The following is a 102,204-nucleotide window of genomic DNA, read 5'->3' on the forward strand; positions in this document are numbered from 1 at the left end:
AACCTCCGGTTCTTTACCCGCTTCAGTCAGGCTGAGTGAGATCCCATCACCTGTAATGGAAGAGGACATGCCTGTTTTTGACCGATCTCCGAGAACGAGCACACAACAACCTTATCCATCATAACATTTCCGACTGCATCTCACTCACGGTTCAGCTGTTTGTCCGGTCCACCGTACTCTGCCCTCTCTCAGCACTGCAGCCAGCAAAAGATTGTTTCCTCCTACACATAACAAAACTAAGAGACTGAACTCCACCATCTCCAATCTGTTGGCCACGGAAATGGTGGTGTCAGGCCCTAATTTTTTGAAATGTGAACACTCCTGGTTGGGTCTTCATCTGCTGGATTTGCTGTAGTGGGTGTCGGTCCCCATTATACTAGTTCTATATCTAGTGAAAATAATTCTTTGGTACAGATATTGTCACAGGAGTACACATGATATAATCAAAATTGGTTTTCTTAGTACTGTGGTATATAAAGCAGGCTACATTTCATCTTTTAATTCTTTGGTGATGATATTGTTCTCCAGACAGGGGTACCCATTAGTGTTGAGCAAGCACTAAATGTGCTCAACTTAGTGATTCAGCAGTTTCTCAAAAATTACCCAGATCTGCCAGAGCTGCTCATGAAAATGCCGCGTGTGTGCTCATTTTAGAAAGTCAGCTACAGCTTTCACCACCCTGGCAGTGCTTCAGCAGCGTTTGCAGCTTCCAGCTCACCGACTGGTGTGCGATGTGACCATACGTTGGAAATCAACGTTGCAGATGTTGGGAAGGATTTGTGAGCAGCAGAGGGCAGTTGTTGAGTACCAGCTTCAACATGCTCGTTGGAATTCAGGTCAGCCTCCGCACATAACAGCTGATGATTGGGGATGGATGCTTGACATCTGTGTTGTCTCCAAAACTTTGAGGATTCCACCAAGATGGTGAGCGGCGATGATGCCATAATTAGCATCACCATCCCGCTTCTCTGTCTACTGAAATGCTTGCAGCTCACAAAGACAAGGCCATGCAAGCAGAGCAAGGAACTATACAGGGTGATGCTACACAGCCCAGCCTCATCTTATCTCAAGGCGGATTGGGTGATAATGAGGAGGAGGAGAACATGGACAGTCGTCCTCTTAGTGAGGACAGGGAAGTCTTGGCTTTCTTGGAAGTCTTAATACCCCTCTTTCATTCTGTGGGAAAGCTGTATGAGTTTCGCTTAATGATGACCTTCAGTGGCTTTGCTTCTGCATGTTATTTCTGAAAACACATTGTAGATCAGGCCATAGCCCAACTCTGTAGTCATGAAATTCAAGGCGCAAAGAAACATCTTTGTGTGTTGAAGCACCACCAAGAAGTGTGAGCTGATGTTGGACGGGCTGTCATTGCTTATGGAAGAAAGATTAAAGAGCTCCTCTTCTGGGAGGCCATAAAGGACTTTTAAAGATTGAAAATGTAAAAGGACATTTTTATTATGGCCTGTGAGAAAAGAGGAGCAATTTTTAATACATAACTTAAACCATTTCACAAAAGAAATTGTTGAGATAACCAAATTAAAAATGGATAATGGAATCTTATCAGGAGAATATGGGCATATTTTGTCTGATGTAAGCTTACAGAGTTTTCTCCACTGTAAAATTGTGGCTTTAAGAAGTGGATGCATTGGAAGAGGAAGGTCTGAAGTAAATAAATTAATTAAAATTAAAGATGAAAGAGGATAACCTCCATTAGATTCCTCTTCCAATGAGACCCAGTTACATGGATTATTTCTATGAAACCATTTTTTAATCTGTAAGATAATACTGGCTTCATAGTAAGCTTGTAGATTGGGAAGATCCATTCCTCCCTTATCCCTGCTTTTGAAAAGAAGATTTCTATTAATTCTTGGATGTTTCTTATTCCAGATATAATCTGAAATCTGTTTTTGGAATTTTTGAATCCATGTCGGTGTTATAGTAAGAGGAATAGTTCTAAAGATATATAAAAGTTTAGGGAGGATCATCATTTTATATATTATCTTACCCATCCAGGAGGTTTCAGTTTTTCCATAATTATCTAGGGATTTCTGAATTTCTTTAAAAATCTCCATAAGGTTTGTATCCATCATCCGCATGAAAGGATTCGTAACTTTAATATCCAAAAAATCTAGCTTGAACTCTTCACATGAAAAGGGAAATTCACTTTTAATAATATTTTGTAGTTTTAGGTCTAGATTAAAGCTAAGAAATTTTTACTTTTTTTGGTTTATTTTCTAATATGAAATGAGAGAGAAATTTTCAATTAATTTTAGTAATTCTCTAATGGAGTTTAGCGGATCTGTAATGGTTAGTAAAATGTCATCTGCATATAAGCTCAACTTATATTGCCTTATTTTCAAAGGGATGCCTTTAATATTATTATTTAGACGAATTAGTTTGGCGAATGGTTCTATAGATAAAATAAATAATAAAGGGGAGAGGGGGTATCCTTGACGTGTACCGTTCATAAGGGATACAATTTTAGAATTGTGATTATTAACAGAAGTTTTGACTGACGGAGAAAAATAAAGAGCTAAAATTGAATTTAATATTCTACCTTCAAAACCGAATTTCATAAGAGCTGCTGTCATATATTCCCAATTTAAACGATCAAATGCTTTTTCGGCGTCTATTGAAAGGAGAATTGAAGGAATTTTATTATTTTCAATTAAAGATATTAAATTAATAATTTTCCTAGTACAGACAAGAGCTTGTCTGTTTTTAACAAAACCGACCTGGTCGGAGTGTATGAAGTCTGGTATGATATTTTTTAATCTTTCAGCTATAATTTTTGCATATAATTTCACATCTACATTGAGGAGAGAAATGAGTCGATAATTCTGAATTACTTCCGGGTCACTATTAGGTTTGGGAATAACTAATATTTGCATGGAGAGATTCTTTTGGGAATGAGCCGTAGGCAGATGCAGATGAAAAAAGGATAGGAGGGGTTGACATAAATGATGTTGGAAGGTCTTATAATATTCGTTGGGGTATCCATCCGGGCCAGGGGCTTTGTTATCTTTTAAATTAGAAAAAGCTGCAATAATTTCTTCTTTAGTAAATAAATCATTTAGGAAATTGAGTTGATTTAAGTTTTATTTGGGAAGAGAGATTTTGGATAGAAATTTTTGAATATCTTCTAGATTGGGGTGTTGGTTAATGGGGTCATCTTTAAGGTTATATAAGTTGTAATAATATTTTTGAAATTGTTTCGCAATATTTTGTGGAGTATGAAAACAAGAGTCTCCAATCTTTATTGATTTTATTCTAGTTTTAAGACGCTGACTTTTTACTCTATTTGCAGTGAGTTTGGACATCTTGTTAAAAGATAAATAAAAATTTTGTCTAGAAAATTTAATTATTTTGTCACAATCTTTTAAAAGTAGAGCTTTAAATTCTGATCTAAGTTTTAGTAAGTTAGTGTGGGTTGTAATGGATGGGTTTTCCTGTTGGATTTTTTCTTCAATCATTATTTGCTTTGTAATTTCTTTAATTTGTTCTTTGTTTTTTTTTTGATGAGCCGCATTTAATTGCATAAGAATTCCACAGATAACAGCCTTATGGGCGTTCCAGAGATTGAATGGAGAAGTATCAGAAGAATTATTTTCTTTAAAATAAAGAGACAGTGCATTATCTATTATTTTCTTATACTTTGGATGTTTAAAGAAAAAGGAATTTCCCTTCCATTCCTTAGTTGGAAATTTGGGTGACGTCAATTTTAATTTAACTAATATAGGGGCGTGATCGGACCAAGTAATTTGTCCGATAGAGGCTTCTGTGAATTTCTGAATAGACGAGAGATTTGTAAGGATTAAATCAATCCTTGAGTATGATTTGTGGTGGTTTGAGTAAAAGGTATATTCCCTTGAGGAAGAGTTCAAGCTTCGAAACACATCATAGAGTTGTTCTTTTGCTAGCCAATTTTCTAATGAAGGCATTTTAATCCTATTTGTAGCTGTAGAGTCAAGATTTTTATTCGGAATGATGTTGAAATCGCCCAAAATTTATTTGGCTAATATTGGGAGTGTAGATATTAACTATTGTATGTAATACTGAGTCTAGTTCACATATTAATATGTGAAAACTGCCATTTAAATCTATTATTTCTTTTACAAAATGAAATGAAATAGTATCTCTTATAGCTGTGAGAACACCAGCTTTCTTTACTGGAGAAGAAGATCTGAAGGTAAACGAGAATTGTTTGTGGTTGAATTTATGTGGGTTTTTATTTTTAAATTTAGTTTCTTGAAAAGTAACTAGGTCTGCTCTTGACTGAACGGCTTTTCTCCAAGCAGAGTGTCTTTTAATGGGACTATTAAGTCCCTTTACATTTAAAGATAAAAATGTTAAAGCCATAGTACAAGAAATGAGATAATAGACTTACCACCATCAGAACCTTAATAAAATATATTATTACAAAAACATTAATGACAACTTTGTCAAATCTTAGCCTAAAATATAACCATGAGAGACAAAAAGTAACAACAAGAAAGATTAAAAAAAACAAATAGACATTTGATAAATTCTCAGAACTGACTGAGGGGTTAGAGCGGGATGAATAAGAAAACAAAATCCCAACTTCTAACCTCAACAAAAAAGGGGAAAGAAAAGTTCATCATTGCTCTGCGATGGAAACCTGGATTGTAGATATGAGCTTTCGGATAAAGCCTTGAGGAAAAATTATAATAGTCAAATTCGCATCCATAGTATACAACTAGTTAAAATATATGCGCTTTGTGTATGATGTATTAGATTCCTCCTTAAAAGAAAACAAGGGCCAAGTCAGAGATGTTGAAAAGTCAAGTTTGATCGTCACCTTCTCTCATGAGGTTTTTGTCTTTTATAAAAGACTGTCCTTCTTCAATGTTTGTGATGGTGTAAGTTTTCCGCTTAAAGAAAACCAGGAGTTTCATGGGGAAGCCCCATTTATAGGAAATGTCATTTTGTCTCAGGATTAGGGTTATGTCTCCTAGGGACTTTCTAAAACTTAAGGTTTCCCTAGAGAAATCAGGGAAAATCTTAATTTTTTCAAATGGGGAAGGGAGGGTCTTGTGGTCTCTCAAATATTTAAGAAGATTTTCTTTAGTCTCGTAAAAATGAAATCTAGTTATTGTGTCTCTTGGTAAATCTTGGGAATGGACTTTGGCTTTTGTACTCTATGTGCTCGGTCTAGAACAAGTTCAAGACTGGATATAGTTGGAAACATTTTTTGAATAATACCCTTAATGTATGGAGCGAGGTCAGATGGTGAAACCTGTTCTGGGATCCCCCTGAATTTCAAATTATTGCATCTATTTCTATCTTCTTGCTCGATTATTTTTGTCTGGAGAAATTTGATTTCAGATTTTAGGGCAGTATTAGATTCTTCTAGGTTGTCTTGTCTGGTTGAAATTGTATTCACTTTTTTTTCTGTTGCTTCAGCATTCATTTTAATTTCGTTATTGAGCTTTGGAGCAAGTCAAACCTCTTGTTGAGATTGTGAAAATAACTTTTAATCCAAAAGCAAATGAGGAGGTTTCGGTGCACCCAGCTCATGGTAATGCCCCCTCTATTTGTCTCTTAGAGACTGCCCTAGCTTGTGAAGGACAGCGATAATTGTGGGGGCATAACAGCGCACCCAGCTCATGGCCATGGGTGCACTGAAAACCCCTCATTTGCTTATGGATTAAAAGTCAATTTTCAAAAGCACTGTACCAGTAACAGGTAGAGATTTAGTATCATTTTTATAGGGGTCAAGTCCTCTATATTATTATATACACTGCTCAAAAAAATAAAAGGAACACTTAAGCAACAGAATATAACTCCAAGTAAATCAAACTTCTGTGAAATCAAACTGTCCACTTAGGAAGCAACACTGATTGACAATCAATTTCACATGCTGTTGTGCAAATGGAATAGACAATAGATGGAAATTATTGGCAATTATCAAGACACCCTCAATAAAGGAGTGGTTCTGCTGGTGGGGACCACAGACCACATCTCAGTACCAATGCTTTCTGGCTGATGTTTTGGTCACTTTTGAATGTTGGTTGTGCTTTCACACTCGTAATAGCATGAGATGGACTCTACAACCCACAGAAGTTGCTCAGGTAGTGCAGCTCATCCAGGATGGCACATCAATACGAGCTGTGGCAAGAAGGGTTGCTGTGTCTGCCAGCGTAGTGTCCCGAGGCTGGAGGCGCTACCAGGAGACAGGCCAGTACACCAGGAGATGTGGAGGGGGCCGTAGGACGGCAACAACCCAGCAGCAGGTCCGCTACCTCCGCCTTTGAAAAAGGAGGAGCAGGAGGAGCACTGCCAGAGCCCTGCAAAATGATCTCCAGCAGGCCACAAATGTGCATGTGTCTGCTCAAACGGTTAGAAACCAACTCCATGAGAGTGGTAAGAGGGCCCAACATCCACAGATGGGGGTTGTGCTCACAGCCCAACATCGTGAAAGACACTTGGCATTTGCCACAGAACACCAGGATTGGCAAAGTCGCCACTGGCGCCCTGTGCTCTTCACAGATGAAAGCAGGTTCACACTGAGCACATGTGACAGACGTGACAGAGTCTGGAGACGCCGTGGAGAGCGATCTGCTGCCTGCAACATCCTTCAGCATGACTGATTTGGCAGTAGGTCAGTAATGGTATGGGGTGGCATTTCTTTGGAGGGCCGCACAGCCCTCCATGTGCTCGCCAGAGGTAGCCTGACTGCCATTAGGTACCGAAATGAGATCCTCAGACCCCTTGAGATCATATGCTGGTGCACTGGGCCCTGGGTTCCTCCTAATGCAGGACAATGCCAGACCTCATGTGGCTGGAGTGTGTCAGCAGTTCCTGCAAGATGAAGGCATTGAAGCTATGGACTAGCCCACCCGTTCCCCAGACCTGAGTCCGATTAAGAACATCTGGGACATCATATCTCGCTCCATCCACCAACATCACGTTGCACCACAGACTGTCCAGGAGTTGGCGGATGCTTTAGTCCAGGTCTGGGAGGAGATCCCACAGGAGACCATCCGCAACCTCATCAGGAGCATGCCCAGGCATTGTAGGGAGGTCATACAGGCACGTGAAGGCCACACACAATACGGAGCCTCATTTTGACTTGCTTTAAGGACATTACATCAAAGTTGGATCAGCCTGTAGTGTGTTTTTCCACTTTAATTTTGGGGTTGACTCCAACTCCAGGCCTCCATTGGTTAATAAATTTGATTTCCATTGATGATTTTTGTGTGATTTTGTTGTCAGCACATTCAACTTTGTACAGAACAAAGTATTCAAAGAGAATATTTCATTAATTCAGATCTAGGATGTGTTATTTGAGTGTTCCCTTTATTTTTTTGAGCAGTGTATTTTAACCCAGCTAAAAAGTGAACTGGCCCCCTCCTGAGGGGCAACTTGAAAAATGTCTGTGAAGTCAGATCAAGTCCATTCTCTTCCTTCAGCTTGGCTCCGCTGGGCGCAGTTCTTCTTTAGCAAATGTTCATACAAAAGCCAAGATAGAATTTTCCTTCTAAGCAGATGCTCAATTTCTGATGTGCCAAGGTGATATAATTCAATTGTCTTCCCCCTAATTTTAATAATTTCTTCCACACACCTTATACAGATCTTATCTGTGTGCATTATTACTACTTATACACCGGCCATCCATGGTGAGGAGGTGGCGAGTGTCTATTCAGTATTTCACACCTGCGCTGCCTCCGCCTTTTACCATGGGGTGCTGCTGCTGCATCCTGCAATACATCCCCTTGAGGAAGGCAATAGCGCTGAAACGCGCGTCGGGGAACCACACAGCGTGTGGGCTTCACTCCACAAAGGTAATTATGAAGGACATTAGTGATTTTTGATGAACAGGGGTAGGGAGAGTTATATATATATATACATATATCCATAGTCTTTTAGACCGAATACTGTTTGTACATGGATTGGTTGTCCATACTACCCCTATCCATCAATTCAGTTTCTTCAGTGATGCAATAATTATGAATAATGATACCTGTGGGATGTGATACTTACACTCTTGTGACACCTGCTTGTTTTTAAGTATGTTTTAAACTCTGTATGTATTTTTTGACACATGCTGCGTCACTTTCAACTCTGTACAATAAGATTTTGTTAATAACATATTTTTTCTAATTCTCTATAAAATGGGCCATATGTTCGTTTTTTTCTGCTTCGGCACTCCCCAAAATATTGTAGTTCATACGAATGGCCGGATATATATATCCTAAAAGAGTAGGTTGCAATATGGATGATAGATGTGCATTATATTTGATCATATTAGGTAACTTAATACTCTGTTCTAATCTTTCCTTTTATATCCTGCAATACATTAGTATTAGGGATTGGTAAGCATGGCTTTTTGTAGTTAGTTTTTTTCCCTTCAGGCATTACATGGTAAAACATCAGCGACTGCTGCAGCTACAGGCAGAGGTCGGCTATGTAACACCACTTTGCATCTGCCTCCTACAAAGCTGGCTCAGCTCCTGAGCCAGCGTGATACTTACTTTAGTGAGCTATGATATAAATGTACGTATCAGGTCGTTAAGCAGTTAATGCCTACCGTCAGAAGTAGTAAGGGTGTACTTAATTTGTCAGAGTCTGTTGCATTTTGTCCTAGATTCTGTAAAATATGACAGTGTGACTTATGTTCATCTGAGGTTGTATTTACCTAATTAAGACTTTCGAAATGGACTGATATGTAGAATAATAGCATTCAAAGGGATGTACTTAAATTTTTTCATGACTGCATACAGAGATAGACTTTTATTTTCTATGAAAAAAATTTATATTAATACAACCCCTGGCAAAAATTATGGAATCACCGGGCTCGGAAGATGTTCATTCAGTTGTTTAATGTTGCTGAACAAAAGCAGATCACAGACATGGCACAAAACTAAAGTCATTTCAAATGACAACTTTAGGGCTTTAAGAAACACTAAAATAAATCAAGATTAAAAATGTGGTACTCAGTAAGGGTAATTTTTTTCAGACCAAGCAGATGGAAAAAATTATGGAATCATGAAAAACAAACACACAAAAGAACACTCCAATACATCACTAGTATTTTGTTGCACCACCTCTGGCTTTAATAACAGCTTACAGCATCTCAGGCATGGATTTAATGAGTGACAAACAGTACTCTTCATCAATCTGGCTCCAACTTTCTCTGATTGCTGCTGCCAGATCAGCTTTGCAGGTTGGAGCCTTGTTATGGACCATTTTCTTCAACTTCCACCAAAGATTTTCAATTGGATTGAGATCCAGACTATTTGCAGGCCATGACATTGACCTTATGTGTCTTCTTCCAAGGAATGTTTTCACAGTTTTTGCTCTATGGCAGGATGCATTATCATCTTGAAAAATGATGTCATCATCCCCAAACATCCTTTCAACTGATGGGATAAGAAAACTGTCCAAAATATCAATGTAAACTTGGGCATTTATTGAAGATGTAATGACAGCCATCTCCCCAGTGCCTTTACCTGACATGCAGCCCCATATCATCAATGACTGAGGAAATTTGCATGTTCTCTTCATGCAGTCATCTTTATAAATCTCATTGGAACGGCACCAAACAAAAGTTCCAGCATCATCACCTTGCGCAATGCAGATTCGCGATTCATCACTGAATATGACTTTCATCCAGTCATCCACAGTCCACGATTGCTTTTCCTTAGCCCATTGTAACCTTCTTTTTTTCGGTTTAGGTGTTAATGATGGCTTATGTTTAGCTTTTCTGTATGTAAATCCCATTTCCTTTAGGCGGTTTCTTACAGTTCGGTCACAGACATTGACTCCAGTTTCCTCCCATTCATTCATCATTTGTTTTTTTGTGCATTTCCTGTTTCGGAGACATATTGCTTTAAGTTTCCGGTCTTGAAGATTGATGTCTTCCTTGGTCTACCAGTATGTTTGCCTTTAACAACCTTCCCATGTTGTTTGTATTTGGTCCAGATTTTAGACACAGCTGACTGTGAACAACCAACAGCTTTTGCAACATTGCGTGATGATTTACCTTCTTTTAAGAGTTTGATAATCCTCTCCTTTGTTTCAATTGACATCCCTCGTGTTGGAGCCATGATTAATGTCAGTCCACTTGGTGCAACAGCTCTCCAAGGTGTGATCATTCCTTTTTAGATGCAGACTAACGAGCAGATCTAATTTGACGCAGGTGTTAATTTTGGAAATGAAAATTTACAGGGCGATTCCATAATTTTTTCCTCAGAATTGAGTGATTCCATAATTTTTTCCCTCTGCTTGATCTGAAAAAAATTACCCTTACTGAGTACCACATTTTTAATCTTGATTTCTTTCAGTGTTTCTTAAAGCCCTAAAGTTGCCATATGAAATGACTTTAGTTTTGTGCCATGTCTGTGATCTGCTTTTTTTCAACAACATTAAACAACTGAAAGAACATCCTCAGAGCCCGGTGATTCCATAATTTTTGCCAGGGGTTGTAGCTTTGTGCAATCCTTACCCAACCCCCACCCATTCCAAGAAAATGATAAACTTTTCAATAACCCATAAAAAATGCCAATATGATTATTCATATTGATGTGAGAACTGCGTTTGTTTATAAAAAAAAAACCATAAAACAGTATCATTACATAGATTTACACTACAAAAGACAAAAGTTACAAATCCTCCCCCCAGAATTGTTACATGTCCGCTTATCTTTTTTTTGTCTATACCATATAGAACAGACAAATGGAAGAGATTTATTATGCTTTGCGCATATAGAGCCATCATATTTTGCAGCGCTTTACAATCATCGCTGTCCCCACTGGGGCTCACAATCTAGATCCCCTGTCACTCTCTTTGGAGTGTGGGCGGAAACTCACAGGGAGAACACACAAACTTCTTGCAGATAAACTAAATTAACATCTTGTTTCAAACAGAAGTAGAGGGGCCCCATTGATTTATACGGGGGTCCGTGTACTGTATAATTTTTAGAACTGAGAAAAAAAATTAGCCCTGAATGCAGAACTCTACCATTCTAAAAATAAACTACAAGTAACCAGATGGCCTCCTTATAAATTAATGATCCCCCCACTTGCATTTGAACCAGGAATGCACAGGATGCTAATGCCATTTATCTGGGGTTTGTTGGTTCTAAAATGAAAAGATAAACGGACATGTGAACAGAGCCTTATTAATGTACTTGGCATTTATTATGCTCTGCAACATTAGCAAAAAACCCTTAAAGATCAGGTTTTATTAGGTTTCCTAATCTCAGGAATTGCAGCACGTTGGGAAATCTTTGTCCCAACCAGACTTGCATTTCTGCTTTTCTACATCCATAGTCTGCTGAGGAGGTAGTGTTAGTTCTACGGTGTCACTTGTCCAACCATCTCTTTAATACACTATTGAATGCATCTTTAGGCACATCGACACTGCCGATTTTCCTCATTTTTTTCTTGCCTTCAGCTTGTCTTTTCAGCAGCTTCATCTTCCTTGTGATATCGCCGCCATACTGCCAAAATACGAGTGATACAAGATATCAATATTCTATGAAAAGATTGGTGTATGAAGATTTTAAAATATTCTAAGGTTTAGTACTTCGGGGGCATCATTAATAAACCGGAGAGCTTCTGCATGGTTGGTGGAGTGCCTCTGCCGTAAGATGTAGTAACGGCAGAGTCAATAACAGTGGAAATAACAGACTAAGTACTGTTAAGCCTCATTCAGACGTCCATGTTACACGTACGTGTGTGTGTTTTTCATGGATAGGCTATATTGGGTACGTGTTCTATGATGCTTTTCACCTGTCCAAGTTTTTTATGGCAGCATGGATGAATATAAGTCTTTGGGTTCATGAAAAACACATACAGCACATGGATTGTGTCTGTGTACTATCCGTATATAAGACTGCATTGTATAGGAGGAACTTTGTCATTTATTTTCTTAATTCATCCGTGAAAATCCCCAATGGTAAAAACAGACACACTGAAGATACTGGTACCTTTTTTTCATATACGTGTTTAAACATGGACGGGTCAATGAGGCCTAAGGGGAATCGGGCAGCGAGTATCAGGCACTGACTGTATGACTCGGAAATGCTGTGACGTTTTGGAAAATAACAATTTAAAAGCTGCCGGTCAAAAAGTTGCATGTAAGACTAGTCGGACAGGAAGGTCCCGGCAGCTTCTCCCTGCACTCGCGTACACGGAGGGACCTGTGAGTCGCTGGTAGCGGGCGGGAGAATTTGCTGGGGACTGGTCTTTTTGACTAGTCTATAGCGCGTCTCGGTCCCCGGCGGCTTTTAGACTGTTTTTCTCTAAAACGCTGCGGTGTTTGAAAGTCAAACATACCTGGCTGAGAATATACAGCCAGTGCCTGATGCATGATGTCCATGTCTGCTGTCACGTTCCCTTTAAAGCAAAATGTATCACTTATAATATTTTAATAATTACAAAACAGATTTTTTACATGATTATGGAGGTAACCATCTTAACTGAACATTTGTTAGCTGCATTAAGGCTATGTGCCCATGATGCAGAAATGCAGCATATTTTTTACGCTTCTCCCTGGCGGGAAAAATGCATGCGGTTTTTACATCATTTTTCCCGGCAGGTAGAAGCGTTTGTCAAGCTTCTTTGCATGCATTTCTGCATGCGGGTTATCAAGCGCTTTTCCAAGCGATTTTAGCATCACTTGGAAAAGTGCTTGACAACTTGTTCACACTATATAAATCCATGCAACCGGCATGGATTTTATACAGTGTGACCAAGTTAGTTAAAAAAAAAAAAAAAAAAAGTTTATACTCACCTTCCGATGTCCTCCCAGTGTTTTCGCTGCTCCGTCCGGTCTCTTGCACTGCTCTCGGCGTTGTGAAGGACCTACCATGATGTCACTGAGTCATGGACATGCTTAATGGACATGCTGCGGATTTTTGAGCGCAGCACAAACGCTGTGGAAAAATCAGCAGCATGGGCATTGACATTGTGGCTTGTCATTGGGGACCATGGGGGACGGATTACCTAGCGTTTTTTAAGCGGTTTCGCTGCGGAAATTCCGCGGCAGAAACGCTTGAAAAACGCATAGTGGGCACGCAGCCTTAGAGGTATTCTTTACCGCATGATATGAAGGTAATCCAGCTCAACGAACTGTGAATGCTTTTATTCACACAAATTGCATAACAAAGGACAGGATCAGCAGTACAGCTAGGAGAAATGCGTCAACTGTTTTCGGGTGACAGCCCACCACCAGTCAATAAGGGTGGGCTGTCACCCGAAATGCGTTTGTCACATTTCTCCTAACTACTGCTGATCCTGCCTCTGTTATGCACTTTGTGAATAAAAGCCTATTCACGGTACGTTGATCTGAATTACCTTCATTTTATGACTGTGCTATGCCACAACGTGATGTTTCCGTGCTCTGAACACTTTCAAGATGTTCCCTACGGTGAGCTGGATCCAATATTGCTTCTATATGTTACCCCAGCCACATGAACTATTCCTAAAGCATTCACTAAAATCTTGTTATCTTGCAGGCCTCATGTGCTCATGTTCTGTTATGATCACAAATAATCCTAGAATTACTTACAACTAATATTACCATTGTGGGTCCCTTCTTGCAATTGCTTTTAAGCAAAAAGCTGAAAAGGAGGAGGGTTGTTCGGGACTAACATCTCTAACAGTGCGGTGGCTCACTGGGTAATAAAGGGGTTAGGGCCAGCTTGGTATTATCAGCTGGCCTAAGCCCAAAGTTCATGGGGTCACGCCAATATTAGACATGACCGCCATGAATTTCTAGTAAAGTAATTAAAAAAAACACAACACCCAGAATAAAGTCCTTTAATTGAAATAAACACACAATTTTTTAATGTTCTAAATTAAACCATACTTACCATCACGCCCATTCCAGCTGAAGCCAATGTCTTCTGCAATAAAAGTAAAATAATAAACCAACATCATCCTTACCTTTCCATGGTTCCCAGGATGGCTCCAGCTCTGCTACATTCACATGACAGGCTGGATCGCAGCCGAAAGTTGCCATCCAGCTTGCTATGCCGCAGACACTGAGAAGCGCAGGCATGCTTGCGCTCCTCAGTGTCTGCCTGTGACGGCATCCAGATGAGCCGAGGTCATGTCCAATGAACTCGGCTCACCTCATGCACGTCACTGACAGCGTGGGAAAATTCTCCTGTGCTTGCAGTGAGCATGAGAGAATGTAGCAGAGCTGGAGCCGTCCTGGGAATCATGGAAAGGTAAGGATGATGTTGGTTTATTATTTTACTTTTATTGCAGAAGACAATGGCTTCAGCTGGAATGGGCGTGATGGTAAGTATAGTTTAATTTAGAACAATAAAGAATTGTGTGTTTATTTCAATTAAAGGACTTTATTCTGGGTGTTTGTGTTTTTTTTTAACTTTAACTATGGGGTTAGTAATGGGGGGTGTCTTTTAGACGCCTCTCCATTACTAACCTGGGCTTGATGTCAGCTGGCATTATAAGCTGACATCAACCCCAGCCCTATTACCCCACTGCCATCGCTACAGGGAAGTGGGAAGAGCGAGGCTAAGTGCCAGAATTGGCGCATCCTATGGATGCACCATTTCTGGGGCGGCTGACGGCTGGTGTTTCTAGCCTGGGAGGGGGCCAATATTCATGGCACCCTTCCTGGGCTATTAATATCAGCCCCCAGCTGTCTGCCTAGCCTTTGCTAGCTATTAAAATAGGGGGGACCCCACATAATTTTTTGGGGGGTCCCCCATTTTAATAGCTAGTAAAGGCTAGGTATTCAGCTGGGGGCTGATATTAGTAGCCTGGGAAGCTCAGTGGGTATTACCCCCTTCCCAGGCTTCAAACATCTGCCCCAGCCATCTGCTTAACCTCCGCTAGAGACTAAAATTACGGGGAACCCCACACCAATTTTTTTTTTAAGAAATCCTTTATTTTAGCACTAAATGACAAGTACAGTAATCAACACTATCACTGTACTTCTTATATATGTGACTGACATGTTTCTATCTATCTAATCTATGTGTGATGCTTTATTCTTTCTGTTCTAAATTGTCGGGTACCGAAGCTGAATTGCCGGCCGGCTTTTTTAAAGAGACGGTGCATGAAAACACTATTATTTTTTTAAATAAATCCTTTAACACTAAATGACAAGTACAGTAATCAACACTATCACTGTACTTATTATATATGTGACTGACATGTTTCTATCTATCTAATCTATGTGTGATGCTCTATTCTTTTTTGTTCTAAATTGTCGGGTACCGGTGTATGCCGCTGCTGAATTGCTGGCTTTTCATGTAATACATTCTACATTATTCTTAGTTGTTTTCCTTCATGTAGAATTAACCTACAAGGAAAGAAAGGGTTTATTTTCATTCCGATATTTGTGTCACATTGACTTGCATTGGTTTCCGGTATCGGAATCGGCGATATCCGATATTTTTTGGATATTGGTCCGATCCAATCCGATCCGATATTTCCCGATATCGGAAGGTATCGCTCAACACTAGCCATCAATGAAGGTGCTAGGAAAGATGGCTGCCAGTCCTCGGCAGAGATGGACGGATGTGTGCATGATTCACGGAATGAAATGCAGATAGATGAACAGGAGGTCATATACAGATTATATTGGTCTGGCACCTTTCACTGACATAGGTGCTGTATCCGTTGTAAGGCAGCACTAGTCATCATAATGGGGAATACTCGCTTCGCTGCGACAATCAATGCACACGGGCAATGTCTTTCCATTTTTAAACAATGCTCAGCAGTTTATTACTTCTTAAACCACAGTTCACACAGTCCATCTTAGTCCGCCACCGGCATGTTTACACACTTAACATCCGGGAGTCTCTCAAGTAGCAGACAGGCCCAAGTGGCTCCAGTAACAGCCTTCAGCAAGGTAATAAAATAGCAATGTCCATATTAATGTCCATATAACACAGGGTATTACCTTTGCCGGGTTTAGCTGTCTCAGTCCATTACTCCGCCACCACTGTGGCTTTGCGGCTTCCCAGGTAGGGGTCTCCAGCCGTCGTTCCCTCAAAGGCCACTGACATCCACACAGGATCCAGGCTCTGCCTTTCAGGACTCTTACTCGAGCCTCTGCCTTCCAAGGCCACTAGCATCCACACAGGATCCAGGCTCTGCCTTTCAGGCACCAGGCTTCACTCGGCCTCACTAGGCCTCACACGGTCGGTGTCCCACACACACGGAAACAGGCCTTACGCCTCTCTCACAGAACACACCGAACACACCTGTCTCCCATCAAGCAGGGTTTATATATGCATCCCGTACACACACACACACACTGACAGGACCTTGCTGATGTCACAGTCATGTGATCAGACAGACATTCTGTGCGTGCAGGACCTGTGCTATGTCACAGTCATGTGACCAGTCACCTGAGGGGGAAGGTACATAGTCAGGTAAAACACATCCTGGACCATTACCGTAATGCCAGCAAGTCGCTGCATTACATACCCCCCCCCCTCTGTTCAAACTTGTGGGGTTGAACACATAATATACACAATCACTATAACCCCCAGCTCACATAGAGACCATGTACTTTACAATTGTGCTACTCAGCCCCTGGAACATTAGTCAATGACATTAGCCCATTCCTTAGGGACCTACCATTTGTCACTGTCACTGACTTCGTCAGGTCACCTTTCCGGGTTGTAACCTTGTCAGAGCTCCCCCGCTCCCAGCGGTCAGTTGTAACCTTGTCAGGTCTCCCCCGCTCCCAGCGGTCAGTCATAATCTTGTCAGACCTCCCCCGCTCCCAGCGGTCAGTCGTAACCTCGTCAGGTCTCCCCCGCTCCCAGCGGTCAGTCATACAGCGGTGTGACTCACATGCCCTGGTATCTAAGGTCTGGTTCGACTCCGTAATGTCCCGTCCTCTATTGGGTCGTTTGTATGGGCTGCTCAAACCTGAGTTACTGGAGGTCTCACTACCTCTAAACCCACGCCCACTACTCTCAAGACATCTTGAAAGGTCCCTAACTTCAGCTGTAGCTGTTCTGTTATTTAGGGGGCCCTTTCTCTGTCGGGTCTCACAATTTCTAGACGGCTGCCATCTTCTGCTGCTCAGATGATGCTGTCTATCCACTCGCAGTCTAGCGAGATTCAACTGTTCTACCTCTCGCAGGTAGGTCACTCGGTACTCCAACAGCATGCGCATATATCCCAGGCTTTCTTCTGTTCCTACAGCGGAGAATGATACCATGCCGTCTTCGTCGGGTATCCAGTCCTGACGATCATGTGGACTGCTTACTTTCACCACCCCAGACTTCTTGACCATCATCTGCATGGCTCGACCATTTCTCCCAACGAGCTTCCTCACCAGAACATGAGGCACCTGGATGACCTCTTCACGCATACTGTGAGCTTTCCTCATCAACTCCAGTTGTCTAACGGCTTGTTCCGTCTTCAACCGGAGAAACCGCTTTGTGCGAATACATCGCCAGTGCATGTCACTTAGGATAGCCACCCTCTTCACTGTGACTTCGGTCGTGGACAGGACCACCAGCTGTTTAGCTTCTGAGGTCAAGTACACCTTACAGGCTCCCACGGCCTTCTTAAACTCCTCATGCACGGACTCACTGGTGCATTCTTCCCTCAAATCCTCGGGTACATCTACAAGGCACTTGTACCGAGACGTTTCGGTCTCACCAGTGGTTTCCAGACGATCAACCAGCTCAGGTTTCAGGGGCAATTGACCTCAAGCTTCTTCACCCTGTATGCTTCCCCTGAGCTGACTCACAGCTACAAATTCACGAATTTTCGTCTTGACCACTTCCATCTCATATTTATGTGTGGTTAACACTCTCTTAGCTCTCCTCAGGTCCACCTTCTCATGGTATAAGGGAGTGAGTGCAACGTGTTCGCCCTTTTCCTTCTCCAAGAAGGCCTCGTTCACTGAGTGATACTTTGTCAGGCGACTTTTGAGCCCGGAAACTTCTTCCTCTAGCTCCGCCACTCGCCTCTCAGCGGCCCGTCTCTGAAGCTCTTCCTGCTTCAACAGCTCTTCCAGCAGCAGAGCTCTCTCAGACCTCTCCGTCTCCAATGTGCCCACTCGGCTCTCAATAGCCAGTCTCTCACGCCTCTCTTGCGTCCACTGGGTTTGTAGCAACTCCTTGAGCTGCTTGATCTCGGCTCCGACATCCACCGAACCCTCCGAGCCCACATCACTCGAGGAGGTATCTGCTTCATACCTCCCATGACCAGCGGTCAACTCCTGGCCCTGGTCTGTGGCTTTTCCGATGGACTCCTCCATCCTCTCTCGCTCAGCTTCCATCTTGCTGACTGTTTCCTTAAGGTACGTCTCCGCCTTCTGGAGAGTATCACAGGACATCTGTAGCTCCTTCACCTGAGCTTCCAGATCTAGGGTCTTTCCCCGAAGATCATCATTCTCCTCACGGGTGTCTTGCAGAGTGGTCTCAACCACTTGGCGCACTTGCCCTGCACCTGCCTTATCCTCCTCTAGTTTTTTCTTCACCTTGAGGAGATCCTCATAATCTCTCTTACTCTGTTGCAGTTCCCTACTGCGTTCACCACACTCCTTCTTGGAGTCACACAGCTCCTGGTTGAGCTGTTTGCGCAGTCATTCTAGGGTTTGTTCACGCCCAGCAACTTCATGCTGCAGCGCCTCTTTGAGGACAGACAGCTCTAACTGTACCAGGGAGAAGCGATCTTTCACCTCGCATAACTCATCTTCACACACCGCTCTGTCAATCTCTAATTGAAAAACCTCCTCCTTGATTTTGCGGCGGTCCTCCTTAATTCCATAGAACATTTCCTTCCAATGGTTAATTTCCGCGTTGCTTCCCTCCACATCTCGCTGCCAGTTCCTCATAACCTGGTATATTTTCTGCTGTTCAGATTCCAGGTTCAGCTGGTATGAGGACACGTTCCCCAGGTTTTCCCTTAGTTGCTGCACGTCACTCTGATACTGCTGCCTGATAGGCTCCAGCTCTTGGTCATGACTGGCCGCCTCCTCTTTCAGGGCTGTCAGATCCTTCTGACTCGGTACCGTACCGGAGGTTGCTACTGGCAACATCACCTCCTTTTCTATCTCTAATGGAGGATCCACACTTGAAGCAAAGGCACACAGTACTACATTCTCTTTATTTTCATTTTCAGCGAGGACTACCGGAGCAACCTTTTTGTGGCCCTTGCGCCGTCGACGACGAGAGGGGGACTCTCTCCCCTCGTCTAGCCCCTCCTGACTGAACTCACTTTTTACTTTCATAGTGTCACAGTCAGCTACGGGGTCTGTGTCACTCCCCATGGTGTTGTGGACTAACAGGTCACCTCCCACTTTGACGTCACCCCCTTCTACTGGAGTTCCCCCATTATCAACGGTCACATTGTCATTTTTAGGAGGTACCAACCCACAACCAGTAACAATTTCCAGTTTTCTGCACTCTACGCTGTTTTGAAAATCTGCCCCTTTTAGACTCCGCCCCCTTTTTAACAAACACACCTACAGGGTAATTTTTAGAAAAAAAATCAGCAATAGTCTTAGGACTTAGTTCACAACAGCTCTTACCACTTCCCCGGGCACTCTGGGACAACACTGGCGCCCCCGGAGAGTTCATAGAATGGTCCACTGCCGCCATTCCATATGGTGCCCACAGCTCCTGTGGTTGCTGCACCATGTCCAGTTTCATGTCCAGTAGACGTTTCTCATATATGCGGTCCGACTCATCAGACCCATTTGCTGCTCCGTTCACAGCCATCGCGGTGCACTGTTCACACCAGAACTTCACCGCTCTCCCCGGAAAATTTTCGTGGCCCCGCCGAACCACAGCAAAACCGGATTTGAGTGCGACGACAACCTTCGCAACCCCGCCGAGTTGCAGCCAGATGCTTTAAACTTCGTGAGCCCCGCCGAGCCACGGCAAACCAGGTTTGAGTGCGACGCCAATCTTCGCAACCCCGCCGAGTTGCAGCCAGATGCTTTAATCCACACTCGTCCTGTGCCGTTGCCCCTAGCAACCGGGCTGCAGCTGCCCGCACTCTCGAACCATATGTAAGGCAGCACTAGTCATCATAATGGGGAATACTCGTTTTGCTGCGACAATCAATGCACACGTGCGATGTCTTTCCGTTTTTAAACAATGCTCAGCAGTTTATTACTTCATAAACCACAGTTCACACAGTCCATCTTAGTCCGCCACCGGCATGTTTCCACACTTAACATCCGGGAGTCTCTCAAGTAGCAGACAGGCCCAAGTGGCCCAAGTAACAGCCTTCAGCAAGGTAATAAAATAGCAATGTCCATATTAATGTCCATATAACACAGGGTATTACCTTTGCCGGGTTTAGCTGTCTCAGTCCATTACTCCGCCACCACTGTGGCTTTGCGGCTTCCCAGGTAGGGGTCTCCAGCCGTCGTTCCCTCAAAGGCCACTGACATCCACACAGGATCCAGGCTCTGCCTTTCAGGACTCTTACTCAAGCCTCTGCCTTCCAAGGCCACTAGCATCCACACAGGATCCAGGCTCTGCCTTTCAGGCACCAGGCTTCACTCGGCCTCACTAGGCCTCACACGGTCGGTGTCCCACACACACGGGAACAGGCCTTACGCCTCTCTCACAGAACACACCGAACACACCTGTCTCCCATCAAGCAGAGTTTATATATGCATCCCGTGCACACACACACACACTGACAGGACCTTGCTGATGTCACAGTCATGTGATCAGACAGACATTCGGTGCGTGCAGGACCTGTGCTATGTCACAGTCATGTGACCAGTCACCTGAGGGGGAAGGTACATGGTCAGGTAAAACACATCCTGGACGATTACCGTAATGCCAGCAAGTCGCTGTATTACACCGTGTACTGCCTTTTCTACAATAGTCAATTAGCACATGGCAGAAAAAAATTAGCTATTTTCAGAGTTTTCCTTTACATCCATTGAAAACTAGAAAGATGGATTTATAAAAAATACACGTGCTTTACTTTTTTTTTAATACTGACTAGAATTTAACAAAAACACAAAAGGTGTTAAATCTAAAAGTTTGTTTAAATAGAGAAAGTGTTTGACAAGTTAATATATTCTTCAACCCTGCCACACAAGGCTTCAATACTTTATAACCTTAGAGACATTGCTTGATCTTCCGGCTGAGCTGTAAATTGAGAAAATCATAATCTTTGAATGGACGTTAATATATATATATATTTTTTTTAAATCAAAGCAGCAAAAGCACTATATATATAAGACATACAATACATACACATTTTGCCAAGACGTTCTTTCTGTAGGCTTTAATTCTGAAAAAGAAGAGGTATAATATAACAGGACACACAGAAATAAGCATGCTGTTAGGGTATGTGCACACGATGCAGAAATGCTCAGGATTTTTTCCTGAGCGTTTCTGCATCTCTCTGGCAGGAAAAAACGCATGCGGATTGTACATGTGGTTTCCTGCCAGGGGCATGCGGAAATGAAGCGGTCTTCACTTTCATTTCCGCATGCGGGTTGACAAGCGCTTCCCAAGCGATTTTAGCATCACTTGGAAAGTGCTTGTCAACTTCACACTACATAAATCCATGTGACGCGCCCCCTGGGCCTGTGTTGTGCAGGGAACCCGGAACCGGGCCTGTTGTAGAATGCTGGGGGTTGTAGTCTCCGTGTGGCGGTGACCTGGTCCGTGCCCAGGGTGGTCAAACCAGTGGCAGTCTTAATGTATAGCAAATGTCCGACTACGCCACCCGTGGATTGCGGTCAGTGGGGACCGCCGCTGCGCTGCCAACCGCTGAGGCTGATGTTGTTTGCGCAGCCGAGTATGGGATAACTCCCCACGGGAGAAGTATTGCCTCAGGGCAGCTAATGTGAGAGATGATGGGAGTGATGGTGTGAGGGTCCCAGTGCTAATGGTGCTGGTGCGGCAAGGAGACGTGAGGTGCAGTTCAGGGTCTTTACTGATGGTACAAGGCAGACCCTCCCGGGAGTACTGGCTAGTATAAGGGGCCTGGTCAGTCTGCGAGCAAGCAGGAGTTCCCCTGGCCAGGTGGAGTTGTAGGCCTCCCCGTTTATCTGCACTCTTCCTGGCTACCTTGCTGTCAGCGGTTACAAGTAGCCCACGTCCCTGAGCATACCGTGTGGTGCTCACCCGTATGGCTGGTGACTTGGGGCCTTCTGTTAGCCTCCGCTCCTGGATGGCGGCGCTGGTCCCTTCTTTGTGACTGAGCCTCCGGGCTTCTATGGCCAGAGGACCTGGAATCCCCTGCCGGTTGGTTTCTGCTGCTGGGTATATATCAGTCCCCACAGCCTCGGACTCCTGTGTCCGGTTTTAGTAACTTCAGCCAGGGCGAGCTATATCTCTGCTCACAGCCCCTGGCCTTCAGCTGCTGCTCCTACAGAGCTCCTGTTCTCACTTTCCCTCTCCAGACTCTGACTGCTCTGCTTGTTCTGCAGGCTCTGTCTCTGTCTAACCTAATCCCGCCCCAGACCCAGTTTATAAGGGCAGATTCCTCCCCTCCCAGGTCTGGGTGGGCAGTGTTGCATGCTTAGGGCTCCTGACCAGAGAAACCTCCCACTTGCTCTCAGACATAATATCTCTATTACTGTGGCAACCAGACCCCTGGGGTGTCACATTCCCCCCTAGTAAATTTTAGTACTCCGGGACTAAACACATTTTTAAAACATAATAACAGGGTATAACAATAATTCGATAACATATTTACAAGAAGCTGTAGTTCTTTAAAGGTCACGGGTGTCCATATCACCCAAGGTGAAGTTTTAAGGGAAGTAGGGGACTTGTCCAAAGCAAACCCCTTGCGTTGTCCTTGGGCGTGGCTGCAAGGCTGGAGCTAGCTACTTTGGGCCGCAAGTAGGCCACGCCAGACAGGTTTTCTCTTCCGCGGCCGTCTTCACAAGAGGCACCAAGGTGCAACTATCTACAAAACTGTTCCGGTTATCCAGCGTTCATAACCTGTTAGTCCATAAAAATCTGCAGGGTAACTGAGAAACATAATTAATAACAGGCAACAAACATAAACCATAAACAGTTAACAGATAAATTCACAGTGCATTAGTTTAGATTCTCCAGCGAGCGGGCATCTGACCTCTAGTGGACCTACGGAGCTCACTAACTGGTTCTGCACTACAGGGTGTAGGAGGTGTTATGGGTAAGCTGGGCAGCTGTCTGCGCACTCTTTGGCTCACTAGGGGCACGGCAGGCTTACTACTAGCAGAGGGTTGATCCTCCTGTACTGCTGGTGTGGACTCTTCTGCCTCTTGGGCCGGCTGCTCTTCCAGCTCTACCGGTTCCTCTGTAGGCACTTGCGGGGCTGGCTGGAGAAAGGTGAGGACGGGTACCACGACAGCGCCGTTTACTTGTGTCCAAGACCGGGGGAAGTCTCCGAGTACGGTACTGATCATTTCTTCCCTTTCCTCTGCGGGTTGAGGGTTTTCTTGATCTTCTTCAGGGCTTTGCAGCTGCTCGGGACACTTCTTCAGGTGGTCTCTGGAGACAATGGCTGTGGTTTCTCCTCCATCCTTACTGATTATGCAGATTTTTGGGTTCTCATGGCTTGATGGCAGTACGGTGTACGGGTCCTTCTCCCACTGGTCGTCCAACTTGTGGAGCCGCCTCTTCCTCTTCAAGACCTGCTCTCCAGGTACCAGGAGAACAGCGGGAGCATACTGGTTATAAGCCTTCTCTTGCCTTTCTCTAGCTTGAGACAGACTTCGCTCGACGCTCTCCTGTACTTTCCGATACTGCTGCTGCCGTTCTGTATCCCAGTCTGCCTCTGGCGAGGTGTCCTCAGGCGTCAGGACTCCCATATCCAGGTCAATAGGCAGCTTACCAGGTCTTGCTCTCATTAGGTAAGCCGGGGTACAGTTGGTTGAACCTACAGGGATGTGGTTATACAGGTCCACCAGATCGGGCAGTTTCTCAGGCCACAGATTGCATTCTTCCAGGGGCAATGTTTTTAGCAGATCTATCATCACCTGGTTCATCTTCTCGCAGAGTCCATTGGTTTGAGGGTGATAGGGCGTTGTTCTTATCTTCTTGCAGCCATAGAGGTTGCAGAACTCCTGGAAGACCTCGGCTTCGAAGGCTGGTCCTTGGTCTGTCAACACTTGGTCCGGGTACCCGTGTGGACGGCAGAAGTGCTGCTGGAAGGCTCTAGGTGCTGTTTGAGCCGTTAAGTCCTTGACCGGGACCACAACCAGGAACCGGGAGTAATGATCTACGATTGTGAGGGCGTAGACATACCCAGATCTGCTTGGAGCCAGTTTCACATGGTCCAGGGCTACCAGTTCCAGTGGCTGTCTGGTGATGATGGGCTGCAGGGGAGTCTTCTGGCTGGCTCGGTCTTTTCTTCTCAGGTGGCACGGGCCACAGTCTCTGCACCACCTCTCGATGACTCCTCTCATGCCTACCCAGTAGAACCGTTCACGCAACAAGAACTCCAGCTTCTTCCATCCGAAATGCCCTGCTCCGTTGTGGTATGCCTCCAGAACCATAGCCGCGTCTCGTCTTGGGACCACTACCTGCCAGGTCAACTCATGTGTTCGAGAGTTAACCATTCTCCGGCACAGCTTCTCCCTGTAGAGGAACAGCTTACTTTTCTCCTTCCACAGTTGCTTGGTCTCCTCCGGAGCATCTGGGTCAAGACGGGCATCGGCCTGGGTCAGCATTTCCTTCACCAAATGGACTGCGGGATCACTGTCTTGCGTCTCCGCCCAGTTGTAGTGGGGCAAGGGATTGAATGTCATGGAGCGCCTGTCCTTCACACGGTGGGAATACAGGGTAATCCCATGACGGTGGAACGCAGGGAGCTCAACTTCTTCCAGATCTTCTGGATCTTCCCCTACGTCCGGTAAGTTCGGCATTCTAGACAGGGCATCCGCGTTGGCATTTGAGCGTCCTGCCCGGTATCTGATGGTGAATTCAAAGTTGGACAGGCGGGCCATCCATCTCTGTTCCAGGGCACCGAGCCTTGCAGTGTCCAGGTGTGTCAACGGGTTGTTATCCGTGAACACGGTGAATTTGGAGGAGGCAAGGTAATGCTTGAAACGTTCGGTCACTGCCCACACTACTGCCAGGAACTCCAGCTTGAATGAGCTATAATTCTCAGGGTTCCTCTCCGTGGGCAGTAGCTTTCGGCTGGCGTAAGCGATTATCCGTTTTTTCCCTTGCTGGATCTGGGACAGTACGGCTCCTAGCCCGATGTTGCTTGCGTCCGTGTGGAGGATAAAGGGCTGGCTGTAGTCTGGATATGCCAGGATTTCATCCCCCGTGAGGGCCATCTTCAGCTGGCAGAAGGACTCCTCTTCCAGCTTTTCCCACCTAAAGGGCGGCTTCTGGTTTTTGGCTTTCCGAGATTGACCTATCAGGAGGTCCTGCATAGGGGCTGCCATTTTGGTGAAACCGGGAATGAATCTTCGGTAGTAGCCTACCAACCCGAGGAACTGCCGCACTTCCTTTATGCTGGAGGGTCTTGGCCAGTCCTTAATCACGGTGATCTTATCAGGGTCAGGAGCCACTCCGTCAGCACTCACCACGTGTCCCAGGTATTGCACCTTTGGTTTCAGGAGGTGACACTTGGAGGGTTTCACCTTTAGGCCGTAGTTTGCCAGAGCTTCGAACACTTCTGCCAGGTGTTTCAGGTGGTCCTCGTAGGTCTTGGAATAGACGATGACATCGTCCAGGTATAACAGGACCGTCTCGAAGTTCCGGTGTCCCAAACAGCATTCCATCAACCGTTGGAAGGTTCCTGGTGCGTTGCAGAGCCCGAACGGCATACAGTTAAATTCGCTGAGACCCATCGGGGTGGTGAATGCGGTCTTCTCCCGGTCCGCCTCTGCTACAGGAACCTGCCAGTACCCGCTAGTGAGATCCAAAGTAGAGAAGAAGTTAGCAGATTTTAATGCAGCTAAGGACTCTTCTATCCTTGGTAACGGGTACGCATCTTTGTGTGTGATACGGTTGACCTTCCTGTAGTCTACACACATTCTCATGGTGTTGTCTTTCTTTTTCACTAAGACTAGTGGAGCTGCCCAGGGGCTACAGCTGTCCCTGATTACCCCAGCCTCCTTCATGTCTCTAAGCATCCCCTTGGCGTGTTGGTAGTGTGCCGGGGGTACGGGTCGGTATCTCTCCTTTATGGGAGGATGGTCTCCCGTGGGGATGTGATGTTCTACCCCTTTACTAGCCTGAAGTCTAGCGGGTGTTTACTAAACACTCTCTCGTACTCTCGAACCACCCGATAGACTCCCTGTTTCTGGTGTGAGGGAGTGGAGTCAGTACCCAAATGCAGTTGCTGACACCAGTCCTCCATTGGTTTCTTAGAGCCGTTACCTTCCTCTGGTTGAGATGGAGGCAAGGGTTCCACGGCCTGTACAGAGTTCTGGTTGATGGTGAACAATTTGGCTAGCGTGGCATACCGGGGCAGGTGTACTTCTCTCTCCCCGATATTTATGATGCGAACGGGCACCCTCCCATGGCGTACATCGACCACCCCCCGTGCTGTCAAAATGGTGGGCCTACTGTCTGAGTAGACGGGTTCTACCATTGCTTGGTAGTCTCTACCTCTTAGACCAATAGCTGCCCGGCACCAAATCATCATCTCACTTTTTGGGGGCATGGCAATAGGGAACTGGTCACACATTCTCACGCTACCTATCTCGCCACCAGATAGTTCCACCTGTTGCCGTTTCATCAGTGCCCGGATCTCTTTTTGGAGCACACGCTGCTGGCTGGAACTGGCGTTCTTGGCAACCTGTTGCAAAATAAGAATCACCTCTGCAAGACAATTTTCAATCACATTAGTTCCCAAGGTTATTCTAGGGTGACTCTCATGACGGTCTATGTCCACTATAATCAGTCCTTGTGCCGCCAGTTCGACTTTACCGATCTTAATGGTCACCTCTTTGAATCCCACCTGCGGCACGGGCTGACCATTGCTGGCGATGATACTCAGGTCGTCATCTGGGTAGCGGGTTATGTCCGAGTCATTCCAGTACTGTTTAAAGAGCACGTACGGGATGGTGGTCACCTGTGACCCAGTGTCTAGTAGGGCACTCATAGGAATGCCATCCAGTACCACAGGCAAGATTGGACGTCCCCCTACTATTTATCACGCCAGTTTGATGGGCCTGATGGTCTTATGCCTGGGGGTTGGCCCTCTACCCCAGGTTGTGCCCGTTTAAATGACAGTACCTTGCCACATGTCCGGGTTGATTGCAGCGGCGGCAGATGGGTCGTCCGTCCTCGTTGTATCTGTCGCTGGGTCTTCCTCTGGCCGGTGGGGTCCTCCTCAGTCGGCGCCACGGGACGTCCTCCGGTCCGGATGCCAGCTGGATCTTTCCTGGAGAAGAGACCTGTAAAGACTGCACAGTTCTGGTTAGCGCGGCAACGCTCTTAGTCAGCTCTTGGACCTGATGGTGCAGGTCTGTAGCCGGGTCACTGTTTAAAGCCTGCGCATCAGCTCCCACAGGCCCTGCAGACAAGGGCGCCGTCTCCTGGTGGTAAGTGATAGCAGGGGGCCTGTGGGTCACAGCGCCACCTGGTGCCGGTTCTCGGAGCACCTGGATGGCTCTGTCCTTGAACTGTGCAAAGTCCAGGTCAGGGTCCTGTAAGGCCATTGCCCGCAACTGGGTTCGGTGGGCATTGCACAATAGACCCTCAATAAATTGTTCAGTCAACAGCTTATCTTCATTTCCCACGCTGTCAGGGTCTGCCTGCTTAATGGCTCTCAGGGCCTCTTGTAGGTTTAGAGCATAGTCTCTTATACTCTCATGTGCCCGCTGATTACACCGGTAAAATCTGAGCTTTATTTCGCCTGAGGTGCGGGTATCAAATGTGTCTTTCAGCGGGCTAGTATTTCTCTGACAGTCCTCTTCCTCCTAGGTGGCCAGGACTTTACCTCCCTTTGGGCTGCCCCGATTAATTGGGCCACCAGGATGCTCACTTTTTGCTCTTCTGTGAGGGGGTACACCTGGAAGAGGCTATCCAGTCTTTCTCTAAAGTCATTTAGAGTATGTGACTCCCCTGAGTACTGGGGTAGCCAGGTTGCCCCCGGGATATAGGGCATGGTGAATGGCATGACTGCTGCAGCGGTTGCGCTGGCGGTGGCTGTGGCAGTGGAGCTCCCCTCGGTATCCGGCATCCTCCTCCCCCCTAGTGGACCGTGGCCTACCTTGCGATGCTCTTCTTCCGTAGGCCGCGGCTCCGCAGTCGATCGTCGGGGTTGAGGACCTGGCGTCGCGCTCCGATGACGTCAGCGTTGCTCTTCCTCCCTTCCAGGACCTTGCGCAGCGTCAGAGCGTGGGGCGGAGCGTGGGGCGGAGCTTCGGATCTCGCGCGCTTTTGGCGTCCACGCCCCTCTTCTTCCCGTGCGGCGTCCCGAAGATGGCATCCGAAGGCGGGAAGCAGCTGCGGATGGCGGGAAGAAGGCAGAAGACGGCGGGAAACGGTCCAAGATGGCGTCTGATGGCGGGAATCGGCTCCGGATGGCGGGAAACGACTCCGGACGGCGGGAAACTTCACCACAGGTAAGTATAAAAGTCTCTTTTTCAGGCACGCAGTACCCGGTGGTTGCGGGCACGAAATCCTGCCGACTACGCCAAAGTTGACGCGCCCCCTGGGCCTGTGTTGTGCAGGGGAACCCGGAACCGGGCCTGTTGTAGAATGCTGGGGGTTGTAGTCTCCGTGTGGCGGTGACCCGGTCCGTGCCCAGGGTGGTCAAACCAGTGGCAGTCTTAAAGTATAGCAAATGTCCGACTACGCCACCCGTGGATTGCGGTCAGTGGGGACCGCCGCTGCGCTGCCGACCGCTGAGGCTGATGTTGATTGCGCAGCCGAGTATGGGATAACTCCCCACGGGAGAAGTAATGCCTCAGGGCAGCTAATGCGAGAGATGATGGGAGTGATGGTGTGAGGGTCCCAGTGCTAATGGTGCTGGTGCGGCAAGGAATCACAGAGACGTGAGGTGCAGTTCAGGGTCTTTACTGATGGTACAAGGCAGACCCTCCCGGGAGTACTGGCTAGTATAAGGGGCCTGGTCAGTCTGCAAGCAAGCAGGAGTTCCCCTGGCCAGGTGGAGTTGTAGGCCTCCCCGTTTATCTGCACTCTTCCTGGCTACCTTGCTGTCAGTGGTTACAAGTAACCCACATCCCTGAGTATACCGTGTGGTGCTCACCCATATGGCTGGTGACTTGGGGCCTTCTGTTAGCCTCCGCTCCTGGATGGCGGCGCTGGTCCCTTCTTTGTGACTGAGCCTCCGGGCTTCTATGGCCAGAGGACCTGGAATCCCCTGCCGGTTGGTTTCTGCTGCTGGGTATATATCAGTCCCACAGCCTCGGACTCCTGTGTCCGGTTTTAGTAACTTCAGCCAGGTCGAGCTATATCTCTGCTCACAGCCCCTGGCCTTCAGCTGCTGCTCCTACAGAGCTCCTGTTCTCACTTTCCCTCTCCAGGCTCTGACTGCTCTGCTTGTTCTGCAGGCTCTGTCTCTGTCTAACCTAATCCCGCCCCAGACCCAGCTTATAAGGGCAGATTCCTCCCCTCCCAGGTCTGGGTGGGCAGTGTTGCATGCTTAGGGCTCCTGACCAGAGAAACCTCCCACTTGCTCTCAGACATAATATCTCTATTACTGTGGCAACCAGACCCCTGGGGTGTCACACATGCAACCGGCATGGATTTATATAGTGTGTGAATGTCAAAAAATAAAAAATAAATATATACTTTACCCTCTGATGGCCCCCGGTGTCCTGCTTCGCTCGGTCCCGGCTGCCGGCAGTGAAGACTTTAGAACCTTCCGACGTCAGCGTCACGTGACCGGTCACATGACTCTGACGTCAGCGTCACGTGACCGGTCACATGACTCTGACGTCAGCGAAGGTCCTTCTTCATTCAACCGCGAAGTGCGGGGAATCAAGCAGGAGGGCTGCACGGGCCGTCAGGAGGTGAGAATATATATATTTTTTATTTTATTCTTTTTTTTTTAATGGTACCTGGGTCTGGATGAGAGTCCTCTCATCCACACCCGGGTACCATCCGCACATTAGACCGCATGAAAAGCACATCAACATATACAGTGATGCGGATTCCATGCGGTCTAATGCAAGTCAATGGCGGCAAAAGAGCAGCGTTTCCGCAAAATTAATTGACATGCATGCGGATTTCAATTGGGGAACATTGCTGCCCTTCTACCATGCGTTTTTCATGCGCTTCCGCAGCGTTTACGCAACTGCAAAAACGCCGCGGAAACGCATGAAAAACGCATCGTGTGAACTCAGCCTTACAGTGTAACCCAATGAATTAGGTTATGACCTGGAAATATGGGCCCCAAGTTGCCGTCTGCTGTAAAGACTTAATATTCTATTCTGTATTGAATGATCTTAAGGGTAATAAGCACAAGAAGAACAGTTACTTGCTCCAACACCTTTTAATGCTCTCACTATTGTAAGACTACAATATGTTTACATGTGGTGTAATTATTGAGGATTCACCATCAATATCTGCAATAAAGTTCAGTACAGAATTTGTGTTTATAAAGGAAAAATATCTGTGCAGATTTGAGAATTTCTTTTAAGACATGGATGCTCTTAAAAAATATATATTTAAAAAAATAAATCCAACGCAGTTCGCTCTGAGGTCTGTGCTGCCTGCTCCGTTTGGAGGACCCAACTGCTCAAGCCTGTGATTGGCAGCAGCGCTCAGGTGACTAGAATCGGATGTTTCCTTATTGTTCCCATCACAGCCTCGGTGCAGGAAATTTTGGGAAGTGAGTGACGTCCTACACTAAAACTATGACAGGGACATTGATCTCTTCTTCAGTCACAAAGAGGGGGCATGATTATAGCACATGAGGCCGGACTAGTCCTGGCCAATAGATAAAGCCGCCCCCCTCCGAACTAGTCCCGGACAATAGATGCCCACCCCCCTCTGGACTAGTATTGGCGGCCAATACATTGCGCACCCCCACTTCCCCCTCTGGACTAGTCCCAGACAATAGATGCCGCAGCTCCCCCCTCCAGACTAGTCCCAGCCAATAGATCCCCCCCCTCTGGACTAGTCCCAGCCAATAGATCCCCCCCTCTGAACTAGTCCCAGCCAATAGACCCCCCCCGGACTAGTCCCAGCCAATTTGCCTATTGCTAGCAGCGATGTAAGAAATGTTTTTACTGCACATAGCAATCAACTTTTGATTCCTGCATCATAATGAAGGATAATAGCAGTTTGGGAGACTTGGAGGACATGACAGGTTTCCTTTAATAGGAATATCCCATAAAGTGTCATACATGACAAATCTATAGACTGCGTCTCTTGTTGGGATACCCTTTTCACTTTCCAGTAGCATAGGATTTTATAGCATAAATATAAAAAAACACTGAAAATTATAGTGTGAAAAACCACATGAGGGTAGTTTAACACGGATCGTTTTTTTTTTAAAGAATGCCATGCTTTTCTACTTTATTTTAATGGAAGGAGACGAACATCCAGGTTTCCTGGCCTAGATCCTCCTTTATTCACTACATTGGACACACCAGACAAAGGTAGTAATTAATACTTACGTTTCTCGAGCAATTATCCTGCTACCGATGGAACTGCTATCTCAAACAGCTCTCTTGGTATGGAGTCACGTAACCGTTCACACATTGCTTTACCCACTTCATACGCCTTTTCCCTAAGTTAAAGCGTGAGCTCATTAAAAATCACATGTAACTCAATTTCTTGTTAATTGGGGTTTATTCACCTTTGTAAAGCCCATCTCTAACGAAGAACATATCCTCTACAATAACGAGTATAAAGAAGCCCTTTAACGAGTCCTCATCTACCAAGTACCAATAATTTCTATATAGTGGCTTCCAGTCTATATAGGCACCCATCAACCTGCCATAGATGTTATTACCCAGTTTCCCTCAAACATGGGGAAGAAGCACATAAATAGGCAGATTTAACATTCAGGACAGGAGAAAGTGGCATGTCACCCAATAATAGACCAGCCCTCCGAATCAAAGGAGAACCTTTCTAGGGACCCCAACCAGTCACCCCTCCCTTAAATTCCAGCTCTAGGGGCTACATACAATTTACTATTACATATGTAATCTTCCATTTTCCCCTTAAAATAATTCATTAGGTTTCATGGCCACAACACTTACTTATGTGCAATAGTCACTAGTTCTTCCACCGGCCAACCATTCAATAAAATATTCATTTTCACCAGATCAGCAGGTTAGTATCCCGCGTCTTCATAGTCAAAGCTATATATCATAATAACATATGTATTCGTCCATTAGAAATGTTCTTACACTAATCAAAAATTGCAGATGTTCTAATACATCAAGTCCATGGAAAGTAGGTAGACCCAAACAGATATATTAACATATAAATCGGATGGTTCTGCCATTACATCCATGGTGTAGATCATGAAAATTAAGCAATATTTGACATTTACGTGAAAAAAAAAAAAAACAATCCAGGAAGGAGTTCTGACATTTACATAATATGGCGCCACCTGTTGTTTAATTTGTACAGCAACGTCAGGTCCGTCTACTGAGCTAAGTGCTAGAGGACACACATGCTCAGTCTCCGCACAGCCAGATCTCTGTGTCTGTGCACAGAAAGCTATTCCCATTGGTCCTTCACAGTGAACAGAGGATAACTGTGCAGAGGACAGGATGGGGGGACATAGGTCCATTAGCATTCAGCTTATTAGATGGACATGCAAATTGAAACACACTTTGAACACCAGGTGGTGCAATACTTAACTTCAATTTTTTTTTTTTTTGTAGTTGTACTTTCAAGTAACGTTTCCGAATAACCAGTCTTGTGTTTGTGCGTAAGGTATAACACTTTCAGGCCATTATAGGACTTGTTTTTCTGGATAGTCACCAGTTTTCCCCTCTGCAGGCTTTATCTCTTAATTTTCAACAGATGCTGAGCTGGAGGGAGGAGACTCCTGGCAGCTACAGAGGGATTCTTGCTCTTTATTCCTTAGTTAGCACTAGAGATGAGCGGTGTTCGAATCGAACTGTTCGGCGAACACGAACGATTTGAAAAAAATTCGGCTGTTCGAGGCTATGTTCGATAACTGTTCGTGCACCAAAATCATAACTGGATTTTTTCTCAGTAATGCTGAAAATTAATGTTAATGCGCAGTTTGAGTGTACAGCGGGGCAGGGGATGGATCTCTGCAGAAATAATGAAGATCTCCATTTTTTTTCTCTTTCCCGCATTTACAGTGGGGAGGTGCAATCTGTCAGCCTATCAGCAGCGCACACACGGAGCGAAGTGCTTTTTTTCACACAAGCAATGGCATGTGCCATTGGCAGTGTATGTCACATGTCCAGCCATTTTCCCCGTCGCCACCATTTTCTCACTGCTGCAGCTGTGTGTTAGACGGCACCGCTGTTGCTGTGTGCGCTATACTTTGTTAATTTCAAGCCAATTTTCGCACAAATCTACAGATAGCTTGGGAGTAGGGAATAGTTGTGATTGCAGTCCTTTTAAGGACTAGGTTACATCATTTCCTATGACTTTTATCAGGCAGGTCTGTGCTCTTAAATAGATAGGTTGGGAGTAAAGACTAATTGTAATTGCAGTCCATTTCAGGTCTAAGTTACATCAGTTCCTATCAGTTTTTGCCAGGCAGGTCTGTGCCAGTGCTGTGCAAGCTTTTTTCACAGCATTTGGCTAAATCTACCAAAGCAAATCCTTTTTGGCCTCTTGCAGTGTGTGTTAGTCAGTGGAGTAGTCTATCTGTGTTGCAAGCTACACCACCTGTGTATAGAATACCAATTTTATTACTGCACCTAGTGAACTAAAACCTTTTGGGCATAGCATCATTCTATTAGTCCATCTATACTAACCTCCACCAGGTTGCAAATTCAATATAATTTTTATCTGCATCTAGCTCTGAAAAAATATTTCGGCTTGTAGCAGTGTGTGGGACTTGTTCTATTAGTCCATCTATACTATCCTCCATCAGGTTGCAAATTCAATATAATTTTTTTCTGCATCTAGCTCTGAAAAAATATTTCGGCTTGTAGCAGTGTGTGGGACTTGTTCTATTAGTCCATCTATACTAACCTCCACCAGGTTGCAAATTCAATATAATTTTTATCTGCATCTAGCTCTGAAAAAATATTTCGGCTTGTAGCAGTGTGTGGGACTTGTTCTATTAGTCCAGCTATACTGACCTCCACCAGGTTGCAAATTCAATATAATTTTTTTCTGCATCTAGCTCTGAAAAAATATTTCGGCTTGTAGCAGTGTGTGGGACTTGTTCTATTTGTCCATCTATACTAACTTCCACCAGGTTGCAAATTCAATATCATTTTTATCTGCATCTAGCTCTGAAAAAATATTTCGGCTTGTAGCAGTGTGTGGGACTTGTTCTATTAGTCCATCTATACTAACCTCCACCAGGTTGCAAATTCAATATAATTTTTTTCTGCATCTAGCTCTGAAAAAATATTTCGGCTTGTAGCAGTGTGTGGGACTTGTTCTATTAGTCCATCTATACTAACCTCCACCAGGTTGCAAATTCAATATAATTTTTGTCTGCATCTAGCTCTGAAAAAATATTTCGGCTTGTAGCAGTGTGTGGGACTTGTTCTATTAGTCCATCTATACTAACCTCCACCAGGTTGCAAATTCAATATAATTTTTTTCTGCATCTAGCTCTGAAAAAATAGTTCGACTTGTAGCAGTGTGTGGGACTTGTTCTATTAGTCCATCTATACTAACCGCCACCAGGTTGCAAATTCAATATAATTTTTATCTGCATCTAGCTCTGAAAAAATATTTCGGCTTGTAGCAGTGTGTGGGACTTGTTCTATTAGTCCATCTATACTAACCTCCACCAGGTTGCAAATTCAAAATAATTTTTATCTACATCTAACCCAGCCAATACTTTTGGGCTAATATCTCAGTTTGGCCACTCAGCTCTGCTCGGTTCCCATCCATTGTTTTTTGTGCTAACAACTCCAGAGTTGTGAATTAGTTAACCACCAAAATGAGTGGAAAAAGGCCTGCTGCTGGTGGAAAGGGGAATAGGCATGTTGGGAAGGGAAAAAAAGGTTGTGTCCGTGGGGTAGGTGTTAAAGCAACAGTAACATCTGCAGAAGAAAGACCATGTTCCAGCCAAACTAAGATGTCTACTTCTTTTAGCGGACAATGTGATAAGATCCCTTTCTTACGGCCACGCCAATCGCTACAAATTCCAGATGAGGCACAAAAACAGCAGGTGCTTCAACGGATATCAAGTGCTCCTTTAAGTGGGCTCTCCTCCACCTCAACTTCAACATCACAAATACTCCAGTCCTCAGAGGTGTCACCCCAATCGCACTTGCTTCCTCACAGCTCCCAAGTCTCCAGCTGCCCATCTGAGTATGGGGTAGAACAGATGGTTGAGTCTGCAGAGCTGTTTACTCATACTATAGCCTGGGAATCAGAGGTTGGCTCCAGAGCTTCTGTGAATCCAGACGAGGAAATGATCTGCACTGATGCCCAGAATCTTTATGAGTCGGATCCAGGACCAGATGCAGAAGGTTCTGACCATAATGTCGACCCAAGTTCCCAAACTGTAACTCCTGTTGGTGGAGACAATGAGGAAGACGATGATGAGACTCAAATACCTGATTGTAGCGACAACTTTAGTTTTTTGTCAGGGCAGGAAGAGGTTGGCTCTGAGGACGACGGGTGTGATAACACACAGGGTGATGATGACGAGGTTGGAGATCCCACTTACTGTCAACCCACAGTCAGCCAGTCGATGAGGTCAGCAGAGGAGGTGGAGGAGGATGCTAGTGACGACAAGGTCAGGTTGCGCCTTCCTGGACAGAGATGTAGTACTGGAAGCACGTCAACAACTGCATCCTCAAACAAAACTCTGCCTCTGACCACAAGTCGGGGTGGCTCTTCAGGTCGCATGGGTGCTAAGCCTTACATAGCCTGGGCATTTTTTCAGATCGATAAAGATGACCCAACTCGTGTTATCTGTAACATTTGTCAGCAAAAGCTAAGTAGAGGCCAAAAAATACATAGTTTGAGTACTTCATGCATGAAACGGCACATGGATATGAAGCATAAGTTGCAGTGGGAAGCTCACTGTGCTAAAATGCGGCCTAGCCGGCCGGGCCAACCACCGTCTGCCACATCTTGTGCATCCGCGGCCTCTTCATCCTCTGTGACTGGGGGGACAGCAGTCACACCTGTTTTGGGACGCAGACCTGCCAGACTTAATAGCTGTCTACAAATATGTCAAGGGCTGTCACATTGTAGAAGGATCATCTTTATTCTCATTTGCACAAGGAAAGACTAGAAGCAATGGGATGAAACTAAATGGGAGGAGACACAGATTAGATATTAGAAAAAACTTTTTGACAGTTAGGGTGATTAATGAGTGGAACAGGCTGCCACGAGAGGTGGTGAGTTCCCCTTCAATGGACGCCTTCAAACAGAGGCTGGACAGACATCTGTCTGAGATGATTTAGTGAATCCTGCTTTGAGCAGGGGGTTGGACCAGATGACCCAGCAGGTCCCTTCCAACTCTACCATTCTATGATTCTATGATTCTATGATTCTACCTCTTTACCCGCAACAGCCAGCGTGATTGGCAGGTCATCATTTTCTATGGAGGTGGAAACACCAGCTGGTGTTCAGCGCCGTCCGACATCGATAGCACCACCTTTGGATCAAGGCAACCTAATATGTCCGCCTGCATCTTCCTCACAGACCGGTAGTTTGCTGGGGACACCCTTTTCAACCCCGTCTAAGCACAACAGCCAGCCCTCGGTCCCTCAGATGTGGACAAGTAAAAGACCATTTCCTCCTAGCCATGAGAAAGCTAAGAGGTTGAATTTCACCATCTGCAAGCTCTTGGCTACAGAAATGCTGCCTTTCTGCCTTGTGGACACAGAGGATTTTCGAGACCTTATGTCCGTCGCAGTGCCCCAGTACCAGATGCCCAGTCGGCACTACTTCTCAAAGAAAGGTGTTCCTGAGCTCCACCAGCATGTCGCACACAACATCACCGCTTCTTTGAGAAACTCTGTGTGTGACAGGGTGCATTTCACCACAGACACTAGGACGAGTAGGCATGGACAGGGGCGTTACATGTTGCTGACTGGGCACTGGGTAACTATAGTGACAGCAGGACAAGGGGCTGCTGTCCAAGTCTTGCCGTCCCCACGAGTTGTGCGTCAATCCTCTTTATCTCAAAGTTCCTCCACTGCTTCTGCCTCCTCAACCTCCTCTCGGTCCTCCACCTGCAACCAAAGCCTGTCTGGTCATGTCACAAGCTTTCTAACTGCGCAGAAGTGATACTGCACACCTCCTTACTATGCTGGCAGCAGGGCTCAACGTCATCAGGTGGTTTTTACTTTGAAATGTCTGGGAAATGTGAGTCACACAGCTGAGGAGTTGTGGTCAGCTCTGGAGAACCAGTTTCATAAATGGTTGTCTCCACTGGACCTGAAACCAGGGAAGGCCGTGTGCGACAATGCTGCAACCTGGGTGCGGCCCTTCACCGGGGCAATGTCACACACGTGCCTTGTATGGCTCACGTGTTGAACCTGGTTGTCCAGCAATTTTTAGGCCACTATCCCGGACTAGATGGCCTTCTGCAGAGGGCACGGTCGCTGTGTGCTCACTTCCGCCGTTCGCATCCCGCAGCTCAGCGACTTACATCTCTACAGAAGTCGTTGGGCCTGCCACTTCAACGGCTAAAATGCGATGTGCCTACCTGGTGAAATTCAACTCTGCACATGTTGCAGCGACTGTGACAGCACCGACAAGCCCTGGTGCAATACGTTCTGACGTATAGCCTGGGACAACGAGATCCAGAAGTGGGGCAAATCACGCTGGAGGAGTGGTCTCAGATCAGGGACCTATGCACCCTTCTGCACAGTTTTGAAATGGCGACGAAGATGTTTAGTGCTGACGATGCCATTATCAGCATGACTATTCCGGTGATTTACATGCTGGAGCACATGTTAAACAGAATTCAGAGTCAGGTGGTGGCACAAGAAGAGGTGGAGGAAGTAGAGGAGGAGGAGTTGTATGTGGAAGGGCTAACATCTGCAAGGTCCAGACGATCGGCAGCACCAAGGCGGCAGGCATGTGAGGGTGGGGGAGAAGGTTTTACCAGGGCGCATGGTAGCAGCCAAACTAGTGAGGAAGGTGCAGGAGCCCAGGAAGAAGTGGAGGATGAACTGATGGAAGACTCATCAGATGAGGGAGACCTTGATCACATTTCTGTTGTGCGAGGTTGGGGGGAGAGGACAGAGGAAGGAAGCATGATTGTTACCTCGCCACCAACACAACAGGGACTTGGTGCTCCTGGATGCGCAAGACACATGAGTGCCTTCTTGCTGCACTACCTGCAACATGACCCTCGAATTGTGAGAATTAGAAATAATCCTGACTACTGGGTTGCCACACTGTTAGATCCCCGGTACAAAAGTAAATTTGCAGAAATTATTCCTGCCATAGAAAGGGATGCACGCATGCAGGAGTATCAGCAGAGACTGTTGCAGAATCTTACATGTGCTTTTCCACAAAACACCAGTGGTGCACATAGTGAATCTCACAGTTCCAACTTGCCAACCATGAGACCGTCGAGTGTTCAGCACTCAAACCATAACAGAAACACAGTATCTGCTGGTAACATCAATTTTGCGGAATCAATTCACCACTTTTTTAGCCCATCCTTTGCAAGGCCACAGGAGACAAGAAGTCTGACACATAGTCAACGCCTAGAGACGATGGTACAGGAGTATCTCCAAGTAAACATTGAAGCCATGACTGTGTCACTGGACCCTTGCTCTTTTTGGGCTTTCAATCTGGATAAATGGCCGGAGCTCGCCACTTACGCCTTGGAGATCTTGTCATGCCCCGCAGCCAGAGTTCTGTCTGAACGTATGTTCAGCGCTGCTGGTGGTGTGCTGACAGATAAGCGCACGCGGCTCTCCACTGATAATGTAGACAGACTCACGTTCATAAAGATGAACAAATCATGGATCCAAAACGACTTTTCTACCACTGTGTCATCCTGGGGAGAGTAAAAGCTTGATGATTTGTTAAAATCACCTCACCAACCGTTTTAAGCTTTCAAATTACTAATCATGTTTATCTGTATCTTGGCTGGAGTATAATTTGGGCCTTGTAGCAGTGTGCAGTACTGATTCTATTAGGCAATCTATACTAAACTCCACCAGATTTAAAATTACTAACCATGTTTATCTGTATCTTGGCTGGAAAATAATTTGGGCCTTGTAGCAGTTTGCAGTACTGATTCTATTAGGCCATCTATACTAAGCTCCACCAGCTTTCAAATTAATAATAATTTTTAGCTGCATCTAGCCTGGAAAATAATTTTGGGGCTCCTAGATGTGCAAGACACATGAGTGCCTTCTTGCTGCACTACCTGCAACATGACCCTCAGATTGTCAAAATTCGAAATAATCCTGACTACTGGGTTGCCACACTCTTAGATCCCCCACACTCTTCGATCAACCTTTTCATTTTAATAAAGAACAAAAAAATGGTCATTTTTGAAATTATAAGCATTAGCAGGTTATTAGAAACTGAAATCAAACAGTTTTCAACTCAAAACTTTATTCTAGGTGATGTTACATTTGCACATAGGACCCCTTGTTCGAAAGGAGCTTCTGAACTCTCTCTTCCATTGAATTTGTCAGGTTTTGGATGGTTTCGGCTTCAATTGTTTTGCATGAGGACAGAATACCCTCCCAGAGCTGTTGCTTAGATGTGAACTGCCTCCTGCCATCATAGACACTCCTTTTCACGATGCTCCAAAGGTTCTCAATGGGGTTGAGGTCAGGGGAGCATTGGGGTCACACCATAAGTTTGTCCCCTTTTATGCCCATATCAGTCAGAGATGCAGATGTGTTATGAGCAGCATGAGACGGTGCATTATCATGCATGAAAATGATCTTGCTGCGGAACACACGGTTCTTCTTCTTGAACCTTGGCAGGAAGTGCTGTTTGAGAAACTCCACATACATTATGGAGTTCATCTTTACCCCTTCAGGGATCCTTAAGGGGCCGACAATCTCTCTCCCCATGATTCCAGCCCAAAAGATTACTCCACCTCCTCCTTGTTGGCACCGTAGCCGTGTTTGCATGGGGTGTCCATCAATCAGCCATCCTCCACTCCATCCATCTGGACCATCGAGCGTTGCACGGCACTCATCGGTGAACAAAACAGTTTTGAAGTCAGTCTTCATGTATTGTTTGGCCCACTGGAGCCGTTTCTGCTTGTGTACAGTGGATAGAGGAGGTCGACAGGGTGGCTTACGCACAGCTGCAAACCTCTGAAGGACCCTGCATCTTGTTGTTCGGGGGACGTTGGAGGCACCAGCAGCTTCAAAAACTTGTCTGCTGCTATGACAAGGCTTTTTTGCCGCCGCTCTTTTAACCTGACGTAATTGCCTGTAGGAAAGAGTCCTCAATTTTCCCTTATCAGCACGCACACGTGTGTACTGTAAATCAGCTACATACTTCTTGATTGTGCGATGATCATGATGAAGTGTCTTGGCAATGTTGTTTGTACTTGACCTAAACACTCCACAATTTGTTGCTTCTCAGCAGCCGACACATCCTTTTTCTTTCCCATTTTGGCAGAAAATGTAGGCTGCTTAATAATGTGGGACAGCCTTCTTAAGTAGTCTTGCCTTTCATTGGACACACCTGCCAAACTAATTAGCACAGGTGTCTGCAATTGCTTACAGTGATATAAAGAGCCCTGACACACATCACCATCAATAAGTTTAACTGACAAACAAAAAAATTCTTCCCTTATCACTCCTAAACACTTTTTGCATAATAATTTGGAACACAGTGTTCATGTGCTTTTCCACAAAACACCAGTGGTTCATGTAGTGAATCTTACAGTTCTAACTTGCCAACCATGGTCTGTATGGAGTTGTTCAATAAAGGGCCCAAAATTAAGATAACATAGACGGTAGAGGTCTCTATGAATACGAATTCCTAAGTATTTGATACCCTGTGAGGGCCAGGCAAAGGGAAAGTTGGACTGGATGGAATCCTGTATGGATTTGGGGAGGGATCGAGGGCCTCAGACTTCGCTGCATTGATTTTAAAATTTGACCATGTAACAAAGTGATCTATTTCAGCCATAACAGCAGGGATGGATATATGTGATTGAGTGATATATACTAGAACATCATCAGCAAATGCAGAGCACTTGTACTCGGTGCCTCCCACCTCAATCCACCTAATATTGGGGTTATGGCGAATTGATGAGAGCAGGTGCTCCGTCACTAGGATGTATAAGAGAGGGGACAGAGGACATCCCTGCCTTGTCCCATTGGTGATTATGAAAGGTGATGAAAATGTTCTGACGCGCCCCCTGGGCCTTGGGACACCCGGAGCCGGACCCTTTTTGGTGGATGCTGGGGGTTGTAGTCTCCGTGGCTGCGACCCGGTTCCGTTGCTCAGGGCGGTCAAACCAGTGGCGGAACTATTTATGTGGTCTTGATGTTTAAATGTCCGACTACGCCACCCGTGGATTGCGGTCAGAGTGAATCGCCGCTGCAGGGCAGACCGCTGAGGCTGGTGTTGTGGGTGCAGCAGAGCATAGTATAACTCCCCACGGGAGGAGTATAGCCTCAGGGCAGTGTATGCGGAGGATGGGGGTGATGGTGCAGGGCAGCAGCAGTAACGACACAGAGTCAGTGATGCAGTCCAGGGCCTTTACTCACAGTTTTTATTATCCAGACCACATCTGCAGGTAACGGCTGCCCACGTCGTACTGTGCTCACCAAGTGAGGGGCTCGGCCAACTCCCAGATAACTTTGGAGCGCTTCACAGGACCCCCTTTGTGTGTGCTTTCTCTGGCCTTTCTTACCCCACCAGTGACCACGCTTCTGTCCGGCTGCCTTGGGCTTCCTCTTGGTAAAATTGGCGCCAGTTTCCCTGACCCTATGTGGTGCCTTCCTAGCGGGTGTAGCGAGGGGTTGCGCCACATAAAATGTCACAGCCTCCAGTTTCTAGCTGAGGGTCGTTTCCCGCCTCCACTACTTTCTGGGACCGGTCTCCCCCTTTGGCCTGACCCCTCCACGCAGGTGGATTCGGGCGTGCGGTGGCGACTCGCCAGTCCGCACCCCTGGGATCCCCTCGTTCCTCGTTCCTGGAGCTTTCTCCGCTCCTCTTCCTTCCTTCTCCCTCTTCCAGGCCTGGGCCTCTGTTACTAGGCCAGCCTCCGGAGCAGAGCTCATGCAGAGCCCCTGCTCCCTGTCACTTCTGCTCAGACTTCTCTGCACTGAACTAAGATGGTGCCCACCTTTTATACTCCCTTCTCAATGCACCCAGGAACTGCTTACTCCCTGCTCCTGCACTACAGGGTTCCCCTTCCTCGGTGTTCCCTCCCCCCACTCCAGCCAGGGACAGGGACTGTCGTGCCCATCTCAGGGGCATATTGGTCGCCCTGCCCCACGGCAATGTGGTGTAATGCATGCAGGTGTCGGGGTCCTGATCCACACTCCATCCTTACCTGAGAGTGAGATATCACACCTCTGGGTGAGGTGCAATACCTCTGTAGCAACCGAGCCCTCGGGGTGCTACAGTTCCATTTATCTTCAGCCTAGGTGATGTATTGCGATACAGGGCTGTGATTTTGGCTATAAAAAGGTCCCCTAGACCCCTACCCCAAGCTTTTTAAGAGAATAATATATGGCGTGCCAGAAGACTCTATGGAATGCTTTCTCAGCATCCAACGAGAGTATCTAATTACAAATTTTTAACTGCATCTAGCCCAGGAAATACTTTGTGCCTAGTAGCAGTGTCTGCTAGTCAGCGGATTATCCCAGCTGTTAAGCAAGCTACACTACCTGTAGTTTGGACACTTAATTTTTTCAAAGGAAATGCTTCGGGCCCCCAGGATACTCAGTGAAGAGCATCGGGAGGCACCCCAAGGCACAGGGGCTGGGACTGACGGTAGGATGCCTTGCGGTGGACCGCCAAGCTCGATCCTTATAAAAGCTTTTTAACTGCAGAAGCTTTAGTGGACGCTATTGGAGCTGGAATTCCAGCAGCTGCTGGCATCAGACTTGCCCTCCAATAGATCCTTGTAAAAGGATTTAAAGTGTACTCATTCAAATTAGAGAGACAATTTAAATGAAAAAGCTTAGACCTGCCTCCACCGCAGGGGGGCTCGCTCAACCCACCAGCGGACAGGCACCAGTATTGGGAGAGGGGGGCTGGCCGTCAGGGTCCAACGCAGCTCTGGCACAAACACGGCGACACGGAGGTCGCACAGGCAGGAACGGACTGGCCATGTCGGCTTCGCACTTTTTTGGTTTTAGAAGGGCATGACATGCCTATATCTGTGTCTCCCCTCCTTTTACTCCTCCACCTCTTTTCTTTTCGCATGACTATATGTACTTGTCACTTTTCCATGTGTTAGTTGTGTCTTCTGAACAGTTTGTCAGCTTTTGGACACCTTTGAAGTGTTTTCTATGTTTTTTCTATGTGTTGCTATGTGTTTTTGTTTGCCTGCCATTGGTTTTAACGGTGTTCGAAGGTGTTCGTCGAACAGTTCGATGAACAGTTCGTCGAACATACGGGTGTTCGACGACCCGAACCGAACTCGAACACTACGGGGGTGGCTCAACACTAGTTAGCACATAGATGACAAAGCAAAGGCATGGAGGACATTATTATTATTTCTTTTTAAAGCACCATTAATTTGTGGGTGCTGGACTTGTGAACAGGGTTATATACATATAACAAGTAGACTGGTACAGAGAAGAGGACCCCGCCCTCAAGGGCTTATAAAATACAGGGCAATGGGGAAGTTGACAGAAGAACATTATACAGCAGTACGGAGCTGTGTAGCTGTGCATCCAGCTCTTATGTAAGGTAAAACACTTAAGAGGAAGCTCAGTCCTCATTTTCCTCAGTCTGTGTCTCACTCCTCCTTCCACTCTCCATAGAGTATAACGGGCAGCGTCACGACACCACAGTGAGCCTGCTGTCCGTCTTCTCTCAGCAAGTTAGATTTGAGTTATTTTTTTTTTTTATGACAAGTTCAGGAGGTAGGGGGAGTGGATAAGTAAGCAGATTTCTCTGATCAGATATATTACAAGGTGTTTTGCTTTGTTTTTTAACAATCTCCTGTTCTATTGAGTTATGTAAAGCTGGTAGAAAATACAATTTCCTTTTATATCTTGTAAATTGTAAAGTTTAATATTTTATGATGAACACAGTGCATGTGATCTCCGTATCAACAAAAGCTTCCAGGCTCTCTGCAAAAACGTGAAGACCTATGGGCTTCTTGGCTCGATACTCCTGGCCTAGCACCACTGAGATTCACAAGGTTTAGGTTGCTAAACGCTGTCAAGATTGAGACCTTGGAACGGATTTGGTTTCTTGCTCTCCTTTCCCGATTATGTACACCCTGCTATGGTGTACGGTTTTATGTACTCTCATTTATTGCTGCTGGAGAAGGTAAACCTCATAAGCCCCTTATTCCTCGAAGAGTCCGAGACCACTAGAGGAGGCCCTAGGAGATTACCTTATGGGGCATTCTGATCTTTTTGTGATAATGTGCCTCAAACTTGACCAAATAGACTGTCAGTCTCTTGGAGTTGGAGTTGAGTAAGAAGAAAATGTAGAACAATCGTACCATCTTTCGACTATATAGATATATCTTGTTTTGGGAACAGCAAAGGCCGGGCGGAAGGGGTGAAGGCTTTGCATGGTTTTGTAGGTCTCGCCTTGCATATCCTGAAGATAAGGATTTTAAGTTGTCATAAAAATCAACCACAACTTCCTTCAATGGGAACAAATATTTCATCATGATCTGGTGTTCGTCTATGTAAAGAAAGCTCTTCTGCTCTGCTCACCGGGTCTGCGGAAACAAGCAATTGGCTTTATTGGAACGTAGTTCACATTGGCATCACGACTGCCATTCCTCATGGAGCCATAAACCAAGAGATCAGTCTTCTAAATGAAACAAAATGAATCCTTGTGGGTCCCAATGACTTATAATTGGTATATCCGGTCTTCGTTATTTCTACATACATTACCACTACCAAGGGGGTACATAGGAATCATGGGGCCCCATAGCAGAAGCTCTAATTGGGCCCCCCCCCCCAAAAAAAAAATTTAAATAATTGTCGGGGTCACCAAAGATCAGATCTCACAACTTTCCATCCTTTACATAGTGATTTTCCTCCAGCTGAAGTCCTAGATCTCTCTTTCATTGCCCCATAAAGTGTGGTGCCAATAAAAGGGCCCCCCAAACACAGTATGAAACCCCCATGGTGAATTCCTCCACATGCACAGTATAATGACCCTACTGTACCCCACCTCAACTCCCAGGGTAAATTATGCTGAACCCAACACAGTATTATCCCCCAACTGTAAGCCGCTAGAGAGGATGGTACATAATAAGGGAGGGTGTTATACATAATAAAAGAGGAAACTATATAACTAAGGATGGCGCTATACATAATAAGTGAATACACTATATACTAAGGGACTGTGCTATACATAATAAGACTACATTCCTGTATCAGTGTGCAGTGTCGGTGTGCTGCCCTGTTTTACCGACGCATTGAGCATGTCCTATTCTAATCCTCAAAATCGGATCAGAACAGGACATTCTCTGACCCTCACAGATCTCATTCTCAGATCCATGATTTTCATGGATGTGTGAATGGATCTATAAAACTGTACGAGTCCGTGGACCAGCCGATAAAAAATCTGGCAGCACACAGGCATTTCACACAAATGTGAGAATGCAGCCTAAGGGATTTTACAGAGAACATTATCACTCCAAGTCACACAGTGCAGATACAGAATAATATTTACATCCAGGCACTTACCGCTGACGTCTCATCTGATCAGAGTCGGTTTCTGCTGCTTCTTCTCCATCTGGTCAGACCTTCATGTCGACATCCCCCAGCCACGACTCATCTTGTCACGATGATCTCCAGCCTAGAAAATAACAAGGTCACATATTGTATGCATACATGTGTCTCCCCTGCTCTGCGCCCCTGAATACAGATATGTACCCCCCCCATTAATATACTATTAGCCACTTAGTAATCAAAATATTAAGTGATAAGCAGCACTGTGCCCCCCATTAACTATAATCTTCACCAGCCAATAATATAAATTTTTCAGTCTCTGTGACTCTCCCCAATTAACTGTAAGGCTATGTGCACACAGAAAACATACAAGGCTTCACAGTACAAGCAAAGTGAAACCCCCATAATTGCTCTCTCCCAGCACCCCCATCATTGCTCTCTCCCACCACCTCCATCATTGCTCTCTCGCAGCACCCCCATCATTACTCTCTCCCAGCACCCCTGTCATTGCTCTGTCCCAGCACCCGCGTCATTGCTCTGTCCCAGCACCCTCATCGTTGCTCTCTCCCAGCACCCCCATCATTGCTCTGTCCCAGAACCCCCATCATTGCTCTCTCCCAGCACCCCTGACATTGCTCTCTCCCAGCACCCCATCATTGCTCTGTCCCAGCACCCCCATCGTTGCTCTGTCCCAGCACCCTCATCGTTGCTCTCTCCCAGCACCCCCATCATTGCTCTCTCCCAGCACCCCCATCATTTCCTCTCAGCACCCCCATCATTACTCTGTCCCAGCACCCACATCATTGCTCTCTCCCAGCCCCCCATCATTGCTCTCTCCCAGGCCCCCATCATTGCTCTCTCCCCACCCCATCATTGCTCTCTCCCAGCACGCCCATCATTGCTTTCTCCCAGCACCCCCATCATTGCTCTCTCCCACCACCCCCATCATTGCTCTCTCCCAGCACCCCCATCATTGCTCTCTCCCACCACCCCATCATTGCTCTCTCCCAGCACCCCCGTCATTGCTCTCTCCCAGAACCCCCGTCATTGCTCTCCCCTTCCACACCATCCCCATCATTGCTCTCCCCAGCCCTATCAGCCCCATTATTGCTCTTCCCAGCCCCATCATTCCTCTCCCCAGCCCCATCATTCCTCTCCCCAGCCCCATCATTGCTCTCCCCAGCCCCATCAGCCTCATTATTGGTCTTCCCAGCCCCATCATTCCTCTTCCTAGCCCCATCAGCCCCATTATTGCTCTTCCCAGACCCATCAGCCCCATAATTCTTCTCCCCAGTCCCATCATTGCTCTCCCAAGCCCCATCAGCCCCATCATTGCTCTCCCCAGCCCCATCAGCCCCATTATTGCTCTTCCCAGCCCCATCAGCCCCATTATTGCTCTCCCCAGCCCCATCAGCCCCTTTATTGCTCTCCCCAACCCCATCCGCCCCATCATTCCTCTTCCCGGCCATATCAGCCCCATCATTCCTCTCCCCGGCCACATCAGCCCTATTATTGCTCTCCCCAGCCCCATTATTCCTCTCCCCAGCCCCATCAGCCCCATTATTGCTCTCCCCAGCTCCATCATCCCATCATTCCTCTCCCCAGCCCCATCAACGCCATTATTCCTCTCCCCAGCCCCATCAGCCCCATCATTGCTCTCCCCAGCCCTATCATTGCTCTCTCCAGCCCCATCAGCCCCAATATTGCTGTCCCCAGCCCCACCATCCCATTATTCCTCTTCCCAGCCCCATCAGCGCCATTATTGCTCTTCCCGGCCCCATCATTCCTCTTCTCAAACCTATCAGCCCCATCATTCCTCTCCCTGGCCCCATCAGCCCCCTTATTGCTCTCCCCAGCCCCATCATTCCTCTCCCCAGCCCCATCATTCCTCTCCCCAGCCCCATTATTGCTCTCCCCAGGCCCATTATTGCTCTCCCCAGCCCCATCATTGTTCTCCCCAGCCCCATCATTGCTCTCCCCAGCCCCATCATTGCTCTCCCCAGCCTCATCATCCCATCATTCCTCTCCCCAGCCCCAACAACTCCATTATTCCTCTCCCCAGCCCCATCAGCCCCATTATTGCTCACCCCAGCCCCACCATCCCATAATTGCTCTCCCCAGCCCTACCATCCCCATCATTGCTCTCCCCAACCCCATCATTCCTCTCCCCAGCCCCATCATTGCTCTCCCTAGCCCCACCATACCATTATTCCTCTCCCCAGCCCCATCAACCCCATTATTCCTCTCCCCAGTCCCATTATTGCTCTTCCCAGCCCCATCAGTCCCATTATTCCTCTCCCCAGCCCCATCATTCCTCTCCCCAGCCCCATCAGCCCCATTATTGCTCTCCCCAGCCCCATCAGCCCTCTCCCCAGCCCCAATATTTCTCTCCCCAGCCCCATCATTCCTCTCCCCAGTCCCATCAGCCCCATTATTGCTCTTCCCAGCCCCATCATTCCTCTCCCCAGCCCCATCAGCCCCATTATTGCTCTCCCCAGCCCCACCATCCCATCATTGCTCTCCCCCACCTCCCCTCCCCAGCATTTCAGTAAAAAAAAACGAAAAAAAAAACAACTTACTTCAGCTCGCTCCCCTCCAGCATCCTCCTGGTTGCCGGCAGCTTTCTTCCTGACCTAGGTGCGCTGCATGATGACGTCATCAAGCTGCATGCACCTGGGTCAGGGAGGAAGCAGAGGATGAACCCTCCAGCTCCGCTGCTATTCTCCTCCTGACAGCAGCGGAGCTGCAAGGATCGCTCACTGACTGCCACGTGCAGGGAGCAGCAGGACCTTGCGGGCCCCTTGGTGCAGCTGCATGGTGGGGACCCGGTGCAGCTGCACTGGCGGTGGTATGTCCACCCCTGGACTGCTATGGGGCCCCCCCGGCTCACGGGCCCCATAGCAGTCGCGTGGTCTGCCGCCATTGGCGGTACGCCACTGACCGCTACATTAAAAGGGAGTGGAAACCTGATATAATGGAGGGTGTCAGAAACCAAATTGCCTGCTACGTGTCTCTGCTCCACTTGGCTCCTACATTAGTTTTGCTACATCTACTCCAAAATAGGGTGACATTTCCTATAATCTGCCGTCCTTGTATAATACGGGGTTATCTAGGACTTTGATAGATCAGGGGGCTTCTTACACTCGGCACCCCACTGATCCATTGTTTGCAGCTCACATGGCACCCAAAAGTGAACAGTGTATGGAGTCAGGACACCACGTAGTGGACATTCTCAGGTACTACAGCTCAGCTCCCATTGAAGTAAATAAGAGCAGAGCTGCAGAACCTGATAACGGTCTCTACACAATGTACAGAGCTTAGGTGTTCCACCTCCGTATACTGTGCACACCCAGCTGCCGGGGGAGCTGCTGCGGACCTCCACCCATCCAAAGGTTAAGTCATCAATATCTAAGTCTTGGACAACCCCTTTAACATATGGAGAGTTTAAGATAACACATATAATGTGTTTGCAAAATTAATGTTTATGATATAATTTCCCAATAATATCACCTCAAATCTTTGTGATCCAATGGTCACTGACCTGACACAGTGACATGATCTTTCCAAGATAGTCATCTGGTGAAATAATTGTACCCAAAATCATAGCTTCAAGATATTCCTTTACTACAGATTTGTCAGGAAATTCAGATGGATTTACAATAGTAATCTCCGATTCTCCATATTCCTAAAGGAATAATGTGGAAAATTAGATGGGATCATACAATTGGAGCCGATCTGCAGAACCCGGCAGTGACTAGTGACCAGCGTGCTGGAGCGGTGTGGATCCATCTGGCCACCGCTGCACACAGCAGATTGTTGGTGATGCCAGTTGTTGGGACTTCCACCGATCTGACATTGATAACCAGTGCTGGGATTAGGTCATTAATGTTACAGTAGCAGAAAACCACTTTAACTGCAAATACTGAACAAAAAATGTCAACATCTCAACATCAAAGTCCAATTTTACTGATTTTGTTTCCCCCAGAAGTAATGAAACACCCTGATAGTTAGTTTTGGCGTATGGCACAACAAATCAGAGTGGCCCACAATACAGCGCAGAGTGGTTACGTTTTGCAGCCTATGATCCACCAGATCCATGTATAAGGCATTACTGCATCATGGAAGCCATAGACAGAAAGTACCTTAATCAGCTTTGGAGAGGACAGCACAGCCTTGTATGGGACTGTAGGGGACGTCATTATGACAGATGCATTGTATTCCTGTTCCAGTCTCTGGTTAAACACCTCCATGTGTAAAAGCCCCAGGAAGCCCAACCTGTGCAGGACATGAACGTTAGTTATAATTTATATAGAGAGGCAAATATACCAAAAGTGTTAATAAAATGGGAAACTACTTAGTGCTCGATAGGGATCCACCACTCTAATAGAAATTGGTCTGGAAAATACCAGTAACGCGGTGTCCATCATAACAGAGAAACACCAGGCTATTTGCACTGCCTACTATACACAAGGCAGGTCGTAGAATGGACTACAAACCAGTTCAAGACCAGATCATTTCTGATCATCACCAGGCATAATTTTTCTTTTTCGTACATGGGATTTTAAGATCTCTAAAAATGTCTCTGGTTCAGTCATCCAAATAACTTTTGTCTTCATTTTGTCATTACTGAATTCCCCTGTAACTGGGGCTTATATGCCAGGCCCAGTTACAGGGGAATTCAGTAATAAAACATGACAAAATTCAACTTCCTGCAAACTGCTGAGTCAATCTGGGGCTAACCAAGCAACGCATGCTGCCAGCAACCGGTACTCACATGATCACCGTCATAGCTTCCTAAACTATAGCACTTGTTTAGGAAACAATCAGGAAGGCAGAGGTGATAATAAACCATTTCTGACTTCTCTATGGGAAGTCCAGCAGGCTCATGTGTACATGTGCATGTGTATTGATGAGGATATGAGGATTCAGATCTACACAATACTGTACTGATGACAATCCTACCTATGGAATTGCAGGATAATATGTCACAAACATATCTGGATAAGCTGGAGGTTTGGGCCGAGAAGTGACAAATGTGATTTAACAATGAAAAATACATTTTCACTAGTCAGACTCCATATGGAACATGGTGCACAGATTTGGCCACCAGTGTGCAAGAAAGACAAAGCCGAAGTCTAGCAAGTACAAGGTGGGAAATTAAAGTAAAGATGGAATAGGTGGACTGCAATACAAGGAAAGAGTAATACAATTAATTATTAGTTAAAATTATTAATTATTATTAAATTATTAGTTAAAAAGAAATGCTAAGGAGTGACCTAGTGTAATATATTCAGTACCGTATCTATAACAAAAGGGCCAAGACCAGGATTCTTTACTGTAAGAGCGTGAGACTGTGCAACTCTCTGCGTGATACAATGCTGAATTCACTAGGGGACTAGATACCATTCGTGAGTATAATATACAAGTGGTTAACACATTACCAAGATGAATTGTTGAGCCAGTGGTTTGTTCTGCCAAAAATTGGCCTTTACCTTGTAACGTTTTTTTGCTTTCCTCCTGATCATTGTTACAGAAGAATTTTCTGAGCTGAAGATGGTTTTTTTCAGCCTTACACACTAAATCAATAATTACCTTTCACAAATGACCCCTTTTCAGAAATTAAAGTTATTGAAATGTCTATCTAATGCTCAATTAATCGGCCAGTAGGTGATAACTGTGCTCTTATGATCACTGTAGGACACATTAATGCCCGCATGGTATATTTTCATCATAAGTATAGGAAATGACTGAAATAAAATATATAGTGATATAAAATAAGTCAGATAATGGCAGTAGTAGACGCACCTCCAGCCAGCACCCAGAGCTGCACTGCTGTCCCAACTAACAGACCCACTTGAATCGTCCAAGGTCAGCTTTTCCAGCGCACTCTTCAAATTGCTGTATTCGGATTGGTCAACTGGAAACACTCCTGGAACAGAAAGCTAAAAGAAACCAGTAGGGTATGTTCCCACAATATTCTGAAGTGGATTCTGCTCCAAAAACCACATTTAGGGGATGTTCACACTGAGTTTTTTGACTGCTTCAGAAAAAGAAGGGGCCGATTCATCCAGCAGTTTACGTTTGTTTTCTAGTGTAAAATTGCTTAAAATTTTGTGTGTTTTTTCGCCCGTCTAGGACCACTTTGCCAAGTTTTTGAAAAGTGGTCAGAACTCAACTGGGAGTGGGTATGGCCACTCAATAAATGCACATAAAAAAATCCACATCAAAATACTGTGTGTGAACTTACCCCAAGGGTGTGTGCACATGGCGTCTTTTTCAGCCTAGAATCTGCCAGATAAAGCACCCCATAATATGAACATAATGCACAGCAATGTCAAAGCAACATTGCTGTGCACATCTTCTGTCTTATGTCTTTTAACCACTTTAGGATTCGGAAACTGAAGTGGTTAAAATAAGGAACAGGTTCATTCTTTGAGCGTCTTTCGCTAGGAAGCCGCCTGCTCTCTATAGTTACCAGTATAAAGTGAAAAAGCTGCAAAGCCGCTGGAAAAGACACCTCAGGAAAACGACCGTCGCGGTCTTCCTGAAGCGTTTTTGTCTGGGAAATCTATGTGGCGGTGCCGAAATCTAAGAGACGCCGTGTGCACATAGCTTAAAATGGTTTTCCAAAAAGTCAGGAAACAGCAGGAAAGGTGTTCAATTCAAAATCCCTATTCTCTCCTCTTTGTTCCCCCCATGGCTCCATCACTATTGCTCCGGTAGTCCGCACTGGTCTCCGCTTACTTCCTGCAGACTTTCCGTACATCATTCATGTGACTAAGGTACTGGCTTCAGCAGTGAAGCCGACATCTCCAGCACATGACCTTTAAGGCTCCCGATTATCTTAAAGAGTAACCCTCGTTTTAATTGTTATTTCATGAATCAATAGTACACATGAAATTAAACAACATTGTAATTTTCTTCATTCTCTGCCAAAATGTATCATTCATTATGAAACTCTGAGGTAAAATCTGTATTCAGTGAAGACACTTTCCCATTACTGAGATAGGAGATGGCAGCTGCTACTGATACAATTCTATGTGGGCAGGAAGAGGGAGGAGCTTGAGACAGCTTTTCCCCCTTATCAGAAGCAGCTGCCATCTCCTATCTCAGTAATGGGAAAGTCTGTCTTCACTGAATACAAATTTAAATCCTCAGAATTGAGACTTGATGATGACTGATCAATTTTAGCAAATATAGAAGCAAATTTCTTTGATAAGATATATTACAAAGTTTCTTATTTTCATGTAAACTATTGATTTATGAAATAAAAATTAAAACGATGGATACACTTTAACCACTTTACCCCCGAGGGTGGTTTGCACGTTAATGACCAGGCCAATTTTTACAATTCTGACCACTGTCACTTTATGAGGTAATTTCTCTGGAACGCTTCAACGGATCCTGCTGATTCTGAGATTGTTTTCTCGTGACATATTGTACTTCATGATAGTGGTAAAATTTCTTCGATATCACTTGCGTTTATTTGTGAAAAAATCGGAAATTTGGTGAAAATTTTGAAAATTTTGCAATTTTCCAAATTTTAATTTTTATGCACTTAAATCAGAGAGATATGTTACACAAAATAGTTAATAAATAACATTTCTCACATGTCTACTTTACATCAGCACAATTTTGAAACAAAATTTTTTTTTTAGTAGGGAGATATAAGGGTTAAAAGTTGACCAGTGATTTCTCATTTTAACAACAAAATTTACAAAACCATTTTTTTTAGAGACCACATCACATTTGACGTGACCTTGAGGGGCCTTTATGACAGAAAAGACCCAAAAGTGACACCATTTTAAAAACTGCACCCCTCAGGGTCATCAAAACCACATTCAAGAAGTTTATTAACCCTTCAGGTGCTTCACAGGAATTTTTGGAAATTGGAAGAAAAAAATCAATATTTAACTTTTTTTCACAAAAATGTTACTTTGGCTATGCGCCCACGATGCAGAAATGCTCAGGATTTTTCCTGAGCGTTTCTGCATCTCCCTGGCAGAAAAAAACGCATGCGGATTGCACTTGCGTTTTCCTGCCAGGGACATGCGGAAGTAAAGCGTTCTTCACTTGCATTTCCGTATGCGGGTTGACAAGCGCTTTCCAAGCGATTTTAGCATCACTTGGAAAGTGCTTGTCATCTTGGTCACAGTATATAAACCCACGCAAACGGCATGGATTTATATACTGTGACCGAAAGAATGGTAAAAAATAAAAAATAAATCTATACTTACCCTCTGATGGCCCCCGGTGTCTTGCTGCGCTCATCCTGGCTGCCGGCAGCGGTACACTGAAGGACCTGTCGACATCAGCGTCGCGTGACCCGTCACATGACTATGACGTCAGCGCAGGTCCTTCAGTGTACCGCGATCTGTCGGCATGAGAGGAGGAGTGCAGCTGGGGCCGTCAGAAAGTAAATATAATCTTTATTTTTTATTTTATTCTTTTTTTTACAGTTTCTATGATACCCGGGTCCGGAGGAGAGTCACCTCTCCTCTAGACCTGGGTACCATCCGCACATTAGAACGCATGCATTCCGCATGTCCTTATCTAGTGAAGCGGAATGCATGCGTTCTAATGCAAGTCAATGGCGGCGAAAACGCAGCACTTCCACAAAATAATTGGTAGTGCTGCGTTTTTTTCCGCAATGATAATCCGCAGCGGAAATGTCCGCAGCATGTGCACAGCACATGCGGATTATCATTGGGGAACATGGCAGGCCTTCTACCATGCGTTTTTTATGTGTTTCTGCAGCATTTTTGCCGCTGCGGAAACGCTTAAAAAACGCATTGTGGGCACACAGCCTTAGACCCAAATTTTTTTATTTTTGCAGGGGTAACAGGAAAAAATGGACCCCAAAATTTGTTGTGCAATTTCCCATGAGCACGCAGATACCCCATATCTGAGGAAAAAACACTGTTTGGGCGCACGGCAGGGTTCGGAAGGGAAGGAGCGCCATTTGACTTTTTGAATGTAAAATTTGCTTGAATAATTAGCGGACACCATGTTACGTTTGCAGAGCCCCTGATGTGCCTAAACAGTGGAAACCCCCCACAAGTGATCCCATTTTGGAAACTAGACCCCTTAGGGAACTTATCTAGATGTGTGATGAGCACCCTGAACCCTCAGGTGCTTTACAGAAGTTTATAACATTGAGCAGTAAAAATAAAATTTTCACATTTTTCCAACAAAAATGTTTTTCATCCCCCAATTTTGCATTTTCATAAGGGTAACAGGAGAAATTGCACCATGCAATTTGTTGTGCAATTTCTCCTGAGTAAGCTGATACCCAATATGTGGGGGAAAACCACTGTTTGGGTGCACGGCAGGGCTCAGAGGGGAAGGAGCGCCATTTGACTTTTTGATTTGTAAAATTTGCGTTTGTGGAGTCCCTGATGTGCCTAAATAGTGGAAACCACCCCCTCCCTTTCCCCAGTGACTCCCTTTTGGAAACTATACCCCTCCAGGATTTTATCAAGGGGTATAGTGAACATTTTGAACCCAGAAGTACGACACAGAATTTGATAACATTAGGTCATCATATTGAATAAGTTGTCATAAGTCTTGAGTGCAAGTGCTTGCTACTTGAGTTTTCATCAGGTACTCGGGTATGCACCAAGTATCGCGGGTGCTCAAGTGACATGCTCGAGTCCCTGCCCCGCATGTTTCACGGTTATTAGACACCCAAAAAAAAAACATGCGGGGATAGCTCGTGCATCATGCTCGGGCAATCCCCGCGAGGTTTTTTTAGCTGTATAACAGCTGCAAAACATTTGGGGCGGAGACTCAAGCATGACACTCGCGCACCCGCCATACTCGGTGCATAAGCAAGCACCCGATGCAAACTCAAGTAGCGAGCACTTGCACTCACTAGTCGCCATATCGTCATCATTTTTTTTTCTTTATTTCTGAAAAAATCCCAACCCCAACCCAAACCCTAGCACAACCCTAACCCTAGCACAACCCTAACCCTAGCACAACCCTAACCCTAAAGTTTATTTTTTACGCCGTTCCTCGTGCAGTATAAGTGATTAGACGTCTTTATTCTTTGGGTCGGTGCGATTACAGCGATGCAAGATTCATATCGGGTTCTTATGATTGACAGCTGTCACACAATAAAAGACGCATTTTTTTGCAAAGACTAGTTTTTGCATCGCCATATTTTGAGAGCTATAATTTTTCCATATTTCGGCTGACAGAGTCATGTGATGGCTTGTTTTTTGTGGGACAAGTTGACGTTTTTATTGGTACCATTTTCGGGCATGTGACATTTTTTGATCGCTTTCTATTCCGATTTTTAGAAGGCAGAATAAATAAAAACCAACAATTCAGGAATTATTTTTTGTTTTTTGTTTTTAATGTCGTTCTGCATCTGGTAAAATTGATAAGGCAGCTTTATTCTTCGGGTCAGTACATTTACAGCGGTACTGCATTTATATATTTTTTTTAGATTTTGGCGCTTTTACACAATAAAAGCTATTTTATAGAAAAAAATAATTGTTTTTGCATAGCTTTATTCTGAGAGCTATAACTTTTTTATTTTTCGGTTGTTGGAGCTGTATGGCAGCTTGTTTTTTGCGGGACAAGATGACGTTTTCAGTGGTACAATTTTTATTTACATTCGTCTTTTTGATTCCATTTTTTGTTTGGCGGTATGATGATAAAACATCGCTTTATGTTTCGTTTTTTTGGGTTTTTTTACCATGTTCACTAAAGGGGTTAACTAGCAGGACAGCTCAGGTCGTTCCGGACGCGGCAATACCAAATATGTGTACTTTTATTGGTTTATTTTTTTTTCCCATAAGATTATTTATTTATGGGTACAATATATTTTTATTTTTATTTTATTATTTTTTTCATTTTTTAAAAAAATATTTTTACAATTTTTTTTTTTTACTTTCTGACATTTTTATTGTTTCACATTGTCCCACTATGGGACTTTCACTTTTTGTAGCCTGATCGCCTGCATGGCATAGAGAGCAGCAGCTCCCTATACCATGCAGCCTGTCAGCGCTGCACAGGGAGAAGTTACTTTGGTCGTGCACTGCGCATGACCAAAGCAACTTCCTGCCTCCTGGTGACCCGGATGTTGTCATGATGACGTCGGGTCACCATGGCAACATCCGGCACTGGACTCAGACGCCCCTGGACGCCAGCAGAGAAGGCAAGTATAGCGCTTACCTCCTCTTGTCACCGGAATGCTTCGATCGATTTTGATCACAGCATTTCGGGGGTTAATGTGCCGGGAGCGGTGCGGGACTACTCCCTGCACATAGCACAGGGTGTCAGCTGAAGGCGAAAGGGCGTCGTCGGGGTTTACAACGGCATATCCCCCCAGGCTATTTCTTTCTTTTGCAAACATTATGTAAGTAACCCTTGGAAAAAAAAAAAAAAAGTCTCTACTCTAATGCATCCGCCTTACAGGTTTAACTTCACTACTTGAGTGAATAGGCTGCATAGAGTATATATATTATTGTATTTGTCTGCACTGCCTTGAATTCTACTTATATGTACACTTTTTTGCACTTTTTCTGCTTACTAAATGTGTATATGTGCACATTGGCACTTTAATTATTGAAGGCTTCCTTAAATGTGTATACACACTTTGTTCAGCAACTATAGCACTTTACTAAAAAGGCATGTGCAATATTAGTTACAGATGTAATATACTATTATTTTAAATAGGGTGTTGATTGAATTTTTTGTAATAGCCAAGAGGGATGTATGTTTGTTGTGGGCTGTTTTGAAGGTTCCTGTTTTTTAACTTCTACTAGTATTTTTAAAAAATATTGAAATAAATTATTTATTTTACGAGTCTTTTCTCTTTTTGCTTCCTTATAACCGTGGGTTTATAGCCTGAGGTTTTTGTGTTGATAAATTTTGATTGGAGGTAATAATCTTTTTGACCTTTTTGGGATAACATAGCACAGGGTGTCAGCTGTAACAATCAGCTGACCCCCGGCGGCAATCTCGCCCGCACCGCTTGTGTGCGGGCGAAATCGCCAGGGAGTATTAATACGTATCAGGCCCATAAGGCCCAGGGCACAGATACGTACTAATATGCCCTGGGTCAGAAAGGGGTTAAGTGTCCATATGAATGATATACTGGATGTGGTCACTGCAGGAAGTGAGCAGGGACCGTGAGAGCCGCAATTTTCAAAGGGCAGAGATTGAGAAGGTCTTTTATTTTTTTATTCCATATGTAATCATTCCTAGATTCCCATCTCTCTGCTATATTTATTACAAATCGCAGAAAACCCATTTGATGTTAATTGTTTGGGCTTTTTTCATGCGCCGAGCATCACTCACGAGGAAAACAAGCTTCAAAGAACAAATGAGAGGAGACAGTCCATGCATTATGTATCACGGTGGCGTGTCATTACCAACCCCCTTGCTGCAGCACTCCCTAAATTCCCGACAATGTAGCAAAAACCTTGCCCACACGTCACGGCTCTGAGCTGACTAGTCCTGGTGTATCGTGAGGTTCCTTCCTTACATCTCTCCTCAATTATCTCGGCTTCTGTAAAATAGGCTGAGTCTAATGGGATGAAAAATGCGGCTGCAGAATAAATGTTCTCTGGCATTTATCTACTCTGTGATCACCGTTCCTAATCCAATCGTGGAGGCGTTCCTGGCCGTTACAAGGAATTAGAAGCATTACTAAAGTGTGATAGGCGAGGGTACAGCGCCTGTGCCTGTCATGGATTCTCAATAGAGGTGGCTGGGAATGGTCGCTCTCCACTGAAATGATCGGGAGGTGCACATACTTCCCACGAGAAAGCACTTGAATTGTCAAGGTCAATCTATTCTATAGCTGTAACTTTAGCCTTAAAGGAATTGATACTGTGGGTTACATCTGGTGCCTGGGGGGCAGTGTTTGGTATACTCTGTGTCCCTCTGAAGAAGCTATAAAAGTGAAACGCGTGTTTAGGAGAGTGGCAGGCACATAATGGGTAAGGCTCTCCTCAATACTGGCACTCAGGCACAAAATATGTAGAATTCACACTACACTAGGGATGAGCAAACCCCGTGGATTTTCGTTTTCAACCAAACTTTAGTCCAAAGTTCGGTTCGGGTACCAGAACTTGAACCCGAACCCCATAGAAGTCAATGGAGACACAAACTTTGCTGCTGTAAAATGGTCGTAGTAAGAGCTAGGGGTCTCTCTTTCTTAAAATGAACTTGTGAGTGTTCGGAGTTCAGCATTGGACACTAGGTGTCCGGTATGAATCCCAAACTTTACAGTTCGGGTTCGCTCATCTCTACACAACACTCATTATACTGTTGTACTAATAGATTACACGTATAGTCCATGTGATTGACTATACATTCATTGTTGAGGACGCTCTTGCAGATGTGTCTAATCTCTGATGTCACTCCATCTGGAGGCTGAATCTTGAACTAAGTGCTCTTGTAATACAGGGTTTAATACTACGCTAATAAAATATATACTGTATACTGTACAATAGCTTTATGACCCCGTTACACAGTTTTTGAGCACTTGAGCTGAAGTTCTTCAAGCTCAATTGGTGTTTTGCATAGTCTGAGGGGGCTATAGGTGTAATTCTGCTTAGATTTTGACTTCGATGTGTGTTGCCGTTACATTGGCATAATACTTTGTTCCATGTACAATATTATGTAGAACAGAGTTTTGATTCTAAATGGACTGTAGATAAAACAGTAGGTCCTGGAACAGTACCAATACACATGCTCTGTAACTAGCCATCCACTCTTTTGGAGTGGACGATTCCTCATTATCAGCATTCTGTCAGCACTATAGGTCCTGGGACATCCTTTCTCTCATTACTCAGCATGCATTGCTTCTGCCATTGCTTAATGAGATGCCTACAATTAACTGAAAGGCTGCATCTCTGTTATGCCTGCATATACAGTTTGACAGGGAGGAGCAGAGAGACAAAGGCCAAGCCCCACTTCCGGTAATCCATATAGGGGGGTTTCTGCTGCTAGAGACAAATTACACTTGGACAGAAGGGAGACCCTAGCGGCCGACACTTATGTTATCTAACCCCTGAAAAGTAACTCCAACTTAATTGAACTTCATAAAGGGATTTTGCACATTATCTATCGAATAAGATCAAGTACAGCGACCATTTAATTTGTATTAGGGTTCAACTCACCTGCAAACACCATGGGTTTCGCAGGCTTAAAGCCAGGCAGAGGCTCCACTGGCTGCTTCAGTAAATGCACAGTGTCTCTTATTTGTGCTTCCTGTACGTCATTCATCCCAGCGATTAGATAACCTACTTGCTCAGCATATCTAGGAAACAATGAGAGTAATATAACATCACAATTAGTGCAGATTCAAATTCTACATTGAATATCAGGTACAAATCTACCATAAAAGAAGGTAGCAACGGCTCTGGGACCCAGCACTGCATGTGTTCACTACAGCTATATACAGCTGGCACTAGAGGGCGCTCACTGGAGACAGACTTCTACTGCTGCGGTTGGGTCCAATATTAGCTGTACATAATCACATGTCAACAGCTCCCCCTGGTGGTGGCTGCATGCAGCAAAATAGTATTTCATCAAGTTACATTCATTTAAGTCAGAAATGCTGTGAGATTAGTCAACACTGAATTTTGGATCTAAAACTAATTTGGATCCAGCAACATATTTGTTGATAACTTCCCAGAGCCTAAATACCACATCAGAGAGCTCTACTAATCGCACTGTAACAAGCTGAGAACCATCGTGCGGCCACAACAGATTTGTATTGAATGGCAATAAAAACACAAAATTGTATTTTAATTTTCAGAACTTTCCATAACACAATATTGACATTTTATTTGCTTTAATAACAGAATCCCCTTTTTGCTCTGCACTCTCCTGGGCACCAAACATACATGTATTTTCATAGAAAGCAGCACCAACAGGAGCGTCACTACTGGACGCAGGATTAGAGTGCCATCTAGTGGCACTAAAAGAATATTCCTAGTGTGCTAAAATGTCTATTATATCCTGCACAGGGTCATACACAATTTGAAATGCTTTGGAAAAAATTACTTTAAAAAAATGATGAAAAAACCCTTTTAAAAAGGCACAGAATGCCATAAGAAAAAAGAACAAAGAGAAGAAGTGGTGCTGAGATGGGCCGGCTGCAGTTTATGCAGATCCTTGGGTGACAAAGTGCATGTGGGATAATCGTCACTTTTACAATTTTTTTAATCTCTTTTTTTTCCAGTAGATTTGCTGTATCTGGGCTTTTTTTTGCAGTTAGAGCTGTAGTTTTTATAAGTATTTTCTGATCTCTTTTTATTACTTTTCTTGGTGAGGCAAAGTGAACAAAAAAAAATCCAGAGATTCTGCCGTTTCATCTTTTTCATTCCATCACCCACACGATTGGATTTATACAAGATATTTTTTTTACTTTTAACACAAACAGATGTGGAGAAGCCAAAAATGATGTAACGGGAGAATTTAACTTTGCAGGCTCAGGTCGCCGAAAACATACAATCGCTTTACCGCTACAGTGTAGAGTAAAATTACCAATCTGATATTAAATCCGGATATGGAATGGGCTTCATAATTGTACAATCATGGAAGACATGGAGGCCTTCAGTAGGATCCTTGGCTGTCAAGACAATGCCATTGCCACATAACACTCATATGATTGATGATATGACATGGCTTTATAACTGATGGGGAGCCGTACCCCACTTATTCTCAGAAAGAGGGGGATGCTTTCTTTGCCTGCACAGCGGCACTCTAAGGCTATGTGCCCACGATGCAGAAATGCTCCGGATTTTTCCTGAGCGTTTCTGCATCTCCCTGGCAGAAAAAACACACGCGGATTTTACATACGTTTTTTTCGGCCAGGGACAAGAGTTTTTCACGCGTTTTGCACATGTGATTTCGCATGCGGGTTATCAAGCGCTTTCCAAGCGATTTTAACATCACTTGGAAAAGTGCTTGACAACTTGGTCACACTATATAAATCCATGCAACCGGCTTTTATTATAGTGTGACCAAGTTAGTTTAAAAAAAAAGAATAAAAATGGTAAAAAATAAAAAAACACATTATACTTACCTTCCGATGGCCCCCGGTCTCCTTATCCGATGTGACCCGTTACATCACTAAATGACGTCATGGAAGGTCCTTTTAGACCATCGCGAGCCGCTGGGGAGCCAAGACGCATCAATAAGGAGACCGGGGGCCATCAGAAGGTGAGTATAAGGTTTATTTTTTATTTTAAATTCTTTTTTCTTTTTTTACAGGTACTAATGGTACCCGGGTCTGGAGGAGAGTCTCCTCTTCACCAGACCCGGGTACCATCCACACATTGAATCGCTTAATATCCGCATGTGCACATGTAGTCATGCGGATATTAAGCGATTCAATGCACGTCAATGGCGGCAAAAACGCCGCGCTTACGCAAAATAATTGGTAGTGCTGCGGATTTTTCCGAAATGATAATCCGCAGCAGAAATTTCCGCAGCATGTGCACAGCACATGCGGATCATCATTGGGGAACATTGCAGACCTTCTACCAAGCGTTTTTTAAGCGTTTCTGCGGCGGAATTGCGGCTGCGGAAAAGCTTAAAAACGCACAGTGGGCACACAGCCTTACGCGGTGAAATGAGCTGCATCTGGATCTCGTCCACCTAAAGGGACTGTCAGCACAGAATGACTGTTCAAACTAAGTCCCAACTCTAGTTGCTTCATGGCGGCGCCAATCATTTATATACACCTTCCCACCTGCTTGTTTTCCCTCTATCCACACCCTCCTCTTCTTTGATTAACAGCTCTGGCTTCATAGAACCAGAGAAGGAAGGAGACAGAGGTAAAACAAGCAGGTGGGAAGGTGTATATAAATGATTGGCCAACGCCGTGATCCACGGAGCGCTTGTGCTTGGTTTCAACAGCCAGTCTGTGCTGACAGTCCCTTTAAAATCAGTGTTTCCCAAACTCCAGTCCTCACGGCCCCCCACAGGTCATGTTTTCAGGATTTCCATAGTATTGCACAGGTGAGAGAATTCCTGATTTCTTGATGATACTTTCATCACATGTGTAATACTGAGGAAATCCTGAAAACATGACCTGTTGGGGGGAAAACCTGACCTGTTGGGGGCCATGAGGACTGGAGTTTGGGAAACACTGCTTTAAATGGAGCGTTGCTGCAGTTTTATTATTCAGCGATTAGCAGGATCCCCCAACAATTTCTTAAGCAATGAGAAAATGCAGTCCCTAATGATGTCCTCTGACAATAAGCAGATCACGGACAGCAGATGCATTGGGTTCTGCATTTCTTGGAGAATGGGATGGGGCAGCTTCTGTCTTCTCAGTGATACAATCAGGAAGGAGATGCAGCGTGAGACAATCCCTGTCTAGATCTTTGATCTTATCATCAATACAGAGGGCTGATTGGTGAAGACAGAGGGAAAGGCTAATAAAATTATAAAAAAAAAACTTAGTTTTTCGCCTTGGGTCAATATGCCAACCTCATTGACTTCATAGCACTTGCCAGAGTGGGCAGACACGATTGAATTGCCTTTACACACGTCGCCTCCACACAGGGCGATGCTGGCTACGACGCCTCTGTACTGATCAAACGTTGAGTCAAACAGCAGGGCTTTAAGAGGGCTGCCCTTTTCAATCTTGGCACTAAAACACAAAAATAAGACATCCTGTTAAGGGGTATAAAGGTAAGTAAACCACGTTCAGTCCAGGGTGATGAATTCAAAAAGACAAAGTTTATTCCGCCATGACATAACGTTTCGACCTGTTATAGGTCTTTATCAAGTATATACAAAGACATACAGGGATACTGATCCCCTTTAAGGAAAATCAGTGGCCAGAACCCTTTAAATTCCCCTTAAATGGTCCAAAACTGAAACTGTGGGAACAATAGAATCCACTTAGGGTTCAGCAAACTTACAGTCAAGAGTTTGATAAAATTATCTACACCCTTGTGTCTCCGGAAAGCATAGCATACATTCACGTGCTGAAAATGCCGACCAATGCTGGAGTGAGTAGAGGTCTGCAGCTTGTGACACTCCTGCTGTAGTGAAACTACAGGTCCCAGCAGGCTGACGGTCTCTCATCAAGTTATGCTGGGAGCCGCAGTTTCACAAATAGTGCTAGAGGATCCATGTCAGAAATATGAGGCTGTCACTAGGGTTTCTCCCACAAATATATAATCGGACGTGGAGAGGATCTGCACGTGGATGAGCCCTATTCTCTATCTGTGAACATACTACTCTCCTTCACTCAGATTCTAAGTGGCTCTGCAGCGCATCTGTGCAGAGCAAGCTGTCAATCAAAATCCGGGCCGGGTTTACAGCCGTCGCCCCATATATAGTGATATAGTGAGGTTAATTTTCTCCCGGTACCTGCACTATCAATAAGGCGGCCGGGCAACATTGTAACAATATTTATCTGCAGATTAACCCTATACCTGCAGGTACATAACATTTTCCAAGGTGACAGGTTCACTTTAATAAAGAGAAGATGGATAGAGCATCATTGAAACCTGGCTCACCCCCTCCGACACGGCCTCTCCTGCTGCAGTTTCATACGGCGGATTCCACCTCTCCCACACCCCCCGCCCCACCGGCAAACACGGTGGAGGAATAGGTTTCCTCCTCTCAGATAGCTGCTCCTTCACGCATATCCCACTGCCACCCTCAATTACTCTCTCCTCTTTTGAAGTGCACTGCGTGCGCATCTACTCCCCCTCCATCCTCCAACTGTCTGTCCTCTACCGCCCCCCAGGATCAACCACCACTTTCTTTGACCTCTTCACCACTTGGCTATTTCATTTCCTCTCCGTTGACATCCCCACTATCCTCATGGGCGACTTCAACATCCCCATTGACACTTCCCTCTCAGCTGCCTCTAAGCTTCTATCCCTCACTTCCTCCTTCGGTCTTACTCAGTGGTCTTCCACACCCACCGACAAAGACGGCCACACAGTGGACCTCATCTTCACCCGCCTCTGTTCCCTATCTAACCTCTCTAACTCACCTCTCCCTCTCTCTGACCACAACCTACTTACATTCTCTACCCTCTCCTCTCCAGGGCAACAATCCCCACTCCACAAACTTGCATACCCTTGCAGAAATCTCAAACACCTTGACCTACACTCACTCTCTGAATCCTTTCTCCCTCTTACAGACATTAGTTCCTTACATGATGCAGATGTTGCTGCCACTTTATACAACACCACAACAGCTGCAGCTCTCGATTCAGTCGCCCCCCTCACACATACCAAAGCTCGCACAATCAACAGGCAACCCTGGCACACCGGCCTAACTAAAGAACTGCGACGGGCCTCCAGGGTTGCTGAGCGTAGATGGAAAAGGTCCCACTCCAATGAGCACTTCATCGCATTCAAACAGTCCCTCACTACCTTCAAGTCCACACTCACGGCAGCAATACAAACATACTTCTCATCTCTCATATCCTCCCTGTCTCACAACCCCAAACAACTATTCAACACCTTCAATTCTCTCCTCCGTCCCCCAGTGCCTTCTCCCTCTCCTCTTATTTCAGCAGAAGACTTTGCCTCGTTCTTCAAGCAGAAGATTGACACCATCAGACAAAGCTTTTGCCTAAAGCCCCCACTGCCCCTCCCCACACCTACTCAACCCTCCTCCTCCAAAACTACCTTCTCCACCATTACGGAAGATCAACTTTCCTCTTTACTCTCCAAATCACACCTCACCACCTGTAAACTTGACCCAATCCCGTCCCACCTCATCCCAAACCTTACCATTATCTTCATCCCACCCCTAGCCCACCTCTTCAACCTGTCACTAACAACTGGTGTCTTCCTCTCATGCTTCAAACATGCCTCAAACACACTCATCCTCAAAAAGCCCTCCCTTGACCCATCCTCTCTGTCTAGCTATCACCCCATATCACTTCTCCCCTATGCCTCAAAACTACTGGATCAACACGTCCATTCTGAGCTGTCCTCCCACCTCTCCTCCTGCTCCCTCTTCGACCGCCTACAATCTGGTCTCTGACCGCACCATTCTACTGAAACTGCACTGACTAAAGTCACCAACGACCTACTAACCGCCAAATCTAAGTGACACTACTCTGTCCTCCTCCTCCTTGACCTGTCATCTACCTTCGACACAGTGGACTAATCCCTCTTACTACAAACTCTCTCATCTCTCGGTATCACAGACTTGGCCCTATCCTGGATCTCCTCATACCTAACAGACAGAAGATTCAGTGTCTCCCACTCACACACCACCTCCTCATCTTGCCCCCTATCTGTCGGTGTCCCCCAAGGTTCAGTTCTAGGACCCCTGCTCTTCTCCATCTACACCTTAGGCCTGGGACAGCTCAGAGTCTCATGGCTTTCATTATCACCTCTATGCTGATGACACACAGATCTACCTCTCTGGACCTGATATCACCTCCTTACTAACCAAAATCCCACAATGTCTGTCGGCTATTTCATCCTTCTTCTCTGCTAGATTTCTAAAACTTAACATGAACAAAACAGAATTCATCATCTTTCCGCCATCTCATTCAACCCCCCCCAACTGACCTATCTATCAACGTCAATGGCTGCCCACTCTCCCCAGTCCCTCAGGCTCGCTGCCTTGGCGTAACCATGGACTCTGAACTCTCCTTCAAACCACATATACAAGCCCTTTCCACTTCCTGCCGACTCCAACTCAAAAATATCTCCCGGATCCGCACATTCCTCAACCATGAATCTGCAAAAACACTAGTGCACGCCCTCATCATCTCCCGCCTCGACTACTGCAACCTCCTGCTCTGTGGCCTCCCTTCCAACACTCTCGCACCCCTCCAATCCATCCTAAACTCTGCTGCCCGACTAATCCACCTGTCCCCCCGCTATTCCCCGTCTCTCCTCTGTCAGTCTCTTCACTGGCTCCCCATTGCCCAGAGACTCCAGTTCAAAACCCTAGCCATGACATACAAAGCCATTCACAACCTGTCTCCTCCATATATCTCTGACCTAGTCTCTCGCTACATACCCGCACGCAACCTCCAATCCTCACAAGATCTCCTTCTCTACTCCTCTCTGATCATAAGATCATTTTTTTTTAACACTCAAAACCCCTATGGATATTTATGGTTACTAAAGGATTCCTTTCCCATTCTTTTGACAGCTCTTCTTTAGGTGTGGACACAGACCGGCATCCGGCATAAAGACATCTGGAGACTTTTCCTTTTTCTGTGATATTGGATAATCTTGTTCATTTCTAATGCTTTAAATCTTTCAAATTCTTTCCGAAAATTGTATCATAAAGGGACTTTCTCAGGTCAGTTTTGCTTGTGGTTGTGTTACCATTATTTGTGCCAAATGTATCAAAGTGTTGCACGATGTTTGATAAATGTTTATGTAGCACTTCTATCTATCTTTATTTATTTATTTTACTCACTTATATAGCGCCATTAATGTCTGTAAAGCACTGAGGAATTATCATCACTGTCCCCATCGGGGCTCACAATCTACATTCCCTATCAGTATGTCTTTAGAGTGTGGGAGAAAAACGGAGAACCCAGAGGAAACCCACACAAACACGGGGAGAACATACAAACTCCTTGCAGATGTTGTTCTTGGTGGGATTTGAACCCAGTTAGCAACAATGCTAACCACTGAGCCACCGTGTATCTTTATCCACTTTTAACGTCACCCGTCGTTCTTAGACCTATGTAGCTTACCAAGCCCAATTTCTAAAAGTTGCAAGAGTGGTGTAAAATAGGAAGCTGCACATTTTTTTGCGCAAAAATGATGCGTCACAAAATAGTTTTGTTTTTGTTTTTTTAACACCAAAAATTGATGTAAGTTCCTTGCTACATTGCCCCTTTTCCAGCCAAATTTTGTAGAAAAAAAATAAAAGACAAGGTACAGACAGCGGAGTTAAATTTGCCTACAGGAATGATATTGATCTGGAGCGCATCGTACCCAGATACAGTTGTGGCACCCCAGAGGGTCTGGTTGCCACAGTGGTGTTGCTTCCCTTAAAAGAGGTAATACCATGTCTGGAGGCAAGTGGGGGTTTCCTGGTCAGGAACACTATACATGCAACACTTTCCTGGCTCCAGGCCAGCAAGGGGAGCTCCTCCCCTTGGCAACTGGATCTGGAGGCGGGGTTAGTAGAGTTCAGTGTGAGGAGTCGAGTTTAGGACACTGAAGAGAGAGGAGCTAGGGACTGGAGCTGGAGATAGCTCGTCCTAGCTGGACTACACAAGGAACCAGACACCGGAGTCCGCGGCTGTGGGACCCTTCAGGCCCAGCAGCAGATACCGCGGGGCAGGAGATTGCAGGTCTCCTGGCCCCATCAGACGCCCAGAGGCTCAGCAGCACCGAGGGACCAGCACCGCCACGGAGGAGCGAGGCATCCACAAGGCCTGAGCTGCCAGCCATACGGGTGAGCACAGCACGTTACACTCAGGGACGTGGGCTACAACACAGCTTCAAGCAGAATAGCCAAAAGAGTATAGTGAGAACGGCAGGCCTACAACTCCACCTGGCCAAGGGGACTCTATGCTTGCTCCCAGACCGACCGGACCCTTATTACTAGCCAGTACTCCCGTTGGGGCCTGTATAATTGCCACGAGTAAAGACCCTGGGACTGCACTATCTGACTCCGTGTCATTACTGACTACCTGCACCATAGCTACCTTCATCTACACTCGCTGCCCTGGAGCTACACTCTTCCTGTGGGGAGTTACACTACCTTAGCTGCTATACCACCAGCTTCAGAGGAGTGTTCCGCAGCGGCAGTTCCTATTGACCGCATTCCACAGGTGGCGTAGTCGAACATTAAACACCTTTACACATAGACTACCCTTGGTTTGACCGCCCTGGGTCACGGACCGGGTCGTCGCCACGGTGACTACAACCCTCAGCGTCTACAGACCCGGATCCGGGTACCCCATGGCCCAGGGGGCGAGTCAACTTTGGCGCAGTCGGCAGGATTACGTGCCCGTTACCATCGGGTACTGTGCCCCTTCACGTACTGTGTTGCATACCGTGGTGAAGTTTTCCCGCCAATTACCGCTGTTTCCCGCCATTGGCCGCCATTTCCGGATCGCCACGCGGGAAGAAGAGGGGCATAACCGCTGGAAGCGCGCGAAGCCCAAGCCACGCCTCACGCACTGACGCAGCGCCAGGTCCTGGAAGGAGCCCCAGCGAGCACTGACGTCAGAATCAAGCGACGCCAGGTCCTCAAAGGAGACCATCGCCTGCGGAACTGCGGCCTACGGAAGCAAAGTGAAAGAAGGTAGGCCATGGTTCACTAGGGAGGAGGAAGACGCCCAATATGGAGGGAACTTCAGCCGCAGGCGCGGCCGCTGCCGCGGTAATGCCAATCTCCATGCCGGTGGCGGCGTGGTTGCCCCAGTGCTCAGGAGAGTCACACACCTTGAGTGACTTTAAAGATAGACTGAGCAGCTTATTTAAAGTGTATCCCCTGTCCGAGGAGCAGAAAGTGAGCATCCTCATAGGTCAGTTAATTGGCGCAGCCCAGAGAGAAGTGAAGTCCTGGTCAGCCAGAGACAAAGGGACTGTGAAAGAGATACTGGCCCGCCTAAAGGACACTTTTGACACCCGTACTACAGAAGAGATAAAAATGAAGTTTTATGGGTGCAAACAACGGGCGCAGGACAGTGTACGGGACTATGCTTTAAACCTACAGGAGGCGCTGAGGGCCATCAAACAGGTAGACCCCGGCAGTGTGCGAGATGAGAACAGACTGTTAACTGAGCAGTTTATTGAGGGTCTACTGTTCAGTGCCCACCGAACCCAGCTACGCATAATGGCTCTGCAAAATCCTGATCTGGACTTTGCACAATTTAAAGACAGAGCCATCCGGGTGCTGCGAGAGTCAACACCAGGTGGCGCTACATCTCACCGGCACCCAGCAATCACCTACCACCAGGAGGTGGTACCCTTTTCCCCAGAGCCTGTAGGAGCTGATGCACAGACTCTGGACAATGCCCCGTCTACAGACCTGCACCTTCAGGTCCAAGAACTGACTAAAAGTGTAGCTGCGCTAACAAAAACTGTGCAGTCCTTGCAGGTGTCCCCCAAAGAGAAGATCCAGCTGGCTTCCAGTCTGGAGGACGTCCCGTGGCGGGAACAGAGGAGGATTCCACCAACCAGAGGGAGGAACAGTGACCGCTATGACCAGGACGGACAACCCATCTGCCGCCGCTGTCACCAGCCAGGACATTATGCAAGGTACTGTCATTTAAACGAGCAAAACCTGGGGCAGAGGGCCAACCCCCAGGCGTAAGACCACCAGGCCCACACAGCTGGCGAGACAAGTATGTGGGGGGACGACCGGTCCTACCTGTCGTGCTCGATGGCATTCCAATGAGCGCGTTGCTGGACACTGGATCCCAGGTGACCACTATCACCTACATTCTTTACAAATGATACTGGACTGATTCGGACATTACCCGCCATCCAGATGAACGGTTAAGCATCTATGCCAGCAATGGTCAGCCCGTACCTCAAGTGGGGTTTAAAGAAGTGACCATAAAGGTTGGCAAAGTGGAATTGCCGGCGCAAGGAATGATAATTGTTGACATTGATCGCCGAGAAAGTCATCCCATGATAACCTTAGGCACTAATGTCATTGAAAATTGTCTTTCAGAAATTATTGTCTTGTTACAGAAGGTTGCGGAAACCTCCAGTTCCAGTCAGCAGCGGGTTCTGCAGAGAGAGATCAGAGCCCTGATGAGACGACAACAGGTAGAACTGTCTGGTGGTGAAATTGGCAGTGTCAGGATGAGTGACCCATTCCCTATTGCCATGCCCCCAAGAAGTGAAATGCTGATATGGTGCCGGGCAGCAATCGGTCTCCGGTGTAGAGATTACCAGGCCCTGGTAGAGCCCATCTACTCCAACAGTAGGCCCACCATTTTGACAGCCAGGGGGGTGGTTGATGTTCGCCATGGGAGGGTGCCCGTCCACATCCTGAATATTGGGGAAAAAGAAGTCCATTTGCCCCGGTATGCTACCCTGGCCAAACTATTCACTGTCAGCCACAATTCTATAAAGACAGTGGAACCCTTGCCTCCATCCAAACAGGCGGAGGATAATGGCTCCAAGGGACAGATGGAGAACTGGTGTCAGAAGCTGCATGTGGGCACTGACTCAACCCCTCAACACCAAAAACATGGAGTATACCGGGTGGTGCAGGAGTATGAAAGGGTCTTCAGCAAACACCCGCTCGACTTCGGGCAGGTGAAAGGGGTTCAACACCATATCCCCACGGAAAACCACCCACCCATTAAAGAGGGGTACCGGCCTGTACCCCCTGCACACTACCAAAATACCAAAGGGATGTTACGAGAGATGAAAGAGGCTGGGGTGACAAGAGACAGTTGTAGCCCCTGGGCAGCTCCATTAGTTCTTGTAAAGAAAAAGTATGGCACAATGAGAATGTGTGTAGACTACAGGCAAATTAACCGCATCACACACAAAGATGAATACCCATTACCCAGGATTGAGGAGTCACTAGCTGCATTAAGATCTGCTAATTATTTCTCTACTTTGGATCTCACTAGTGGGTATTGGCAGGTTCCTGTGGCAGAAGCGGATAAAGAAAAGACCGCATTCACAACCCCGATGGGCCTCAGCGAGTTCAACTGCATACCATTCGGGCTCTGCAACGCCCCAGGAACCTTCCAGCGGTTGATGGAGTGCTGTCTAGGACATAAGAACTTCGAGATAGTCCTGCTTTACCTGGATGACGTCATCGTATACTCCAAGTCCTATGAAGATCACCTGAAGCACCTGGCAGAGGTGTTTGAAGCCCTAGCTGGTTTTGGCCTAAAGGTGAAGCCGTCAAAGTGCCACCTGTTGAAGCCCAAGGTGCAGTACCTAGGTCATGTGGTAAGCGCTGAAGGTGTAGCACCAGACCCTGACAAGGTCACAGTAATCAAGGACTGGCCAAGACCCTCCACTATCAAGGAAGTGCAGCAGTTCCTCGGGTTGGTGGGCTACTACCGAAGATTTATCCAAGGCTTCACCAAGATGGCGGCACCCATGCAGGACCTCCTAGTAGGCCAGTCCAGGAAGGCCAAAAACCCGAAGCCTCCATTCAAATGGGATAAGCTGGAAGACGAATCCTTCAGCAGGCTGAAAATGTCTCTCACGGGAGACGAGATACTGGCCTACCCTGACTATGGCCAACCCTTCATACTCCATAAAGACGCAAGTAATGTGGGGCTAGGAGCGGTGCTGTCCCAGATACAGCAAGGCAGAGAAAGAGTGATTGCCTATGCTAGCAGGAAGCTCCGCCCCACAGAAAGGAACCCCGAAAACTACAGCTCCTTCAAGTTGGAGTTCCTCGCCGTAGTTTGGGCTGTGACAGAGCGCTTCAAGCATTATCTCGCCTCCTCCAAATTCACCGTCTTCACGGATAATAACCCGCTGACGCACCTGGACACTGCAAAACTTGGTGCGCTGGAACAAAGATGGATGGCCCGACTGTCTAATTATGAGTTCACCATCAAGTACCGGGCTGGGCGCAAGAATGCAAATGCTGATGCGCTGTCCAGGATGCCTAACTTGCCAGATGGGGGAGAAGACCCGGAGGAGCTGGAAGAGATAGAGATCCCCGCTTTCCACCGCCATGGGATAACTCAGCGCTCACATTGTGTGAAGAACAGGTGCTCTGCCAACAGGGAGGCCACATTTAATGCATTGCCCCACCATGGATGGGCAGAAACACAAGATAGTGACCCAGCTGTCCGCCTAGTCAAGGAGTTGCTGACACGAGCTGACTCGTACCCTGATCCAGATGCTCCAGAGGAGACCAAACAGCTGTGGAAGGAGAAGGGCAAGCTCTTCATCTATGAAGGGAAGCTGTGTCGAAGAGCCATCAACTCCCGGACACATGAATTGGTCTGGCAGGTGGTAGTCCCGAGGTGGGATGCGTCAATGGTCTTCGAAGCGTACCACGATAGAGCAGGACACTTCGGATGGAAGAAGCTGGAAGTCCTGCTACGTGAACGGTTCTATTGGGCTGGCATGAGGAAAGCAATCGAGAGGTGGTGTCGAGAATGCGGACCATGCAACCTGAGAAGAATAGACCGTGACAGCCAGAGGGCTCCTCTGCAGCCCATCATCACCAAACAGCCACTTGAACTGGTAGCCTTGGACCACGTGAAGCTAGCCCCAAGCAGGTCAGGCTATGTCTACGCTCTCACCATCGTAGACCACTACTCCCGGTTCCTGATAGTAGTGCCAGTAAAGGACCAGACGGCTCAGACAGCAGCCAGAGCTTTCCAGCAGCACTTCTGCCGCCTGCATGGTTACCCAGAACGTGTGCTAACTGACCAAGGTCCAGCCTTCGAAGCGGAGGTGTTCCAGGAATTCTGCAACCTGTACGGCTGCAAGAAAATCAGGACAACGCCTTATCACCCCCAGACCAACGGGTTGTGTGAGAAGATGAACCAGGTGGTGATAGACCTGTTGAAGACGTTGCCCCTGGAAGAACGCAGCCTGTGGCCAGAAAAGCTACCGGATCTGGTGGACCTATACAACCATATCCCAGTGAACTCTACCAACTGCACGCCTGCTTACCTGATGAGAGCAAGACCTGGTAAGCTGCCCATCGACCTGGACATGGGAGTCCTAACAACAGAGACGGCCTCACCAGATGCAGACTGGGACACTGAGCGGCAGCTACAGTTCCGCAAAGTGCAGGAGAGTGTTGAAAGAAGTCTGTCCCAAGCAAGACAAAGGCAAGAGAAGACTTACAATCAACACGCACCTGCTGTTCCATTGTCACCTGGAGAGCTAGTCCTTAAGAGAAAGAGACAACTCCACAAATTGGATGACCAGTGGGAGATAGAGCCGTACACCATCCTACCCTCGAGTCATGATAACACCAAAGTGTGTCTCATTAGTAAGGATGGAGGAGAAACATTAGCAACAGTTGCAAGAGATCACTTGAAGAAATGTCCCGAGCAATTACAACACCCTAAAGAAGACCAAGATAGCCCTCAACCCACAGAGGAAGTGGAAGAAATGGTCAAAATGGTACTCGGAGAATTTCCCCGGTCGTGGACCCAAGTGAACAATGCAATTGTTGTGCCAGTCCTCACCTTTCTCCAACCAGCCCCTCAGGAAGCTGCAGAAGTCCCAGAAGAGTTGTAAGAACAATTGGCCCGGGAGGCAGAAGTTTCATCAACAGCAGACCAGGAGAATCAACCCTCTGCTAGTAGCGAACCTGTCTTACCCACGGTAACCCAGAGAATCCGTAGGAAGTTGCCCAACCTACCAGTGTCACCTCAAAATGCAGTTCACACTGAACCCACCACACCAGGGGTAGACACAAGGGACCAGGATAGAACACTGACAGATAGTGTACTCCGTAGATCTACCAGAGATACAAAAGGTCAGCCCCCTGCCCGTTGGAGAATTTAAAATTGCAGAAATTTAAAGTATAGAAAATTTGATATGTTTTATATGGGTGCATTTAACCTGTTTTTTTTCCGGTTACCCAAAAAAGGGCCCAAAAGACTTTTAGGTTATGGACAGTGAATAACCAAAAACTTTGCCTGTGAATAGTTGCACCTATAAAAGTGCCCCTTTGTGCCAGACCACAGAACAAAAACCTGTGGAGGTGGCTGAAGACGTGGTCCAACATCCGGATCATCAATGCCCTGCAGCCACCCCAGGGCCTCCGTGGAGGGTTTGAGACGGGTCCCTCAAGAAGTACACCTTGTTTCAGTGGAATGGACACCTGGTTGCAGACTATACTGTGACCTGTAAAAGACTGTAATCCTTGTAAATATTCTAATGTACCTTGTTATTTTTATTGTTACCTGTTGTATTCCTTGTAAAATATGCTCAGTCCCGGAGTACTGAGATTAACTAGGGGGGAGTGTGGCACCCCAGAGGGTCTGGTTACCACAGTGGTGTTGCTTCCCTTAAAAGAGGTAATACCATGTCTGGAGGCAAGTGGGGGTTTCCTGGTCAGGAACACTATACATGCAACACTTTCCTGGCTCCAGGCCAGCAAGGGGAGCTCCTCCCCTTGGCAACTGGATCTGGAGGCGGGGTTAGTAGAGTTCAGTGTGAGGAGTCGAGTTTAGGACACTGAAGAGAGAGGAGCTAGGGACTGGAGCTGGAGATAGCTCGTCCTAGCTGGACTACACAAGGAACCAGACACCGGAGTCCGAGGCTGTGGGACCCTACAGGCCCAGCAGCAGATACCGCAGGGCAGGAGATTGCAGGTCTCCTGGCCCCATCAGACGCCCGGAGGCTCAGCAGCACCGAGGGACCAGCACCGCCACGGAGGAGCGAGGCATCTGACGCGCCCCCTGGGCCAGTGCTGTTCAGGGGATACCCGGAGCCAGATCGCTGGGAGTTGTAGTCCTCCGTGGCGGTGACCCGGTCCGTGCCCAGGGCGGTCAAACCAGTGGCAGTCTGAGTAATGTGACAAATGTCCGACTACGCCACCCGTGGATTGCGGTCAGTGGGGACCGCCGCTGCGCTGCAGACCGCTGAGGCTGATGTTGTATGCGCAGCCAAGTATGGGATAACTCCCCACGGGAGAAGTATTGCCTCAGGGCAGCTAGTGTGGATGATGGGAGTGATGGTGTGAGCGTCCCAGTGCTGATGGTGCTGGTGCGGCGATGAAACACAGAGACGTGTGGTGCAGTTCAGGGTCTTTACTGAAGGTATAAGGCAGACCCTCCCGGGAGTACTGGTTAGCAGTAGGGGCCTGGTCAGTCTGAGAGCTAGCAGGATCTCCCCCTGGCCAGGTGGAGTTGTAGTCCTCCCCGTCTCTCTGCACTCTTTCCTGGCTACCTTGCTGTGTGCGGGTAGAAGTAGCCCACGTCCCTGAGTATACCGTGTGGTGCTCACCCGTATGGCCGGTGACTTGGGGCCTTCCGTTAGCCTCCGCTTCACGATGGCAGTGCTGGTCCCTTGCTTGTGACCGTGCCTCCGGGCTTCTATGGCCAGAGGACATGGAATCCCCTGCCGGTTGGATTCTGCTGCTGGACCTGGATGTCCCCACAGCCTCGGACTCCGTGTCCGGGTTTAGTGTCTTCAGCCAAGGCGAGCTATCTAGCTTCCAGCCTCTGGCACTCGCTCCTGCTCCTACAGAGCTCCTGTTGTAACTCTCCCTTTCCAGACTCTGACTCTCAGACTCTGTCTGACCTAATCCCGCCCCAGACCCAGTTTATAAGGGCAGATTCCTCCCCTCCCAGGTCTGGGCGGGCAGTGTTGCATGCTTAGGGCTCCTGACCAGAGAAACCTCCCACTTGCTCTCAGACATAATATTTCTATTACTGTGGCAACCAGACCCCTGGGGTGCCACACATCCACAAGGCCCGAGTTGCTAGCCATATGGGTGAGCACAGCACGTTACACTCAGGGACGTGGGCTACAACACAGCTTCAAGCAGAATAGCCAAAAGAGTATAGTGAGAACGGCAGGCCTACAACTCCACCTGCCCAGGGGGACTCTATGCTTGCTCCCAGACCGACCGGACCCTTATTACTAGCCAGTACTCCCGTTGGGGCCTGTATAATTGCCACGAGTAAAGACCCTGGGACTGCACTATCTGACTCCGTGTCATTACTGACTACCTGCACCATAACCACCATCATCTACACTCGCTGCCCTGGAGATACACTCTTCCTGTGGGGAGTTACACTACCTTAGCTGCTATACCACCAGCTTCAGAGGACTGTTCCGCAGCGGCGGTTCCTATTGACCGCATTCCACAAGTGGCGTAGTCGGACATTAAACACCTTTACACATAGACTACCTTTGATTTGACCGCCCTGGGTCATGGACCGGGTCGCCGCCACGGTGACTACAACCCCCAGCGTCTACAGGCCCGGATCCGGGTACACCGCGGCCCAGGGGGCGCGTCACAGTCACTAGCGGGAATGTCAAACATCTTCTCAATTTGTTTCTCCACCCTCTCCGGATCTGCATTCTTCAAGTCTATCTGAAAGCAAAAGTATAAATACTAATTATTTATCAAAGGTAGACAACATCTAGAAACCATATAATAAAACTGGCATAAAATATAGTGCTGAACAAGAGTTTAGGGAGAGATGTACAACTGGCACTGGCCTTTAAAAGGGGTTGTATAATCGTACAAAACTAGCAAAAATGTAAAGTGCCTGTAACACAAGGAACTTGCAATTTACCTCTTAGTAAAAATCCTATTCTTTCTCAAGAACAGAGGAATTTTAATTTCATAATTTTTTTTAATCAAATAATTTTTATTGAAAAACTCCAAATACAAATTTTCCATCTTTCAAATAACATACATGGCATAGTAATTCCATAGTATAAAACATGAACAAAGTATCTGAACTTCAATTCCCATAACCCACCCTAAACCCAAATCCCAACACTTCAGAGAGAACCATTTTCAGAGCAGTTCTAGAATAACGGACTATAGCATTTGTAGAAGGGGGAAGGAGATAAAAAAAGTGACTAACAAAGGGATAGTAGCGTTTTAATTTTATCATTTACTGCTTGATGCCTGAGCCGGGGAGTGCACGCTTGAAAACTGTTGCAGGCTGCTGTAATCACAGGACACAAGCAAACAGCATGGCATTTCCTATCAGTACGGAGGAAGTAAGGGGCAACAGTAATGAAAGTCTCCTTCTACTCCATGCCCCCTGAGGAAGTGTTGACGAAACGCGCGTTGGGGTTGAGGGACGCGTGCATGCCCTACACAGAGCTCCTTCACAACTTCAGGTAATTAATAGCAGCACGCATACACTGCAATTTACTTATTATGGATACTGGTAGATCTTGATTACTTAATCTTGGAGTGCTGTATATTATTAGAGCCTTATTAATTTTGAGAATTGCTCCATAATTTATATTAGCAGCACTCATACACTGCACTTTATTATTCATGGATACTGGTAGATCTTGATAGGTTACTTTATCCTGGTGTGCTGCATATTATTAGAGCCTTTTTAATTCTTAGAATTGCTTTCCATTTTATACTAGCAGCACACACACATGGCACTTTACTTTATCCAAGACACAGATCCTGTTATGAGTTTGATAATTATTTCTTTACCTTATATGTGATTTTGTTTTCTTTTTTATGTACTAATTATTGGATTATTGTATTATGGATTTCTGGTTGAGACCATTTTTTACAATATTGAACTTCTCCAAATTAGACATAATTTGATTTTCTGAGTATACAGTGGCTATTGGGCAGTGCTATCCGCTATCCCTCACTTTTGAGGTACTGCATATATATATTTTTTAAACGTTGTTTACAAATGAATTTTCTGTATTAATAAATATTTATTTTAATGATAATGGTTGTGGTCTTGGTTTGATTGCCCCCCTTATGATTAGGAGAGGGGTGTCATTCTTTTGATTTATAGATTATTTATGACCATATTGATTTTGGACCTATTGATTTATTATCTGTAGAGTATTAGATGTGATTTAACCCCTTAGCGAAGGTGCTATCACTATATGAAGTGGGCTCACATGCTACATTACATAGCGGGCACCTGAGTAAAGGCCGGTTTCACACATCAGTGTATTTTATTTTTTTTTCTATTGTGAAAATCCTAAGTGATCAAGAGATTGCCGATTTCAAGATCCTGGACTAGTAAAACATGCAATAAGAAAACACTTTTAAATATATGTATATGCACTGCTCAAAAAATAAAGGAAAACTTAAACAACACAATGTAACTCCAAGTCAATCATACTTCTGTGAAATCTACCTGTCCAGTTATGAAGCAACACTGATTGTTAATCAATTTCTCCTGCTGTTGTACAAATGGAACAGACAAGTAGAAATGATAGGCAATTAGCAGGACAATCCCTTTAAAGGAGTGGTTCTGCAGGTGGTGACCACAGACCGTTTCTGTGTCTGTCAGCACCGTGTCCAGAGCACGGAGCAGACCCCAGGAGATGTGGAGGGGGCCGTAGGAGGGCAACAACCCAGCAGCAGAAACTTTGTGCAAGAAGTAGCTGTGCCAGAGCCCTGCAAAATGACCTAGAGAAGGCCACTAACATCCATGAGTCTGCTCAAACTGTCAGGAACAGACTCCATGAGGGTTGTATGAGGGCCCGACATCCACAAATGGGTGCTTACAGCCCAATACTGTGCAGGGTGATTGGCATTTGCCAGAAAACACCAAGATTGGCAGATTCAGCATTGGCGCCCTGTGCTCTTAACGGATGAGAGCAGGTTCACACTGAGCACGTGAGACAGTCTGGAGATGCCGTGGAGAACATTCCTCTGCCTGCAACATCCTTCAGCATGACTGGTTTGGCGGTGGGTGAGTAATGGTGTGGGGTGGCATTTCTTTGGAGGGCCGCACAGCCCTACATGTGCTAGCCAGAGGTAGTCTGACTGCGATTAGGTACTGGGATGAGATCCTCAGACCCATTGTGAGACAATATGCAGGTGTAGTGGGCCCTGAGTTCCTTCTGATGCAGAACAATGCCAGACCTCATGTGACTGGAGTGTCAGCGGTTCCTGCATGATGAAGGCATTTATGCTTTGGACTGGCCTGGCTGTTCCCCAGACCTGAATCCAATCGAGATCATCTGGGGACATCATGTCTCGTTCCATCCACCAACGCCATGTTGCACCACAGGAGTTGACTGATGCTTTAATCCAGGTCTGGGAGGAGATAGCTCAGGAGAACATCTGCCGTCTCATCAGGAGCATGCCCAGGCATTGTAGGGAGGTCATACAGGCACGTGGAGGCCACACACAATACTGAGCAGCATTTCCTTGTCTTGAGACATTTCCACTGAAGTGGGATCAGCCTGTAATTTGATTTTGCACTTTGATTTTGAGTATCATTCCAAATCCAGACCTCTATGGGATATTAATTTTGATCTACATTGAGCATTTTTATTTTTATTATTCACAACGCATTCCACTATGTAATGAATAAAGATTTGCAACTGGAATATTTCATTCAGTGATATCTATGATGTGGTATTTTAGTGTTCCCTTTATTTTTTTGAGCAGTGTATGTTAGTTTTGAAATCACCTGCCCCCCTAACCTCTCTTCCCCAAGTGTAACTGGTAGAAGTGCACAAAGCAAAACTTATATATATTTATTGTGTGGACGAGTAACCATGCGGCATTACCAAATATCTATCCCATACCCAAATAAACAACTAAATGAAAAAACAAAGCCCCAGAATTTGCATTTTTCAGATCGTTGCACTCCCCCCTCCACACCACACTAAAAATGATCAAAATGTCATATATCAATAAAAAATGTGCACAGGTGCGAACACACTACTCCATTGACAGGAAAATTTAAGTTATGGACCTCAATAAATGGTGACACCATTTTTTTTTTTGTTGTTTTTAATATAAACTATTATCTTTTTCCAGCCACTCCAGGCTGGGGAGAATTTGACTCTGCATTCTCTTTCAATGAGATTAGCACTCATGGGGGTCAGGAATTTTATTGGACTCTATACAGGTTGTACACCTTTAGCTCTGAAAAGCTTTAGGATCATCTACAAATGTATGTGTATAACGGTATAAAAATAAATAGAATAGAGCTGATTATATTGGTTACAATAACATGAAACCCTAGCAGAAACCTTCAGGATAATTGAGCAGATGAAGTCACATTTTACTCTTTGGCCTCCTCTCCAGTGGTGGCGGGGTCCGTCTTTATTTAGGTGGACACAGAAGCGTTGTAGACCGTACTTTAGATGAAGACCTTGATGTAGTGCTCATCATAGAGCACTGTATAAGTGAACGTTGCCTACGTGATATTTGATAGAATCTGTTATTGCTTTAACCGGTAATTCAGCAGTTTGAGACTCCAGACCCTTGTGCTCACACTGTATGTATTGCAAAGGGAATAAGTTTCACTGCCTAAAAGTGCAGCTTATGATGCCAATGCTGAATCATCACTTTAAATGTTTTTGGGTGGAAATGCTAATGTTTAGTTATTTTCTTAATCTTAGTGAAGTGAAGAGATAAAAGAGTGTTCCCTCTCCAGATGCTATAGTTTTGTCTGATAATGAACCCTCAAGTCCACGGATGAATGGCTTAACAAAGGCACAGGAGCTCAATTCTGAAACTTTTTTGGTAAGAACATTTTATATTCTCCAGTTTCCACTACTCTTGCTTTTATGTAATTATTTTGATATGGGATCATAGTTTTTAATTCACTGTAGCTTAAAGAGGACCTGTCACCAAAGTTTCCAATTTTTGCTCTGATTTGATTCCGGGTTCATTGCATTTTTATTTTAAAAAGCGCTATGTGGTTCCAGAGAGATGCTGCTTATTATTTAGTACTGATTTTATCATCTTTACAAGGGGGGCGCTGCTGAGTGAATTATGCAAAGCAAGCTAAAGCAAGTCCCTGAAAATCGTGTGAGAAACACCCCTTGTAAAGACCGTAAATAAAATAATAGCCTATTTCTTTGCAACCGTACTACGGATTAAAAACAAAACCCTGAATACTTCAGGGGAGCAGTGGGAATAAAATTAGAGCAAAAACTGTTTACTTTTCACCTAATGACAGGAAATCTTCAACATTATAGATAAAAATACAAGTGGATTTAAAGGGAGCTTGTTTAACTAATATAACAAAATGTATTTACCTACAGCCATAGTGATAATCTACAGGTATTGGTTTTGTTTTTTTTAATACCTGTAGCAGTGTAATTGCAAGTGCTGTTGCAGGGAGAAAATGAAATATCTATTCTCCTTGAAACAGCTCACTTCCTATCATAAGGGCTGTAAAGTCAGTGCTCAGTACACAGTGATCACACTGTAATCACTCCCCCATACCCCTTGACTGATCTACTGTTCTGTAGCGTGTGAGCAGGAGCAGTGACTACAGTGCGCTCACTAACTGTTCACATTCCAGCGCCGCCTCGAAGGCTGGAAGCAAGCGGCTGCAGAGAGAACATAACTTAATTTTCTCTCTGAAGTTGCACTTCCAGTTAAAAAGGTATATATTTAAAGGGAATCTGTCAGCAGGTTTTCTTATGTAATTTGAGAGCAACATGACGTAGGGGCTAAGACCCGGATTCCACAATGTCACTTGTGTGGTGTGTTAATAAAATCAGGAAAGCATCACTATAGGACTGCTGCCTCATGCCTCCTAGTCAATTGCTCTGTGTAACCCTGCCCCCACTACTGACTGACAGTTTGCTGCCAATCAGTGGTGTGGACAGGGTTTTACAGAGCTTAGCATTTTGAGCAATGCTAAATCTGCAGCAGAGAAAACTGATTTTTATAAAACCAGCAGCCCTGTAAGTGACACATTGCTGGAATCTGGGTCTATGTTCCTATACCATTCTGCTATCAGATTATATAGCAATAACCTGTTGATAGATTCCTTTTTAACACCGTATTTACCATCTGTTTTCCCTATATGGCAGGTAAACAATGTGTTTCTTGCTGACAGGTTCCCTTTTAGGTTAAGTTCACACCATGCATTTTTGATGCTTAATAGGTCTGCCAGATATAGCAATGTGAATCTGGATGTGCTGTGCACATGATGCGGAAATTTCCTCTACGGATTCACATTGCAGTAAAAACCTCAGCATGATCGTTGTTTGGGTGTTTCCGTCGCGAATTCGCGCCCATTGACTTGCATTGAATCGCAGCAAACCCGCAGGTATAATATCTATACATGCGAATATGCTGCGTTTCAATGTAAGTCAATGGGCGCAAATTCGCGCTGGAAATGCGCTACGGGTGGTACCCGGGTCGGGAGAGGAGGACTACAACTCCTCTCATCCGATCGCCGCTCTCGCTGATAACGAGAGCGGAGTGGATGGGAGGAACAGTGGTCTGCTTCCCCAGCCCACGTGCCCACTGTAAAAAATCAAAGAAAAAATAAATAAACCTCTATACTCCCCTGTACAGCGACACCAATTCTGGGACTACTGAGGGGTGATATTAATAGCCACGAAGGGGGCTAGTATCCATGGCCCCTTCTCTGGCTATTAATATCAGCCCGCAGCTGTCTAGTTTAGCCTTTGCTGGTTAGATTTTATAGGGGGACCCCACGTCAATTTTTTTCTGGGGTCCCCCTGTAATTTAGTCAGTAAAGGCTAAACAAACAGCTGCGGGCTGATATTAATAGCCAGTAAACATTGTTGGCTAATGGCCCCTTCCCTGGCTACTAATATCAGTCCCCAGCAGTCGGCTTACCCTCTGCTGGTTATAAAATTGATGTGAGAGCACACGCCTTTTTTTTTTTTTTTTTTTTTATTTTGGCTCTGTGCCCACGATCCAGATGTAGCAGCGCTTTGGACTCATATTTTTTTGCTGCATCCAAAACTTTGCATTCTATTGAACGCAGGTAAATCCACATGTGTTCACTGAACAATGCGGATTTACCGCATTCTATACTTTCTAGTTGTCAAATTTCTGTTTCGGAGACTAGCGACTCCACAAGAGAATTTGACATGCTGCGGTCCAGAAAGACGTGCTGCATGTCAGTGTCCACGGGTAATCCACAGCCTCAGATGCATTCATAGTGGACATGGGATTTCTAGAGATTCCATCCACTATACTGTAACATCTGGACACTGCGGGTTTGACGCCGTATAACCACGCAGCGTCAAACCTGCAGTGGCTCCTGACCGTTGCCACGTACCCAAACTCGCCCACAGCACATCAATTTCTGTAGCCGACACGCTAGTCTCCGCTGCAGATTTTGACTGATTGAAGTGTCATATGCGGTGGATTCACATTTACCAACAACAAAAATAAGCTGTGTCCAAAGTGCTATTTGTTGCTCTTCATGGGGAAGTAGTGACTAACGAACCAGCTGTGAGATGTTAATTATGGCCAGGGAAAATGTTTGCAAATGGTACCTTCCCAGGCTAAAAATACCAGCTCACAGCAGCCGCATAAATTACATGATTAGAAATGCTAATGTAGATTGGGTGAATGGGACTAGTTGACACCTTGCTCTTTTGTTTGGTTATGACAAGGTGTCAATCAGACCTTTTCATGACCAAACCTAATTAAAGAGTTTAAATACACAAGCAGACACAGAGTAAACACTTTATCTGAATTACAACAGACACATTCTTTAATCATTCAAATGAACCAATATTCTCACCACAGTTCTGATGGTAATCTAAGGTTTAAGCAATGTCCCACCATATAACTTTATTTAGCTCCAAAAAGCATTCATTGATGTACAAAAAACGCTTTAAAAAACGCATTCAAAAACGCACCAAAAACACCCAGCGTTTTTCCTGCCAAGGAGATGCAGAAATGCTCAAGAAATTTCTGCTTCAAATCCTGATCGTGCGCACATACCCTTAAATGGACTTCGTTTGAACAGTCATCCTGTGCTGACAAAGTCCCGCCACTAGGGGCATCATGACGAAGGCCAATCCTTTAAATGCACCTTCCCACCTGCTTGTTTTTCATCTATCTCCACCCTTCCTCTTCTTTGACAGCTCTGGCTTCATAGAACCAGAGAAGGACAGAAAGAGAGAAAATCCAAGCAGGTGGGAAAGTGTATTTAAATTATTGTCCCTACCGTGGAGCACAGAGTGCCTTTTACTTGGTTTAAACATTCATTTTATGGTAAAAGAGTACCTTTTAAAGGGAATCAGTTTGCAGGTTCTTGCTTTTTAATCTGAGAGCAGCATGATGGGAGCAGATACCCTGATTCTTGGATGTGTTGCTTATTAGGCTGTGCGCTAATAAGTTTCAATACAATCAGTGTTTTATCAGCAGGAGATTATCACTGCCGGACATAAACCAGTCCAGCTAATCTGTGTAAACACACCCTCACCACTGATTGGCCGTTTGTTGACAATGTATAGTGTATACAGGAAACTGCCAATCGGGGTTTGCAGGTGTTGTTTAGCTCAGCATTCTGAGCACTGCTACATGTAAAGCAGAGAAAAAAGGGATTCTATCAAAACTGCACCAAGCAATCCAGTAAATGACACACCTGGAATCAGGGTCTTTGTCTCTACATCATGCAGCTCTGATTACATAGCAAAAACCTGCTGACAGATTCTCTTTAAGTAAAAGTACTTGAGATGCTTGTAAATGGTTTGGGCCTTGTTTGTTGGTGGTGATTTCATGCAATTTATGCTACTTTTTTTTTTTGTTTTTTGTGGAGGGACCTGTCTACTCTCCTAACATATATTAATAAATAATTATACACCACATGATTCTGGCTCCTGTTTCTTTAAAGGGAACGTGACAGCTGATGCATTCTGTTCATGTATCGAGCAGCCTGTATCAGAGGCCGACTGTATTATTTCAGCCATATACAGTTGTGCTCAAAAGTTTACATACACCGGCAGAATTTTTGCTTTCTTGGCCTTGTTTCAGAGAATATGAATGATAACAAAAAAAAACTTTTCTCCACTCATGGTTATTGGTTGGGTGAAGCCATTTATTGTCAAACTACTGCGTTTTCTCTTAATGACAACCAAAAACATCCTAATGACCCTGATCAAAAGTTCACATACCCTGGTGATTTTGGCCTGATAACATGCACAGAATTTGACACACATGGGTTTGAATGGCTACTAAAGGTAACATCCTCACCTGTGACCTGTTTGCTTGTAATCAGTGTGTGTGCATAAAAGCTGAGTGAGTTTCTGGGATCCAGACAGACTCTTGCATCCTTAATCCAGCCACTGACGTTTCTGGATTTTGAGTCATGGGGAAAAGCAAAAGAATTGTCAACGGATCTATGGGAAAAGGTAGTTGAACTGTATAACACAGGAAATGGTACAAAAAAATATCCAAGGAATTGATAATGCCAGTCAGCAGCGTTCAAACTGTGATTAACAAATGGAAAATAAGGGGCTCTGTAAAAACCAAACCACGGACAGGTAGACCAACAAAAATTTCGGCCACAACTGCCTGGAAAATTTTTCGGGATGCAAAGAAAAACCCACAAATAACATCAGCTGAAATTCAGGAATCTCTGAAAACTCACGGTGTGGTGGTTTCAAGATGCACAATAAGGAGGCACTTGAAGAAGAATGGGCTGCATTACCAAAAGAAAGCCATTACTGCGCAAATGCCACAAAGTATCTCACCTACAATACGCCAAACAGCACAGAGACAAGCCTCAAAACTTCTGGAACAAGGTAATTTGGAGTGATGAGACCAAAACTGAACTTTTTGGCCACAACCATAAACGTTGTGTGGCACCCCAGGGGTCTGGTTTCCACAGTAACAGCAATGTTATGTCTGAGAGCAGGTGGGAGGTCTCTTGGTCAGGAATCCTATGTATGCCACACCTCCTGCCCAGTCCTGGGAGGGGAAGAACTTCCCCTATATAAACCTGGGCTGAGGCAGGGTTAGTGAGTAGAGAAGAAGTAGAGACAGAGAAGCAGATATAGGAAAAGAACATCAGGAGCTCTGTGGGAGCAGTGCTACAAGGAGTCAGGGGCTGGCAGCTGCAGAGCTCGCCCTGACTGAGAAGTTATCACCGGACCCGGAGTCCGAGGCTGTGGGGACTAACTCCTATCCAACAGCAGAAACCGACCGGCAGGGGATTGCAGGTCCTCTGGCCCAGAAACCCGAAGGCACGGTCACACGCGTGGGACCAGCACTGCCGTCGTGGAGCGGAAGCTACTAGAAGGCCCCGAGTCACCGGCCATACGGGTGAGCACCACACGGTACACTCAGGGACGTGGGCTACTTATACCCGCCTCTAGCAAGGTAGCCAGAAGAGTATCGTTAGTTTGGGAGGCCTACAACTCCGCCTGGCCAGGGGAGATCCCATCTGCTCAAGGACTGACCAGGCCCCAATCGCTAGCCAGTACTCCGGGAGGGTCTATCTTTGTCACCAGTAAAGACCCTGAACTACACCGTACCGTCTCCGAGTGGTTCCTGCTACCCCCATCATCCACGTCGGCTGCCCTGAGGCCATACCCCTCCCGTTGGGGGTTATACTATCACGCTGCATAATCCTACCACCGGCCTCAGCGGTCTGCCCTGCAGCAGCAGCTCCTTAGCTGTACTCAACGGGTGGCGTAGTCGTCCAACATCTACCGCTAATACAGCGCCACTTAGTCTGACTCCCTGGGCACGGACCGGATCACCGCCACGAGACTACAACCCTCAAAAGATCCGGCTCCGGGTAAGCTCCCGCGTGCGCAACGCAGTGCGACACAGGCCCAGGGGCGCGTCAACTTTTGGCGTAGTCGGCAGGATTTCATGCCCGCAACCACCGGGTACTGCGTGCCTGAAAAAGACTGTTCAAACTTACCTGTGGTGAAGATTCCCGCCATCCGGCGCCATCTTCCGCTTCCTTCCCGCCATCGGTGGAGTTTTCCCGCCATCCGGCGCCATCTTCAGCCTTCTTCCCGCCATACGTGGAGTTTTCCCGCCATTGGACGCCATCTTGAGGACGCCACGCGGGAAGAAGAGGGGCGTGGACTCCGAAAGCGCGCGAGAACTGAAGCCCCGCCTCACGTCCGGACGTTGCGTAAGGTCCTGGAAGGAGCCCAGCAGATGCCGACGTCACAGGAGCGCGACGGAAGGTCCTCAACCCTGACGATCCACTGCGGAGCCGCGGCCTACGGAAGAGGATCATCGCAAGGTAGGCCACGGTCCACTAGGGGGGAGAAGGATGCCGGATACGGAGGAGAGCTTCACCGCTTCAACCCCCGCCAGCGCCACCGCTGTTGCGGTCATGCCTTTCACCATGCCCTATATCCCGGGGGCAGCCTGGCTACCCCAGTACTCAGGGGAGTCACATACCCTGCATGACTTTAGAGAAAAGCTGGATAGCCTCTTCCAGGTGTACCCCCTCACAGAGGAGCAAAAAGTGAGCATCCTGGTGGCCCAATTAACCGGGGCAGCCCAAAGGGAGGTAAAGTCCTGGCCACCTGGGGGGAGGACTGTCGCAGGGATACTAACCCGGCTGAGGGACACCTTTGATACCCGCACCTCAGCCGAGATCAAGCTTAGATTCTACGGGTGCAAACAGCGGGCACATGAGAGTATAAGGGACTATGCCCTGAACCTACAAGAGGCCCTGAGAGCCATTAAGCAGACCGACCCTGACGGCGTGGGAGACGAGGACAGGCTGTTGACTGAACAATTTATAGAGGGTTTATATTGCAATGCCCACCGAACCCAGTTGCGGGCAATGGCCTTACAGGACCCTCATCTGGGATTTGCACAGTTCAAGGACAGAGCCATCCGGGTGCTTCGAGAACCGGCACCAGGTGGCGTTGTGACCCCCAGACGCCCCACTACCACTTACCACCAGGAGGCGGCGCCCTTGTCGGCAGGGCCTGTGGGAGCTGATGCGCAGGCTTTGAACAATGACCCGGCTCCAGACCTGCACCATCAGGTCCAAGAGCTAGCTAAAAGCGTTGCTGCGCTAACCCGAACTGTGCAGTCTTTACAGGTTTCCACTCCAGGGAAGATCCAGCTGGCATCCGGACCGGAGGACATCCCGTGGCGTCGACCAAGGAGGACCCCACCGGCCAGAGGAAGACCCAGCGACCGATACAACGAGGACGGACGACCCATCTGCCGCCACTGCAATCAACCCGGACATATGGCAAGGTACTGTCCTTTAAACTGGCACAACCTGGGGTAGAGGGCCAACCCCCAGGAAAAAGATCACCAGGCCCATCGAACTGGCGCGACAAATATGTGGGAGGACGTCCAGTCTTACCCGTGGTACTGGATGGCATTCCTATGAGTGCCCTACTGGACACCGGGTCACAGGTCACCACCATCCCGTACGTGCTCTTCAAGCAGTACTGGAATGACTCGGATATCACCCGCTACCCTGACGACGACTTGAGTATCATCGCCAGCAATGGTCAGCCCGTGCCACAGATTGGATTTAAAGAGGTGACCATTAAAATCGGTAGAGTCGAACTGGCAGCACAGGGACTGATCATTGTAGACATTGACAAACACGAGAGTCACCCAAAGATAACTCTAGGAACTAATGTAATTGAAAATTGTCTTGCAGAGGTGATTTTCCTTTTACAGCAGGTTGCCAAGAACGCCAGCTCCGGCCAGCAGCGAGTGCTCCAGAAAGAGATCCGGGCACTGATGCGACGGCAACAGCTAGAACTCTCCGGTGGTGAGATTGGTAGCGTGCGAATGTGTGACCCTTTCCCTATTGCCATGCCCCCGAAAAGTGAAATGATGATTTGGTGCCGGGCAGCTATTGGTCTGAGAGGTAGAGATTACCAGGCAATGGTAGAACCAGTTTACTCAGACAGTAGGCCCACCATTTTGACAGCACGGGGGGGTGGTCAATGTACGCCATGGGAGGGTGCCCGTTCGCATAATAAATATCGGGAAGAGGGAAGTGTACCTGCCCCGGTATGCCACGCTAGCCAAATTGTATACCATCAATCAAGATTCCATACAGTCCGTAGAACCCTTGCCTCCATCTTCCCCGGAGGAAGGTAACGGCTCTCAGAAAACAATGGAGGACTGGTGTCAGCAACTACATTTGGGTACTGACTCCACTCCCTCACACCAGAAACAGGGAGTCTATCGGGTGGTTCAAGAGTACGAGAGAGTGTTTAGTAAACACCCGTTAGACTTCGGGCGAGTCAAGGGGGTAGAACACCGCATCCCCACGGGAGACCATCCTCCCATAAAAGAGAGGTATCGACCCGTACCCCCTGCATACTACCAACACGCCAAGGGGATGCTTAGAGACATGAAGGAGGCTGGGGTAATCAGGGATAGCTGTAGCCCCTGGGCAGCTCCACTAGTCTTAGTCAAAAAGAAAGACAACACCATGAGGATGTGTGTAGATTACCGGAAAATCAACCGTATCACACACAAGGATGCGTACCCCTTACCAAGGATAGAGGAGTCTTTGTCTGCTTTAAGATCTGCTAACTTCTTCTCTACCTTGGATCTCACTAGTGGGTACTGGCAGGTTCCTGTAGCAGAGGCGGACCGGGAGAAGACCGCATTCACCACCCCGATGGGACTTAGCGAGTTTACCTGCATGCCGTTCGGACTCTGCAATGCACCAGGAACCTTCCAACGATTAATGGAGTGCTGTCTGGGCCACAGAAACTTCGAGACGGTCCTGTTGTACCTGGACGATGTCATCGTATATTCCAAGACGTATGAGGACCACCTGAAACACCTGGCGGAAGTGTTCGAAGCTCTGGCAAGCTACGGCCTAAAGGTGAAACCCTCCAAGTGTCACCTCCTGAAACCAAAGGTGCAGTACCTGGGACACGTGGTGAGCGCTGATGGAGTGGCTCCCGACCCTGATAAGATCACCGCAATTAAGGAATGGCCAAGTCCCTCCAGTGTAAAGGAAGTGCGGCAGTTCCTCGGGTTGGTAGGCTATTACCGCAGATTCATCCCCGGTTTCACCAAAAAGGCAGCTCCTATGCAGGACCTCCTGATAGGTCAGTCCCGGAAGGCCAAGAACCAGAAGCCACCCTTCAGATGGGAGAAGTTAAAAGAAGAGTCCTTCCGCCAGCTGAAGATGGCCCTCACGGGGGATGAAATCCTGGCGTACCCTGATTACAGCCAGCCCTTTATCCTCTACACCGACGCAAGTAACATCGGGCTAGGAGCCGTACTGTCCCAGATCCAGCAGGGGAAAGAACGAGTAATCGCTTACGCCAGCCGAAAACTGCGACCCACCGAAAGAAACCCTGAGAATTACAGCTCATTTAAGCTAGAGTTCCTGGCAGTGGTGTGGGCAGTCACCGAACGCTTTAAGCACTACCTCGCTTCTTCCCGGTTCACCGTGTACACGGATAACAACCCGTTGACACACCTGGACACGGCAAGACTCGGTGCCCTAGAGCAGAGATGGATGGCCCGTCTGTCCAACTACGAGTTCACAATCAAATACCGGGCAGGACGCTCCAATACCAACGCGGACGCCCTGTCCAGGATGCCAAACCTACCGGACGTAGGAGAAGATCCAGAGGGACTGGAAGAAGTCGAACTCCCCGCGTTCCACCGTCATGGGACTATCCAGTATTCCCATCCTTTAAGGAGTAAGCAAGCCGCTACGTTTAACCCCTTGCCTCACTACAACTGGGAGGAAACGCAAGACAGTGACCCTGCCGTCCGGCTGGTGAAGGAGATGCTGACTCGGCCAGAGGCTCGCCTTGACCCAGACGCTCCGGAGGAAGCCAAGCAACTGTGGGCTGAGAAGAGTCGACTGTTCCTTTACAAGGGGAAGTTGTGCCGCAGAATGGTTAACTCCCGGACGCATGAACTAATCTGGCAAGTAGTGGTGCCACGGAGAGACGCAGCCATGGTGATGGAAGCATACCACGACGGGGCTGGACACTTCGGATGGAAGAAGCTGGAGTTCCTGCTGCGTGGGCGGTTCCACTGGGTAGGCATGAGGGGAACCATCGAGAGGTGGTGCAGAGACTGTGGCCCGTGCAACCTAAGAAGGAAGGACCGTGCCAGCCAGAAGACTCCCCTGCAGTCCATCGTCACCCGGCAGCCGTTGGAACTGGTAGCCTTGGATCATGTAAAACTGACCCCAAGCAGAAGTGGCTACGTCTACGCGATAACCATTGTGGATCATTACTCCCGGTTCTTGGTTGTCGTCCCCGTTAAGGACTTAACGGCTCAAACAGCAGCTAGAGCCTTCCAGCAGCACTTCTGCCGTCCACACGGGTACCCGGACCAAGTGCTGACGGACCAGGGACCTGCCTTTGAAGCGGAGGTCTTCCAGGAATTCTGCAATCTGTATGGCTGCCGGAAGATAAGGACGACACCCTATCATCCGCAAACTAATGGACTTTGTGAGAAAATGAACCAGGTGGTAATGGATCTCCTGAAAACGTTGCCCCTGGAAGAACGCAGTCTGTGGCCTGAGAAGCTGCCCGATCTGGTGGACCTATACAACCACATCCCGGTAGGTTCCACCAACTGTACCCCGGCTTACCTAATGAGGGCGAGACCTGGTAAGTTACCTGTTGACCTGGAAATGGGAGTCCTGACACCCGAGGACACTTCACCAGAAGCAGACTGGGACACAGAGAGGCAGCAGCAGTACCGGAAAGTACAGGAGAGCGTGGAGCGAAGTCTCTGTCAGGCTAGGGAAAGACAAGAGAAAACTTACAACCAGTATGCTCCCGCTGTTCCCCTGGTACCCGGAGAGCAGGTCTTGAAGAGGAAAAGACGGCTCCACAAGTTGGACGACCAGTGGGAGAAGGACCCGTACACCGTACTGCCCTCAAGCCACGAGAACCCGAAAGTCTGTACCATCAGTAAAGACGGAGGGGAGACCATAGCCATTGTATCCCGGGATCACCTGAAGAAGTGTCCTGAACAGCTACGGAACCCTGAAGAGGAACAAGAAGACCATCGACCCGTAGAGGAAAGGGAAGATATGGTTAGTACTGTGCTCGGAGACTTCCATCGGTCCTGGACTCAAGTCAATGGTGCAGTTGTGGTACCCGTCCTCACGTTCCTCCAACCAGCATCCCAAGTGCCTACGGAGCAACAGGTAGAGCTGGAAGAGCAGCCGGTCCAGGAGGCAGAAGACTCCACACAAGCAGAACAGGAGGATCAACCCTCTGCTTATAGTGAGCCTGCCGTACCCCTAGTGAGCCAAAGAGCCAGTAGACAGCTGCCCAGTTTACCCTTGACAGCTCCTACACCCTGTAGTTCAGGGCTAGACAGTCAGCTCCGTAGGTCCACTAGGGCCACTAGAGGCCAGTTACCCGCACGTTGGAGGATTTGAAGTGTATAAATTGTTTTATTTGTGGTTACCTGTTTTTCTTGTTGCTTGTGTATAATTATGTGTTTCTAGTTATTTATAGGAGTCCTTGGTGGATTTACCGGGAATCCTTGTACATGGTTGGAGCGTAACCTAGGAATGGACTAAAGACTGTTAAGGACTCGGGGCAGGACAGACCCCTACCTGGTTACGTCTCCCTGTTTTGGTGAAATGGACACCTTGCTTTTCTTCAAAAACTGCACCCGGTTGCGGACACGCCGTGACCATCTTTATATGTTTTTCTTATTGTACTGTTATTGTTTATACCTTGTTATGTTTAAAAATATGTTTAGTCCCGGAGTACTAAATTTCACTAGGGGGGAATGTGGCACCCCAGGGGTCTGGTTTCCACAGTAACAGCAATGTTATGTCTGAGAGCAGGTGGGAGGTCTCTTGGTCAGGAATCCTATGCATGCCGCACCTCCTGCCCAGTCCTGGGAGGGGAAGAACTTCCCCTATATAAACCTGGGGCTGAGGCAGGGTTAGTGAGTAGAGAAGAAGTAGAGACAGAGAAGCAGATATAGGAAAAGAACATCAGGAGCTCTGTGGGAGCAGTGCTACAAGGAGTCAGGGGCTGGCAGCTGCAGAGCTCGCCCTGACTGAGAAGTTATCACCGGACCCGGAGTCCGAGGCTGTGGGGACTAACTCCTATCCAACAGCAGAAACCGACCGGCAGGGGATTGCAGGTCCTCTGGCCCAGAAACCCGAAGGCACGGTCACACGCGTGGGACCAGCACCGCCGTCGTGGAGCGGAAGCTACTAGAAGGCCCCGAGTCACCGGCCATACGAGTGAGCACCACACGGTACACTCAGGGACGTGGGCTACTTATACCCGCCTCTAGCAAGGTAGCCAGAAGAGTATCGTTAGTTTGGGAGGCCTACAACTCCGCCTGGCCAGGGGAGATCCCATCTGCTCAAGGACTGACCAGGCCCCAATCGCTAGCCAGTACTCCGGGAGGGTCTATCTTTGTCACCAGTAAAGACCCTGAACTACACCGTACCGTCTCCGAGTGGTTCCTGCTACCCCCATCATCCACGTCGGCTGCCCTGAGGCCATACCCCTCCCGTTGGGGGTTATACTATCACGTTGCATAATCCTACCACCGGCCTCAGCGGTCTGCCCTGCAGCAGCAGCTCCTTAGCTGTACTCAACGGGTGGCGTAGTCGTCCAACATCTATCGCTAATACAGCGCCACTTAGTCTGACTCCCTGGGCACGGACCGGATCACCGCCACGAGACTACAACCCTCAAAAGATCCGGCTCCGGGTAAGCTCCCGCGTGCGCAACGCAGCGCGACACAGGCCCAGGGGCGCGTCAGTTGCATTTGGAGAGAGGTCAACAAGGCCTATGATGAAAGGAACACCATTCCTACTGTAAAGCACAGAGGTGGATTGCTGATGTTTTGGGGATGTGTGAGCTACAAAGTCACAGGAAACTTGGTAAAAGTTGAAGGAAAGGTGAATGTGGCATGTAATCAGCAAATACTGGAGGCAAATTGCACTCATCAGCCCGGAATCTACGCATGGGACGTACTTGGACGTTCCAACATGACAATGATCCAAAACATAAAGCCAAGTCGACCTGTCATTGACTACAGTAGAACAAAGTGAAGGTTCTGGAGTGGCCATCTCAGTCTCCTGACCTCAATATCATTGAGCCACTCTGGGGAGATCTCAAGCGCGCAGTTCATGCTAGACAGCCCAGGAAATTACAGGAACTGGAGGCTTTTTGCCAAGAAGAATGGGCAGCTTTACCTTCTGAGAAAATAAAGAACCTCATCCACAACTACCACAAAAGACTTCAAGCTGTCATTGATGTTAGAGGGGGCAATACATGGTATTAAGAACTGGAGTATGTGAACTTTTGATCAAGGTCATTTGGATGTTTTTGGTTGTCATTAAGATTTAAAAAGAGAGAAAACACAGTAGTTTGACAATAAATGGCTTCACCCAACCAATAACCATGAGTGGAGAAAATTTTTTTTTATCATTCATATTCACTGAAACAAGGCCAAGAAAGCAAAAATTCTCCCGGGGTATGTCAACTTTTGAGCACAACTGTATGTTTAACTCTGAAACTTTAAAGTCTGCTGGGGACTGAGCTGCCAGTTGCACCTCGCCCGCTGCCCTGGATTGACAGGTGTCTCCGCGAGCTTGTATAGGCAGAGACCTATCAATCCAGTGAAGCGGTTGTGGAGAAGCCACCAGGCACCAGCCTGTCCGACTATTCTCCAGCGCGGCATTGTTCCTGGTGGCTTTTAATGTAGTTTTTTTTTCTCTGAAACGCCTTTCAGAGCTAAACATACCTGGCTGAGATCATACAGCCAGTGGCTAATACATGCTGCCCTTGTATAGGGCAGCATGTGTCACCTGTCGGGTTCCCATTTTAAAACTCTCCATTGCGGTTTCTTCTTCAGAACGTCTTACCTTGTTTCTCCACAGTTAATACAGAGGAGCAGCCCTGAAGAAAGAGAACGACTGATCAAGCAACTTAATGAAGAATTGCGGTTAGAAGAAGCTAAACTGGTGCTACTTAAAAAGCTCCGCCAGAGTCAGATCCAGAAAGAAACTGCACCACGAAAGGTTAATTTAATTTTCAGCCTTAGATGAGGGCAGCTAAATTCCACATTGGGTCAGATCTGTAATTGATCCCATTCAGAATTAACCCCATAACCTGTGATGCATATTTTTATGGTAGATCGTGGTATGGAACAGGCTCAGAAACGCAGTCCGCTCCATATCATGCAGATGCCGGCTGTGTTATACAGTCGACATCTGCATATAGCAGCAGAGAATTAGCTATGATTGCTGCTGTTTTTTTTTCTCTGAATTAAAAGGCAGCTATTGGTTATGGTCAGCGACATTTAAATATGCTGGTGGCCAATGTGCTCATACTTTTTCCAATCCCACCTACATCGTGATTGCAGGGGGCAGATGGTTTACCATGGCAGCCTGGGGCCTCCCGATAGAAATACCAAATGGCAGAGGCCTATGAAGCCCAGTCATAGGAGAATGTTGCTGACACTATATAATTCCATACATTAGTATTGCTGTATATGCCATAAGCAATCATGCAATCGCAAAATGAAATCCTAAAAAAAAATAAAAATGTAAGAAATTATTTTAAAAAATATAATATATAATACACATGGGTGTGTATCTGTATGGTTTGTAGTGTCTGTGAAAGTCAGATCATAATATAAAATTATATAGCCTGTAACACTGAAAAAGAAAAAAAAATGGAATTGCTCTTTTGTTGGTTGCCATTTTTCTACACATACTTCCCCAAGAACGGCAATAAGTGATTAAAAATGTTGTATGCACCCAAAAATGGAATTTTTTAAAACAAGTCCTCATATACAGTACAGACCAAAAGTTTGGACACACCTTCTCATTTAAAGATTTTTCTGTATTTTCTTGACTATGGAAATTGTACATTCACACTGAAGGCATCAAAACTATGAATCAACACATGTGGAATTATATACTTAACAAAAAAGTGTGAAACAACTGAAAATATGTCATATTCTAGGTTCTTCAAAGTAGCCACCTCTTGCTTTGATGACTGCTTTGCACACTCTTGGCATTCTCTTGATGAGCTTCAAGAGGTAGTCACCGAAAATGGTTTTCACTTCACAGGTGTGTCCTGTCAGGTTTAATAAGTGGGATTTCTTGCCTTATAAATGGGGTTGGGACCATCAGTTGTGTTGTGCAGAATTTTTGATGCCTTCAATGTGAATGTACAATTTTCATAGTCATGAAAATACAGAAAAATCTTTAAATGAGAAGGTGTGTCCAAACTTTTGGTCTGTACTGTAGAAGGAACAATGGTACACCATAACCCTGCAGATTCATCTTGACAGGTTATGTCTACCCCAAAATGAATGCCTCAAAACAAAACTCCCTTTACTTAATCACGCTCACCCCGTTTTTCAGTACATGAAATGGTAGTGTTAGGACGAGTTTCAATTTTGAACACCACCAGTCTAAAACAAGTCATCAAATGGCTATGTAAATGGAAAAATTAAAAAAAAATTGTTCCTTGACAGAGTAAAAAATGTAAAGTTGCCTGGTAATGACTGAGTGAAAAATCTAGCCCTCCTTATGTACATCCTAATAAATGTTAGGCTAATTCTACTGTAGTAATGACTTGCATGTTCTTCTGGCAGGTACCATCATGTATTGGTGGCACTGTTATTCCTCCCCCTTTAGTACAAAAGTGGGCAACAGACACCAGGCAAGCAATCCACACAGATAGTTATGAGACCACTTGTCAGAGGTGCCCAGGTAAGAATCCTTTGCTTTTGTCTAACCATTCTTTTCTCGTGCCAGATAAAGGATAATTGCCAGCACTGTGAACATGGTGCTTTGGATATACTGTGCTAGTGTGTGTATAGAACGCATTGAAGCACCCTGTCCCTAAATATATTCTGTACGAAACATGTATTGACCCAGTATTAATGCCATGTGAGAATTGCTAACTTAGTAGGTGAGAGTCCTTGCTTTGACTTCTACTTTCTATTCGACTCAGTTCTTAAAACTGAAATTTCTGACTTTACCATAGATACTCCATGTCAAGCCTCATTCAGACATCCATGATTTTTCATGTATGCAAAAAAACATTTTTTGACCATCAGTGATTTTTACATGAGGAAAAATAAATTACAAAGCCTCTCCTTTACACTGCAGTGTTAATCATGGACAGCGCATGGATTTCACACTGATGCCATCCATGAGCTGTCTGTGATTTTCATGGCTCCATAGACTTATATGGGTGATTTTCATCAGTGAGGCTAATTAAAAAAAAAAAAAAGATATTTCTCAGTTTTTATTTTATTTTTTTGCAAAAGAAGGCTGACATATGAACAGTCCCTTAAACCATGATAGGTACGTTTTCTATCCGTGAAAATCGCAGGTGGAACACATACGTGAAAAACTGACTTCTGAATGCAATCTAAAGGGCCTGTCACACACAACGAGATCGCTAGCGAGATCGTTACTACGTCACGGTTTTGAGATCGCTGGAGAGATCGTTGGGGAGCCGTCAAACATGTAGAACTTGCCAACGATTTCGGCCGCCTCAACGATCTAACTAACGATCTCGTTGGTCGCTGGGGCGCTTTCACACAGCAGCTATTTCAACGATCCACACTTTGATAGGGACTGTACTGTGTCACAAAGGCGTGCATAAAATTACCTTTCCGCGCCCACACATCTCCGATTGGTGGACGCTACTGCGTTCTGATTGGCGGCAGGTTTAAAATAAGGCGACGTTGCAGCAATTCCGTTCCTTTGTTCCTATCTGCGCTCTGCTTTCGGATCGTAGCAGTGTTCTCCGGGCAAGATTCGTCCATCTGGGATTTGTTGAAGCCTTGTCAGCATCCTGATTTTTGGATCCTAGTAGCGTTCTACAGCTGTGATTCCATTCATATGTGGATTTTCTTCAGCTGTGACTCAACATCGATTTTTGGGTTCTTCAGGCAGCTATATTGCTTTGTTTACACGGTAAGTTATTTTAGTGGATTTTTGCCACACCCAACAAGTATACATTTGCTTATGCATTGGAGGCCATTTTTAAGGGAGTCAACAAATGGTGTGCAGTATTTTTTAATATGTTTTAAAATGTTTCATGTATGCTCATTGTATGCTATCCTTTTTCAGATGGCTTTCAAAAGTGAAGAGTTTGTGAGGGAAATGATTGACCTCTACCGCTCCCTGCCGTGCCTCTGGCAAATAAAATCAACAGACTACTGCAATAGAGAGAAAAAGAGGGAGGCATACCAGCAATTGATTGCCCTCTTTAAAAGGCATGGCCCCAACGAGAAGGTGGATGAAGAGCTGGTGAAGAGAAAGATCCAGGGTCTACGCACCGTATATAAGAAAGAACTCAACCGGGTGGAGAAGTCAAAGAAGTAGGGTACCGGCACAGATGAGGTTTATGTGCTGACATTATGGTATTATGACTTGCTTGCCTTCACCCGTGACCAGGAGCTACCTCGGCGAATGGCGTGTACGATGCGGCCGACCCCGGAAGAAGACCCCGACATCCGGACTGACTCCCCTGTTGAAGATGTAAGTACCTTCTTTGCTTCCCTGTAAATAGCATTTATACTTTCAATGTACATGCCATAGTTTAGCCGCCCCTCATATTTGTTTTTAAGTGCACGTGTACCCATGCTGGTCATAACATACCTGCTGGATGTTGTAACCAAATCTTAACTTTAATTTTGTGTTCCCACAGCACCATCGGCAAGATGACGACATCCCGGCTACGGAACGTGGTATGGAGGAGGCGAGTGTGCTGTCAAGGAATGAGGAACCTATGGCATCGGCGAATGAAGACCCTATGGCTTCTACAAGAGAAGACCTTGTGCCTCGGCGACAAAGAAAATCAAGGAAAAGAAAGGCCAGCTTGCCGCCATCGCCAGATCTAATATCTCTGGCGAACAAGATTCTACTGCTGCAGACCCAGGCCAAGCGGGACAACTTTGCAACATTTGCTGGCGAGAGACTACAGAGGCTGGATGACCGACAGAGGGCGCACGCAGAAAGGGTCATGTTTGAGACTTTAAATAAAGCGGCAGCCGGTGAACTTAATGAAACTTCTACTGTACATACTCTGATCGACCCTGGCCATTTTCAACAACATTCTTGGACCCATATGCCGGACCCACTTCGCAGCACACCAGTGCAGAGGATCCGGCATCCACAAAGCCTTGCCCCCTCCCCCCCCCCCCCACAGTATCCCATGTGTTCTGATTCTTTTGTTTCCCCCAGGCATGGATACACAAATACAGGCAATCGATATGAAGAACTGTAGTGATGTTTCATTTCAATTTTTGTTATCATTTTGTAAATATTGTTAATTTAATACTTATTTAAATTCTTCACATTTTTGTTTGTTTATAAAAAAAATGTTTTATTGTCCTCTTTTTTAACTTTACCCCTGCCCTCTGATCTCACCCTGATTGAAATAAAAATGTGTTTTTGTTGTCTTATTTTCTGCTTTACCTCCTCCCGAGGGTGGGACCCCTCACCCCTGCCCTCCGATCCCTTCCCAATCTCCGTTCCCTCCCCTCCATTCCCTACCCTCTATTCCCATTCCCATCACCTCCTCCCCTTCTCCTCTTCCGGCTCCAGGCTTTATCACCTGTCTTCTGTCTTCTCCCTGTGTCCTCTGGTCTTCTCCACAGCTGGTCTTCTTCCCCTCCTCTTCCTACTTCCCTTGTTTTAGTCTTTGGGGTCATAGTCATGGTGCACTGTATGGCAATGATCTGCCATACCATGCACCCTGAGTCTGACTCTGATTATAGGTTGTATATACTAGATTCTTGATAGGGCGTTGATCCAGGGAACTAGTCTGATTGCCGTATGTGGAGTCAGGAAGGAATTTTTTTTACCCGAAACGGAGCATGTTTTTTTTTTGCCTTCCTCTGGATCAACATGTTAGGTCTTCCTTCAACTTTTCATACTATGTTCCTATTCTTTCCTATTCTTTCCTCTTCTCTCTTCTTGAATTAGCTGGCATCTGTGAAAGCCGACTTCAGACGGCTTTCCTGCCCCCACACAACATCAGCTGATAACCTCAATTAGCAGGCGGCTATGAAAGCCGACTTCAGACGGCTTTCCTGCCCCCACACAACTTCAGCTGATAACATCAATTAGCAGGCGGCTATTAAAGCCGACTTCAGACGGCTTTCCTGCCCCCACACAACTTCAGCTGATAACATCAATTAGCAGGCGGCTATTAAAGCCGACTTCAGGCGGCTTTCCTGCCCCCACACAACTTCAGCTGATAACATCAATTAGCAGGCGGCTATTAAAGCCGACTTCAGGCGGCTTTCCTGCCCCCACACAACTTCAGCTGATAACATCAATAAGCAGGAGGGTGTGAAAGCCGACTTTGGAGTCGGCTTTCCTGCCCCTGCACTGCTCGTCAGGCAGTATCACACAGGATAGGATTAGATAAACAACTCGTCAGGCAGTATCACACAGGATAGGATTAGATGCACAACTCTTCAGGCAGTATCACAAAGAATAGGATTAGATACACAACTCTTCAGGCAGTATCACAAAGAATAGGATTAGATACACAGCTCTTCAGGCAGTATCACAAAGAATAGGATTAGATACACAACTCGTCAGGCAGTATCACACAGGATAGGATTAGATACACAGCTCTGCAGACAGTATCACACAGGATAGGATTAGATACACAACTCGTCAGGCAGTATCACACAGGATAGGATTAGATACACAGCTCAGCAGACAGTATCACACAGGATAGGATTAGATACACAACTCGTCAGGCAGTATCACACAGGATAGGATTAGATACACAACTCTTCAGGCAGTATCACACAGGATAGGATTAGATACACAACTCAGCAGACAGTATCACACAGGATAGGATTAGATACACAACTCGTCAGGCAGTATCACACAGGATAGGATTAGATACACAACTCTTCAGGCAGTATCACAAAGAATAGGATTAGATACACAACTCAGCAGACAGTATTCGGAGTTGGCTTTCCTGCCGCCGCACAAAATCAGCTGATAACCTAAATTAGCCCGCAGGCACAGACCCCGTAAGTATCGCGGTTCTCTCCAGCAGCCGCCGACATCAGCGCTGTAGTGCAGAGTATTGCTGTGCGGAGACCGGCTCTCTGCACAGCAATACCAGTGTCAGCCGCCGGCCTATCAGAGGCCAGCAGCTGACATCTGCGTCCCAGCGCAGCAGCGTATGACGTCACTGCCATGCGCAGATGTCAGCTGCTGGCCTCTGAAAGGCCGGCGGCTGGCACTGGTGTTGCTGTGCAGAGAGCCGGTCTCCGCACAGCAATACTCTGCACTACAGCGCTGATGTCGGCGGCTGCTGAAGAGAGCCACGATACTTACGGGGTCTGTGCCTGCGGGCCGCATGAAGCAGCTGGAGGGTCCGCATGCGGCCCGCGGGACGCGTGTTTGAGACCTCTGATCTATACAGATGCATACATATAATGGGTGTGAGTGATGAAACATCTTGTTTGTTTGTAACAAAGTGTAGACAACAGTGGATATAAACTTTAACTTTTTTTTATAAAAATAGAAAAAATATAACAACAAACCAAAAAATATCAACAACATAACAAAAAAAAATTTATTGGCTGCCGCGACTCTCATGGGCTGCCACAAATTTTGCCAGCATCACTCCGAGCTGGTGGATCTCTTCACTCAGTCTCCATTGTGATGCCAGGAGATCTTGTAATGTTGGGATTTCTACGGAGGTAATTGTTAAACTTAAGTCCAATAATTCTGTACATTCATCAAATTAAGGCTATGTGCCCACGATGCACCACACCCGGGTACTATCCGCACATTAGAACGCGCTAATTACGCAAGTACAGATGCAGTATTGCGGAATTGGCGCATTATAATGCAGGTCAATGGCGGCGCAAAAAAACCCTTCTGCAAAATAATTGGTAGTGCTGCGTTTTTTTTCGCAATGATAATCTGCAGCTGAAATTTCTGCAGCATGTGCACAGCACATACGGATTATCATTGATGAACATGGCAGACCTTCTACCATGCGCTTTTAATGCATTTCCACAGCTGCAAAAACGCTGCAGAAACGCCTTAAAAAACGCATCGTGGGCACACAGCCTATCAGGTACATGTTTGGTATTTAACACTTACGGTTTTCGGTTTGCTCGGATGATGACGAGCTGAGTGACCAC

At 46.3% G+C, this 102,204-nt stretch overlaps 1 pseudogene; it reads right to left on the reverse strand.

Annotated features, from left to right (window-relative positions):
* Positions 1-11,326: 11,326 nt before the first annotated feature.
* Positions 11,327-94,885, reverse strand: LOC141243139 (translation factor GUF1, mitochondrial-like; annotated as a pseudogene).
* Positions 94,886-102,204: the final 7,319 nt, after the last annotated feature.

Source organism: Phyllobates terribilis, unplaced genomic scaffold, assembly GCF_046119375.1.
Source record: "Phyllobates terribilis strain yellow unplaced genomic scaffold, ASM4611937v1 Scaffold_1118__1_contigs__length_406537, whole genome shotgun sequence".
In the NCBI taxonomy this organism is placed as follows: Eukaryota; Metazoa; Chordata; class Amphibia; order Anura; family Dendrobatidae; genus Phyllobates; species Phyllobates terribilis.